Here is a 144,179-nt window from a genome sequence, read left to right as displayed (position 1 = left end):
TATATCGTTTATGACAAGCATTTATTAGTTCGGTTGAAAAAATTTTCGGTTTCTCTTAGTGACCCAAATCTACTCAAAGTACTTACACTAAACTTGAAAACACAAGGTTTTGACATGAACCCAGGGTCACAAACTATAGCATTAATATATAGAATTTGTTACAAGGTTATGAATACACTTAGTCCAAATGTATTAAATATTGATACAAAGACAAATAGTATTTTTCCAGACCAACATGGAAAAATCCAATACTATAATTCCCAAATCTATAGATTGGTCCCAAATAAATTTTCCAGAAAAATGGTCCATCCATAATGAAAATCAGCACTATAGGACCCCCATAAATACAACTCCAAAACAAATAGTTGAATACCCAGATGGAGATATTGAATTACAATTCAATAGTAATCGCGGAACCCGATTAAAGATTTCAGATGACAACAATATAAAGCCACAACAAAGGGTGCCTGCTCCTGCAAGGCTTTCTACCTCAACAATAGGAAATGACTTTATATTACAAGGGCTGTCTAGAACAAAGGACAATATTCACATACCTGAATACAAAGCTACAGATGCTAGTTCATCAAAACCTGAACTTACATACTCAGACATATACTTCCAAGTTTTGACTCTACAAACAAGACAAAGGGTAGATTTAGAATTTTTAAAAAATGACTACTTGTCAAAACAAAATGAAAATATAAGAAACTTAGAAAAAAGGATGTCCAAGAGCTCTGAAAAAAAAAAACTGTTATGTAAGCCCTAAACAAATAGGGAATCTATAATCTATAAAGAAAATACTATAATTTACTTATTGTAAAAAATGATATAATGTTTGTACTTAAAAGATAATTTGAAAATAGAATAAATATAATTTTTGTATAATATTTAAAATTTACAGTTAAAAATAAAAATTAGCCATAAACTGCATTAAAGCATAAAATTTTCTATTTAAATATTCAATTTTAAAAAATAAAAATAAATAATTCTATTTATTGTAATCAAGAAACCATAATTATTTCAAATGTTAGCCAAAACTTAAAATCAAACATATTTTTCAGAGCACTAAAAAACTTATAAATTTGAAATTGAGATTATGAAAGAAAAAATAAAATAAAACAATAGGCATGTACAAATTTTTTTTAAATTTTTAATAAATTTAAAAACTATCGTAAGAAGCATGACAATGCAAAAGTTTTTTGTTAAGGTAATCTAAAATTTGGAATTATCTCCATTTCATCTATATCACACTTTTTTTCTATACATTGAGTCTTATGTTTAGGGGTGGCAATGGATCAGGTGCGGGTCAGGTCCCACTGGATCTAGACTCAGATCCAAATAGTGAGTGGGTCAAAACTTTGGACCCATACTCGGACCCGCCAGGGCTGGTCGGATCCATTGCCACCTGATGAAGATGAGCTTATTCTTTTATTTTATTTTTACTATTTTATTTTACCATCATATTCCATATGACTATGAGCACTTAATTTTTAGTCAACAACATTGTAAATGTTACAAATATTGTGATAATATGAACACCTAGTACGCGCCTAAAAACTCATGATTGCCATCATATACCCTATGACTACTAGTATAGGTTGGGTCTGGCTTGACCCAGATCCAGACTCGAATAGTATTCGGGTTTAAAATTTGGACCCATACCAGAACCCTTCAGGTTGCAGCTGTTGGGTTTGGATCTGGTTGAGTCCATTGCTATCCCATCTATGTTGTATGTCATTGAAAAGGTAGAGTAACAATTTGGATGTACTCAAAATTGCAATATTTTTGGATTGCAATTTCTTTTTATGAACGTACAGCTCTCTCATGTATAGTTGAGGATAGTTTTTAATTAATTTTAATTTATCTTGTATTTGATGTAGATATCATAAGGATTAGATTAATTGGTTTGATATAGATATATCTCTTGATAAATACTAGATTAGTTAGTCATTATCGATAATTAATTAGCCATATATTTATACGGGACCTTGTATATTCTTTACCATTAATCCAAATACATAGATTTCTATGGAGGATTCAGAATTTTAACATAGTATCAGAGCGATCAATCATCTACAACTTTCTCTTGTCAAAGCTTCCTCGCATAAGCTTTCTTAATTTTATTTTTCGTTTTCTGGTGAGATCCGAGACGCCTCTCTTTCTTTCATTGTTCTTCGGTCTCTCCAAATCTCCGTTGAATTTTTTTTGCTTGCCCTCTGCATAGTGGCGTCTACAACAGGGTAGCAATGAGCGTCAAGGATTGGTATCCCTTTTATTTAGGTGATGTTGCATGTTTGCACCTTTAGCAGCAATAAGCAACTAAGTTGGTCCTACACACAAGTTGTGCCAAATATTTTTGAGGTTGTGTTTCGTCAAAATCAGCAATAGCTTCGTCAAAAGCTCGAGTTCTTTGCTTTAAATTGGGTTATCTTTGGGTTATCTTCTTCAAGTTGATGAAGAGTGTGATGTCTTCGCGTTTGGTGTGATTTCTCTCTCTACGCCCTCGATGAGCCGTGTTTGGTGGAGCTCTTCTTCATAAGTACCCATGAATCTTTCTCTTCCCAAGTTCCATAGGGACCATATTATATCAAAATAGATTCGTCTTGAAATTGCACATGACTTCTTAAAAAGGAGATGTAATGGTTATAAAACTTGATGGAAGGAAAGGTTTGTGGAGGATGGAAAAAACTATCCCAATTGGCAAATTTTTTTTTTAAGGGAAAGGTTTGTGGAGGTATGCTGATGGCACTGAACCTGAACCGGTTACACCTAATGCTAAAGATACCCAATAATGGAAGATCAATAATGTAAAAATTATCTCATGGATCCTCTTCTCTATAGATTTAGATATTGGAAGGTCAATGAGAGGCTTTTGTACCACGAAAGAAATATGAGAATATTTGAAAAAATTTTATCAGCAGTCAAATCTTGCAAGACGCTTCCAAGTCGGGTATGATTTGTTTTCTTATAGCTAAGGGGATAAAACTATTAAGGAATATTATGCTGGTTTTATGAACTTGTGGACAAAATATGAATCCTTCAACTTGAAGGCTGTCACTAGCGCTTGTTGCATTAAGAGCTTGATGGATATAAATGGTGACAGGAAGGTGATGCAGTTTTTGATAAAGTTGCACCTATAATATGAGAATATTTTGAATTGCGAAACATTAACAAATATGGATGCCAATTGAGGGACATAAGAATATAGAGTCTGTACTTGTAGCTCAACGGGCTAGAGGAACACCATCACAAAAGGACTCGTACTTGCTGCAATGTTATGAGCGTAAAGAATATGGTCATATAACATCCAAGTGTAAGAAGAAAAAAAATTTGCTCTTATTGTAAACGTGTTGGGAATATTGTCACAGAATGTCAAATCCTTCTAGGCGAGGCAACCGGGCATTCGATACATGAAAACCTTTTTACAGGGCATACCAAGCTGCTAATGATGCTTCCAGGGGACTAAAGGTAGAGACCCCTCTATCCAGTACTATTCATGACCCAAATATAACAATGTCCCAGACATCATATGATATTCGACAGTTAGTACAAAGCTTTGCATCTACGACTATCTCTTCTACTTTTTCTGCTATGGGCTTGTTTGGTATGAACTCTCACCTATCCCCTAGTATAAATCCCCTTTGGTTTATTGACTCGGGTGCCTCTAATCATATGACTAGAGTGCACACAAGTCCAGCATCTACTAAACCATACAAAAGTAATAGTCAGATTATCACTGCTAATGGGGAGAAACTGAATATTATTGGTACTGATAATCTCTCACTTTCTATCTCCCCGTGGTACACAGTTTCATTTATGTAATGTCATCTTCGTTCCTAAATTAACTGCTAATCTAATCTCTGTGGGCCAACTAGTTGATGATGGTTACAAAGTTCAATTTTCTCGTGATGGTTGTCTAATACAGGACAAATGCACTGGGAGAGTGATAGGGAAGGGGCGTAGAATTGGTCGTTTGTTTTCCTTGGAGTTTGAGAAACCAAACCATGATGCTTCTTTCTTTTCTCCATCGAATTTTGATTTTTCTTTTTCCATTAAACATATGTGCATCGGAGACTTAGTCATTCAAATGCAAATAAATTAAATACGTTGTTTCGTTTTGGTTCATTGCCCAATAAAGCACTTGATTTGAATTGCTTTATACGGTCATGAAACATTGAATTGGATGCAATACAAATGATGCTCATATTATCAGCATACAATGATATAGGAGTTCAATGAAGAATATTAAGGTCCTATATAAAGCCTCTCAACCAAGTAATTTCAATGCAAGCTAAGGACATTGCTGGGTATTCGGCTTCTACATAAGATTTAGACACAGTTTCTTGTTTCTTACATTTCCATGAAATGAGATAATCTCCAAGAAAAATGCACTACTCAGTGGTTGAGCGTCTAGTATCGGGGCATCCTGCCCAATCTGCATTAGCATAGATTCGTAACTAGAGCATCAGAGATTTCTATGGAGGATTCAGAATTTTAACATCTCACCCCCATGCAAACCTCAACCCAACAACTCCATGAAACCTTGGAAACACCAAATCTACTCTCTCTGAATAAACTAATCATTTTCATTTTCTCTCTCTAAAAAACCAGAAGCTCATGCTTCATCCATGGCAGCCCTAGGTGGAGTCTTTGTAAAGCCGATGTTCTTTCGCTCTCTACAAAAGGCTTTCTCTCAACAAAAGGCGAGCATTTTCTCTCATACCATACCCATGGGAAGCCCCTTTTCTTCATGAATAAGGAGAAGCTCTGGTTGCAAGAAAAACAGAGAAGCTTAAGCCCCATTTATGGGAAGCCCCTTCTCTTCATGAACAAGGAGAAGCACGGGTTGCAAAAAACAGAGAAGCTCAAGCCCCATCTATGGCAGCCTTAGGCGGCATCTTTGTACAGCCAAGTCGATTTCTCTCTACAAAAAGCTAGCCTTTTCTCTCATACCACATCCATGGGCTTGGGTCGTAAAAAACCATCTCATACCACACCCATGGGCTGGGGTTGCAAAAAAAACCAAAGAAGCTCAAGCCACCTAGTCGGTGTTTTTGTAAGGCCAAGGCCCTTTCTCTTTCTACAAAAGCGAGCCTTTTCTCTCATACCACATCCATGGGAAACCCCTTCTCTTTATAAAGAGCATTTTCCCTCGTACCACACCCATGGGAAATCCCTTCTCTTCATGAATAAGGAGAAGCTCGGGTTGTAGGTTTGCTTATTATATGGAAGCAAATTGATTACAGTTGAGAGAGATACAATAAAATCTTTCAGATTGCCCAGAGAGCTTTGGGAGGGTAGAATGCAACTTTGCTTTTAGTATGTAACCTTAGCTTTTAGTAAGTGAACTCTATCAAAACAGCCCAGCATAATAATAAAAAGAAGGATGGCAATCTTTTATTAACTAAAGATGAAATTTATTATTATTTTTTAATGTGAAGACTTTTTTATTTGACATCCAAACTTGCCCATAATTGTAGTATTATATACTAACATCAACAAATCATAAAAAATATTATTATAAAACTTTTAAATCAAATATAGTTATAGTCAAAATAATCATTACAATTATTTACAATCAATTATAATGAATAATATATTTAAGCATTACAAGCTATATTTATAGTTGTAAATATAGAATATTAATTATATTATAGCTAAACTTATGGTTTTTTAATTGTAATAATGAATTATATTCCTACTTCATTTTTCTATTCAAACAACATAACCAAATGTTATCTTTGTTATATGTTATAACAAATCAAAATTCATTTATAAGTATTTTTTGGAGAAAAAAATTCCTAAACTGTAATTTAAAAATATTACAAAAATCTAGTACACTATTTTGAATATTTTTATAACCAATAATATTATCACAAATAAACTTAATCAAAATGAATAAAAAATAAACTTCGTTTTTTGTTAAAATTGTAGGCAATAAATTTCAAAGAAAACAACGCTCTCTCGAATTTTACTTAAAAATATTTTTATCCCAAAAACTTTTGAAACTTATATGAAATAGTCATGGAGATGGAAGCCTAGTGAAAAAACTACTCCTATGATCCATCCATCGTTATAGAATATATTTACATCTTAAAAATCATGTCCTAAATTCTTCCATTAGTCCCATGGCCCTCTGCCTTCTCTCGGTGAGTCACACATTGCACGCCTATTCAAAATACTCAGGTTATCAAAAGCACAAACAAAGATCCTCCAAATAGGGAGATTTCTCAATCTAAAATTTGCACCAGTTTTATTGGGTAGCTTTTTTCTGATTTCCAATGAGTTATTAATCAAAATAAAAGATTAATTTCCATTTCTAAGCTAATTTTCTTGGCTGGTAGGGTCCACCTATATTGCCCAAGTGAGGTTGTCCGGTCCGTAAGTCGACCCAGTCGACCTGGCCCTAGTAGAAGTATAGCGTGGGGAATTTTTGTTCATTTATTTCCGATACGCCTTTTTGAACAAATTTTGTTTGAATAAGGTTTACAACTTTATTGCAAAAGATCAAACATTCCAAAGAAAGCTAAGTAGGACTACCCTCCCTTTAATTCGCACAAATTAATATCCTTGTCTGAAAACCACTTTTGGCACAGAAATCTCCATGATGGGTTTAAAATCAATTTCAATACCAAACAATATAATTTGAAACTAAAAAAATGATACAGAATTTGTGGATCTATTAACACCTATTTTTAGGGTGAAATGGATGGTCTAGATAATTTGTTACAATATACACTATTTTTAAAGCTTCAAATCCTAGCTTTTTTTAAAAAAACCATAATGTTCAAGCCGAGATGATCCAGGAAATGATTTTTTAATGCTTGAATTGCAATTATTGATGAGTTGGCGAGGATTTACTTAGATTGATAGTGCTGCATCCCTATCAAACCATTTTGCCAATGCAACATCTAAACTAAAACTATTAGTTACATATGTAGCATAGGATGGAATGTCAAAAACACGCACGAAAAATCACCAGAATCTACATGACTACATAAAATCACCAAAAATCCTACCCATTGCTCTTCCCAAGCTTTTTTTTTCCAAATACTTCACATTTTTTTTCAAATATTTGATATTTATTTCATATATTCTTCATCTCTTGATAAGAAGCACTCAAAAAAATCCAAATTACAATACTTCAGATAAGTTTCTGAAATATCAATATCAGCAAAATCTTTGAGGGAGACTCAACCTTTCACCAATATCAATCATAAAAAGCAAAATCAGCAAAATCCTTGAGGGAGTCAAGGAATGCCAAATTACAATACTTCAGAGAAGTTTCACAAATATCAATATCAGCAAAATCCTTGAGGGAGTCAACTGAGGGAGACTCAACATTTCACAAATATCAATCTTGAAAAGCAAAATCAGAGACTCAACATTTCAATGAGGAGACTCAACATTTGAATGAGTGAACAAAAATAGAAAAATCTTTGAGAAGACTCAACATTTAAATCATTTAAATGAGAAGTGTGTGTGAATGAGAAGACTCAACATTTAAATGAAAAGTGTGCCTAAGATTCAACGTTTATTAAATGAGAAATGTGTTTGAATGAGAAGATTTCACAAATATCAATGCAAAAACATCAAAATCTTTGAGGAAGACTCAACATTTAAATGAGTGAACAAAACAGTAATCTTTGCAGCAAAATTTTGAGAAGACTCATTTTAAATCATTTAAATGCACCAAAATCTTTGAGAAGACTCATTTTAAATCATTTAAATGAGAAGTGTGTCTGAATGATAACACTCAACATTTACATAAGGTAAGTCTGAATTAGAAGACTCAACATTTAAATGAGATGTGTCTGAGATTCAATGTTTCAGCGTTTAAATGAGTAAGTGTGCGTCTGAATGAAAAGACTTCTTCTCAACATTTGAAGTGTGTGTGAGATTCAACGTTAAAAAGATGAGGATTAGAGAGAAATGAAATCAAATGAAGACTCAACATTTAAATGAGCGAACTAAAGCAACAAATCAAATCAAATCTTTGAGGAGACTCAACATTTAAATGAGTGAACTAAATCATCAAAATCTTTGAGAAGACTCGATATTTAAACGAGTGAACTAAAGCAACAAAATCTATGAGAAGACTCAACATTTATCGGAGATTCAACGTTAAACCTTATAAAAGAAGGCTGAGGATCAGAGAGAAATCAAATCTCTCCATTCCATTTTCCACGCAATAACAACATTCATTAACTAAAAATAATAGTTTACCTTTCTTTTCTTATTTATTTTTATAAAATTAATTATAAAATATATGGTATATATTTTTACATTTTGTAAATATATACTCTTGCTTCAATACATAACTAAAACATCTCATACAATGAAAAGTATATTAGAAAATCACACTAAAACTAATGAATTGTGTGACATGGAAAAAACACTAATAACTACATTGTCACAAATATTGATACCAACTGATTGAGAGTAAGAAAGAAGTATGCAGCAAAGAGAGAGACAGATAGCAAAAGATATATAAAAGCTAATATAGTTTAGCTGGGCAAATGGTTTGGGCGTGCACTTTAGGGTTTTTTAACTTCTATAACATCAAACCCTAATTAACGTGATAGAGATATATAGAGAGAGGGGCATACATACATTGCGAGAGGTTATCATGTTCTTGGATGGGGAATCCTCTTGGATATGGAAACAATTGTAATGCATATCTTCCTCTCTCTTGAATTTGAGTTGGGGATAAGTATCCATTTTAGGAAGTTTAAAACAAAAAATATAGAGAAAAGAAATCTCCTATTTCTCAAATTAAGATAGAAAACAATATCTCTCTCTCTCTCAAATCTCTACCTAAAATCTCTAGCGCAAGCTTTCTATGCTTCCCCTATAGTATAGAAGTTCTATCCTCCCCTTATCCAACTTTCCATTTTGAATAGAGGGCTAAGATTGCCCCAATCACAATGTTCTCTACACTATTTTATTTTTAAGGTTTTTTCTATATAAACTATTTGACACCAAATTTTGGACATCTATTCTTCTATTAAACTTGTACTAGCGAAAAAATATAAAAAAAATATTTTCAATAAAACAAAATGATCAAAATACCCCTGAAAATTTCAATGGATATTTTGGTTATTATATTCCATTGAAAAATTATTTTTAATATTTTTTTATAGGTGCGCCTAGATGAGTTGATAGAACGTACCAAATTTCATATTCATATAATTTGCATAGAAAAAACTAAAAATAAATGCTATGAGACATCGGATCTAAGATCAAACGGTGAGTGGCTCTCTTGATCAAAATTGTAAGGCTGGATCGTAGGGGAGGATAAAACTTCTATCCTGTAGAGAAAGCATAGAAACTTTTCCAAAACACTACTTCAATATTCATGTCTATCTATTTTATTCCAAATCTCTACTTCAATATTCATGCTTATCTAATTTGTCAAAAACTGTACGTGCCAACCGTGTAGCTCTATTAGCATGTACACTGTCTTTTTAAAATTTATAATTTTTTTTTATTTCTTTCTATCTTTATCTATTTTGTTTAATTTCCTTTCTATCTTTATCTATTTTTGTTTTATTTCCTTTCTATTTCATCTCGTTTTTTGTCTGCTTTCTCTCTTCTCCACGTATTCTCCGTCTGTCCTTTATAGATAAATTTATGCACAAAAAAGATGATGAGTATCGCTAACGGCAACAAGCGCCATATACAGAGAAAAAAATAACAGATTATAAAGGAAAACTGATCTCATTTTTGTTATTAAGAATAATAAATAAATTAATTTTCACGACCGAATTTGATAAAGAGAAAAACAAAAAGCCCAACTTCCCAATTACCACGGGATTTTTTTGAGATAAAAAATCTCGATTACTCGGATGAGTCAACTTGGACTATTTAGTGAATAACTTCTTCTTCTTTTTTCTTGTAAAAAAGAATAACTTCTTTTTATATCATGTAAAAAAAAAGAATAACTTCTTTTTAAGAAGAGAAAAATAACCAAATTCTTATTCTTTGTATTTTAGGAAATTGAAAAAAAAAATGAAAAAAAAAGGTCATCTTGTAGTAGTTTTCCACGTTTCCTTCCAAGTGACCCGCAATACATACCGCAGCTCCCGCAATACAAACCGCACCTCATTTAAGCTTTGAAAACTCCACAAATGGCGACTGATGAAAAACGCTCAGGGAGGAGAGCCTGTAACAAGAGAGAGATGAAATTAGGGTTGGGAATATAGATACAAGAAACAAACCCCGGGAAGAGAAGCCGCAGTACAGAGAGAGGAGGGTTATAGAGACAACTGACTCGAAATGATTTCCTTGGCAGATTTATATGCAGTTTTCACGGCTATGGTGCCTCTTTACGTAGCAATGTTCTTAGCCTACGCCTCAGTAAAACGGTGGGAAATTTTCACACCTGAACAATGCTCAGGAATCAACAGATTTGTTGCGACTTTTGCAATACCTTTCCTAGCGTTCAATATCATCTCATCCACTGATCCTTATAAAATCAACTTGAAGTTCATATTAGCTGACACAATGCAGAAACTATTGATTCTCTTTGTATTAATCTTGTGGGCTAAATTCACCAGGTGGGGAAGCTTCAATTGGATGATAACCCTATTTTCTCTATCTATTATGCCTAACACATTGATTATAGGGATACCTTTGTTGAGGCCGATGTATGGAGAAGAGTGCATAGGGCTTTTGGTTCAAGTCGTGGTTCTTCAGTTGGTGGTGTGGTGCCCCATCTTCTTGTGTTTGTATGAGCTTCATGCTGCGAAGGTGACGATGAATGGTAAGGTACGTTTTACAAATGATACAAATGAGGGAAAGGAAGGCGACGAGATGATGAATGTTGAAGTGATTTTCAAGAAAAAGAATACCCCAGCAGATGAATGCCCAGGTATGATACCTTTGCTTTATGGGAAATGAGAAAGGAGAACCATGGCTCAAAGAAAGAGTGGACGGTGTCTTTGACCAGTCCAAAATAAAAACTAAGTTTAGTATAAAGCTGATTAGTTTAATAGCCTTCATTCTTTCAAATTCAAGTCACATCTATAATAGTCTTTATTGTATCAAATTCTAATCACAACTATTACATCACCATACCCTCACTGATTTGATTTGATTTGACGGCCAGTGCATTTGATAGCACTATCCTACCGGCTTTGTGTCAAGCCTGGCTGAAATTCGATTGAGGGAGAGTGGATGTACTTTGCATCAAAAGTTTTCAATGAGAAACATGAATTAGTATGCTAATTCCACAAATTCACAAATTTTGAGAAAGGTGATTGCTTTAGCATACTATATAAGCATTATACTAGTAATATAGTATGCATGTGTTATACAAAATAACAATTACTTCCTCACTATTCTTACGTTTGTCATACTAAGTTTTTGGAGAAAGTATAAGATGGGTCCATTTGCTTTTAACACAACGAGGTCACACTTATTCCTAGCCATCAAATGCAAAATCAAATGGCTTAGGGTGTGTCATTGATTATGCACAATGCCGAATAAAAAATTTCTCGAACTTTATGTATTGTTTTTAGAGTTCAAATTTCAAATCTAAAGGCTAGAGATAATTGTGACCTTCTTGTATAAAAATTGGATGATCTCATAGTATACATTCCCTTAAGTTTTAAATGTGCATTTCCATCTCATGCTTTGGACCAATCCTAACCACCACATCAAATAAAATGGCAAATAATTGTTTTTTTGTTTCCGTTTTTTACAATCTTATTCTCCATTAAGTAGCCTTTCCTTAAAATCTGATGATTTCCGAGAAAATTTCTACCAAACTTTAGAAACATATTAAAGTTTTGAGATTAAAATTCAGGTGTCTCGAACTCTCAATATCAAAATTCATATACCGGGCCCTCACATCAATATGGACTGTATACACTAAGTATTCAATTTATATTGGCTACATAACATTTTACTCTTGAAACTTACTTGGGGACACACGGACACAATTCAATCCAAATTAAATGACAAGCAATCATTCATTCTCAATTGTTTTTTTTTGGAAATGCCTTCCTTTCTTTTGACCTTGTTTATAGGTGACTCGCTTTAAGTGGTTCTGATATTGCTAAAATCAATTTCATGAAGTAGGTGATTTAGCACATTCTAATGAAAGAGAAGTCCAAGGGGAGGTGACCCACCCAAGAATGACCACCACCAATCTCTTCCTTTCGGTTTTATCCAAGGTTATGAAGAACCCCAATACCTATGGAAGTGTTTTGGGCCTCATTTGGGGACTGATTTCCTTTAGGTAATTTCACTTTCTTCTTATTTTTTGTTTTGTTTCCCTTATTTGCTAAAAAAAAGTGTTTTCCTTCTTGCAAATTGACAATTTAAAAAGGATTCCACAAATGTGTACATCACATAACAAAATTTTAGGTAAGAATGATAAATGAGACACTGACCAGCATAAACAATGTCACCTTATCACCTACTCTTTTTCTTTCTTTCCTTTCTCTTTATAACAGTTTTGCTCTTGATTTCTCAGTATAAATTCATGGTTTCATGAATTTTATGGCCACAAAAGTTGTAGAGAAGTTATTTATGATTTTATTTTGCATGCTTAAACAAATGAAGGTAAAACAATTTTGTAAGAGTATGAGGTTCTCTGGAGAGACTCTCTATGTCCATAAATGTATGAATATATAAACTTGTCTTATATAGACAAATAACAGATGAAAATAATAGAAGAAAAAGAAAAAGCATATATACTACACCTGCGCTTACCATAAAATATAGAATACTTGACCTACCCTTCCCATTCATACTTATTACGGTATACTGATTATAGTATACACCTTCCATACTGGCCCTATAGACAATATACACTTCCTTTGACACTCCCCTCCAAACTCAAAATGCTTCAAAAGAGAGTAGCTGAAGTTTGTATAATAAGCTGTGGAAACAAGCAATTGGATATTCAAGTAATAATGCAGACCAATAGAAGCAGTGGCAATACCGGGCAGGGTGAATATGATCCAAGGTTCTGATATTGAGTTAGAGTCCCAGGTTTCTCTGAAGAGACTTTGTATCCCTTAATATATAAATGTACAAACTTGTCTTATATAGACAAATAACAAATGATAAGAATAGAAAAAAATCCTAAATACGTTTACTATACCCACACTTACTATAAAATACAAGATACTATACCTACCCTTCTTGCACCTATGCCTCAAATATATATTGATTATAGTGTACACCTTATATACTAACCATGTAGGGAATAAACATTGTCTTATTATATTTTAGCTTTCGAATTAGTTGCAAGCTATGTTTTTTCAAAGAACGCTTATAAGAAACTTTTTGAATGATAGAGAACTGAATTTCCTTCTCTACACAAAACACTTTTCATATTCCACAAAGGATAATAGTTTATCTTGTTATTGCAGGTGGAACATTAGCATGCCAAAGATAATACACAAGTCTGTGTCAATATTGTCAGTCACCGGACTTGGCATGGCAATGTTCAGTCTAGGTGGGTGCCCCACTTAATATCCGTGTATGTATCTCTCTTTTGACAAATTACTACTACTTTACCTAATGTATGAATTCTCGTTGGAGGCCTAAAATTTTTTAATCCAATGTAGCTTAGGTTTTCCACTTTAATTCAAGTTTAGGTCTTTTAATTTGATTGATATGCATTAACTTTTAGAAATAGCCTAGTTGTTTTTTAAGGACACAGTTTCTATGAGTCCATGTAGAAATGAGCAACCGCATAAAAATCTATTTTTGAGATATATTTTTGGACCTAATTTTTAAGGCCATATAATCTCTAACATGGAAAACATCAATATGAAAAACTAAATAATTTTTGAAAATTAAAAATAATAATTTTATTAAGAAAACATTTTGACCGTTAGTTTCAATCGTTTTTAGATAGACCGCCTCTTTTCATCGATCTTTAAGATTGATGTTTTATACCTTGCGACCACATAATGTAGAATTGCGGTCCAGCCCACATGAAACAATGTTCTTGTTTTTAAAACCTATTAAAGAGTTATAGGCATCACAGCTTAGCCCTCATGTGATTGTCGGTTTGAAAGAGAGGTTTTCGATTTTGATTAGTAAATCAAAGAAAACATATATGATGTAGGTCAACTTAAGACCCAAAAGTCCAATTTGTTCCACTTGTTCCGATAAGCTCTAAATGGGAGAAAGATGGTCCCAATAAGAGTTAATTTCCAGGATTGGGAGTAGGAGTACACTAAGGAATTTGTGGTTTTGTAGGAAATTTGGTAGGCTTGAATATGAATGGAAAATAGGAGTCTTGCATTGAAGTTATTGTGATTTGTATTGGTACTTATATTGCATAGGTACTAGGATAATTTTGAATGTTTTATGAGTTCCAAAGGTGCGATTGGAACTTCCGATATATAAGGACTTGGTTAGGGGACCTTTAGAAGCACTTAGACTTAGGTTTTGAGTTTATATAAGGTTTCTACAATGGCTGTAAAGAGGGAGTACGAATTTTGAATGAAAATTACATCCGTTTGCTTTTGGTAGAGCTTGGCTCCCACCCTTTTCTCTCTCTAAATTCTCTCTTTATGTGTGCTGTCTCACTAAGTTGTTGTCCCTCGCACTTTAGCAGCATCGTTTGGTATCAGAGCCAGAGTTTAGACTTGGGCAGGGTGATGTCTCCATTTACACATCCTCTTTCCCTAGCGGCAAGAAGGAGGAGAGGTGGTCATGGCAACTACGGAGTGAACAATGCAAGAGATGAAGAGTTGGAGGCACTCCATAGGCAAGTTAAGCTGCTATCCTTGCAACTGGAGTGACTAGGCAAGTTAAGCTGCTATCCTTGCAACTGGAGTGACAAGAGGCTTGTAGTAAACATGAACTCCACCAGGAATATTCAAGTGATGACTCGGATATTAATCCTTTTGCCAATTGGCATCGACAAAGGGATGACCATGGAACCAGGCCCATGTTTGTGAATGACTCCACCAAAATTGAATTGCCCGAGTTCCATGGACAGCTGCACCCAGAAGAATTTTTTGATTGGTTGAGTGCCATTGAGAAGTACTTTGATTTCAATGAAACAGCAGAGGACCTCCATGTGAAGCTTGTTGCCACTAGGCTTTGCAGATATGCTTCAGCATGGTGGGACAAAGTCCAGCAGATGCGCTTAAGAAAAGGAAAGCCTAAGATTTCTTCTTGGGAAAAAATGAAATCGAGGTTGAACGAGAAATTCCTACCTGTTGATTACACGTAATTGTTCTTTTCACAATTCAATAATCTCCGACAAGAAACAAAGAGTGTGGCTGAGTACACCGAGGAGTTTTACAAACTTATGGCGCAAAATGACATCCAAGAAACCGAGGAACAACTCATTTCACGATATGTTGGTGGGTTGCGGTTAGCTATCCGTGATGAAGTAGAGATGCGCCGGTTATGGAAAATCAATGACGCCTATCAACTAGCTTTGAAGGTTGAGGGGAAACTTTCTCGTGGTGGTGCACGAAAGTATGCCGAGGTACGTAGTTTCTACCCACATTCAAAGGGTGAAACTTCCAAAGGTGGAAATACCGGTAAGAACCTTTCAAAGAACTCCACGACTAGCCACCGTGGGTCGGCTCAAATGGGAAGGCAGTCGAGGCAAGTTAACGGCCTCTTACTTTCTTCAAATGTGGCCAAACTGGACACATAGCAAGTGAGTGTCCTCGGCGACAAATTGGCACCCATGTCAACATTGTGGAAGAGAGATGAAGAAGAGTTTGTAGATGACACTGCAAAGCCCATCTATGATGAGGAGACAAATGTGGTATGAGAAGAGATCGAACCTGAGGGAGGAGAGAGCTAGTAATTTGCCGAGCGTCAACCACTCCAAAAGTAGATTCTGATGAGGATTGGCTGAGATCCAATATCTTCAAAACTCGTTGCAAATCAAGTGGCAAGGTGTGCACCATTGTTATTGATGGAGGAAATCGTGAGAACATTGTCTCGCAAGAAATGGTGGACAAACTCAAGTTGAAAAACAAACCGCATCCAAGACCCTATCGAATAGCATGGGCCTGCTTAGTTTCTTTTTCATTGGGTAAAAATTATAAAGATGACATTTGATGTGATGTCATTCCTATGGATATATGTCACATACTTCTTGGGAGGTCATGGCAGTTTTATAGGAGAGTCAAGCATGATGGCCACAAAAACACCTACACATTCCGGATGGGTAATGTAGAGGTCATGCTCTTGCTTAGCAAAGAAGAAAGTGCACCCAGACCTACCCAACAAGAGGTTTATCCGAGAAAGCATGAGTCCATGTGTGGTGCCAGCATTGTTAATCCCAGAGAAGGATTGCGCATGGCGAGTGTGCATTGATAGTCGTGCTATCATCGAATCACTATCAAATATTGGTTTTCAATTCCAAGATTAGATGATATGTTGGACATGTTGGGGGGTGCCCAAGTGTTTTTTGAAATCGATTTAAGAAGTGGGTACCACCAAATTTGAATTAAGCCATGAGATTAATGGAAAACTGCATTCAAGACTTGCGAGGCTCTATATGAGAGGCTTGTCATGCCATTTAGTCTTACCAATGCTCCCAGGACTTTTATGTGTATGATGAACCAGGTTCTTCGGCCGACTATTGGCAAATTCGTTGTTGTCTATTTTGATGATATCCTTCTCAATAGTCATGACCAAAACAGCATATTAATAACTTAAGGGTTGTGTTAACCTCTCTAAGGAGTGAAAAGCTTTATATTCGTCTTAAAAAGTACTCTTTCTTAACAAATTACCTAGTTTTCCTAGGCTTTGTTTTGTCCTCTACAGGTGTGCGGGTGGATGAAAGTAAAGTAAAGGCTATCAAAGAATGGCCTACACCTCAAAGCATCCATGATGTGCGAAGCTTTTATGGATTGGCTTCATTTTATTGAAGGTTTATAAAAAAATTCAGCACCATCTCAGCGCCCTTGACTGATTGCATCAAGAAGGGAGAATTCTAATGCAACCATCCACCAAGAAGAGCTTCCAACTTGTCAAGGAAAAGCTCTCAACTGTGCATGTGCTTGTGCTACCCAACTTTGATAAGGTGTTTGAGTTAGATTGTGATGTATCAAAAGTTGGTATTGATGGAGTACTCAACCAAGAAGGGCATCTAATAGCCTTTTTTAACGAAAAACTCAATGAGGCTAGACGGAATTACTCAACTTATGACTTGGAATTCTATGCCGTTGTGCAGGCCCTTCGGCATTGGCGACACTATCTCATTCTAAAGGATTTCATCTTGAACTCAGACCTTGAGGCACTCAAGTACATCAATAATCAAAGTAAACTTAGTCGAATGCATGCTAAGTGGGTGGCTTTCTTGCGAGAATTCAGTTTTGTATTAAAGCACAAAAGTGGGATACTTAATCAAGTGGCGGATGCCCTTAGTAGACGTGTTATGCTGCTAAACATTATGAGTGTGCGGGCATGCCTAAAGAAAGAAAGATTTCCTACAAGAATCTACCACAAGCTCAAAGAAAAGAAGGTTGGACCATGTGGCATACTTGAGCAGATAAACAATAACTCCTGCAAGATTGAACTTCGACCGTATATCTTTACTCACCCCACCTTCAATGTGCAAGATCTTACCAAGTATTATGATATTTCGAATACAAACTCGATGGCAAGTTCTCTCAATCCTAAGGCCTAGGGGAGGTTGATGTAGGTCAACTTGAGACCCTAAAGCAGAATTTGAACCACTAGTTCCCATAAGCTTTGAATGGGGAGAAAGAGGATCCCAATGAGAGTTAATTTCTAGGATTGGGAGTAAGAGTATAGTTAGGAATTTATGTTTTTTTGTAGGAAATTGGGTAGCTTTGAATATGTATGGAAAATAGGAGTCTTGCTATTGTAATTTGTATTGGAACTTATGTTGCATAGGTACTAGCATAATTTTGCATGTTTTATGAGTTCCAAAGGTGGGATTTGAACTTCCAATATATAGGGACTTGGTTAGGGGGATGAGCATGTAGACTTAGGTTTTGAGTTTATATAAGGCCTTTACAGTAGCTGTAAAGGGGGAGTACGAATTTTGAATGAAAATTACAGCAGTTTGCTTTTGGCAGAGCTTGGCTCCCACAATTTTTGTTGAAATAAACCAAATCTGTTAAGAAAAATGGTGAATGTTGAAGAACATTTTGGGACAAATTTGTTGAGTAGAAATTTGGGCGTGAAGGTCTAATTTCTATCCAAATTTGACAAAGTATTTAGACAAATTCATCAAAATGATTTCTTGAAGCAATGCGTTTTTGTTTGTAGGTCTTTTTATGGGATCTCAACGCAAGATAATAGCATGTGGGAAAAGGAAGGTTATCTTAAGCATGGTTGTGAGATTTATATTCTCATCTACTGTAATGGCTATGTGTTCTATTGCAATTGGCATACGGGGCATTGCACTGAAGACTGCTATAATACAGGTATGCAAACTATGAAACTTATAAAGCAAATTTGATGCACAAATGCTTACCACAGCTTTGGAATCTAAATTTTGCATCCCAATATTGGTTTAATATGAAAGTTTAAATCAAGAAAATGGGAGAATGATGATGAAAATCAAGAAACGTTTCACCCAAGTTACCACAATAAAGTTTCAATTTTTCTTATAGGCATTTGATTCTAGTTTTGAATAAACCAAAATAACATTTTCAAGCTTTCTTCTAATTGTTACCTAGTATAGTTATTGGAGTGATGATAGTTGTTTTCTGAGATCACTTGTATATCCAGAGAGTTGAAGTAACAAGTTGAAAATGCAGGCGGCGCTTCCGCAAGGAGTGATTACTTTTGTGTATGCTAAAGAGTACCAAGTGCATGAAGAAGTTTTGAGCACCGCGTGAGTGTCACTGAACCTCCTTTCATTACATCAAAGGTTTATTAAAAATTCTGAAATCCCTAAAATGTCTCGCTGATTTTGTATGTCGATTTTAGGGTTATTTTGGGCATGCTTGTTTCGTTGCCGGTGGCATTGATCTACAATCTCTTGTTGGGCCTTACATGAGAGAGGGGAAAACAGAGAAAGAACTTTCAAGAAGACATGGAAGAAGGTGAAAATGAAGATATATTGATCAATACTAATTGAGGTTGATCACATTGGAGACATGGCAGAGTATACAAGCTTCCTCAATGTTGTATCTTTTTGTAGAATGTGTACCCTTGAAAGATGAAACAACAAATGCATACAAGTGTACAGTGTGGTCTTGCAGCACCACCCAAACAAGGTTGGCACAAGAAAGTGAAGTGTGCATTTAATGAAGGTGTGGTTCTTATGAGGCAGGTCCTAAACAAACAAAGTAAGGCGCACCTTTGATAGTGTCGAAAGATATTTTTTATTGGAAATCTTTGTTGTGGTTTGAAATTTTATTTTTTACATCTAATTATAAAATTTAAAGCTTCAAAAATAATGTAGATCAAGTAGATCTCTGAACACTTGAAACTCTTGAAAATTCACGGTTCAGAAAATACATTACAAGATGCACTATTGAAAATTGATGGTTCAGAAAATACATTACAAGATGCACTATTTCCAAGACTTGAAATCCATTTTTTCTCATGCCATGTATCTTGATGTCGAGATATCAATTTGAGAAAATTTGGAGATCGAAACAACCTCTTCTAGTGAATTTTAAGGTGATTGTTTAGAGCGTCACCCTTTCATAAGGGGCCATTTGGGTACTTGGAAATCTATTACATGGTAAAAAAATATGATATTTCTACTGTTTGGGTACACTTTATAATAAGGAAATGAAAAGAGATTTCCAGATTTCCCTAGAAATCATAAAACACATTACTCGCTGCTGTGAAACTTTATAGCAAGAAAATGGAAAGAGATTACCATATTTCCCTAGAAATCATAAAACACATTACTCGCCGTAGTAAAGCTTTATAGCAAGGAAATGGATAGAGATTCATAAAACACATCACTCGCCACATCACTCGCCGCCGCGGTGAAAGGTGAAAGGTGAAAACACCGCGGCGGTGAAAGGTGAAAGATGAAAAATTTATTACACGCTTGATGGTAATCTTTAGAAATTTTTCATTATGCGTGGTGAAAGGTGAAAAATCTATAAATCTTCATTATACACGGTGAAAGGTGAAAAATCTATAAATCTTCATTATGCACAGTGAAAGGTGAAAAATCTATTACGAGCTTGATGGGTAATCTTTAGAAAACTTTCACGTATCTCTTTGCCCGATCTTAATAAAATAGCGACATGTCTATTCGGTTTCATTATTCGTGTCTCTCTGCCCGATCTTAATAAAATTGCAACCTGTCTATTCGGTTTCATTATTCGTGGTGAAAGGTGACAAATTTATAAATCTTTCATTATGCACAGTGAAAGGTAAAATATCATTATGCGGGGTGAAAGGTGAAAGATTTATTATATCATTATGAGTGGTGAAAGGTGAAAAATTTATAAATCTTTCATTATGCAAGCTGAAAGGTGAAATATCTATTGCGTGCATGACAGGTAATCTTTAGAAAAATTTCTCGTCTCTCTGCCCGATGCCAGCTTAATAAAATAGCAACCTGTCTATTCGGTTTGCATAGGTGCTCCCTCCCTCTCTAAACTCGTCCCCTCTCTCTTGAACCCTAATAACTCTGTCCCTCTCTAAGGCCGTATAACTCCATCCCTCTCTAAACCCTAATAACTCCGTCCCTCTCTAAGCCCGTCCCCTCTCTCTTTAAGCCTGTCCCCTCTCTCTCTAAGCCCGTCCTCCCTCCCTCTCTAAGCCCATCCTCCGTCCCTCTCTAAGCCCGTCCCCTCTCTCTTGAAACCTAATAACTCCTTCCCTCTCTAAGCTCGTCCTCTCTAAGCCCGTCCCCTCTCTCTTGAACCCTAATAACTCCTTCTCTCTCTAAGCCCGTCCCCTCTCTCTTGAACCCTAATAACTCCTTCCCTCTCTAAGCCCGTCCCCTCTCTCTTGAACCCTAATAATTGGCATAAAGTGCTCCCTCTCTCTTTAAACCCCTTCATCTGTATTTTGTTTTATACAAAAAATTAAATTTAAACTTAGCCTATCTATTCTCCCGTCCCCTCTCTCTTGAACCTTAATAATTGGCATAAAGTGAATCTAAAAAAAAAAAAAGTTGAAAACTTTCCAAATTGCTCAGTTCTAAAAATTCAAAACAATTAGCTGTATTTTAGCAATTTTAACCCAAAAAAAAGCTTAACCGAACGATGATTGGAGGTAAAATTGTCAAACTACCCCTCATTGTTATGATTTCACAACACCGAATACGAATTTTTCAATTTCTTTTTTGACGATGCACCTGATTGATATAAAATTTAAAAGCACACCTTGAAGCATAATTTTTACCAAATTGATATAAAAATTAAAAAACATATGCTCGAGTGTAAATCTTTGACCCATTAGTGATATTGTTAAAGGGGTTTCAAACCTTTTTAGTGATGTTTTTCTTTAAATGAAACGATGTCATTCATTAATGTTTTCCTTAAAATAAAACGATGTCATTCATTAAGTACATTTACGGAAACGCTTTTTTTTTAGCTTTTTTAATACATGCACTTGGTTCGGCTTCCTTGAACATGGCTATCTTTTTTTCATTTGAAATTTTTTTACAATATCCCAAATTTTATTAAAATAGTGTGATGACAAAATAGTACTTACATTGTCGCGAACAACCAGAGCATCAACACCTCTCTTTTCGCAAAAAAATCAGCCAACTCATTTCCTTCCCTCAAAATACCTCCTGTAACGGTGGCTAGGTGAATAATCTGAACCCATATTTACCACAACACCTTTTGTTCTTACTTACACCATAAAATAGTGTTCAAAAAGTCTCCCTCAACCATACAAGATTGATCTATATCTGTCTTGACCCCATAAAAAACAAAACGTGAGAGAAAGACATTATAGAACATCATAGGGTTAGTAACCTCTATCTCTTATCCCGTGAGATAGAAAATGTCTTTAAGTAAAAGATAACCCATTTATCTCCCTCTCTCTTGAAAAACGATATTTGTTATTTTTAAAAATCTAAAAATACTATGAACAATTTTCTTAAACTCCTTGTATTTTTATGGTATGTATCTTATATTGTCTCTAGGGTGGGTTCCCTTTATTCTTGATTCATGTATCTGCCTTTAACTTGGCTTAATAATGTACTGTTGGTAATAGATATGCCTCATTGTTGGGAGTCCTTTAATAAAAAAACTTAAACATTTTGGGAAAATTATCTTTTAAAAAGTTGAATGTTTTATTTTGAAAAGTTTAAATAAATTTTAAATACTGTGTTTGATAATATATATATATATATATATATATATATATATATATATATATATATATATATATGAGAAACGATTGTATACGCGATGTCGTGTAGGTGGCTTATTTACACTAGCGGTTCTGATCGTGCCCCTCAAATGAACGGTCCACTTCAAAAAGCTTCTCTCTCTTCGAGAGCATCTTCTGCAACTTGCCCCTAAGACAAGCTTCTTAGTCAGAGCCACCAACTACACTCAAAATGGTCCCTCTCTCTCTAGTTGAAGCACACGCCTCTCGTGACATCGCGTATACAATCATTTCTTTCTCTATATATATATATATATTAACCATATAAATATAAATATATAACATAATATAATATAATGTATTTTATATATTTTATTAAAGTATATAATATTTATATTATTATTTATTATATTATATATAATATTTATTTAATATAATAAATATATTATTTATAATAAGGGTCGTAACCCGGTGTTGGGCCCCCTTAAGCAGGGTCGCGGGAGGGTTGGATTGGAAGTGGTCCTAACTTTTGGCTTATTCACAAAGTGGCCGCTCTCAATACCTGAACCTCCGTTCTTGCGCTAGCTACTCGAGCTTTTTACCGTCACACCAAGTGACTGCCCCTTTAAATATATTATTTATAATATAATAATATTGTTATATTTATTTTATTATTATATATTTATATTATATTATATAATATAAATATAATATTATACAATATAATATTATATTATATAGTATTATATTATATCATATTAATAATAGTAATATTGTGTATTTATATTATGCATGGTAAATAGTGATCAGCAATGAAAGTTTTGAAAGATTAAGTTCCTATTCTCCTAGGAACTTATTCTTTCACTTTTAACAAAGGAATGTGAACTTTTGTTGAAAGATTAGTTTATCTAAAGTGTGAAACAAATACATAACTTTTTAAATATCTGAAAGAATACTTTTTTTCTTTTTTTGTTTGAGAGGAATTATGTAAATTTTATTAATAAACTAAACGAGATTACAGAGTCAGAAATAAGAGCCGACGACAGGGATGAACCACCTTTAGCGAGCTGATCGGCCAAAGCATTAGCCTCACGAAACACATACACAAAGAAAATAACAAGAGACCTGGACAAGTCCCAAATCTGAAGCAAAATGGACCTAAGTTCCCAGAGTGGCTTTTGAACACCATTGCACCAGTTAATGACATGCAGCGAGTCACCCTCCACGATACAAAATCGACCCACCTTTTTATCAATGAAAACGTTAAGACCATTTAGGAGAGCCAACATTTCAGCATAATTGGCTGTTGTGACCCCTCACTGACCCGCATAGGAAAAAACCATAACCCCATTCCAATCTCTCACAACACCACCATAGCCTGCAGGGCCTGCATTCCCAAAAGAGCTTCTGTCGAAGTTGAGTTTAAAGGTACCTTCCAAAAGGGCCACCACCCTTTGGTCTACACATGAAGGTCCCTAAATAGAAAAGAATTGGTAAATTCCTCTTGGTATCAACTTCCAAAATATCTAGCCCCTCCTTGGTAACAGAGCAATATAGCCAAAGGTCATGTAGAATTTTGTCCAACAGTCTCTCAAAAGGATGATCAATGCTATCAAACACTCTTTGATTCCTTTTTTTCCAAACTTTTGTAAATATCAGGCCTCGAGCAATCTGCCAAATGACCAGCCCAAACTTGGGGAGCATCACAGACAAGTTTGAGATAATCCCTATAACCTCGGTGAGCATGACGAGGGGAATCCCAAGTTTATCAAAAAATTATTGCCAAATTTTAAAGGTCAATGGGCATTGTAGAAACAAATGCAAATCTGTTTCAGCATCCATTTTGTACAGCAAACATACATTAGGTAGAATCTTACCTCTCTTGATAAGGTTGTCAGTGGTGAGCACCTTACTTTGCATAGCCAGCCATAAGAAAGCTTGGATTTTATAGGTAAAGGCCATTTCCAAATTGGGGCAATCTCAAGCATTGACTACCTCCATTGATCATGGAACAAAAGGTTATACATGGACTTGACTGAGTACTGACCATCAGGCTGAATCTCCCAAATAATCACATCAGAGGCATTATGTGGAATATAGACATCATGTAGTAAAGATTGCAGCCCACAAATTCCTGAAAAATAATATCAGGAACCCGGCTATAAGGAGGATTGATATTCCAACTAACCTGACTGCCCTTGCATTCAAACAATTCAGCTATAGTTGGGGTTATTCATGCGTTGCAAAACAGCTGGAAAGAGATAATTCAAAGGCATAGACACAACGTACTTATGGTGGCAAAAGAAAATGTCACGACCGCTACCCAGACACCACCGAATATCCCTATAGATCAAGGCCCGGCAAGAGTTAATGGATTTTCAGCAAACCGACATACCCTGTGACCCACTTCTCACTTCCACCCACATCTGAATTCAATCCATACTATACTTCGCAGCAATGACTTGGTACCGCAGCAGGTCTTTAAGAATCAAGCTTCTCCACCACCATTTAGAGAAGAGAGCTTGGTTAACCAGAGTAACACGCCTTAAGCCAAGTCTACCATCCTTCCTAGGTGTACACATCCTATCCCACCTCAGGAGATGGTACTTTTTAGAATTATCAAAAGATCCCCACAAGAAATTTCTCATCAGAGTTTCTATCTTCTTGGCCACCCTAGGCGGAATCTGCAACAGCGACATCTGATATATAGGTAAATTGGATAGACAAGCTTTAATCAAAGTGATCCTGCCTCCAAAATCTGAAAGAATACTTTGAGAAAAACAAACACGCCGTAAAAAATTAGCTAAAGGACACTGCCAATATGCAGGCCTACCAACAATGATGATTGAAAGTTCGGTTTTCAATCACAACCGTCCAACAAAGTTGGACGGTGGGTGGCGCTAGTTCACATACGGGCCTGCCCGCATATGAAAATTTTCCATAGTGTAAATTGCAGGGTTGTCATCCACGTTCACCATATGAAAGGCAAACTTAACACAATTTATTGAATATTAATTTGAAAGATAAGATGTAGCATCACTTGGTTTATTTTCATCATTCTTCATGCAAAACAAAAGGAGAAAAAAATAAAAAGAAAAAACAGTAACAGTTCTTGCTATGGATTCTGTAGAATCGATGTTTTAGTCATTCAACATTTGTTATTGGATGTGGTTAATAAGGTAAAGTAAGGCATACCTCCAAACAATGTCCAAATATGAAGCTTTGGTGCTAGAAACCCCTGCAACGAATTTAAATCTATTTCGTTCTCTAATTATAAAATTAAAAACTATAAAATGGTGTAGATCAAGTAGATGTATAAATGTTTGAGAGTATTTAAAATGGTATTTCACATCATACACTATTTTAAGGACTTGAATTCCCTTTTTTTTATATCCTTATTTTTTTCAACATTTTTCCAATGAGTGATTAATTGAAACAAAAAAGTAATATCCATTTCTAGTCTGATTTCCAATGAGTTATTAATCAAAATAAAAGATCAATTTCCATTTCTAATCTGATTTTCTCCGCTGGTAGGGTCCACCTATGTTGCCCTAGTGAGGTTGTCGGGTCCGTAAGTCGACCCAGTCGACCCTGCCCTAGTAGAAGTACAGCGTGCGGAAGTTTTGTTCATTTATTTCCGATACGCCCCTTTAACAAATTTTGTTTGGATAAGGTTTACAACTTTATTGCAAAATATTAAAAATTCCAAAGAAAGCTAAGTGGAACTACCCTCCTTTTAATTCGCACAAATTATTAGCCTAGTCGGAAAAGCACTTTTGGCACATAAATCTCCAAGATGGATCTAAAATCAATTTCAATACTGCCAATATAATTTGAAACTAAAAAACTGATAGAGAATTTGTGGATCGATAAATATTTATTTTTAGGGTGAAATGGATGGTCTAGATAAGTTGTTACAATATACACTATTTTTAGATCTCAAAATCCTAAATTTTTTTTGACAACCATAATTTTCAAGTCGAGATAATCCATATAATGATTTTCTAATGCTTGAATTGCAATTATTGATGAGCAGGTGAGGATTCACATAGTTTGATAGTATTGCAGCCCTATCAAACCATTTTCCTTATAAAATAGCAACAACAATGCAGCACCTAAACTACACCCATTAGTTACATATGTAATATAGGATAGAATACCAAAAACATGCACGACCAAAATCTACATGACTACATAAAAATCACCAAAAATCCTACTCATCGCTCATCCCAAGCATTTTTTTTCAAATACTTCGATATGTATTTTAGATATTCTTCATCTCTTGAATAGATAAGCAGCACTGAAGAAAAGCGAAATTAAAATGAGTGAACAAAAACAGCAAGAAGACTCAACATTTAAATCAATTAAATAAGAAGTGTGTCTGAATGAGAAGACTCAACATTTAAGTGAGAAGTATGTCTGAGATTCGACGTTTCAACATTTAAATCAGAAGTGTATCTGAATGAGAAGATTTCAGACATATCAATCATCAAAAGCACTATCAGCAAAATCTTTGAGGAAGAGTCAACATTGAGTGAACAAAAAGTAGTAATCTTAGCAAAATCTTTGAAAAGACTCAACATTTAAATCATTTAAATGAGAAGTGTGTAAGTCTTTGAGAAGACTCAACATTTAAATTATTTAAATGATAAGTGTGTCTCAATGAGAAGACTCAACATTTAAATGAGAAGTGTGTCTCAATGAGAAGACTCGACATTTAAATGAGAAGTGTGTCTCAATGAGAAGAATCATCCTTTAAATGAGAAATGTGTCTCAATCGGAAGACTCAACATTTAAATGAGGTGTCTCTGAGATTCAATATTTGAACATTTAAATAAGAAGTGTGTGTGTGAATAAGAAGACTCAACATTTAAATGAGAAGTGTCTGAGATTCAACGTTAGAAAGCTGAGGATTAGAAAAAATCAAATCAAATGACTCAAATCAAATCAAATCTTTGAAGGAGACTCAACATTTACATGAGTGAGAGAAATCAAATCTCTCAATTCCATTTTCCACGCAATAACAACATTCATTAACTAAAAATAATAGCTTATATTGCTTTTCTTATTTATTTTTATGAAATTATTTATAAAATGTTATTGTATAAATAGACTCTTACTTCAATACATAACTAAAACATCTATATATTAGAGAATCACACTAAAACTAATGAATTGAAACTAATGAATTGTGTAACATGGAGAAAATACTAATAATTAAAGGGCAGGCTTTCTATGCTTCCCCTACAGCTTAAAATTTATATACTTCCCGTTATCCAACCTTCCATTCTGAATGGAGAGCTAAGATTGTCCCAAGCACAATGTCACGTCTGTACACTATTTTTTTTCTATAAACTATTTTGATACCAAATTTTGGACGTCCAATCCTCTATTAAACTCATACTAGCGAAAAATATAAAAAAAAATATTTTCATTAGAATAAAATGACCAAAATACACCTGAAAATTTCAAGGGGTATTTTGGACATTATATTTTATCGAAAAGTTATTTTTAATATTTTTTATAGGTTCGCCACAATAAGAAGATGGCACGTAACAAATTTCATATTCATACAATTTGTATATAAAAAAAAAAAAGAAAAAATAAAATACTTTGAGACGTCGGATTTAAGATCAAACGGTGAGTGGCTCTCTTGATCAAAATTGGATGGCTGGATGGTAGAAGGAGGATAGTTCTTCTATGCTGAAGAGGAAGTATAGAAACTTTTCTCATAACTAAATTGTTACAAATGGGAAAGGTTTCTATAATTCCCCTACATCATAGAAGTTCTAATTTTTCTATAAAATATAATGACCAAAATACCCCTTAAAACATTTTATTTTATTGAAAATATTTTTTTTTATATTTTTTGCTAGTGTGAGTTTAATAGAGGAATGAACGTCCAAAATTTGATGTCAAAATAGTTTATAGAAAAAAAAATTAAAAATAAAATAGTATAGAGACGTGACATTGTGATTGGGGCAATCTTAGCCCTCCATTCAAAATAGAGGATTGGATAAGGGGGAGGATAGAACTTCTATGCTATAAGAGAAATATAGAAAGCTTCCCTGTCACAAATATTGATACCAATTGATTGAGAGTAAGGAAGAAGTATACAGCAAGGAGAGAAAAAAATAACCAAAGATATATAGAAGCCAATATAGTTTATATAGGTAAGGTTTTCTAACTTCCATAATATCAAAACCTTAATTTACGTGATAGAGATAGAGTGAGAGAGGCGAGCATGTATTGCGAGAGGTTACCATACTCTTGGATAGGGAATATAGAAACAATTTTAATGCGTATCTTTTTCTTTCTTAAATTTGAGTTGGAAATAAGTATTTAGAAAGTTTCAAAAAAAAAAAAATCTCCTATTTTTCAAATCTCTCTCCCTAAAATCTCTACTCCAATATTCATGTCAATCTCTCAAGTTCCTCTTTATTAGCATGTACCCTGTGTTTCTAAAATTTGTATATTTTTTTATTTCTTTTCTTCTCTCTCTCTCCCTTAAAGATAGGGAACCCTTTTAGCTTATTCTCATTAGCATGTACACTTTCTTTCTAAAATTTGTAGATATCTTTATCTTGATTTACTCTCTCTCGTATCTCTTGATATCTTTATCTCGACTTATTCTCTCTCGGCTCTCTCTTCTTTACGTATTCTCCCTCTGTCCTTCAGCATAAAAAAGATGAGTGTCGCTAACCGCAACAACCGCCATATACAGAGAAAAAAAAGAACAGATTAGAAAGGGAAACTGATCTCATTTTTTTTATTAGGAATAATATAAATTAATTTTCCCTACCGAATTTGATAAAGAAAAAAAAAAAACCCAACTTTCCAATTACCACGGGATTTTCTCATATAAAAAAATCTTGACTGCTCCTACGAGTCAACTTGGACTCTTTAGTGAATAACTACTTCTTCTTCTTTTTTTCTTGTAAAAAAAAGAATAACTTATTTTTAAGAATAGAAAACAACCAAATTCCTATTTTTTTGTATTTTAAGAAAATGAAAAAAAAGAAGGTGACCTTGTAGTAGTTTGCCACGTTTCCTTCCAAGTAACCCGCAATACGAACCTCACCTCATTCAATCTTTGAAAACTCCACAAATGGTGACTGTAATATAACAAGAGCCTGTATTGTAACAAGAGAGAGATGAAATTAGGGTTGGGAATATAGATACAAGAAACCAGTGGATTAAAAAAAGGATCGGTGATCCCGATCGGACATTTTAAAAACCGATTCGAATCTGCAAATCGGCGATACGGATCGAGAATTGGGCCGAATCACTCAGATTAAACTTTAAAAAAATTCAAAAAATATTTTAAATTTCATTATAAATGTTGTTTTTTAAGAATCCAATAAGAAATGGGGGTACTACATTGTTAACTTTCATCGTTTTCATCAATTTATGAATATTGAGATGTTCTTTCCCTGTACGAACTTATGTTGACCATTAAATTTACGTCATACAAAAGAAATCATAGAATTGTCATGGATTAAGTATATAATCATATATGGACTACAATAAAGAGTTGACTAAATCGATGATAAATTGGCCACTAAAATCTCGAATTGGCAAAAAACCCTAATCCACTAAAAAAACCCAAATTATTGCAACCTAATTAACTATAATATTAAATACCAACAATATTTTATAATTATTTTATTATATAAATAATAACAAATCCAAAATATTTTATAATATCATCTAATTTAAAATGTATTATTGACAACTGTAATAAAAATAGTACACTACATGATTTATAATACAAACATTAATAAATAAAATAAAAGATTTGATTATCAATGGAGAAATTATTAGAATGCGTACCAATTTTCTTTAATTTTTTTTGTTTCTCAGATAATTAGTGGAAGAGATTGTTAGTACTAATTAGTAGAAAGAGGGAGATTTCAAATGACCTCATTGTATGAATCCTATCTTTAAATTAATATTACTAAATTTATGTTAAAGACCATCATGTTATAAAAATAAAAAAATATAATCAGACCATTTATTCCTAGGTTGCATTAAGAAATACCTTTTATTTTTTTGACAAGAAATACTTATTATGTTATCTTTTATTTTTTTTTACAAAAAAAATATGATACTTGTTGATTATCTTTTTTTTTTTTTGACAAAAGAAGAAGATGTTGTACTACATTTTTTTTTGCTTGTTGTATTACTTTTTATTTTTTTTACAAGAAAAATAAAAAAATAATGCTGCCAAAGTACATTTTATTTTTTTATGCCTTTTGTTTTATTTTTTTGTAAGATATACTTGTTATATTACTTTGTATTTTTTTTTACAATAAAAATAAAAAAATGTTGCATTATGTTTTTTATCTTTATCTTGAAAGCCTTTTATTTTTTATTTTTTCTATTTTTTTTATAAAAAAAGTGTTTTTGACAACAAAAAACGAGAACTCGCGCGCTAAGGGGTTCAAACTCTAGACCTCCCCCTTAAAATTAGAGATGTCAACCAACACCGCCATGTCACCTAATGTGAATATATTGGCTTCTATAATATTATATATTCAATCGTTTTGCTTTAATGATTTTTTGTGGGAATTATCCCACATCGAAGGATGAGCGTTGCTTTGTTCTCTATATATTCATGGGTAATAGATATTACATTGTGGGTGTAGAAAGTGATGGGGCCGACATGTGAGGTGAGTTACCACGTGTGGAGGTTTTTTAGGTGCCACGTCTCGGTTTTTAGGTGCCACGTATTGCTCCCGTGAGGCGGCCACTTGTAAGACTTGCGGGCGATTCCCGGTCGAGTCGATTCCCAATTTTTTCATGGAACCGGCTCGGTTGCAAACAACTCTCGAGTCGAACTGAATGAGTCCGGCTCGACTCAGCAAGTTTTCAAACCCTGCAAGAAACCAACCCCACAGTAGAGAGAGAGAGAGGCACAAGAGAGAGAGAGGAGGTCATCGAACCGGGCGAGTCAAGCTCGACTCAACGAGTTTTCAAACCCTGCAAGAATCCCACCCCACAGTACAGAGAGAGAGGCACAAGAGAGAGAGAGAGGAGGGTTAGACTGGGGACAAGAGAGAGAGAGAGGGGGGAGGGTTGGAAGGAGGAGGCAAGAGCCAGATTATTATAGAGACAACTGACTGGAAATGATTTCCTGAGCTGATTTATATGCAGTTTTCACGGCTATGGAGCCTCTATATGTAGCCATGTTCTTAGCCTACGCCTCAGTAAAATGGTGGGAAATTTTCTGACCTGAACAATGCTCAGGAATCAACAGATTTGTTGCGACTTTTGCAATACCTTTCCTAGCGTTCAATATCATCTCATCCAGTGATCCTTATAAAATGAACCTGAAGTTCATATTAGCTGATACAATGCAAAAACTATTGATTCTCTTTGTATTAATTTTGTGAACTAAATTCACTAGGTGGGGAAGCTTCAATTGGATGATAACCCTATTTTCTCTATCTATTATGCCTAACACATTGATTATTGGGATACCCTTGTTTAGGCCGATGTATGGAGAAGAGAACATAGGGCTTTTGGTTCAAGTCGTGGTTCTTCAGTTGGTGGTGTGGTGCCCCGTCTTCTTGTGTTTGTATGAGCTTCATGCTGCGAAGGTGACGATGAATGGTAACGTGGGTACAACAAATGATACACATGAGGGAAAAGAAGACGACGAGATGATGGATGTTCAGGTAACCCCAGCAAATGAATGCCCAGGTGTGATACCTTTGCTTTATGGGAAATGAGAAAGGAGAACCATGGCGGACGGTATCTTTGACCAGTCTTGTCTAAAATAAAAATTAAGTTTAGTAAAAAACTGATTAGTTTAATAGTTTTTATTCTTTCAAAATCTAATCACATCTATAGTAGTTTTTATTCTTTCAAATTCTAGTCACATCTATTAGATCATCTGATCCTCACTGATTCGATGGCCAGTACATTTGATAACACTATCCTATCGGCTTTGTGTCAAGCCTGGCTGAAATCGGATTGAGGGAGAGTGGATGTACTTTGCATCAAAAGTTTCCAATGAGATACATGAATGATGAAAGACATGCTATTTTTTTGGTTGAATATATTTAGGCTATGCTAATTCCACAAATTCAAAAATTTGAGAAAGGTGATTGCTTTAATATACTATACAAGCATTATACTAGTAATATTGTCATATTAAGTTTTTGGAAAAAGGATAAGATGAGTCCATTTACAATAATATTGTCATATTAAGTTTTTGGAAAAAGCATAAGATGAGTCCATTTACTTTTAACATAGGAGGTGACACTTATTCCTAGCCATCAAATTTGAAATCAAATGGTTAAGGGTGTGTCATTGATTATGCACAATGCCCACTAAAAATTTTCTCAAACCTTGTGTATTGTTCTTAGTGTCCAAATTTCAAATCTAAAAGCTAGAGATGGTTGTGACCATCTTGTATAAAAATTGGATGATTCATAATATACATTCCCTTAAGTTTTGAATGTGCATTTCCATCTCGAGCTTTGGGACCATTCCTGACCACCACATCAAATAAATGGCAAACAATTGTTTTTTTGTTTTCCTTTTGACTATCTTTTTCTCCATTAAGTAGCATTTTTTCTTAAAATCTGATGATTTCAGAGAATTTTCTAGCAAACTTTAGAAACATATTAAAGTTTTAAGATTAAAATTCAGGTGTCTCGAACTCTCAATATCAAAATTCATATACTAGGCCTTCACATCAATATGGACTGTATATACCAAGTATTCAATTTATATTGGCTACATAACATTTTACTCTTGAAACATACTTGGGGACACACTGACACAATTCAAGCCAAATTAAATGCCAAGCAATTAGAATTCAAGCCAAATTAAATGCCAAGCAATTATTCATTCTCAAATTTGGTTTTTGGAAATGCCTTCCCTTGTTTGACCTTGTTTTGACCTGGTTTTTGGAAATGCTAAGTGGTTTTGATGTTGTTAAAATCAATTTCATGAAGTAGGTGATTTAGCACATTCTAATGAAAGAGAAGTCCAAGGAGAAGTCCAAGGGGAACTGACCGACCCGAGAATGACCACCATCAATCTCTTCTTTTTGGTGGATCCAAGGTTATGAAGAACCCCAATACCTATGGAAGTGTTTTGGGCCTCATATGCGGACTGATTTCCTTTAGGTAATTTCTCTTTGTTTGTTTTTTTGTTTCCCTTCTTTGTAAAAAAAAAGTGGTTTTCTTTTTGCAAATTGACAATTTAACAAGGATTCCATAAATGTGTACATCACGTAAATAATTTTAGGTAAGAAATGATAAATGAAACACTGACCAGCATATACAATGTCACCTTACCACCTACTATTTTTCTTTCTTTCCTTGCTTCTTATAAAGTGTACATTATAATCAAAATGTATTCGAATGATAGATGCAAGGGTAGGTGCAGTATCATGTATTTTCTAATTAGTGTGGGTATAGTAGGTGCTAACATTGTGTATTTGGCTTCATGAATTTTATGGCCGTAAAATTTGTAGAGAAGTAAAATTTTATGGCTTCTCTGAAGAGACTCTCTATATCCATTAATGTATGAATATACAAACTTACCTTATATAAAAAAATAACAAATGAAAAAATAATAGTAATAATCAAAGACATATATAGTACACCATAAAATATAGGATACTTGACCTTCCCTTCCCATTCATTCTAATTATAGTATACTGATTATAGTATACACCTTCCATATTGACCATGTAGACAATATACACTTCCTTTGACACTCCCTCCAAACTCAAAATGCTTTAAGAGATAACAATTGGAGTTTGTATAATAAGTTGTGGAAACAAGAAATTGGATCTTCAAGTAATAATGTAGACCAATAGAAGCAATGGTAATGCCGGGTAAGGCGAATATGATCTAAGGCTCTGATATTGAGTTAGAGTCTAAGGTTTCTCTGAAGAGACTTTGTGTCCCTTAATATATAAAGGGAAAAGTTTATATAGAGCCGAGGCTCTAAACAATCAAATGCAAACCAACCTCTATACTTTCACTAGAAGAGATTGTTTTGATGCCCAAATATCTTCAAATTCATCATCTCAACATCAAGATGCATGGACATGAAAAAAAAAATGGATTTCAAGTTTTGGAAATAGTGTATTCTATAACGAACTTTTGGACCATCAATTTTCAAGATTTTCAAGTTTTCATAGATCTCTCAATTTACACTATTTTTTAAGATTTAAACTTTATACATAAAGATGAAAATATACTTTAAGGCTATCAAAAATATTTCCAGTATTAAACCATATTTTTCGACACTATTTGAAGGTAGGTTCTAATTTGATTGTTTAGAACCTAGGCTCTATACAAACCGCACCCAGCTATAAATTTACAAACTTATCTTATATAGACAATTAATAGATGATAGGAATAGAAAGAAATCCTTGACACCCTTACTATATCCACACTTACTATAAAATATAGGATACTGCACCAACCCTCACCTATCCTTCAAATACATATTGATTATAATATACACCTTATATATTAACCCTATAGACAATATACACTTTTCTTATTAGATTTCAGCTTTTCCAATTAGTTTCAAGCTAAGTTTTTTCAAAGAACGTTTCTACGAAACTTTTTGAATGATTGAGAAGTGAATTTCCTTCTCTACAGAAAAGACTTTCCATATTCCACAAAGGATAACGGTTTATCTTGTTATTGCAGGTGGAACATTCGCATGCCAAAGATAATAGACAAATCTGTGTCGATATTGTCAGACACTGGACTTGGCATGGCAACGTTCAGTCTAGGTGCGTGCCCCACTTAAAGATCTGTGTACGTATCTCTCTTTCGACAAATTACTACTACTTTACCTAATGTATGAATTCTAGTTAGAGGCCTAAATTTTTTTAATCAAATGTAGCTTAGGTTTTCCACTTTAATTCAAGTTTAGGTCTTTTAATTTGATTGATATGCATTAACTTTTAGAAATAGCCTAGTTTTTTTTAAGGACATGGTTTCTATGAGTCCATGTAGAAGTGAGTAACTTCTTAAAAAGCTATTTTTGAGATAGCTTTTTTTACCTAATTTTTAAGAACATATAATCTCTAACATGGAAATCATCAATATGAAAAAAAAAAAAAATTTTGAAAATTAAAAATAATAATTCTATAAACATTTGGACCGTTAGTTTCAATTGTTTTTATATGGACCACCTATTTGCATCTATCTTTAAGATTTATGTTTTATACCTCGGGACCACATAATGTAGAAATGCGGTCCAGCCCACGTGAAACAGTTTCCCTTTTTTTAAAACCTATTAAAGAGTTATAGGCATCACACCTTGGCCCACCACTTTTCATAGGGGCCTATCTTTTTAGTACCCCACTTTTCCTCAAAACGCCTATGAAACACCCCTAACAGTGACAACAGATGTTTTTCCTCTATAACAAGGACATATTTGTTATGACTAACGCCAATTACGACTATTATGTTACAGACTATCCAATATATGTAAGTAGGACTATTCCTTGGGCATAACCATTGCCATGTCCAAACAGGGCCTGAAGTAGTAAGCCTACTACATGTAAAACATATGATTGTTGGTTTGAAAGAGAGGTTTCACTTTGATTAGTAAATAAAAGAAAACATATGTGATGTAAGTCAATTTGAGACCCAAAAGTCCAATTTGGACCACTAGTTCCCATAAGCTTTCAATGGGGAGAAAGAGGGTCCCAATGAGAGTTAATTTCCTGGATTTGGAGTAGGAGTATACTTAGGAATTTGTCGTTATCGTAGGAAATTGGGTAGCTTTGAATACATACGGAAAATAGGAGTCTTTCATTGAAGTTATTGTAATTTGTATTGGAACTTATGTTGCATAGGTACTAGGATAATTTTGCATGTTTTATGTGTTCCAAAGGTGGGATTTGAACTTCCAAATGTATAGGGACTTGATTAGGGGAACTTTAGAGTTTTGAGTTTATATAAGGGTTCTACAATGCCTATAAAGAAGAAGTACGAATTTGGAATGAAAATTACAACAGTTTACTTTTGGTAGAGCTTTGTTCCCACCTTTTTCTCTCTCTAAATTCTCTCTTTGTGTGTGTTGCTCTCACTAAGTTGTTGTACCCACGCACTTTAGCCGCATCATTTGGTATTAGAGCCTGAGTTTAGGCTTGGGTAGGGTGTTGCCTCCATTTACACATCCTCTTTCCATGGTGCCAAAAAGGAGGAGAGGTGGTCATGGCAACTACGGAGTGAACAACGCAAGAGAGAAGAGTTGAAGGCACTTCGTAGGCAAGTTGAGCAGTTAACCTTGCGACTAGAGCTACAAGAGGCTTGTAGTGAACATGAACTCAGCCAGGAATATTCAGGTGATGAGTTGGATATTAATCCTTTTGCCAATCAGCGTCGACAAAGGGATGACCCTGAAACCAGGCCCGTGTTTGTGAATGACTTCATCAAATTTGAATTGCCCGAGTTCCATGGACAGCTGCACCTAGAAGAGTTTCTTGATTGGTTGAGTGTCGTTGAGAAATACTTTGATTTCAAGGAAACACCGGAGGAACTCCGTGTGAAGCTTGTTGCAACTAGGTTTCACGGATATGCTTTAACATGGTGGGCCAAAGTCCAACAAATGCACCTAAGCAAAAGAAAGCCTAAGATTTCATCTTGGGAAAAAATGAAATAGAGGTTGAAAGAGAAATTCCTACCAGTTGATTACATTCAATTGTTCTTTTTACAATTCAATAATCTCTGACATAAACAAAGAGTGTGGCTGAGTACACTGAGGAGTTTTATGGTGTGAAACGATATCCAAGAAACCAAGGAACAACTCGGTTCAAGGCATGTTGGTGGATTGTGGTAAGCGATCCGTGCTGAAGTAGAGATGCATCTGTTATGAAAGATCAATTATGCCTATCAACTAGTTTTGAAGGTTGAGGGGAATCTTTCTCATGGTGGTGCATGAAAGTATGTCGAGATATGTAGTTTCTACCCACCTTCAAAGCGTGAAACTTCCAAAGGTGGAAATACCGGTAAGAATCTTTCAAAGAGCTCCACGACTGGCCAAGGTGGGTCGGCTCAAATGGAAAGACAGTCGAGGGAAGTTAACCGGCCTCTTACTTGCCTCAAATGTGGCCAAACTGAACACATAGCAAGTGAGTATCCTCGGTGACAAGTTGACACCCGTGTCAACATTGTGGCAGAGAGAGATTAAGAAGAGTTTGTAGATGATACCATAGAGCTCATATGTGATGAGGAGAAAAATGTGTTGAGAGAAGAGATCAAACCTGAGGCTGGAGAGAGCTTGGTGATTCGCCGAGCATTAACCACTCCAAAAGTGGATTCTGACGAGGATTGGCTGAGTTCTAATATCTTCAAAATTCGTTGCAAATCAAGTGGCAAGGTGTGCACCATTGTTATTGATGGAGGAAGTTGTGGTAACATTGTCTCGCAAGAAATACTGGACAAACTCCAACTGAAAACTGAATCGCATCCGAGACCCTATCGAATTGCATGGTTCAAGAAAGGAAATGAGGTAAAAGTGACTAAAAGTTACTTAGTTTCTTTTTCATTGGGTAAAAATTATAAAGACGAAGTTTGGTGTGATGTTGTTCCTAAGAATTTATGTCACATACTTCTTGGAAGGCCATAGCAGTTTGATTGGAGACTCAAATATGATGGCCGCAAAAATACCTACACAGTCCGGACGGATAATGTAGGGGTCGTTCTCTTGCTTAGTAAAGAAGAAAGGGCACCCAAATCTATCCAAGAGGAGGGTTGTCTAAGCTTGTGAAAGAAAGTGATAAAAGTGGAGTCATGTTTGCATTGGTTGCAAAAGAAGAGGTGACACCCACGAGTGTACTTAATGATTTGAAACCCCTTTTGGAGGAGTTCAAGGACATCACCCTTGATGATCTACCAAATGGACTACCCCTATTAAGGGATATTCAACACCAAATCAATTTGTTAGCTCGTGCTAACTTGCCGAACAAGGCTCACTACTGTATGAGCCCAAGGGAGCATTAAGAACTTCACAGGCAAGTTGTAGACCTACTTAACAAGATGTTTATCCAAGAAAGCATGAGTCCATGTGTTGTGCCAGCATTGTTAACCCCAAAGAAAGATGGGACATGGCGAATGTGCATTGATAGTTGTGTTATCAACAGAATCACTATCAAATATCGGTTTCCAATTCCAAGGTTAGATGATATGTTGGAGGGTGCCCAAGTGTTTTTTGAAATTGATCTAAGAAGTGGGTACCACCAAATTTGAATTAAATCAGGAGATGAATGGAAAACTGCATTCAAGACTCGCGAGGGTGTATATGAGTGGCTTGTCATGGAATTTGGTCTTACCAATGCTCCTAGCACTTCCATGCGTATGATGAATTAGGTTCTTCGGCCATTTATTGGCAAATTCGTTGTTATCTATTTTGATGATATCCTTGTCAATAGTCATGACTCAAAAGAGCATATTAAGCACTTAAGGGCTGTGTTAACCTCCCTAAGGAGTGAAAAGCTTTATATTCATCTTAAAAAGTGTGCTTTCTTAACAAATTGCCAAGTTTTCCTAGGCTTTGTTTTGTCCACTATAAGTGTGCGGGTGGATGAAAGTAATGTAAAGGCTATCCAAGAATGGCCTACACCTCAAAGCATCCATGATGTGCGAAGCTCTCATAGATTAGTTTCATTTTATCGAAGTTTTATAAAAAATTTCAGCTCCATCTCATCGCCCTTGACTGATTGCACAAAGAAGGGAGAATTCCAATGGTTACCATCCACCGAGAAGAGCTTTCAACTTGTCAAGGAAAAGCTCTCAACCGCAGCGGTGCTTGCGCTGCCCAACTTTGATAAGGTGTTTGAGTTAGATTGTGATGCATCAAAAGTTGGTATTGGTTGAGTACTCTGCCAAAAAGGGTATCCATTAGCCTTTTTTAGCGAAAAAATCAATGAGGCTTGGCAGAATTACTCAACATATAACTTGGAATTCTATGCCGTTGTGCAGACCCTTCGGCATTGGCGACGCTATCTCATTCAAAAGGAGTTCATCTTGAACTCAGACCATGAAGCACTCAAGTACATCAATAATCAAAGTAGCCTTAGTCGAAGGCATGCTAAGTGGGTGGCTTTCTTGCAAGAATTCAGTTTTGTGTTAAAGCACAAAAGTGGAACACTTAATCAAGTGGCAGATGCCCTTAGTAGACGTGTTTTGCTGCTAAATATTATGAGTGCATGTATCCTTGGCTTTGAGGAAATAAAAGGGCTATATGAAAGTGACCCGGATTTTGGAGAAGTTTGGAGATCATGTAAAGAGGGCAAACAAGGGAGCTTCCTACTCCATGATGGATTCCTCTTTCGAGGGGTTCAACTATTTATAACCAAATGCTCTCTACGAGAAGGCATCATCAATGAGCTACATGCCGGTGGCTTGGGTGGGCACTTTGGTCGTGACAAAACCATTTCCTTGATGGAGGAGAAGTATTATTGGCTGAGAATTCATCGAGATGTGAATCACTATATAAGGTGATGCCAAATTTGCTAAGTTTCAAAGGATCGTGCTCAAAATACAGGTCTCTACACTCTCTTACCAGTTCAAAAATATCCATGGGAGGATGTAAGCATGGATTTTGTGCTTGGTTTACCAAGGACCCAACGAGGCATGGATTCAATTAGTTAATTGGTTCTCTAAAATGGCCCATTTTATCCCATGCAAGAAAACAATGAATGCTGGTGTATAGTTAATCATCATGACATTTCCAAATCCATTACATCGGACCATGATACCAAATTTCTCAGCCACTTTTGGAGAGCCTTAAGGAAAAGGGTTGGAACTGATTTACTTTACAGTAGTGCATATCATCCTCAAATGGATAGTCAAACTGAAGTTGTGAATCGGACACTTGGTAATCATATTTGAAGCTTGTCAGGAAAAAGACCAAAAGAGACCAAAACAATGAGATTTGGTATTTCCTCAAGCTTAGTGTGCTTTCAACTCAATGGTGAATCGATCTACTGGAAAGAGTCCCTTTGAGGTGGTTTATGGACGTATTCCTTCCCACTCCCTCGATCTTGTCCCTTTGCTCGATTCGGCTCAACTAAACAAAGTGTTGGAGGACCTTGCTGAATCTATGATAAAAATTCATAAAGATATCCAGCAAAGGCTGGAATGCAAATTACAAAGAAATGGCTAATACGCCATCAGCACAAGGTCTTCAATGTGGGAGACTTTGTGAAATAAAGATTTCCTGCATGAACCTAAAGAAAGAAAGAAAGATTTCCTGCAAGAACTTACCACAAGCTCAAAGAAAAGAAGTTTGGACGATGTCGCATTTTAATGTGCAAGATGTTGCCGAGTATTATGGTATTTCGAATGCAAACACGAGGGCGAGTTCTCTCAATCCTAGGGAGGATGATATAGGTCAACTTGAGACCCAAAAGTCCAATTTGGACCACTAGTTCCCATAAGCTTTAAATGGGGAGAAAGTGGGTCCTAATGAGAGTTAATTTCTAGGATTGGGAGTAGGAGTACACTTGGGAATTTGTGGTTTTTGTAGGAAATTGGGTAGCTTTGAATATATAGGGAAAATAGGAGTCTTGCATTGAAGTTATTGTAATTTGTATTGGAACTTATGTTGCATAGGTACTAGGTTATTTTTGCATGTTTTATGAGTTCTAAAGGTGGGATTTGAACTTCCAATATATAGGGACTTTGTTAGGGGGTCTTTAGAAGAATGTAGACTTGGGTTTTCAGTTTATATAAGGGTTCTACAATGGCTGTAAAAAAGGGAGTATGAATTTTGAATAAAATTTACAGCAGTTTTCTTTTGGTAGAGCTTGGCTCCTACCCTTTTCTCTCTCTAAATTCTCTCTTTGTGTGTGTTGCTCTCACTAAGCTGTTGTACCCTCACACATTAGCCACATCAATATGAAAACTGATAATTGGAATTTGTTCAAGTAGTAGTCACACTTTTTGGCGAAATAAACCAAATCCATTAAGAAAAATGGTGAATGTTGAAGAGCATTTTGGGACAAATTTGTTGAGTAGAAATTTGGGCATGAAGGTCTAATTTCTATTATCAAAAGGATTTCTTGAAGCGATGCGCTTGATCTTATGTTTTTGTTTGTAGGTATTTTTATGGGATCTCAACGCAAGATAATAGCATGTGGGAAAAGAAAGGCTATCTTAAGCATGGTTGTGAGATTTATATTCTTATCTAGTGTAATGGCTATGTGCTCTATTGCAATTGGCATACGGAGCATTGCACTGAAGACTGCTGCAATACAGACATGCAAATTATGAAACTTATAAAGCAAATTTGATGCACAAATGAATCTAAATTTTGCATCCTAATATGGGTTTAACATGAAAGTTTAACCCGCTATTTAAATCAAGAAAAAAGGAGAATACAAGAAAAAATTTCACCCAATTACCACAATAAAATTTCAATTTTCCTTACAGGCATTTGATTCTAGTCTTGAATAACCAAAATAACATTTTCAAGCTTTTCTTCTAATTGTTAGCTAGTATAGTTATTGGAGTGATGATAGTTGTTTATTGAGATCACTTGTAAATCCAGAGAGAGAGTTGAAGTTACAAGTTGAAAATGCAAGTAGCGCTTCCACAAGGAGTGAGTACTTTTGTGTATGCTAAAGAGTACCAAGTGCATGAAGAAGTTTTGAGCACCGCGTGAGTCTCAAAAAACCTTTGTGGTTTATTAAAAATTATGAAATCCCTAAAATGGCTTACTGATTTTTCACATCGATTTTAGGGTTATTTTCAGCATGCTTGTTTCTTTGCCGGTGGCATTGATCTACAATCTCTTGTTGGGCCTTACATGAGAGAGGGAAAAATAGAGAAAGAACTTTCTAGAAGACATGGAAGAAAGGGAAAATGAAGATATATTGATCAGGATGATCACGTTTGAGACAATGAAGGTTATGCGAGAATACAAGCTTCCTCAATGTTGTATCTTTTTGTAGAATGTGTACCCTTGAAAGATGAAACAACAAATGCATACAAGTGTACCCAAATAAGGTTGGCCCAAGAAAGTGAAGTTTGCATTTAATGAAGGTTTGGTTCTTATAAGGCTGAGGTCCTAAACAAACAAACATAGGTCCTGTAAGGCGCACCTTTAATAGTGTCGAAAGATTTTATTTTTATTTTTTTTTGACCAATGTTCAAAATTTTATCAATAAACTAGAAAGAAATTACATCAGGAGATATAGAGAGATAAACAAGTCCAACTCCCCCTTTTGCCAAAATATCAGCAGCCTCATTAGTCTCTCTATAAACATGGGAGAAGCAACAATCAAGGTTGTTATAACATCCATAATCTGCAACCATAAAGATCAAAGTTCCCACGAAATAGAATGCTTCTTTGTACACCATCTAATAGCGTTTAAATAATCGCCTTCAATTAAACAGGTTGTCCCCAAGTTATAGTCTATAAAAATGAGCAAACCTCTAAGAACAGCACTCATCTCAGCAAAATTTGCCCATAACAATCACGGATTACACCCCAATACCCGTCAGACCTGGGTTACCCAGAGAGCTACCATTAAAATTAAGCTTAAGGCAGCCTAAGGGTGGAGCTAACCACAAAGCCTTTGATCGATGCCTCCTAACCCCAAGAGAAAATAGATTGGAAAGATTGACCATCACATCCACTTTTGTGATGCCCCATCCCTCCTTGGTCACAGAAATACAGTACCAAATCGACTGCTTAATTAAAAGAATCACTTTTTGTTGGCGCAAAGTCACACCTTCAAAGGTTCTTCTATTCCTCTCCTTCCACCTGAAAAGCCAATGCCAAATCCCTAAAGTAAAAGGACAATGCATCAAGAGATGTGTAATCGATTCACCATCTTGTTTATAGAGTAAATAGATATTAGGTAAAACTTTTCCCCTCTTCATAAGATTGTCTATGGTTAAGATCTTATGTTGTGCTGCCAACCAAATAAAGATTTGTACTTTATGGGGGATAGGCCACTTCCAAATTTGAACAATCTCAATGAAATACCATCTATAACGGTAGTGAAAACATAAATTATAACAAGATTTAACTGAAAAAAATCCATCACTCTCAATCTCCCAAATCAACACATCAACCGCATCATGTGAGATATATACTTTGTCCAGCAAAGTACACCATTGAGTAAAAACAACTTCACTTAGTCGCCTGTATCTAAAATTTATATTCCAGGAGAGACCATTCCCTTTTCTCTCCACAATCTCTCCAATGAGCACATTTGGTTCAGAAATCATACGAAAAAGGACAGGGAATGTGACTTTAAGTGAGAATTCACCAATCCACTTGTGATGCCAAAACATGACTTGCCTACCACTTCCAACATTCCATCTGACATAACCAGAGATCATAGGCCTGCAGTTATAGATGCTTTCCAAGTAAAAGAAGTCTCATTCCCTCTACCTCCACCAATCCACAAACTATGAATGTCCAAGCCATACTTAGCAATGAGAACATTATACCAGAGCTGGTCCTTATAAATAATACTTTGCCACCACCATTTGCATAAAAGAGCCTCATTAAAGCCCAGGCCTCCTTCGCGTTTGGGAGTACAAACTCCGTCCCATCTAACCAAGTGAAATTTCCTATGGTCATCGTTCGAGCCCCAAAGGAAATCTCTCATCATTTTCTCGAGCTTTCTTCCTACCGAAGCCGGCATTTGGATCAATGACATCTGGTACACATGGAGATTGGATAAACAGGACCGCAGTAGTGTGACCCTCCCCCCAAGAGATAGATACTTGTACTTCCATAAGTCAAGTTTAATTTGTACCCTTTCAATAACCTTATCCCACACGGCAATAGGAAACTTGGCATCAGAAGTAGGCAAGCCCAAATAGAAAATGGTGAAACTTGCTATTTTACAACCCACAACTCTTGCCAGATTCACAGCTACATCGGTCCCACAATTAATGGTTACCAAAGAAGATTGTGGAAATTCACTTTCATACCCATAATCACTTCACAAATTTCAAAAAATCTAGCAATATTTTCCAGCTGATCTATCTTTGCATCATAAAACACTAATGTATCATCCGCATATTGGAGATGAGAAACAATAATATCTGAGTTGGCAATTTTGAAACCTGAGAAATTACCACCCGTTTTAACCTTACTCAACATGATACTAAAACACTCGGCATAAATGGGATAGAGAAATGGTGATAGAGGATCCCCTTGACAAAGTCCTCTAAAGCCATTAAAAAAACAAATGGGGCTTCCCTTAAATAAGATAGAGAAGTGTGCAGACGATAGACACTCAAAAATCCAGCTTCTCCATCTATCTCCAAAACCATCATTTTCATGATTTCAAGCAGGACCCCCCATTCAACCTGTCATAGGCCTTTTCCATATCCAATTTTAACATGACCCCTTCCTTTTTACTGAAAACACAAGAATGGATGCACTCATGTGCAATCAACACACTATCTATAATCTGATGATCTTTTATAAAAGATGATTAGGACTTCAAAATAAGGAAAGGTAGAACCTCTTTCAGTCTGTCAGCAAGTATTTTAGCAATGATTTTGTAGACACTAGTCAACAGACTAATCGGTCTGACATCAAAGAGCTCACTTATAGTCGACTTTTTAAGAATCAAAGTCAGGAAGGTAGAGTTAATACCTTTAAAGATCTTACTGGTAGGAAAGAATTCTCTAACCATCATCAATAAATCTTCGTTTAAAATGTTCCAAAACTTATGGAAAAAAATCATAGGGAAGCCATTCGTGCCAAGCGCCTTATCACCAGTCAAAGCAAAGTCAGCTTTTTTTAATTCTTCCATAAAAATAGGTCTTTCCAAATTTCCAGCTTGAGCCCCTTGCAACACCTTAAAGGGGACATTGTTAAAACTAGAGTATAAGAACACCTCCCTGGAGAAAACATTCTTAAAGTGATTTACTACTCCTTCTTTTATAGCCGCAGTATTCTCATAATCGATTCTAGGGATCGTCAAACCTGAGATATCATTTTTCCTTCTTCTAGAGGAAGCGATAGCATGAAAGAATTTAGTATTTAGATCACCCTCTTTCAACCATTATTTCTAGACCTTTGCTTCCAATAAATTTCTTCCAATCTCCGTAGCTCCTCAAGCTCCTTCAATTTAAGAGTACGTTCCAAAACAAGAGCCTCAGTCAACTCTCCATTAAACTGAGAATCAGCCTCTAAACCTTCAATATCAGCTAAAATAGCGTCAATCTTGGCCTTTATGTCAACCTTATTCTCTCTCTTTCAAAGAAGTAACTTGTGTTTAACATTCAGTAACTTCTTATGTATTTGATAATCCATCTGGCCAATCACTACCGTGTTCATCCTGATCCTTCGAATAATCTCCACTGCCTCCTTTTCCTCTAGCCACCGCACCTCGAATTGAAAAGGTTTAGGTCCCCCCTCTGAGACATCCCGTACTTAGAAGAATAGGGGTGTGGTCGGAAGAAAGTCGCACCAGTGACTTCACAGAGGCAAGAAGGAAAGCTTCCAACCAGCCTGCTGCTACAAAAAACCTGTCCAATTTGGACATGGCAAGATTGCTCACACTATTATTGGACCAAGTAAACTTAGCACCAATAATAGAAAGGTCGAAAAAGGCATTTTCTTTAATGAAGAGGTTAAACTTTCTCATAAACACATTGATAGGGTGCTCTGCTAAACACACATTCGGCTACCTAATAAGGTTAAAATCCCCCCAATAACCATAGGATAGGGAACAGAATGTACGACAGCATGCATATCACAAATAAAGGCATCCTTCAAGGAGGAAGAATTAGGCCCATAAACACTCATAAAGCCCCATGAAAAATCCAAAATAGGCCCCCTAAAACCCAAAAACAAAAAGTTGTCTCTGACAATGGAATCAAAACAAAAAATAACAGTAGGATCCCATAAAATCGATAAACCCCCTAAACTACCTACTACATCAATACCAGCAAAAGAGACTGCTCCACTACCCCAAACTTCTCTCACTGCCGCAAGAGTAGGGCTAGGAAGTTTAGTTTCCTATAAAGCAAGAATTACAGGTTTAAACTTAGAAACCAAAACTAAAGCATCACGTCTTCTTCTGGGGTGACCTAAACCCCTAACACTCCAAGATAGAAAATTCATTAAAAGTAAAAGGGAGAGGAAGAAGAACCTAGTCCAGAAAAACCATCACCGAAATAAGCATCTTCAAGCACCATCGAGTCAATAGCATCTCCATCAGATGAAGAAGACGAAGTTGTTGGTTCTGAGTCTACGTCCACCACTTCTGGATCACGAAAGGCAATAGCAGCAGCAAGATATCCTCCTTTCGGAACTCCATGGGCTTCCAATCTCGCAGAGGAACGAACTCCGCGATGAAACACTTTTTTCTTCTTGCTTTTGTTCTTCAAAAAATCTGTCGGAGTTTTATCATTTGTCTTCTCGGTATCTTCATTAGCCAAGCCCTCACGATAGTCAACTACTTTCTTCACCTCTGTCTCTGTCGGCTTCTTTTCTCTAACAGCCTCCGCTTTAGCTTACGGTTCTTCCTAATACCCTCCATTACCGCAACAAGTGGAACTTCATCATGTCCCATATCCACCAACAATTTTCCCACAAAAGGTGAGTCATCCAAAGTAGAACAAGTGGTTTCAGTGGCAATGGCATTCTTCATAGCAGCCTCAGGTGAAATGACCAGCTGCAACAAAGAGGTTGACGTCTCCGCCGATAGTGGCTCTACCAGCGAAGAGGACAATGCCTTCTCCCAACCTCTGACTCCACATGAGCACCATCACCAATCATCAGTGGTTCCTCTGGTTCGATCACCAAGAAAGCAAGGGGATCAACTAGAAGAGGGTCGAAGCTTGAGCGGATTTTCTTAACAGCAACAAGGCAAAAAGGACGAGGGTGCACGTTCGTGCATAGGATACAAACATAGAGAAGGAGGCACCAGCCTTTGCCGACTGATTTGTGGCGAGAGAGGAGGAAGAATAGAACCAAAGCCGGGGGAAGATTAGAAAGCGCTGAAGAAGGAGATCCCTTATCGCAATTTTCGTCAAAACAAAATGCCACCTGTATTCTGGTTCCTACCCCACCCAAATCATGCTGACAAGAAGGCATAAAATCCCCTCCCAAGGTTATCAAAGATCTGTCCTCCGCTGCCTTCTTTGGAGTAAGACCAAAACCAGGCTCAAAAAAAGAGGTGGACCCTCTTGACCACATAAGCCTTTCGAAAACTCATCCAAAAGAGGACAAGATGGGTCAACACTAGGCCCATCCGGAGAGGAGTTTAAAAATTGACTTTGCCTACTCTTAATAGGAAACTTACCATTGACTTTACTCGCAACATTCTGTAACTGCTGATTACTAAACCCATATGAAACTCCCTCCGTGTAATCCGGAAATCTACCCACCTCGATCCATTTTTTTGAAATTTTTACCATTACATGAGATTCAAATTGGAAATTCCTAGCCTTACGCCAAGCATTTCTCTGAGGAACTGAAATTTTCCTGTAACTAGGCTCCAGCAGTCTCCCAACTTCCAGTGACTGGCTCCAAAGCTTACCCTTCTCCAATACCATAGGTAACTCAGAATTGCCTTCTCCTTGAGCTTTACTAATGCTACCTTCACAAACCACTCCAATCTCAAAGGTATCTTTTCCAACAGAGAGGCAAACTTTCTGAGGTATAGCCGCACCAACAAGCTTCAAAACTCTAACCCATACCATCTTGCAGGCCGGGCTCAAAAATGAATCCCAGTCTAAATCCACATATCCTCCCAGAGAGTCTGCAATCTTTTTTAAAATAGTCAAATTCCAAGCATGCAAAGGTACACCATTAAGACCCAACCAAAGAGATTCCTTCTGAATGACGGAATTGTGGTCACAAGGCTTCCAACGATCCAACGACAGAAGGCTTCCACGTAGTCTACAGAAACGATTACAGAGAGCTCTACTAACCTCATCCTTAGACCAAAGTTTAAAGACAATTTTGTTCTCACCTATGATTTTCATATCAGGAGAGTATGACAAACACCATCCTCTTCTAGCCCTGTCCGACAAACCAAAGAAATCTGTGATAGGTGGGGAGAAGGACCTAGTGATAAAAAAATTCAGATCTAATATCCAGCTTATCCCATTCATTACTCAGAATCCGAACTAAAGGATAGAGAGAACTATCCACAGATCCCATCATCCCTTGAAACAAATACACCTCCCTCTCTCAGTCGCAGATCAGGAAGAGGAAAATTGATGAAGATGGCCAACGACCATTGACCCATCACTTTGTTACATCCTGTCAAACTATGTGAGTTTCTTATTCACCATCGCCACATCCATGGTTAGGGTTTCACACGAAAGATATTTTTTCAATGCTGGAAATCTTTGTGATGGCTTGAAATTTTTTTTTTCACATCTATTTATAAAATTTAAAGCTTTGAAAATAATGTAAGTCGAACAGATTTATGAACACTTGAAAATTTTGAAAATTGACGATGCACAAAATACATTACAAGATGCACTGTTTTCAAGACTTGAAATCCATTTTTTCTCATCTAGTGAATTTTTGAGGTGCATCTTAATTTGATTGTTTAGGGCCTCACCCATACATAAATGTTTTCCTTTAAATGAAACGATCTCATTCATTAAGTACAATTAAGGGGAGGCGTTTTTTAGCTTTTTTAAGTCATTTGGTGGCAGAAATTCACATGGTGGAAGGTTAGCTTAAAGTTCCCAGTTGGTTTATTTATGAAAACTTTGGTACGGAACTTTAAGTTTAAAACTAATCTCTCGATCAAAAAAGGAAACCACAATTTGGAACTTGAAGCTTTGAACCAAGGATATTTTAGAAAAAAAAATGAAAAAATTACCTACTACAAGAAAACATTTTTATGGTATTACATAATGGTCTGATTTTTCTAAGAAGTTAGTAAGAGATCCTACTTTTTGTAATTTTTTATTTTTCAAGTTTAACCTCTAGTGACCAGTCCAATAGCATTGGACCAGTTTTTTTTTTTTTTTTTTTTATTTTTTATTTTGTTGAACCTAGGGCCATCCTAAAGGCCAGGTCAGTTCTGGGTTGGTTCGATGTTTAAAACATAGGACCGCCCAACTTGAGGGGAGTTCGACCATTCAAACATCTATCTATCTGATCCGCTTTTCCCATTTCATTTAATCACAGTCCAATTGTTGCGACACTATACCCGTCAAAGTTGTTTTTTCTTATTATTTAAAAAAGTGGTGTGATGTATGAGATATCAAGCCACACTTTAGTTTGTTTCTTTTTGGCAGAGGGAGAAGATAAAATTAGGGTTTAAAACTGCTAATTTGATCCTCATCTTTCATCCCTGAAATTTAGATTTTGGTGAGATAGATGATTTTGGAAATGAAAGATGAGATTGAAATTCTGAAATTTACGCCCTATTTCCATCTTCTCTCTCGGTATACAAAAAAAAGGAGGACCTAGGGATTGATTTCATATCTCATACATAGAATCCCTTTTTTCTTAAAGAAAAAAATAATTTGGACATGTCCATTGTTGCAACCATCGGATAGTGCTTAAATAAATAAAAAAAATAAAAATAAAAAGTGTCTTGTTAATATTTGAATCATCGGACCACCCAAAACAAGGGTTCTAGCGGTTTGATTTGAATAAATGTCTAGGATTGCTCCTATCACTATATTAAGTCAAAATGCTCTTTGATTTTTAATTTTTTTTCTCTACAAGCCACATTTGAGCAAAATTTGAGCTGTACCCCTCCGTATTGTGTCACACCTTGCAAAAATAAAAAAGAAAAATATATTTTATCAAAATAAATGATAAGAAAGCCCCTACAGTTTCATATATTTTGGTCATTTTTCCTTGTCAGTGATATTTTTTTATTATTTTATTGTGTGCTCCTCTGTTAGTTATATGCACGCCCAAAAATTCATGCAAAATCATTTATAAAATGAAAAATAAATATAAATTGCTATGAGCAATTGAATCAAGATCTGACACTCAAATGCTAACTTGCAACATTGTAACTAAAGTCATCTCAATCATCTATTCAGATTGAATGATTGATAACAAGGGCCATATATACTCTACATGTGGTGGAATCGCATGTAATGTTTTTCCTATAGAATAGAAATATGTCCACATATAAACCACGTAGGGCTGTTATTTCCTAGCCATCCAATCTAAATGGATGGCTAGGAACGCGTCAACCACAATGATGCACCTAATATAATTTTCAATTGAAAAATGACCCATCTAATATTATTTTGCTTTTTACTTTTTAAACAAATCATCTTTGCAAAAACTTTAGGGTGTGCACAATTGTGCATATGATAAGAACAAATAATCTCACCAAAAAAATAACTAAAATACTATGAGTTTTGAAGCAATTTAGTTATTTCTGTTATCAACAATATTGTTTTCTTATTTTTGTTAGGTGCACCCTTGTGAGAGGAGGGAATGTCCAAAATTTACCTTGAAATAATTTGTTAAGAAAGATTAAAGAAAAAAATACTTTGAGTCATCAGATCAAGACACTCAAAGGCTAACTTGTAACATTACGATTGAAGCTATCCAAGCCATTCGATTACATTGGTGTTTTTTAGAATGTGGGAGGCTCCATACATAAAGGTTCCGAAAAATATGTGATATAGAAACATTTGAACTTAAATCGCCCTAAAAAGTTGGTCTGAAACTTAAATTTATTTGTAGTTTTCCATAAGGAAAAAGAGTTCACGATTTTGTTATAATAATTATCTATTCCTATTTGAGAAGATGATTTCTAAAATGAGCAATATGAGGCCTATCTAATTTTTTTATATAGTTATCAGTAACATTATTTTGTTGTTTCTGGTGTTATATATTCCAATTATAAAAATATGAAATTAGAATATAATCTACAATCATAGAAAAATCAATATGAGATTAAAGATATCACCGTTATATCAAATCAGATTGAAGGGATAAGAATTAACATCTATAAAAGAGGATATGATCTTCCCAATGTTACTAAATTAGGGGTTGTTCACCATTACTTGGAGGTTTTGTGGCGTCATTTGCTATATCCTCATCAAAGATAGAATGAGATTTTTGGTTTTCCGTCGAGCTACTCATCTCCTAGACCAATGTTTGATCCTTTGGAAATTGATCCACATGGGCTGAATTTTTATTTTGCTGAGAACCTGGGTAGTGCTCTGAAGAATGAGACTCTTTGAATGTGATTCAATGGTGCAACAGGAAGCAAAGAGTTTCGTCCGTACTCAAATCGTTATGATTGCAGATCTTGGATTTGGTTGTTTTTATTCAGTTTCCTTTATTCATGTTTATAGAGAAGCTAATTTGGTGACGGATTCTTTGGCTAAATTTAGAGTGACGATGGCTAATATTGTGGTCTTTGATGATGTAATTATGCCAATGTAATCTCTTTTATTAATAAAGTTAGTTAACATTAGTCAAAAAAACAGAAGAGTGATATATTATCTTCATAACTCTTTTAAAAAAATTTATGAAATTTTTTATTTTTAAAATACTATTTTAGACCAAGTTTGGGATAATAAAAGTTGAAATAATTTACATTTACGTTGATTTACAATAAAAACTTTTCAATTTATGTGCAGCCTATGCATCGAATCCCTTTTAGATAAGAAAATTTATTTCATCAGTCGGGGGACGCATTTCTACATGTGTCCTCCTGAGGTATAAAGAATTTAAAAAGGTATAAAGCATTTATTTTAAAACTGACAGGCGGTCCATCAAAAAACAGTTGAAACTAACTATCTAAATGTTTTCTTTATAAAACTATTATATTTAATTTTAAAATTAATTATATATCCTTAAAAATGGATCCAAAAATCCATCTTAAAAATAAAGTTTTAAGAGGGACTCATTTCTACATGGACTCATAGAATTGTGTCCTTCAGATAAAGTTTGTCTGTGGGCCCGCATATGAACTTGAGCAACGTGCCTTTTTCTGGACGGCAGTGATTGTAAGTCTAACATTCAATCACCATTGGTGGATCAAGCCATTATGTGGACGTGCCTGCATAGTATCACAGGCTAATTTCTGACTCAACTATTTAACATTTAATCCATATCATATTTCAAACTCATAATTATGTATATTTTATGAGTTTTTTTTAATTTGAGATAAAAAGTAATAAACTATTAAATAATGGGAAAAGTTTATATAGAGCCGAGGCTCTAAACAATCAAATTAGAGCCTTCATCAAAATTTTCACTAGAAGAGGTTGTTTTGATGTTCAAATATCCTCAGATTGATCATCTCGATATCAAGATGCATGGACATGAGAAAAAAATGGATTACAAGTTTTGGAAATAGTGTATTTTGTAACGCATTATTGGACCGTTAATTTTCAAGATTCTCAATTTTTCATAGATATGGCGATATATATCATTTTTTGAAGCTTTATACTCATAAATAAGTATAAAAATATATTTTAAGACTGTCAGAAAGATTTTCAATATTGAAACTACTTTTCTCGATACTATTTGAAGATAGGCTCGAATTTGATTGTTTAGAGCCTAGGCTCTATGCAAACCGCACCCTTAAATAATTCATCTCCTAAATGTTAAATGTATTTTGATAAATTTCCTTTCTTTTTCTTGTTCAGTGTGCTAATTTATTTTCTTGGTGGGCGTAGGCCCAGTAGACTGCCAGGCCCGCGAAGCTGCACCGCCCGCGATGTGGCCCTCTCGTTTCCAGCCCCTTTATTGATCTCGATGAACTATTTAGCATTTTACTTTTTGTAACCTTTTCAAGTTCTGATCATGTATCTTTTGTTGATTATTTTGAAATTAAATCACTTTCTTATATGCTTCTTAGGTAATTACCTTTTATTGAAGGATTATGCTAAATTAAGATTAGGGATAAGAATTGAGCTGATATGGATCCAAAACCTAGAATTCGTAATCAGATCCAAGTATGGACGCCAAATTTGGATCCGAAATCCGGATCCAGACCCAAAGTCAGGTCAAAGTTGAAACCTGGATTGGATCTAGGTGCAGGTGGATCCTATCTGGATCCGCGTCCAACCCGATTTTTTTAAATAGGATATTTTTATTTTATATATATAATTTTTTAAATAGCATATATAGTAATCTGGATCTGGATCTGGATCTAAATCGTGATCCCATGTATATTATTCGAATCCAGATCCAGACCCGCTCTCTCCCCTAATTTAGATAGAGAGAGTGCAACTGACAGAGAGGGGAAAACTTATATATTTCCCCACACATGCATTTTTCCTAGAAAACTTATATATTTCCCCACACATGTAGTTTTTCTGCATCCCCCCTCTCCCAGTCATCCGATCTGAAGGGATGACTGTGATGGGATGGTTGAGATGACCCCAATCACAATGTCACTCCTATACACTTGTTATTTTTAATTATTTTTTACAAATATTCTGGCATCAAATTTGGGGCATCTAGTCCTCTCTTAAACTCACACTTGCAAAGAAATATTAACTAATATTTCTGGTAAAATAAAATGACCAAAATACCCATAAAGTTTCAGGGGTATTTGGTTATTTATTTTTTGAAAATATTTTTTAGGTGTGCCCTATTGACATGATAACATATACCAAATATCGTCTTCATATGAGTAGTAAAAAAAGAATTAAAACTAAAATACTTTGGAACATCAAATCTAGATTATACAATCACTGGTTCACTTATGACATTATGGCTGAAGCCATCCCAGCTATTTAGATTGAACAGTTGGGAAATAGGGGATGTAGAAAAAATATACACGGGTGGGGGAGTGTAATAAGCTTTCGCGACAAAGAGAAAGATAGCAAATATTGGAAACATGTTAGCTTCAAGTGTGTTTAATCTTCAATGCATTGTTGTCCAACATTTCATTTCAGACTTTGATGAGCCAAAGTAAACTATACATTCCACAATCCATTACATTAAATTATATCAATTCCACAAAAATGTACATATATATACACATCAATCTTTTGGCTAAGTTAGGATGTTCAACCGTCGAAAAAAGGAAAAACAAGAATGAAGTGTTTAATGAGATTCCCATGTGCTAATGACATCCAATACCTCGGTTCTCACACGCATGACATCATCAAATTACATCCTTATTCCCATTTGGTGCAATCCACGACCCTTCCATCTCCTCCACACAATTCCTTATGTTCTTACATGTGTCACTTATCCCACCCAAATCCTACAAGAGCCAAGCCATGCCTTCCTTAAGGGTGGCAATGGGCGGGGCCTGCCATAGCTCTGGCCCGGCCCTTGTCCCCATAAAGTCTGCCCTGGCCCTATAAAAATAACAAAAAATAAGAAAAAAATAGTTGTCCCCATAGAGTCTACCCTGGCCCTATAAAAATAGCAAAAAATAAGAAAAAAATAGGGTTGGGCCAGATCAAACCCATACTCATGTTTGAACCCTCTCTGCTGCTCCCTATCCAAAGTCCCAGCTCATATGAACTACAGCACATGTTTGTAATCCATTGCCACACATGTCCATGACTCAAGCCCCCGTGACAAACAAGGTCACAACCTTGAGTCTATATAAGGAAAAAGTTTATATGAGGGCATTCCCACATATAAACTAGAGCATCCCACCATCTTTCAATCATCTATGTTGAAAGGTGGGATGCTCTTGCAAGCATATGGGGGGTATATACAGAATCAACTATGATCGGTTGACTAGTGAAGGTCAAAGAAATAAACATATTGCAATTTATTGAGCTTCAAAAGTTGGTCTTTAAGATAAATAAATGAGGAGTAATACTAAGGATTCTATTACGATACCTTTGAATTTTGAATTCTTCATCTGAATTTTGAATTTCTAATTTGGTTGTAACAGATTTGATTCATTCTATTGTAACAGATTTTATCCTTATTTTACTGGGATCGATTAACTCAACCCTCTCTTTTGTAACTCTATTTATACTGCATGTATTTTTTCAATGAAATATATGAAAAAGTCAAGCTTATTTCACATGGTATCAGAGCACATAGGAGGAATCACTTGTAGTCACTACTGGTTGTGATTCAGCGTCAGTAGGCTGAGTTTTCTCTGGTGGTCGCCTTCTCTTGATTTTCATTGTGTTTCTGGTTATTTTGCTACTTCAACCTCCACAACCAGGAGAGTAGAAATCTAAGATGACAAGCTTATTTCCTGCAATTCTTTAGAGAATCAACAAGCTCTTGAGTTGAGTTGATCTCTACCATATTTGGTTTTTGACTCTTTTCCCATTATCTCAGAGCTTTGCTCACACAAGACGATGCCTGAGCCTGAATGGTGAAGTTTTTGCAGGGTTTTGGAAAACCCATTGCTCTAAAACCACCTTATAAGAGAGGTCCAAAGAACTCCCAAATAACTCATTTTTTTGAGCTACTGATAAACAGAGAGCTGAAATGGTTGTTGAGGCATCCGAACATTTGCGATTTCATAGCCAAGATTGTTGGCTTGGCAGTGACCATTTTTAAATGTTGAACCTCCTATGTCAGGGCCTTATTCAGTGCATCTTTTAGTTGGGCTTGTTGCTCCATAGCTTGGAGATGAAACTTTAGCCCATCTTTGATTGGTTGGTCTAGCTGAATCCCTTTGTAACAGAGTCAACTGTGCAGATAGGTGTGGTGACTTCAGTTTTGCAGAGTCTAAACCTTGTGCTCCAGTTCTGAAAAGTAATGCATTTTTTGTTCCTTAGAACGAGCAGCAAACTGCCAATTAGCTAATATTTTTTTGTCCTGCCTTCTCTTGCCTGAGTTCTCTGCTGAATTCTTCTCAGTAGGCTTCTTACCAGCCTTGGGCGTCATTGCAGTCTAGAGAGAAAATATAGGATGAAAGCCTTCACTTGCCTGGGTTTTCTTCGTGTGGTCGCCTCTCACCCAGGTTCTCCGACGGTGACCTGAGTTCTCTCTCTCTTCGCTATCACTAGTTTCGTCTTTCTTCTTGGTTACAGTTGTGGCACTCTTAGCTACAACGACAAGCATCGCTGGTTGACAAACCCTTGCCATTGTCCCATCATCATCATCTTCTGAGCTATTGCTGGGAGCTTTCTTTTATCTTACATTCATGTTGATGGAAGGTGGATACACGACCAATTCTGAAGGAAGCTATGAAGAGTCGATCTCCTCTTCCTCTCCTTTCTATCCTCATCATTCAGATAATCCAGGGATGACATTGGTTTCTCAACAACTCACTGGAGACAACTATTCTCTTTGGAAGGAGGCTATGCTTGCAGCCCTCATGGCCAAATACAAGCTCGGTTTCATCGATGGATTGTTCAACTAGAGGAGAATTTGCCTTCTTTTCACTCTTAGAGTTGCTGTAACACAATGGTTCTCTCATGGATTTGGAACGTTGTTTGCAAAAACCTCACAAACAACATCATGTACTTCCATGGGAGGATCTACATGAGCGTTTTTCACAAACTAATGCTACCCAAATCTATCTTATTACACATGATATTTCCAATCATGTTCAGGACCAGCTCTCTATCCTGCAATATTACACCATGCTCAAGGGGTATTAAGATGAGTTGGATTCTCTAACACCTTATCTCAAGTGCTCTTGTGGTGCGATCAAAGAAGGCTATCAGATGAGATAAAATGAGCGGGTATTTCAGTTCCTCATAGGGTTAAATACAACCTATTCCACTGTAAGAAGTCATATTCTCACTATAGACCCCTTACCATCCATAAGAAAAACCTACGCTTTGATCTTGCAAGATGAAAGATAGTGTAGCATTCAACAATGTTTACCACAACCTTCGAAGGTGTTGCTATGGTTGCTTCCAATGTCAATAGAGGTGGTCGTGAACGTGGTACTTATGGCAGTCACTTCAAGGGCTTTGGCAATGGTAGAGGAGGAGGAGGACGTGGACGTGATAGACCATGTTGTGATCATTGTGGTATTTTTTGTCGCATTCGTAACCAATGCCACAAGTTGCATAGCATGTAGGGAACCCAAAACAGTGCTGCTACTGCCAACAATTCCAGCAAAGAAAGCAGCAAACATGCCCACAATTCCATTGTTGTGCATCTTTCCCCGGAACAACACTTTTAGCTCATGTCTCTGCTCACTGCTAATCATAACTTATCTTCAGCCAACATTGCAGGTATGGTAGTATATTGCGCCTCTTTGCCCTCTATGTCATCCTCATGGATCATAGACATTGGAGCTTCCGACCACATGGCATCTCCTTCAAATTTTTTAAAACCTACAGCCAATTTGCATTACTCTCATCTATCTGTCTCCCTAATGGTGAAGTTGTTTGTGTTTCACACATAGGAAATTGCTCTATTTCTTCTTCACTGCATCTAAAAGATGTCTTATGCAATCCTAGCTTTAATTAAAATCTACTTTCTGTTAGCAAACTAAACAAAACCCATAATTGTACTGCTATTTTCTTTCCAAATTTCTATGTGTTTCAGGACCTAGCAACAAAGAAGGTGATTGGTCTGGGTGAGGAACGTGACAGACTGTATTTTTACAAGAACCCAGGAATAAAGCATATCTGTCATCAAGTGTCCCCAGTCCACCTTTGGCACAACCAACTCAGACATCCATACAACAAGCGCTTAAAAAATTTGTCTAACGAACGTTCTATTTCTTTTCTCTGAAAATAATTGTTGTCTTTGTGAAATTTGTCATGTTGCCAAGAAAACTAGAGAGCCTTTTCCTCTTAGCATTAATAGAAGTATTGTTCCTTTTGAACTTATTCAATTTGATATTTGGAGAGCATACATCACTCCAACACACACTGGTGCATGATATTTTTTACTATCGTTGATGACTGTAGTTGTTGCACGTGGGTTTTTTTGATGAAATTGAAGAGTGAAACATTCTCCTATATAAAACATTTTTGTGCTATGATAGAAAACCAATTTAACACCCTGAGATCCGACAATGGGACATAATTCCTCTGTCATCAAATGCGTAATTTTTTGAATGAGAAATGACTTCTACACGAAAGGACCTGCATCAATACGCCCCAACAAAATGGAGTGGTTGAATGCAAACACAGGGATCTCCTTGAAAGTTGGTCTACCTATTAAATTATGGGGAAAATGTATCCTTCCAACCACTTATCTTATTAACCGGTTCCCTTCTCCTGTTCTACAAGATAAAATACCTCATAAAATCTTGTTCAATGTCAAACCAACCTACCAACACCTACGTGTGTTCGGCTGTTTGTGTTATGCCCACACCAAATCAAATGATAAGTTTGCCCCTTGTGCACACAAATGTGTGTTTATTGGTTATCCATATGGACAGAATACAAAGTTTTTTATCTTGATGAACAAAAAATCTTTCCATGAGGACCAATTCCCTTTCCTATCCAGTCAAACCACTACAAATATTGATATTCTAAGTTCATCTATTCCTATCCCCATCATCGAGGATGTTGATTCTACAACAGTCCTAGACACACCTCTTGTGCCCACCACTCGTGCACACACTGAGCCCCTGTCATCACCTACCATGATAGAGCTGCCATTAACCACCATTGAAACAACTGCTTCGGATTCTGTTGCTACCATCAACACACAATCACCACTATCCTCACGCAAATTTGCACTTATACACAGACCTCCGAGATGGCTTGCTGATTACAAGTGCTCTCATGTTGCCTACAGACCATCACCCTTCATGAGCTATTCTAACACATGTACCAAATATCCACTGGTTCACTATGTTTCCTACAACAAATTTTCCCCTACTCATCGAGCCTTCCTTGCTTCCATATCCTCTAATCATGAACCTAGAAGTTTTTTTACTGCTATTAAAGATACTCGTTAGAAGGATGCCATGACTGCTGAGATCAAAGCAGTAGAGAAAAATCATACTTAGATTGTTACTCCCTTGCCACCCAGAAAACATGTTATAGGGTGTAAGTAGGTCACAAAATTAAGTAAAATGTTGATGGAAGTGTAGAGCACTACAAAGCACGGCATGTAACTACGGGGTACACCCAAGCTGAAGGCATCGATTACAACGAGACCTTTGCCCCCGTAGCCAAGTTAGTCACAGTTCGATGTTTACTTGCCATTGCTGCCATAAAAGGATGGCCCCTTTTTCAGTTAGACGTCAATAATGCTTTTCTCCATTGTGAGTTAGCTAAGGAAATATATATGCAGTTTTCCCCAGCTTTTCTTGAAATGGGGAGCATGGATACCATCTTGTATGTTGCTTAAAGAAGTCCTTATATGGACTCAAGCAAGCATCCTGCAACTGGTTCTCTAAGTTCTCTTCTTCACTTCTGCAAGCAGGGTTCCAACAATCTAAGGCCGATTACACCATGTTCACACTCAAGAACAAAAACCGAATTATTGTCATTCTAGTCTTCGTTGACGACATAATTCTCACCAGGAATGATTCTTCTACTATTTCTTCCATCAAGCAATTCTTACATCGCCAATTCAAACTCAAAGATCTTGGTTTATTTAAGTATTTCTTGGGAATCGAGGTTGCTTGCTCAGACAAAGGCATCTTCCTATCTCAACAAAAATACACACTGGACATTTTGGAAGAAACTGGGTTACTTGGTGCCAAACCCGTCTCATTTCCTATGGAGCAGAACCTCAAACTGAGAGCTAATAATGGCACTTTATTCTCTAATCCTGGACCTTATCGACGACTTGTGGGTCGCCTTATTTATTTAACCATCACCAAACTAGAGATTACTTTTTTGGTCAATATGCTTAGTCAATTCATGCAAATGCCTCGCCAACCTCAAGTCCAGTCCAGGTACAGGAATCTTGATGCCTTCCTCTAATACGTTACAGCTCACTGGCTACTCCTATTTTGACTGGGCTAGTTGTCCTGCTACCCGTCGCTCTGTCACAAGATATTGTACCTTTCTTGGAAACAGCCCCATATCTTGGCGAACAAAAAAACTGTCCACCGTTTCTCGTTCATCTGTCGAAGTAGAATATCAAGCCATGGCAACAACCACCTGCGAGCTAGTTTGGCTTAAATACCTTCTTCACGACTTGGGCAATACCCACTCACAACCAATGCTACTACACTGCGATAATCAGGCTGCGTTACACGTAGCATCCAATCCCGTTTTCCATGAGCGCACCAAGCATATCGAATTGGATTGTCATGTTGTTTGTGAAAAGTTGCAAGTTGGGGTTATTCACACTTAGTACCTCCAAACTGATAACCAGAGGGTCAATATATTCACCAAACCGCTTGGAAAAAAGCAATTCATGTATGTACAATACAAGTTGGGTGTTATCGATCTACACACACCAACTTGAGGGGGAGTATTATGATACCTTTTAATTTTGAATTCCTCATTTGCATTTCGAATTCCTCATTTAGTTGTAACATATTTGATTCATTCTGTTGTAAAAGATTTTATCCTTTTTTACTGGGATCGACTAACTCGACCCTCTCTTCTCTTTATTTATACTGTTTGTATTTGTTCACTAAAATATATGAAAAATTCAATCTTATTTCACAAATTGTGATCTAATCGACCTAGGTTGTCTATTTTTTTTGAAGGATCTAGCAAAGGAGTGGATGGTAGGAGTGGAGGAATCTTACTTAATAAACGCATATTGCAAGAATTGATGGGCAGTGATTATGAAGAAGAAGGTGTGAACTAGTTGGTAGAAGGAGGAACCAATGTTCAAAAAATCGACTCGGCCAAGGTACTCGGAATTTGGCCCAAGCGAGTTATTCAGACAAGTCTGAGTAACTAGTCCGAATCTAGCTCATTTTTTAAAAGAAAATAAAGAAAAAAATTGTTATATGTAATATAAGTGCCATTTTTATCAAACAAGTAGCGAGTGGCGCATTGGTTAGGCCATCCCGTGTCAACGTACATCTTTATAAGAGGTCTTGATTTCCATACTTAGAAGGAAGCGAGGCCGAGTTACTCGGTATAGTCCGAGTGGCCCCGATCGAGTCTTAGAACACTAGGAGGAACAAAGAGAGGGAAGACCACAATTTGAGAGAGATACTGGAGGAGATAGATAGCCTTGGGTACACTAGGAGGAACAAAGAGTGGGAAGACCACAACTTGAGAGAGATATTGGAGGAGATAGATAGCCTTGGGTAATTTGGGTGAGGATCAGGACATACGTTTACAATACTTGTTAACTTTGACATGGCATGTACATTACGCTTGGTTCTCAAGATTCTGAACACCCAAACTCATTTATCAATAAATTCACTTAGACGCATGTTCTGGATCACAATTTTGGGGATTATTTTAAGTCACCTCGTCATTTATATTAGCTCTATATTATATATTTTGATTTGTTTACTCATTTTTTATATTGGAGTATTCCAATAGATCTCATTAGTACTAGTTTTTTACTTTAGGTAAATAAATCAGTACTAACTCTATTTTAGCTTGTGAAATGATTATGTAGTATTCAAACGAGTACCGAACTCTGTGTATTTAACTATTTTTGATAATTGCATCAAAATATGTAACATTACCACCATTTTCACAAACCACACGAAATTGTTTTTTTATCAATTTTTGTTGATTTTCTAACCTTGTTTGGGCCCGTAGTGCCGGGCCAATCGAGTAGCCTAAGTTGGATCGAAACTGCTCATCCAATTTAGGTCCAATTGAGTAGCCTGACTTGAATCCAAACCGTCGATCAAATTTAGGTTTCCAAGTGATTGAGCTGGTAGTCGATTTTGGTTCTTAGATCACTGATTATTATTATTAATTGAGGAATTGTGTTTTGGTTTTCAGATCACTTATTATTATTAAGTTATTAATAATTAGTGACCTGAAAACAAAGAAGAAATTAATGCAGTGCTAAGGCTAAGGTGTCCTCACGTAGACTATCCAAAGCTTAACCAACATTTTCTTCAGAAATTTTCTTAGGAAGATGGTTTGATAGGGTTGTAGTCCCATTCAAATAACTAAAGCCTTACCTCATAAGTCATCAAATATTGCAATTCAAATGTTGGAGAATTTTTATATCGATCATCTCAGCAAGAATATTATGGTTGTCAAAAAAAATTAAGATTTCAAGCTCCAAAATAGTGTATATTGTAACAAATTATCTTGACCATCCATTTTTCCCTAAAAATAAGTGTTCAAAGATCCGTAATATCAGTACATTTTTTAGTTTCAAATTTCATTGCTTGTGTTGAAAATTGATTTTAGAGTCCTGAAGGAGATTTCTGTTGTCAAAAGTGCTTTTCAAATGAGGAAGTGAGGTGAGGCTTTATTTTGTTTTCATAAAGCCTAAGACATGTAAAAACTTCATCCATTTCTAAACATCAATTGTACATGGTGTTGCACAAGAGATGATTCCAAAAAAATCATTAACTGATTTTCCATTAATCAAATATATAAGAAGCAAGGTATTTGGCATTTATACAAAAAGAAATCAGAACATGCGATGCCTCCTAAATTTGGAGCTCAAAGAGTATTATAATCTGGAACCCACCAATGTTTGCCATTTGCAGCATGCAAATGGATGAAAAATATTTAAATCACATTCAGGAAACAGATGAACATATTTAGCAAAAAGCTCATTTATTCTCTCTCTCCAATCGATGAAAGATACGACTGATTTACATACAAACCCAAAAAAAAAAATTAAAATATGAAAGGTTCCAATAGGTGGAAATTACAAAAAAGGTCGGTCAACCCTATTTTCTTTTTCTTTTTTTCAAAATTGCCTTTTGATCCGAGGACATTCTCGGACCAAAGTTTTAATATATTTTTTTTAGTTTTTTCATTAGCAGGGAACTGCCCTGAAGCATGGGGCACTCCCCTACTAATGAAAAAAACTAAAAAACTAAAAGAAAAAAAAAATTGGATTAAGAATTCCATCCTCAAACTAATGGGTAATTTTGAAAAATAAAAATAAAAAATAAAGATTGGTTGGCTTTCTTTATAATTTCTACCTATAAAAGGAGCATTTTGTATTTTACAAAAAAAAATTAGAGCCAGTGCAGAATTTCGGCCTGGAGCATCAGACTCTGAAAATGTGAAAAAACCTTTAGCATCGGTAGCATATGCCTAATTGTTGGGGTCTCTTAAAAAGGTTTTGGGATATCTCCATTATAGAATTAGTTAAAAGGTATGTGAATTGCATTGGTGTCTTCCACGATCGCCATATCAAAGGCCAAATGAACGGAATTTATTGAAGGAACCGGTTTCTATGCGGCCAAGCCAGCATATGTAGAAATGTAAGCCTCTTAATAAATCTATTTTTAAGATGGAAGGACATATAATCTCTAACATGGAGATCGTGAATATGAAAAAATAAATAAATTTTAAAAATTAAAAATAATAAGTTTAGTAAAAAAACATTTGGACCGTTAGTTTCCATTGTTTTTAGATGAAACCCCTACTTGCATCCATCTTTAATGCTTTACACTTTCTTGACGGCATATGTAGAAATGAAGTCCAGCTCGCATGAAACAATTTTCTTTTATTGAATATTGATATGTAAGATAAGATTGTAACTTCGAAATGGAATCTCGCTGATTTCATTTTCATCATGCACAAACCAGAACGAGAAAAAACCATCAGTAAAAGAAAAATAGAAAAAGAACGTTTTGGTTACGGATTCCATAAAACCGTGGTTTTAATCGTTCATCGTACATTATTTTGGATGAGGCTTATGTAAGGCGTGAACCAGGAATAATCAAAGTAAGATGCACCCCCAAACCATGTCGAAAGATGCAGTTTTGGTGCTGAAAATCCTTGCGACGGCCTTAAATCTATTTCTTTCCCTAATTATGAAATTCAAAGGTCTAAAATGGTGTAGATAAATCAGATCTATAAGTCAAATAGATCTATAAATGCTTAAAAATTTAGAAAATGGATGATCCAAATCATATATTACAAAACGCACTATTTTAAGGACTCAAAATCCATTATTTTCATATTCATATTCCCCATGTCAAGATGACCAATTGAACAGTTTTCTAGCCCAAACACCTTTTTTAGTGAGTTATTAGTCAAATTAATAAGGGTAACTTCTATTTCTAATGTGTTTTTTATTTTTTTTAGATTGCATACTATAAGACTATTCATTTTTGGTATAATGACGACATAATCAGTCTTAGTCATTGGATGTGAATTTTGTTAGTTTGAAGCAGGACACAATTAGTGTTTGCAAAACTGGAACTAAGACCCAGCCGGGTTACCCGGGAGCGACCACTGGCCATGGCTGATTAGGGTGGTCGAGCCTAGAACTTAAGAAAAATTCAAAAGAATAATACAAAATAAAAAATAAGAAATTTGTTTGAAATATAATTTTTTTATGTGTTCTATGTTTTGGAACAGATTGGGGAGTCTTTTGGCCGTAAATACTTATTTGTACATTTTCCCATCTTGTTTGGATTGTTTTTAAAATATCCCTCGGCACAAATTGATTTTTCAAAATCTAATTTTCACTACTTTTTTATCTCATTCATTCAGATACATTTTGTTTAATTATACTTTAAACATACTCTACTCTCTTTTTTTGGAATTTTTTGAGATTCTTTTAAATTCTTTTAAGTCGTCCGGGGACTGCCTGATTACCCGGGCCGGTTATGGATTACCCGGACCTGGCCCACAGCTGGGTTCCGTTCCTAGGTCATATTTTCTAATATTGGTCGCAACATTAAAAAACTTTTATATTGGACTTTATGCTTAGTCATTGACATATGCCCAGCCCCTTGATTTCACATCTAATAGTCCATATTGGGAACTCCTCATACCAAAAATAAATAGTTACACTTTTACTTTTCCTCTATTTTACTTGTTTTTTTTTATTTTTTTTTTTTTTTTTTTTTTTTTGGAGCTGGGTGCAATCCACCCATGTTGTTACCGGCAGTCAAGCTGAATCATGGTCCTTCTAGCTTCTAAATTCTGCCGGGCAAAGTTCAAGTGAGACCGCCGGGTCCATAGGTCTACCCGACCCAATTATAGAGAAGTTTAGTGTGGGAATTTTTTTTTCATTTATTTACAATTCAACCTTCTAACAGTCAAATCATCCCTTTAACCGATTTTGTTTGAACAAGGTTTACAACTTTATTACATAAGATTCAAAATTTCCATGTAGTGGAAAAAAGCTAATTAACTTTATTGTGTCTTGGAAGAAAGTTAAGTAACTTTATTAATTCCGTGGAAGAAAGCTAAGTGGAACTACCCCCCCTCTAATTCGTACAAATTAACAAAATAGGAATAACAATTTCACCAGATCACCTAATATTAGGGTTTCATTTTGTTTTTTTTATAATGTTTGTTTAAAGAGAAATTCGTCAGCAGAGATGGCAGCAGGGGCGGAGGCGATCAACAAATCGACCGACGAAAGCAAGACGCAAGGGGGCGTTATCGCCGTTAGCGCATCCGTTTTCTTGCAAGAAGCAAGGGCGCTAACGAGCATCAATTTTCTTGCTTGCATTCGTTGATTTACTTTTTTTACCTTGCAAAAAAACGTCGCGCAACTGCTTTCGCACTCAGATTTCTTTTATAATGTTTGTTTTCTTTCTTTTTTGGGACAAATTCTCTTGATTCCATAATCTCATTTTAGGTATATTCGTCAACCTTTTGGAGAATGTAGAAACCAATATAGGGTCCAGACTCAGCGTAACTGTAGCTAACAATATGGGTGGACCGCACCAGCTTCCATATATAGAAAAAAAAAACAGATTAAAAATGGAAACTAATCTTTTTATTTTGGTTAATAATAGAAATTAATTTTCACTACCTAATTTATGAAGAAAAACACCCCCAAAACATGGAAACTAATCTTTTTGTTTTTGATTAATAATAAAAAATAATTTTCACTACCCAATGTAATGAAGAGAAAACACCCCACGTACCATCGAATTAGAAATGGAAACTAATCTTTTTATTTTTTTATTAATAATTGAAAATAATTTTCACTACCCAATTTAATGAAGTGAAAACACCCCACTTTCTATTTAGCATCGGACTACAAATGGAAACTAATCTTTTTATTTTGATTAAAAATTGAAATTAGTTTTCACTATCCAATTTAATAAAGAAAAACGCCCCCAAAACAGATAAGAAATGGAAAATAATATTTTTATTTTTTATTAAAATAGAATTTAATTTTCACTATCCAATTTAATGAAGAGAAAACACCCCACTTCCTATTTACCATCGATTTTTTCTCCGAAGAAAAATGAAGAAAAAGATAAACGGATACATCCAAGAATCTCGAGGACTCATACTGATCAACTTAGACCATTTAGTGAATTAACTTCCTTTTAAAAATAGAAAGAAAAAAAAAACCATAATCCTATTTTTTTCATTTTAGGAAAAAATAAAAAAAAAGAGATAAATAAGGGTGAGGCCTGTGTTATAAAACGAGGGCACCCCTTAGAGCTTCAGGCATTGCAGCCATGGAAGGTTTAAGGAAGTTTGTATTTTACTCACTTGTTTCAGTGGCCACTGTTATGTGCCATTTCGGCACGTGTGAGGCCGGACAGGGTGAGGCACTTACGAAGCTCATGAAGGCCAAAATGACGGGGGAGTCGAGGGTCGAGATGGTGCAGAAATGGGAGTCTTTTGGAGAGGTAGCGCGTGCGCTGCCTCAGCACGGGTTGAAAGAGAAAGATGAGATTGTTGGTGGGTTGCATGGTCAGCCTGAGGGTGTGGAATTCAAGCAGTATGCTGGTTATGTGACCCTCGACGAGACGGCAGGGAGGGCGCTCTTCTACTATTTTGCTGAGGCCGTTGACCCTCTCTCTAAGCCCCTTCTCCTCTGGCTCAATGGAGGTATATCTCTCACACATACATACACACTCATTTTGGGTATCCCTCTCAGTCTCTCACACACCGATGTTTTCGGGATATCTCTCTCTGAGCATGCCCCCTAACTTTACCTACGGATCACAATTAGTTTTTTGTGATCCGTAGGTAAAATTTGGAGTTTGATTTGTATGCTTGAAGGAACGATGCACCTGTTCCTACCTTCCTTTTTTTTGTACACAGTATAAATATCATACAATAAAATGATGCACTTTAGTTGGGAAATAGTTTCTTAAACTCTATTTTACTTGAAAAGAATCAGAGTTTTGGAAGAAATTTCACAATTTAAACAAGGAAGAAGTTTCAAAAAAATGCTTATCCTTCTTGGTTTTCGTCAATTTACAAAATAAAATGTATCCCCTTTTACCGGCAACAAGGTTTCAAATTCGTTTTTTTTTTATTCCTTACATTGCTAATTGAAATTCTTTGTTTTCTTGAAAGTTGCCTTTTTTTTTTTTCTTTTTTTTTTTTTTTTTTGGGGGAATACAAGCCCCTACTTATTTTAGAAATTCTTTGTTTTCTTGAAAGTTGTCTTTCTTTTTTTTTGATAGATCAGTGGGGAATACAAGCCCCTACCTATTTTAGAAATAGTGGTTGTCGAATGAGTCGGTTCAAATTGAAACCTGCATCTCAAGTGGTGCTACCACCTCAACTCTAATCCTGATTATGTTTTGTGCTCTGGTTTAGACCCCTTTTTCGGCTCTGATTCTATTGAAATAATCAATTAATGCTTACTTCTTGTATACACGTACTGTCTAACTATGGTTTAGACACATTTATTAAAGAACACACCGAATTTTTAGAGTTAGGAAAGCTTTCTATACTTTCCCTACTATATAGAAGTCATATAATCTTCGTGTCCAGCCATGCGATAGAAATAGATAGCTGAGATGGACTCATTTACAATGTAATGCCTTTACACTATTTTATTTTTAATTTTTTCTCAAAAAATATTTGACACCTGGACGTTCATTCATCTCTTAAACTCACACTGCAAAAAAATAATAATAAGATAACTAAAATACTTCTAAAATTTTTAGGGGTATTTTGACCATTTTATTTGATCGAGAATATTTTTTATATTTCTTTTAGGTGCTTCCCATTAAAATAATAGCATGTACCAAATTTTATTTTCATATGATTTGTAAAAAAAATTACAATAAAATACTATGACGTGTCAGATGTAGATCAAACGGTCAGTAGCTCACTTGATCCAATTTGGACGGCTTGATGGGAGAGAGTATATATAACTTTTATATAGTTGGGGAAGTATCCCTTGTTTAGAAACTTAGATAAACATTTATTAATCAATGCATGCCATTGATTTTCTTTGCCTTGTCAAAGAAAGCTATTATTACTTTTAGGGCTTTTCATCAAAGTACCATTAGAAGATGGTGATTTTTACACGGACCATTAGATCTAAATAGTGATAAGTAAAATGTGAAAGAGAGGATCACCACCAAAGTTTGGGTTTTGTAATCAAAAGAGGTTATGTGTTTTGTTTCCTTCCATTTCCATAGATGATGATGAGTGCCTGGAGAAAGAAAAAATTCTAAAAAATAGACAAGGGTGATGGGTATGTTGAACATTTCCAAAAGCATTTGGACCACTTTAAAAGTGTTTCATTCTCTCTCTCTCTCTCTCTCTGAAGTAGGGTTCAAATCATCCCATGGGCACAAATTTTATTGTTCTTTAATCTTTACAATCACATTTTTCCCATGGGTACTCGTAGTTTGATAGACCCCTAAATAATAATAAGAGACAAAATTTCCATGTTCTAACTCAAAAAGGCATATTAATGGAAGACTTCCACGTGCAACAATGACCTTCATAGATGAGCTATTCTTTTAATTTTCTGCTCTCCATTTTCCCTTTCCTAGTGGTCCTTTTTCACAAAATCTTCTTTGCCCTCATTGAAAAATTTTACACTTTGTCTGCCATGTGATTTGGGGCCCTCAGTGTTGCTCCTTCCCAACCCACTAAAGATGACTCTTCAGTTTTTGTACTGTTCTACTAAAAGATTCCTTTTAACAAGAAACATAAAAATTAAGAGTTAGAAATTTTATTTTGAAGGCTGAGTGCAATTATCTCAAATAAGTTCTTCAAGAAAGAGAACCATCACATTAGTTTCAAAACTGAAAAAAAAAATATCTAGATATTTCAAAAATTTGCTTTTAATAATAAAAAATATTTATTTCTTATTTTTAAATTTATCCCTTACAATTTTAAAACTGAATCAATAAATTTCAATTCCTCCTTTTTTTAAAAGAAATTACAATTGTTTTTAGGAACCATGATTCTCACTATGCCGAAAAATAACTAGTCGTAGCCCAAAGAGTGATTTCCTATTAGGTTTAACAATTAAAGTAAAAAGAAAATCGTTTCATACTGGAAATGCGGTCCCAAGGTATGAAGCATCCATCTTAAAGATGGATGCAAGCAGGTGGTCCTTCTAAAAACAATTCAAACTAACAGTCCAAATATTTTTTTAATAAAAATTTTATTTCTAATTTTTGAATTTTATTTATTTTTTCATATTAATGATCTCCATGTTAGAGATTACATGTCCTTAAAAATTAAGTTTAAAAATCCATCTCCAAAATATATTTTTAAGATGTGACTCATTTCTACATTGACTCATAGAAACCGTGTCCAAAGTAAAAATATGAATCTTAAGTGGTGCTTCGACTATATATATATATATATATATTTGTAATTTGCAGTTCAGATGTGTTAAATTGTATAATTTTGTGTACAGGTCCAGGGTGCTCTTCACTTGGGTATGGAGCAATGGAGGAGTTGGGACCCTTTAGAGTTCAAAGTGATGGGAAGACACTCTACAAGAACAGATATGCATGGAACAAAGGTTACAAATTCAACTCCTCCTCCCTTCTCTTAGATAGAGCATTATTTTCTGATATATTAAGTCAGAGAGAGGTATTTATATTTACTTCAGAGAGAGAGAAAGAGGCCCTTATCTTCTAATCGTGTGATGTATGCAGTGGCAAATGTTTTGTTCTTGGAGTCCCCAGCAGGCGTTGGCTACTCTTACTCCAACACCACCACTGATTATGCTCTTAGCGGCGATCAGAGAACTGCATCAGATGCTTACATTTTCCTGATCAACTGGTTTGAGAGATTCCCAGAATACAAGAACCGGGAGTTCTACATATCTGGTGAGAGTTATGCAGGGCACTATGTTCCACAACTCGCTTACCAAGTGCTCAGGCATAACCAGATGGCCGAAAAAGCCTTAATCAATCTCAGAGGCATAGCGGTGAGCAACGACCATTCCCTTTAACTTATTGAAAACAATATAGGAAATTCTTGAACCATTATACTGTTGCTAAGATGAGTTGAAGTGAATTAAGTATTCGACAAGTCAATTACTTCAATAAAAAGGGAAAATTATCAAAATATATCCAACTTATCAACTATTTAACAACATGGTCATGTGATTTTGATGAGTATTTTAAAATTAAGTCAAAGAAAATGAGTACAATGTTGATTAGTGCATCTTTTACTTATATATATTGATAAATTTATGAAAAACAAAAAGGATAAAGTGAGGAAAGTGGTCATCTAGAAGATAAAAGGGAGTCAAACACAAAGGCACGTACTTGTAGACTCTAAAGTGGGGAAAAGGGCGGTAAAGAAAAAAGGATAAAGTTTCTATAAGGCGTAGGCTTTATGGAACAAAATAAAGCCTCACCTCAAATCCTCCACTTTTCATAACAAAAATATCTATAATGACTATAAAATCAATTTCTGACACTGACAATGATATTCGAAATCCAAAAAAATAGTATAGATCTTATAGATCTTTTAACACTTATTTTTAGAGAAAAATGGATGGTCTAGATAATTTGTTATAATATATACTATTTTTAAAGCTTGAAATCCTAACTTCTTCTACAGACATAACATAATGTTCGAGATGGTTGATATAAAGGTTTTCCAAATTTCAATACGTTATGAGTTGAGGCTTTACTTATTTGAATATGGCTGCAGCCCTATCAAATCATGGTATGGTCAAAGATAAACCATCCGTCCAAGAAGCCATAAGTGGAGGACGGATAGAACCCAATTGTGCGTGCGCATGCGCGTGATGGACGAAGAGAAAGTGATGGGAGACAAAAATCATAAAAAATAAATAAATAAGAGAAAAATATGGATACGTAGGGGTGTGATTTGTATAGAGCCGAGGCTCTAAACAATCCAAGTAAAGCACACCTTCAAATAGTGATGAGAAATGAGGTTTTAATACATGAAATTTTTGAGATAGCCTTAAAATACATTTTTATTTTTAATTATAAAATTTAAAGCTTCAAAAATAATGTAGACCAAGCATATCTATAAAAAGTTGATAATATTTGAAATTGATAGTCCAAAAATGCGTTACAAGATGCACTATTTCTAAAACTTGAAATTCATTTTTTTCTTATGTCTATGCATTTTAATGTTGAGAGATCAATTTGAGGATATTTGGGCTTCAAAACAATCTTTTCTAGTTAAATTTTTGAGGTGAGCTCTAATTTAATTATTTAGAGCCTGGGCTCTATATAAACTTTTTCCCATAGAAAATCATAAAATAATCAAAAGAAACAAGTGAAAGTGAACTCAAAGAATGATATACAGGTTTCTTGTGCCTGGTTAATTTTTGTGCGCATGAGAGAGAGAGAGAATGAATTTAGCCTCTCTTTCTCTCTCTAATGCAGAGAGAGAGAAAGATGGAGTGCCCACTCTAAGCTGGGATGCATTTTGCAGATGGGCAACGCTGTGATGAACGATGAAACAGATGGTCCAGGAATGTATGAGTACTTTTGGAACCACGCTCTCATCTCTGATGAAACAATCGATGGCATCCGCAAGCATTGCGATTTCGCTCCAAACTCTTCATCGAACTCACAGTGCAACGCCTCGCTCTCGGAGGCCAATAAAGTTTTCGATCAACTCGACATTTACGACATTTATGCCCCTTTTTGCATTTCCGCTGTCCTCACAAAGCCCCACCGCTGTTCTAGGCGATGGGTACCCTACACCTATACTCTCTCTCTCTACACTATACTTTCTCTCTCTAAAATATCTTCTTTTATCATTTTTTGTTCAATTTGTCCCCCCTCTCTCTCTCATGAAAGAGTGGTTATGCTCAGGAATTTGATCCTTGCACTAGTAACTACGTGGAAAATTACCTCAATCTTCCTGCGGTTCAGAAGGCCTTCCATGCTAATGTTACTGGCTTACCGTATCCTTGGAGCGGATGCAGGTAAACATTTTATTCGCATCATCTATTTTATTTGAACAGTATAGATTTGATGCTATATTTTGTTTTTTTTTTTTTATAGTTTTGACTAACTAAAATAGAATATCGCAACTTTACTTCTACAACTACAATTGTCACCTTATAAAACTACACCTAATAGATGTATATCTCATACCCTGTCGAACTTTGAAAATCTTGGGGCATATAAGTGGCATTGTGGTTGAAGTCATGGTTTACCACCCTTGTGCATAGTTTATCAACAACAATTATTTCGGAATCGAATGTTCCTCAAAAACAAAAACAAAAAAAAATTATTTCACAATCTAAAGATGTTAGTAGTACACTCATTTTGAATTTTCAATTGCATTTGAGACCCTACTTAAAAGGCTACTTTTCCTAGATTATGTATCTCTTCATTTTTTTCGTCCCGTAAATTGTTATTTCATTTGTTCATGGGTTACATAATAATTTTTTATCAAAAATTACTGAAATAAGATAAAGGGGAAATTTGGAAACTTCATTAGTTGTATCATAAAATATAGAACTCCTAAAAATACCAATAATGATGTAAATTCATTCACTGGCACAATTCTGCTATTCCCTGCCCTTAAACTAAGGAAGCCCATATAGAGATTTCTAACCATACACCACTAAAGAATATATAGTGCTCAGTGCTCTCATCCTCGGTCCATCCCTATCATTGGATGGTGAGGATTAAAGGAAGTCCTCATCAATGGTGGATGACATTGCTTAGTGCAATAGCTCATATGACAATTGTCTGAGATGTTCAGTCTTTTGTTCAATATACCAACACAGGCTGTTGTATATACCGTACTTTCCCATGAATATGTAGTTCTAGATAATTGTAATTATATTCTTATTTATGTTTTTCTTTGTAGCTCTGTCATCTCCACATGGGCCGATACCGTAGATACGATCCTGCCCCTAGTACAGGAATTTATTGCCCGTGGAATCCGGGTATTGGTTTACAGGTAATCCTCACCTTAATTTACAACCTTTATTTTAATTCAATTTCAAAACTTCCTCCTAAGTTGTCAATGACTCAGTGTGGGAAGATTAGCTATAATTTAATTCTGATTTGTGTGACTTTAAATTAGTACTACTGAGCAAGTCACTGGATGTGTTACTGAACAATTCTGACTGAAAATTTCTAAACTTCTTTGAAAATAAATGCATTATTCTCTACTTCTACTGACAATTAATGTTCCTAACTTTCAACCGAATTTCATGATCTTTATTCATGCAGTGGTGATACGGACGGTAGGGTTCCAGTGACCGGCACAAGGTCCTCAGTGAACAAGCTTAACCTCGGAATTCAAACTCCTTGGTACCCTTGGTACACCAAAGGCGAGGTAATTCTCTTAAGCCATTAAGAAAAAATATACAAAGAGACCATTTACTTTTAGTACTAGGAGGTCACAATCACTCCTCCATTGGCTTGTCATTGACTAGGCTCAAATTAAAAAAAAAAACAGAAATCTCAAACTTTGTGTCACAACCCAAGCTAGCGAGTCTTACATCTAATAGCTAGAAGTAATTGTGACGATGGAATTTAAAAAAATTCTTTTTCTTCTTTATGTCTGCAGGTTGGAGGGTATAGTGTGATATACAAGGGCGGATTGACATTCGCTACTGTCAGAGGGGCAGGCCATGAGGTCCCTAGCTACCAACCCGCGAGATCTCTTACCCTCATTAATGCCTTCCTCAAGGGGAAGCCCCTGCCTTCTTAGTAAACCTGCAATGCATGTAAAGAGAGCTTGAAGGGAAATCAGAACACTTTCATATGATTTGGCTTACAGGATGAATTGTACAGTCCACTTACAGGCATAGACATGCTCAGCATCACACAATGCCCAGCTTATTTTCTCCTTTGCATTAAAGATGGGCAGTTGATTTACTCTCTTGCATCTAAGATGTGCAATTTATTTACTCTTTGAAGTTTGAACTCTCTTTCTACTATCTCTCTCCACAGTGGATTAGGCTCTCTCTCTCTCATAGTTTGGTACTTACAGGAGGGCTGAAAATTTAAAAGCTGGGTGCTACAAATTTTCTTTAAAGGAAGAATAATACATAAACCTTGAATGGGTATTATATGATCAAAGTTTTAGCCAATAGACTCATGGTTATTACATCCTGCTTTAAATTTCTGTCTCCCTATTTGAAAACTTACACCTCAAATATCATCCAAGAAAACCCATCTCAATTAAAGTTAATAGAACATGAAATAACACATGAGATAGGATTCAAAAGTAGTGTTCAGAAACCCACATCGGCGAATTGGCCATCTGGAAAATCGATTTGGATTGGCGAATAGCCAATCCAGATCAGCAAATTGGACTAATTCTCTAGTTTGAGAATTGGTCCATAAAAAAAAATAAAAATTTTGAAAAAATAAGAATGCTAAAGAAATGAAAAAGTATAATGTATAGGAATTGTGCCATTCGAATGGTCTGAATCACCTTGTTCCCTGATGGAACTGGGTGAGTCCACAGGAATGGACTGAATCCCTATTGTGATAAAGAATGGGGTAGGTCTGGGCCAATTCTCGGTCCAGCTCGGCTATTCTCATTCCAAACCACTGGTTTCTAAACCACTATCGGAAACATTCAACAGAAATGACTATCTCCATTCGAAATTAACATACCATTAAATGCCATTTATGAAATAAGGACTTTAAACATTCATTGAAGAAATGACGAGAGAAAGAGAGACCCACAGCCCACACACAAACAAATGCTTAGAGTTTCATTATTTTACCTCAAACATAACATCTGATGGGCATCAAGATCTATTTATACATAAGATCCAAAGAACACTACGACATAACAATCTAAAAACTCACAATACAAAAATCGCAGGTCCTGTAACTCCAACCACTTCACCTTTCCCATCCACTAGCATCACAAAGGAAAACATTAGAAGGAAAAATATATATACAAAAGAGCACTAGAGTCCTCAAACCCATTAATATCACAAAGAAATGATCATGAGACACCATCTATTAACTTCGAAGGCTTATATGGATTGCAAGCGTCTATGCCTATAGGGCTAGGACGGACCAGAGCCTGTCACAGCCTTGTAAGCAAGAATATCATCAAAATATACAACCACAAGTTTTTCAATAAAAGGATGAAGCACCTAATTCATGTCGCTTAAAAAGCTGCTCGAGGCACTAGACAAGCTAAACTAAATCACCAACCACTCATAAGAAACCTACTAGGTCTTAAAGGTGGTCTTCCACTCATCTCCTGAATGGATACTGATCGTATCAAGATATTATACGTTGATGTAATAGAAGTAGTAGTTAATTGTATTTTGATTAATGAAATTGAAAATATTCCCTCCTACTCTGGTGTAGTAGAGACGACCCCTACTTTTTGTAGAGGTGCAGCCCCACTTGGAGCAGTGGCATGGTTAGGGCTGGAAAGGCGAATGTTCCTTTCCCTTTCAAGTAATTTTTCTTCTTATTGATTGACCAACATGATCAACGAGTTGTTGTAGAATCGATCTTGGATCTCTCCTTTGCAGGCGCCTGTTATGCACCAGATTATGAATCTAATGATCATCTTGAAATCAATTTCAGATAAGACCTTGGAATCCGACAATATATACTACAATATCATCAAGACGAGGAATAGGAAAGCAGTACTTCATAATAATTATGTTGATGTACCTACCCAATCTTCCCACACATATACCGAGAACCATTTTTCTTTGATGTTAAATGGGTATGAATAGCACAAGGACTCAAACTCTAGTAAATCTCTTATTTAACAACTTAGTTACCTACCTATGTTTAAAAGTGTAGCATTGGAGATCAAATCAATACAATTTTGAATCTCTCAAAAGTGGGATAGTATCAAGCAAATTCTCAGGCACAACATCCCCAAACTCCACATTAAAGGCATAACAATGGTAATAATAGAAATAAGACATGAATTATCCTTGGCTACAAATGCATACATAATCCCTTGCTCTTGCTCTCCTCAAAAAACTGACTAAAAACACAATAACCTCTCCTCAAGTATCTGAAACAGTAATTCAATTCTGGACAAAAACACTAACTTAACCCCTATTTATGGACTTTATTAGAGCTCTTAACCCTAATTCTAATGTAAATAGAACTTTCAATTAAAATTAAACTCGAACTTCACTTTCTCCCTAGATAAAATGAATTAAGAAAAAATTCGTTCTGAAAATAACCCTAAAAATACCTCAACTTCATGTGATTATAATGTTTTGCTCCGATGTTGAATCACTATAATTACCCAACTTCTGAAAGGGCACCATAAGCACTATGAGATAAAAACCCAATATGTCAGTCTTCTTGAGAAGTTGAAGCGCAAAAATTCCTCTAAAGCCCTGAAGATTCGACATAAAATTTGCTACAAAGTCAAAAAACATTAGGTGTTGCTAACCTGTATCTCAATGGGGGCCAATTGTTTTTTTTTTTTTGACAAAGAAAAGATAAGTAGTATTATTTTTTTCTTGTTACCATGCAATTATTATCACCCTCGAAGGTGATAGAGGAGTCATGGCTTCCCTCTGATATTCTGTGATAGAGGAGCCATGGCTTCCCTCTGATATTTTCCACACAAGATGTATAACTCAGGGCAAGGTTGGCACGATCGTCGTTAAATGTGGGATTTGCAAAGAAACCATGCCACTAGAGGTGATAGACATTGAAGTTAAAGTGCAAGACGCATCTTTAGCCATACAAAATTTTGTATTTCAAAGTGGTAGTGAAACTCTTCTTAATTCTTGTTGTTCAGTTAATTTTTCAATTAGGAAAGTCTCTGAGGAGTTTGTGCGGTGTGATGTGTTGTCGATTGATCCATGTCATATATTACTTGAAATCAGGACACTAACAACGGATCCCAAAATCTGAAAAAAAATTATTTATCATTGTGCACAACTTCTCATTTGATGGCGGGGAATGAGTGTGACCTCGTTGCCACAAAAGTAAATTGTCTCATCTTCTACTTTATTATATTTAAATCCATAAAAATAGGATTAATAAAAACTAAATACGAAATAAATAAATATCTTGAATGAACTAAATGGTTAGATGAAAGAGTAAGAAGGGCAATGGAGAAAATTAGGAGGATTTCTTCATAAGAATAAAGCAACAAGGCAGTGATTAGCCAGAAAAAATAATTACGTATATAAATTACGTCAAGAGAATCTACAAAATCAAATTGTTTATTTTCTTTATAGGAAAATCACAATCACCCTTGACTATTAGATGCATCATCAAATCAATAAGATTGTAACATGACTACCCTCAAAGTTCAAATGTTTTTTGCTCACTTTGCAAAATACGTCTAGCCTAATAATGATTAAGAGTGAATCTGATGTTCTTGCGCAAAAACGAAATGGTTTTGTAGTATAAGTATACTTGCATTGCTAGAACCTTAAAACTTTTTTCTTATCTTAAATATAGTAAATTTTGGGTACTTCTTTTATGTTGATATAATTAATTTACGTATGTTGCACGTAGTAGATCAATTTAAGTACGTTTTAAATATAGACTACATGTTTATTTAGAAAGAGCTAGAGAATGACATTATCATAAAAGAATATTAAAGAATGGGCTTGGGTCATGGTTAGGCTTCCATTCTCACCTAACCAATGATTTCAAAAATGGGGGCTCATTACCTCCATTGAATTACCCAAAAAAAATGTACAAATAATAAATTAGTATGTAATTCATTCTCACCGAACCAACGATGTCAAAAATGATTGAATTACCCAAAAAAAATGTACAAGTAATAAATTAGTATGTAATTCATTCTCACCTAGCCAACGATTTAAAAAATGGGGGCTCGTTATCCCCATTGAATTACCTAAAAAAAAATACAAATATTAAATTAGTATGTAATTTGTAATATGTTATACATAGTTATACAAAATTATCAGTTATTTGCATGAGTATATTATTATATAATTTATAATAAATTAATAAAATTATAATTATATAATTTATTATTATAGTTTATAATAATGTTATATTTATATAATAATTATAAAATTTGTATAAAAATATCATTATAATGTAATGTTTATTATAATGATGTAAATCATATTATAACTATAATTATACAATTGGTATGTTAAAAAAGAATATAATTGTTTTATTAATACATTTAATAATTTGATTGATATGTAACTGTATGAGTACAAGTGTCTCATTATATAATATCTACTTCTTAATTTTCACTCTCCCCTAAGATCTAATCATTTACTAAAAACCGATGTACGTTTTATCTAGCCATATTGTTCTTTATCACTTTTTAGAACTGTCGTATGAAATACTCCACTTTCTTTAAAATCGCCTCAAACAGTATATGAAATACTTTATTAGAATATTATATCAATAATAATCGGGCAAGCTTTCTATGCTTCCCATACAACATAAAATTTATATACTTCCCCTTATCTAACCATCCATTCTGAATGGAGGGTTAAGATTGTCGCAATCACAATGTCGCGTCTTTACACTATTTTATTTTTACTTATTTTCTACGAACTATTTTAATACCAAATTTTGTACTTCCAATCCTCTATTAAACTCGCACTAGAGAAAAATATAAAAAATATATTTTCAATAAAATAAAATGACCAAATTACCTCTGAAAATTTTAAGGGGTATTTTGGTCATTATAGTTTATCAAAAAATTATTTTTAATATTTTTTATAGGTGCACCCCAATGAAAAGATGGCACATACCAAATTTCATATTCATTCAATTTGTATAAAAAAACTAAAAATAAAATACTTTGAGACATCGGATCTAAGATCAAACGATGAGTGGCTCTCTTGATCAAAATTGGACGGCTGGATGGTAGGGGAAGTATAGATCTTCTATGCTATAGGGAAAGTATAGAAACCTTTCCTATAATAATATTATCATGTTATTATACAGTTCTAACATTCATATTCATACTATTATTATTGTTGTTGTTGTTGTTGTTGTTGTTGTTGTTGTTATTTGAAATATGTACTATTGAAATAGTGATCGTTTAGATATTTATTCAAATAAATATTTGTTATGAACTATAAGTATCATTGTTAATTTTTAGTACTATGATATTATAATATAATAACAACATATAATACCATTTTATTATTTTCTTAATTGTTAATATTATGATAATATATTTCTATATTATACTATTATTATTATTATAATATTATATTGTTATCGAATTATTGATATAATTACATAATAGATAATTGTAATATTTATATGTAATTGTATTATTAACCTAGATCATTGTTCTTATCATTATATGTATTTTTATTATTGAAATAATAATACTTTAGTATTTAGTTAAATAACTATTTATTATAAACACGGTTTCTATGAGTCCATGTAGAAAATGAGTGACCTCTTAAAAATCTATTTTTGAGATGGAATTTTTTACCGAATTTTTAAGGACAGATAATCTTGAACATAGAGATCATGAATATGAAAAAAATAAATAAATTTTAAAAATTAAAAATAATAATTCTATTAAGAAAATATTTGGACCGTTAGTTTCAATTCTTTTTAGATGGACCACCTACTAGCATCCATATTTAAGATGGGTGCTTTATACCTCAGGGACCGTAAATGTAGAAATGTGGTCCCCACCATGAAACAATTCTCCTAACAATATTATGAGTAGAATATATTTTGTTGGTCATATGTTACTATAACTTATTATTTTGTTCAAGACTTACATATTTAACAAATATGACCTAATACACATTAGAATCCATTTATTTTCACTTTCATATATTTTTAATTAGTCCATACATGATATACTTCTTCTAAAATCTCACATACATATATTTTCACTATCCTATCCTAAAATACCTCTCCTTCCAAAAAAGATAATATTTGCTTCTTCTTCCCCTGTTTTTTCTTTTTTGAAGAATAAAAAGCTTCCCTATATGATGTTCTAAACTTAACTTGAAAGTCTCATGCCCTACATTGATGCAAAAAAGATAAAAATAAAAAAAAATTATATTTTTTTTGAATCACGTTTTTCTTAGGATAAGTTGTCTTTTTTTTTTGTGAGGGTGTGGATAAATGAAGTACGTCATTAGCAAGTCCTTTCAAGGAAACGGCCTAATTTTTTTGGATTAGGGAATATCACAAACATAAGGTAAAGATTGTTTAGTTTAGGAAATAATATATAGATAAGGTTTACGGTACACATAGATTAATTTTAAGGTTAAATTCAATTATCTTCCGAATACAAAATGTTATCTTTATTATCACTTAAATCTTCCAAATGCAAATTGTTATCTAGTGTGAAAGTTCAGGAAGAAGGAGAAAACAATCCAATGTACCTCCCTAATCCAATTCATAACTTTTCATGGGTTTGATGAGCGACACAATCATTAGGTATTTATCCTTTAAAAACAAATGATTAGTATTAATCACAAAGAGGACAAAGAAGGTCCAGCCTAAGTGCTACAATATCATGGAGAGACTTGCCCTATAAAACCAAGGTAGCCATTAGAGCTTAAGGTATTGCAGTCATGGAAGGGTTTAAGAGGTTTGTGTTTCTCTTTCTTGTGTCAATGGCTTTTGTCACGGGCCGATTCGGCCCGTGCGAAGCCGGGCAAGAAGAGGCCTGAGGAAATTCATGAAGGTTAAGTTGTTTGGGGGGATAAGCGGTGAGAAAGTGGGATCTCTTGAGGAGGTCGCACGTTTGTTGCCTCAACAGGGATCCAAAGAGCAGGATGAGATTGTTGGTGGTCTGCCGGGCCAACCTGAGGGTGTGAATTTCAAGCAGTATGCTGGTTATGTGACCGTGGACGATCAGGCGAGGAGGGCCCTCTTCTACTATCTCACCGAGGCAGATGGCGCCGATCCTTCGACTAAACCTCTTCTCCTCTGGCTCAATGGAGGTATTTCTCTCTCTCAATTTAAAATTCACTGAATAATGGTGAGACATCATCATGAAATTGTTTATACTCCAATATGCGCCGATGGTATGAGATCTACCTAAATCTTAACAAAAGTGTAAATAATAATGAGTGATAAAAACCTTGAGATTTGTCCCAAGACAAAGCTAGTGACCTGCCGGTTGTTAGTCTTTAAGCTACTCATGTGAGAATAGTTTCTTATGTTTTAGCATTATTGTGTTTGAATGGATGAAATCATATGGTTAGTGTTGAACCATAAACTTGTCAATGTTTTGAGAGAGGGAGAAAGCAACACAAAATAGATGTTCAAACTAATTGCCTTGATTGAAGTTGGGTAGGCCATTACTTTCATGACCTATATGAAAAGTCTGGGAAGCTATTATGTTGATCTTAGGTCTCCACATCCACAATCCTTGTCACCTCATTTTAGCCAAGCAAAAAAATCATATTGCCCCGAGGGACCATATGGTCCATTCACTCACTCATGTTAATTACTATAGGGACGGCAATGGACCTAGACTTGACTTGGGATCCAACAACCGGACCCAATCCAGGTCTGGGTATGGGCCTAAAACTCGGACCTGGCAGGTCCAAAATTTGGACCTTATTTGGGTCTGGGTCCGGGTTCAAGTTCGTGTGGACCCAACCTGGACCTGACCCGAATAATGCTATTATTTAAAGTTATATATACTTTTTGTTTTTGGGTAAGGTTCAACGGGTCTGGGAGGGTTCGGGTCCAATCAGGCCCCATCAGGTTTGGGTCCAGGTCTGATAACTTTGGGTCCGGGTCTTGATCCACCCCCGAACCCGACCCGACCCATTTCCACCCCTAAATTACCATATTTAGGATCGGACAATATAACCTCAAGGAAATATGCACGCGGCAGGAAAACCTGGCATCTTAAGATTAAACAAAGCTTGACCAATGGGAACAAGTCTACAGTACACACCCAGGGGAGTACGCTATGCAGCTAAATTCTCTCGTAGCTTTCATTGCTTATCTGCCATTGTCTTGCATCGTTAATTATATGTCCCTTGGCGTACAAAGATTGGGGCTTGTTATTGTTGGCAAGTTTTTGTAGAAGAAGATTCCTTTGCAAAAAAACAAAGCAAAAACCAGTGGGCTACAATCAATCATTGTTACTTGAAATTTAGGATTGCCATTAGCACTCTTGATTATGCTACTTGCACCCAATCAAATAGGCTACAATCAATCATTGTTACTTGAAATTTAGGTAACTCTAATTCCAACAATTTCTTTATTTTTTTATTTATTTTGTGTATATCTGACTCGGGAATTGCCCATTTGACTTCGGAATTCCCGAGTCAGTCCGGGGGATTCCTCTGGAGATCTAAAGTCTGATTCCAACTTTGTATTTAATGATGGGGCAAATGAGTCGTTTCTCTATGTCCAAATACATAAATTCGAAACAAATGGGGATCAAATTCAATTATATGGTCAATATCTTCATTTTATAACCATACATATGAAAATTCTCCAAATATTTTTGTATTTTTTACCATGTCCACATTGGAAAAGGTCCATATTTGTGATTAAGGATTTAAATTCTAAATCCAATGTGCACGATCGAATATACATGGTAATTAAAAGTTTTAACTTTTAAGAGCGTCAGAGAAAAAAAAAAATTTTCTTGAAATTATTCACAAAGTAAATTAATGATATTAGAATTTTCACCTAGTAATGGCCTCCTTAACCATGTTCTTCATGGACTAGAGTACCTAATTTATTGGTCGGGCTGAACTATATAATCTATTTCATTTATTTATCACTTCTTGAATGATATGAGTGCTTTCATGAAACAGGTCCTGGTTGCTCTTCGCTTGGGTATGGAGCGATGGAGGAGTTGGGGCCATTTAGAGTGTATAGCGATGGCAAGACCCTCTACAAAAACAGATACGCATGGAACAGAGGTACATTGGGCTTTCTTCTCCGACTCTCTTCTGGAAACATTTGGATTTCGGCAAGCTTACGAAACTTTATAAATCTCTCGGTTACTAGCTCCAAATAGCCCAACAACATGTTATCTCTTTATCACTTTTATAGCACATTCCAAAAGCTCATACAAATTTCTATCCACAGGAATTTACTGTAATGTATATTTGATCTGATTGATTAAAATTTTAATTAATTTATTAATTAATTCTATTGCTGAACTACCAAAAAAAAAAAAATCAATTCGAGCTTCGAAAAACCTGCTCCATAACTTTGAAGTCATTCTTGGAGGGGCAATTGATTTAGAGCATTTTTAGAGCTCCAACTCATTGTTCATTGTATACTGATCTTTTTGGAGATAATTACGATTTTCTTTTTTATTTCCCATTTATCAAGTGATCTTAGAGGTAATAAGATGATTTGGGAGCTCAAGGCTCAAACAAATCTCTTTGCCACATGACCAAATGCACAGTGTGGTTCAACGGGGGCACCGAATAACAAATTCATCATAATCTATTCGATATGGCCCTGTTATGTAGGAGATCAGTCCTACAGTAGGACTAATTACTACTTGGCAATTATCTTATGACTGCAAATGTTCCTATGAGACAGTCGTCCCAAATTTGTAGAACCAGAACCTCAACTACTCTTACTATCTCAGGAATCTAAAATTTTGAATATATGTGGTTTGCAGCGGCAAATGTGTTGTTCCTTGAGTCCCCAGCAGGTGTTGGATTCTCCTACTCCAACACCACCTCTGATTACGAACTAAGTGGTGACAGCAGAACCGCATCTGATGCCTACACTTTTCTAATCAATTGGTTCGAGCGATTCCCAGAATACAAGAACAGGGATTTCTACATCTCGGGTGAGAGTTATGCAGGGCATTATGTTCCACAACTCGCCTACCAAGTGCTTAGTCACAATCAGAAGGCCGGAAAAACCATCATCAATCTCAAAGGCATTGCGGTGAGCTCATATAATCTTTAGGACCTTGGGTTGAATATTGATGGTGGGGGTTACCATCATGTACTATAATATAGTTAAAAACTTATGGTGTAAGATAACAACCTCTATTGGGCATTTAGGAGATTAATAAAGTCCACACATGGACTTTTTTCCCATTATTTGACATAATTGAATTAATTTCCTCTATGTTTGCATGTTTGCTGACAAATTAGTTTTCGGTCCATATTAAAAACTCTATTACCTTTTTCATTCTCCTAACATGACTGTCGATATCTCTGGTTCCAGATTGGTAATGCTGTGATCAACGATGAAACTGATGGACCGGGAATGTATGATTACTTTTGGAACCATGCTTTCATCTCAGATGAGACCATTGGTGCCATCCACAAATATTGTGATTTCTCACCAAACGCGACAAGCCAAAATCAGCAATGCCATGATGCTGCAAGAGAGGCCGACAAAAATGTCAATCCTATCGATATCTACAACATCTACGCCCCTCTTTGCAACTTCTCTGGCTTCACACACAAGCCCCACAAGCGTGTGGTACTCGTTGTTATTCCACTCACATATTTATAAGTATTTATTATAATTGCATCTCTAATGAATTCCTAATTTTTGTTACTGCTCTGGTATTTGTGTTGCCGTAGGACTGTATGATCCATGTGATATTTGAAGCAGTAAGGGTCATCACAATGATGGATGACGAGTGGGTCTAACCAAAAATGTCATCATGCCATTTGTATTTTGGGTTATTACTCCCTTAGCATCCAATCATCCGATTGAACTGTGACGACCCTCGTGACCATATTGTAACGAGGTGTAAAAGGGTTGGCCCTTGTTTAGGGCCTCTTCATAGGGATGGGTCTTTTGTATTAAGGCAGAATAGGCCCTATTTTATGAGACTTGGGTCAGGCTGGTCTGCTGGTCCTTAAAGGCCCGAATCAATCTGGTCCAAGTTCAAGCCCCTTTATATGGCCCATCATGTTGGGTAGGACCTTGGTCTAAGACCCGTTAGCTTGACAAGCCAGGGGCCCAGGTCTGCCTAAACCAACCCAACTACACCACTAATTATCATTGGATCCAGTATGCACTTCCCATTTATTTATGCTATAGATTTCTAATCTTACAACCTACAGTAAAGTGGTTCCCACTGCCTTACTACTAGTGCAACTAGCTTATGTTACTGCTTGTTTCTTATCGTATTCATGTAAATGGCCTAATAATAGTGTTTTTGAAAACTGGTATGACCAGTGGGCTAAGATGGTAGTGGTATCATCTGGGTTTGAGGACTCGCCACCTGGTATTTCAATACAAAATGGCCCTAGAGAACCGGTAGAGCTGGCTCGGAACTGCCACGTCAGCTCGGCCCCCCCGACAACTGATTCAGTTGATCGGCCTGGTTTTTAAAACACTATATCATAGACATGAATCAAAACCTGAGGTGGGTGACAAAAGTGCCCCTTAATGAAAGCGTGTTTGTGCGTAGGAATTTGATCCTTGCACTGATTATTATGTGGATAACTACCTCAATCTTCCTGAAGTCCAAAAGGCCTTCCATGCAAATGTTACCAGATTAAACTATCCTTGGAGCGCTTGCAGGTGCATATTCCTTTTTTCTTTATTTTTCTTTATATGGTCTTTAATAGAGAATGGAGAACCAAGATTCATGTAGCCAACGCCAATTAATTGGAAAAAAGCTAAAATGATGATTTTCAAAGTGGAAAATATATGAAAAATAGATATCATATATACTATTTTCTTGAAGGAATTATTTTCTTGAGAGCCCTACAAATACTCCAAGCACGATTTCTAGCCACGGGTTATAAAGAACAGTTTGGACCTGAGCGTCCATTGCGTATTTTCCAAACAATGGGAAACATTGGGAAATGTACATCTTGAGACCATTTACTCAAGAAGGTCACAATCATTGTCCATTGGATGTGAAATGGGATGGGTGGTGATGTGTTTTACAAAGTCCAAAACAAATTTATTTGAAAGTTGTGAGACATTTTCATTTGTTAAATTTCACGTCCAATGGCTTGAAAAATTTTTGACCTTCTTGTAGCCAAAAGTGAATGGTCTCATAGTTCTCATATAAGATATTGTTGTCAAAGTATTATGTGAATTGGAAAAACTTTCTGCTCTAAATACAATCTATATATTTTTGCAGTGACATAATCACCCATTGGAATGATAGCCCAAGCACGATATTGCCCCTCTTAAAGGACTTCATGGCGAATGGCATCAGGGTTTTGGTATACAGGTAATTAGTACTCAAAGCAACTTTATATTATGTATAAAGACCAAAATAGTACATTACATCCTAGGTTCCATTCTTACCGCTAATTTATCGCAAAAAAAAAAACAAAAAAAAAAAAAAAAAAAAAAAAAAAAACAACTACCATTAAAATCATCAGACTTTTGAGGAATGATAAGTCCCAACCATTCCCTGCAACTAGATCCTATCTAATCAAGCAAGACCGAACACAAATTATTTTGTCTTTATTATTTAAAATCATCAAACTTTGGAGGAATGATAAGTCCCAACCATCCCCGGCAGTTAGATGCCATCTAATCAAGGAAGAGACTGACAAATTATTATTTTTTTATTATTTGGAAAAATATCATCCAAAGGATGAAACCTTTAACAAAATTATTAAGAGGTCAAAATATCTCAATTAACGTTTTATGGTTCACTTTCTAATTTTTCATTTATCCATATACCTCCTTAAAAACTATTTTTGAAAATATCAAATTTGTCTCTGTCTAGATTTTGGTCGGTCTAACCTGAAACAATCAAGGCATTTCATAAGAATTTGACATGCCCAAGGGCCCACCAAATGATATGAGTGCCCTTGCTTGTTTGAGGTGGGTTAATTAAAAAAAATGTTTATATTTATTTTGGATTTCCAACTCTAAATAGGGGCAATTTGGGTACTCTAAATAATGCTACATTAGGACATAGCAAAATAAAAAGAAAATTTAAAAATAAATCCTAGTGGTATTTATGAACCAATTATGTATATTATGAGGTGACAAGTATTTATTTTACTTGTAATTCAGTGTTTTAGTAATCCTTCTCATACAAATTCACCTAAAAATATACCCATGTAGACCCTAATCCTTCTCACACAAATGGCCCAAAAACATACACATTTAGACCTGTTTTATTTAGTCCAATTTTTGCAAAAATCTAAAATAACTGCATCTATTTTTCTCGAACTTCTATTTGAACTTCATAATTTATTACCAATTGTTTTGGCCCCATTTTTCTCTTTACCAAAAAACCAAAACAATGTTGAATTCATTGTGCACTAATTTATTGCAATGTTGCATGCCAACAAATCTAACTGAAAGTACCACAGCACCAGGATCTATTCACACATAAACTAGTACTATTCGAACCTGTCACATGAACTAGTACCATTCGAACCTGTCTAGCAGTAGCTAGCTCATCAACTTCAAAATTCTTCTACCAAATCACATAATTACGGGACAAATTCTTCCCTTAACTTCACCTGCTCCTTACTGGTACTATTCGAACCTGTCTAACAATAGCTAGCTCATCAGCTTCAAAATTCTTCTCCCAAATCACATAATTTAGTTTCAAAATTCTTATCCCAAATCAAATAATTTCGAACCTGTCTAGTAGTAGTTAGCTCATCAGCTTCAAATTTCTTTTCATTTCTTCTCCCAAAGCACATAATTATGGGACAAATTCTTCCCGTAACTTCTCCTTCACCTGCTTCTTAATGAGCCTTCCATATCCCATTCATTAGCTATGGCTATTAAATAGTTGCCTTAATTAGTAGGCTGATCTTTTATGTCCTTTGTATTTTAACGTACTAATATATTATTTTGGTTTATCGTACTTAATTATATATATATATATATATATATATATATATATATATATATAAAGAGAGAGAGAGAGGTGAAATTCTATAGTACGTCACTTACACATTTATCACCATTCAAAGTTTATCACACGGTCACAGATGTCTATTACTGTTTGAATTTTAATATATTTTTTTACCAATCATAATGATCTGAAATTTTGTAGGTGTACACACCTTTGTGAAATGTACATAAATAAAATATAAAACAAATAATTTGAAATATTTTATTTTATGACTATTATTTTTTAAATATTTTATTTTGGTGAGACTTGGTCATAAGTACACACGCCCCAAATTTTAGATAAATCTGATTAGTAAAAAAATTATAAAAGCTCAAATGCTACCGAAAATTGTGACTGTATGATGAACTTTGGATGGTGTGAAGGGTGGATTTATTAATTTTGTAGTCTATTTTTTAAAAAAAGTTACTTTTGTGGGGCAATTTCATAAATATTACCTATTTAAATAATTTTTTAATAAAAAAGTCTAACTATAACCTTTGTATTTTAAAGGGTTGTTAACTCTAGATAAACCCATATATATATATATATATATATATATATATATATATATATATATATATATATATATATATATATATATATATATATATATATATATATATATATATGAGAGAGAGGGAGAGAGAGATTAATAGAAGTTATGAATGAGCATGAAGTATCTAGAGCTTTTTTAACCAGTATTTTTCTATGCAAAGGCTCTACTATATATATATACCTTTGTGATGAGAAGAAATGACAATTGTATGTATGAAATTGAACTAGGAAATAAAGAGGTTGTGGTCTAATGTTTTCATTTTATACAGTGGTGACACAGACGGTAGGGTCCCAGTGACCGGCACAAGATACTCGCTGAACATGCTCAACCTTAGTGTGAAAACTCCTTGGTACCCTTGGTACACTAGAAAAGAGGTCAGGAATCTAAACTCTTTTGTTATTCTCTAAAGTGTCAAAGGGTGTGCCCCTTTGAATGTGAGTCAGAGGGATTCAAGTGTGGGTGTGATAGAGAGAGGGGGGGTTCAAGAGTGTCAATGTGTGAATGATTGAGAGAGAGATAGAGAGGGCATGGGGTGTTCAAAAGTGCTTATGTGTGTGATTGAATTTATTTTTTCTCGTTCTATCTCAGAGTATCCATTGGGCAGGGGTGTTCAAAAGTGCCTATGTGCATGATTGAATTCCTTTTTTCTCATTCTATCTCAGAGTATCCATTCATTCGAAACTCATCTGCTTTTTCTGGCGAGCCCAAGCTTTTTCAAGCTGCTCAATGGCTCCCTCAAAAGTGCTTGTGTGTGATTGAGAGAGAGAAAGACTTAGAAAAAAAGATACAACTATAAGATGAATTTTAACAAGTTCTATTTTTTGTTTATGCACACAGGTTGGAGGTTATAGTGTGATATACAATGGTGGATTAACATTTGCAACTGTTAGGGGGGCGGGACATGAGGTTCCTAGCTACCAACCTGCAAGATCCCTCACCCTTGTAAATGCTTTCCTCAAAGGGAAGCCCTTGCCTCGTCCTTAGATGGAAACATATAGAAAAGAAGCTTTGAACATAAATTATTGTGGAACTCAAAGTTTTTTTATTCTTTCTCATAACATTTATTAACTTATTAGATGCTTCAGTTTTTAGGTCATTATAGCTCAATGAAGGGTGATTTATTCATTATATGTGATCTCTTTTGCTCCAACTATGTGGGGTTTGTTTATGGAGTAGGCCTTTGTGGATTCACGTCAAACTTTGTCTATTTTGTGGATTGAAAAACTAAAAAACCAGTTCAGAATCTTGTTTTTAGGACCAAGATTTATTTCTTGTTTAACAAAAGCAAGATAATTGTATAGATATTTTTGGATCCTTACCAATTACAAGTGGATAAAAGTGACATTGTACCCTCTCATTGTGAAACCTTAACCCTTGCAAAAGGGATCAAAATATGGAAAAAAAATGAAAGAAAAACTATAGAAATTTTAGAGAGAGATAGGAGCTCTTTGATAAAATAATGTCACACATCTTTTGTAGTGGTTCGTTAATTATATATAATGGTAAAACAATAGTGGAATATACAATATGCACTTTCCCATCTTGCAATTACACTTTCCCATCTTGTTACATTCTCCTCTCAAAAGAAAAGAGCAATATCTCTTATAATATATACTTTCTTATTTTAGATTTTGTTTCTAATAATCCCTCTTAGCTACTTGATTGTGGCATAGGCTTGCAGAAAATATCAACTACTTGATTGTGAGCGTAAAGTTCTGGAAAAAAAAAAATCTTGTGGCAAAGACTTGGTGCAAAGACTTGGTGAAAATATCAGCCACTTGATTGCGAGAAGAAACAAAATGAGTAATAAGTAATCCAAGAGCAAAAAAAAGAAGAAACAAAATGAGTGATAAATAATCCAAGAGCAAAAAAAAAAATATATCGTGGCAAAGGCTTGGTGAAAGTATCAGCTACTTGATTGCGAGAAGAAATAAAGTAATCCAAGCAACTTTTTTATGTACAAAATGATAGTCTATCTCAATGTGCTTTGTCCGGGCATGAAAAACAGGATTAACTCTCATATAGAGAGGAACTCTTTAAGAAAATAATTGTGCCCCACATATCTCTTGTGGTGGTTCTATTATTGTATATATAATGGTAAAACAATAGTGCAATATACATTTCCTATCTTGCAATATACACATACTGTCTTGTTGCATTCTCTTCTCAAAAGGAAAGAGCAATATCTCTTTCCTATCTTGTAATATACACTTTCCTATTTTAGATTTTGTTTTAAATAAAAACAACTATGCCACAAGTAGTCAACCACACAAAGTGTTACGTTCACCCTTTCGGGCCCTCTCACACGAATGTGAATACCCGGAGCGGGACCCAAATTTATGAGACACTATATCTTTTTTTTTTTTCTCTTCTTCTCCTATCTAAGAGAATGATCACTTATCCTTTTTCTCCTTCTTCTTTTCTTTAGGAAAAATATCGTGTGTATCTCTTATGTACCCAAAAGAGGTGTTCTCTTTATCTCTTATAAACTCAAAGGTATGCCCAAAGAAGAGGCACTTACAATACTTTGGGAAGAGCACTAGTATGCTTTCCCTTTTATGTGGGATGAGATTTTGTTTTTCTAAAATCTCTACATCATCTTACTTAGTTGTTATTTTATTTTATATGGGAGGGTATATTTATCATCATTTTATTTTTAAAGAGATAAGATATAATATTTCATAACAACCAATTCACATGAGTGGTTATCCATTCATAACAACCCAATAATTTAAATTCCCAAAGTGCCCTTTAATGAGAAAAATGTGGAAGTCCTCCCACATAGAACGGACATTCCTAACCCAAAGCAATCTCAACAAAAAAATAGAATAGAAAAACACCAAGATTTATGTAGTTCAAGATATATGTAAGTACCTCCATGAGGGAAGACAATGTATATTTTTGTTATAGCCACTCCAAAAAGGTATAAAATGGCTCTCTCAACAAATCTCTCTCTCTAATTGAAAAACACAAAAGAGCATTATATAATAGCTTAAACCATAGCCCAATCCAAACACAACCATATCTAAGCACAATGCCCCTATGTCAGCATTCCATAGATATTAGGTTACACCATAGACTTATAGGGGCATATGCAAAATAAATCTCCACCTTCTCTTTGATTCTACTAAAACACCATAAAATGAGATGCTCAACAACCATCTTCTTCAGCATCCACCCAATAGGGTGCACCAAGAACATATCACCACAGTCTAAGGAAAGCTTGAAGTTTGGAAATCTTTCAAAATACACATAAGAGATGAATCATCTAACATTTTACTCATTTACAATTATTCCAACCCAAGATCATGTGTTTTTTTAATAGGAGTTTTGATATTAAAAAAAAAAAAAAGGCATAGATAAAATGTTAAGTAGTTTATCTCTTATAGATATTTTGATAAATTTCCCTTGAAATTTTTAAAGGAACCAAATTTATTAACGTATTTGCAAAAACAACTTGGTATAAATCTTTAATAAAGAGATATCATCATCTCGTATTATCTCACACACGTTACGATGCTTCATCATTACATGTTAAACCTAATTTTCACCAAATCTATGGTACTTTATCAATCACAACAAATGACTCTCATATTTGTTGCAAGCCAAAGTCACTTGCAAGTCCCATAAGCGATGTGGATTCTTTTGTTGCCTTATGTAAAGGCCATGTATTCTGCTTCAAAAGTATGCAAGACAGTCAATGGATTGTATATCAACCTCCAACTAATCAAAGCACCTGCAGGTGTAAGCACATGACTAGTAGTGAACTTTCTATTATCCAAATCACTTGTGAAATAAATATATAGATATCCAATAACCTTGTCACCGATGTCTTAAAACCCAAATCGGAATCTAGAAAACCGGTTCGGATCGACAAATGTATTCTCCCTGTTGAGAATCGGTTAATAAAAAATAAAGAAATTAAAAAAACAAAAATAATAAAAGTGAAATATGTGGGAACCACGACTGGGTTCCTTGACAGAACTGGTAGGTTCGCTAACAAAATAGGCCAGTTTCGTGGGAACCGAACTGATTCCTAGTTTTGATTAGGAACTAAGTCGGTCACCACTGATTCCCTATTCAGATTGGACAATTCCAATATGGATCACCGATTTTAAAAACCTTGCTTTTGTCACTAATCTTGTTAATGCTATTAAACACCATACCACCATTTAACGCACCCCTCAAGTAACAAAAAAAAGCATTGTGTGACATCAAATGCTCATTTTCTAGATTAACCATATGCATACTAATAACGCTAACAACATGAAATATCTAGCCAACGATTGCATACTAATACTTTCAATTGTACTAAAGTCCATGAGAACTTTCTCAATGTACTCTTTCTAAGATTACCACAATCTATCTACCCTTCCAATCCCTATATATCTCCATGACTGAAATTTTCTTTACTATAGTTGAATCTTTCATTTCAAATTTTCTGCTAACTTGGCCTTCCAACTTATGGTTTTCGAAACGTGTTAAACGTAAAAATCTTCTTGATTTGCACCCAGAACAAGATCAAATTAAAATTTAGTAGAAGTAGAGGGGGTGATTTTGAATTATATATTGGCATCTTGACCTTCCTTATATTATCCGCTAGCCATTCTAGCAAGAGATACACATAAAAACTAAAGAAATATTTGGAAAACAAAAGACAAGGTTTTGAAATGTTTGAAAAATGACAAACTATTCTATATAAGCAAATGAAATGAAATAAGAAAAAGTGAGGGGAAATATACATTTGGTTAAGTTAGGGCATGCAGGGCACTTAGATTTGGGGCCTGAGTTAAACGGGACACATTGCAGAGGAACTGTTCCTTTTGTCTTACAGAGTCTTTCACCCAGAGATGTTCAGTCTTGTTGGGCCAAATACAACAGATATTTTGGTTTTCAAAAGTAAATAGAGCTAAAGTAACGTGTAAATCGGGTTTTGAACTCAACAAGAAATATCATCAAACACATGAGATGCAATCTTTTTTTTCTCTATAAAAAACAATAAAAAATAGCTTCTTCTAAATCTCTTTGGGCCTATAAAAATGATGCCCTAAGATCACTAACTTTGTCATGCACAGATGAATCAAAGCCCCAAATTGATTGCAATTGTTGTAAATCTTATCCAAGCACCCCAAACTAATTTCCAGCAAGTACCTAGTCATCAGAACCCAATGTAGATCATTCCAACAAAAAAAAATGATACCTATATTTTTCTCCTTGCTCATGAAAACCTTCCCCTACTTCAATTAATATTTTAGATATAAAATTTGAACAAAAACATAGAACAAACTCACCAAAGTCATAGAGATTTGTAAGCCCAGTTTGTAGCCTTTCTAGAGAGAGAAAACTATTGGAAGTGGGCTTTCTATCAATATATGTAGGAGAGGGAAGGGAAGCTTGCGGCAAAACTAGTGTTAGCAAATAATCTAGAGAGAAAAAGTGTTGTGAGAGGCAACATGGTGCTTAATCTTATCATGTAACATTGAAGTACTCCCACAGATATGAGAGACACGTCCATGTACCCAGCTCAAAAGGAAGCTTAATAAAGAAAAAGAGGTTTTAGAGAGAGAGAGAGAGAGATAGGGAGCTTGTGTAAAGTCCCTAAATCTCTCCAAACCCTTTTCATAAATAGTCACTTAAGAAAATTGAGAGACACTTGTAGAGAGAATGGCCAAGTGTTGCATCTCAATGACTATTTGTCCCTCTCTAAATTCATTTGTTCTTTTTAAAATACATTTTCAGTGCGGTAAAAAAAAAAAAAATTAAAAATTGGGCCCTTAATTTGCAGATATTTTACAAATAAACTTTTTTCAACAATGGTTAAGAGTTGAGTAGGACTGATGAAAATTAATGCATTGGAGGTAGGGAATATCTATGGTGGTCAATGTTACACCATATGCCAGGTTATGATGCTTTTGAGGTTCCTTTTAGGCTTGCAGAAGCATGGTCGATGCAAAAGGATTGCAGGGTACTTGACCCTAGGGCTAGGGTTGGGGATCCAAGTGGCGGCTTAATTTGACCATCAATCATACCGTGCTACAAGCACAATCATACGACTCAAGTCATGGGGGCTCTAGGCAATAAATGGAATATTTCATGTTGTTTTTAAGTGTGCAATGGGACTCATTTTATAGGCAACACAACATTGTCTCAAAATCAAAGATTTATAGAAAATAACTAGGTTGAAATGGCCTCTACGATGCATGATGCATCACGCACGACACATGGGTGCCACACTCATAAGGATGTAATGGAACTTTCAAATTGTGTATCTTAGTTGATTCTTGGACTATTTGAAAGCTTCCTATACAACTTAAACCTAAATTAGGCTCAATTTGCTAACTTTTGATGGGGTTGTGGTGTTATAATTCTAAGGTATCGGTTTTTAGATGTTTAGATGTCAAGTGGGTGCAACAGGTAGTTTTATGCGTTTGTTTGGCTTGAGTTGTCTAGGATGACTAAAACAAGATACTTAGGTGGGCTGAACACTGGGTTTTAGGTCTCGGAAGGTGATTAGGTCTTAGTCCTAGAGACTAGTGTTGTGAGCATCAAGAATTCTCCTTGGCGAGAACAGGGTGTCTATAAAACGTTTCTTGGTAGCAATAGGGGTATCATCCGTAACAGATGAAAGAACGTTTAGGAAATATCTTAAAAAATGAAAATAATTGATCATACTTAGTTGTAATAAACCTTTCTATGATCATGAAGATGTCAAATTGTTGATACCATCTGTACTTCATCAACTTGCACTTCTTCATGCCCTTAAGTAATATGTGTTTGCACAACTTGCCAATCCTCTCACTCATGCAACCTAGACATGTGATCATAGTTGATTCAGTTCTAAAACACCATTACCATATAATGAAATGTTTGCTCGATAAATTTTGCCCCCAAGCAGCACATACAAGTTCATCCATTCTTCTTATTTCTCACTCCTTAACCTCATCTAAATGAATTCTTTTTCGTTTGAGAAAGAATATTAGAGTCCAAAGCACTAAAGAAATGAGTTTCCTTCTCATATCTACAACATGCATCATGTAGATACCATATTGTGGCTAAGGGGACGCCAAGATACATGCAACCCTAAATATAGGCCCAAACCTAGTCACCGTCCCAGACCTAAAACCTAGCTTTTGTCCCAACTAAATAGCTAGTTACCGTCTAAACCACACTAGGAACCATATTTGTCCAGTAGTCTGTAGTGCACCATGTTCCATACTCCATGCACACTAGGAAACAACCTAGAAATCCCATAGAAGGCCCCCATCCTTAAGGAGCCTTGATTAACCTGAAATAAACCTTTCTATTTAGCCTAACCCGTTAATAAAACCTTAGGCTAGAAAACTGCTCAATAGGTTAAACCTATCCATAATACCTTATATTAGCTTAAACCCTAGAGTAGTAGCCCTCTAGCCTAGATTAGGATCTTCAACACCCTTGAACTGGCTCAATTATGCCAAGCCCTATTTTTTAACCCAAAATAATACAATTGATCAATGGTTTAAAAACTGGATCGGTGACCCGGATCGGGCACCCAAAAAACCCATCCGAATCGGCGAATCGGCGATTCGGATCGAGAATCGGGTGAATCGGTTAGAATAAAGCTTAAAAAAATCCGAAAAAATTATTAAAATTCATTATAAATATTGTTTTTTAGGAATTCAATAAGAAATGAGGGTACTCCATTAAGAATTTTCATGTTTTTGAATGAATATGCGAATATTGATATATTCTTTCCCTGCATGAACCGTCATTCAGCATTTAATTTACATCACACAAAAGGATAAACATAGAATTATCATGGAATAAGTATATCAACATACATGGACTACAATAAAGCATAAAATTAGTAACATATGATCTAAAAATAAAATGATAGACGACATTATTGTTCTTCTTGGTCACGCTGGTGCCATTGATTGAATTCGTTTAACAATTCATTGATTTGATCTAAAAACGAATCATCGATATTAGTAGGCCTCTGACTATTCCCAAATCCCTGAGTGTTAGTGTTTTGTTGTGTTCCCAATCCAAAATCCCTGAAGCTTGTCCATCCTTCATGCTCACCTGCACTGTCGTGCTCATCCCTACACTGTAGCTGTTGGGACTCGATATGTGAATAATATGGCTGGGATAGGGTGGCCTCAGAATCATCATCTCTCTCATTTTCTCTTTGAATAATATGGATTAAAAAAAAAATTTAACAAATTTTCAAAAAAATCGATCATGGATTAAAAAAAAAAAATCACAAATTTTCAAAAAATTCTATCATGGATTACAAAAAAAAATTCGAACATGGATTAAAAAAAAAAAATCAAAAATTTTCAAAAAATTCTATCATGGATTACAAAAAAAAATTCGATCATGGATTAAAAAAAAAAAATCACAAATTTTCAAAAAATTCAATCATGGATTACAAAAAATTCGATCATGGATTACAAAAAATTCGATCATGGATTACAAAAAATTCGATCATGGATTACAAAAAATTCGATCATGGATTACATAAAATTCGATCATGGATTACAAAAAAAAAAAAAAACATAAAAAAACAAAAAATTCCATCGTGGATTACAAAAAAAGAAAAAAACAATTCGATCATGGATTAAAAAAAATTCAATCATGGATTACAAAAAAATCTATCATGGGTTACAAAAAAAAAAAAAAGCAAAAAATTCGATCATGAATTACAAGAAAAAAAAACAAACATTTTGATCATGGATTACAAAAAATTCGATCATGGATTACAAAAAATTCTATCATTGATTACAAAAAATTTGATCATGGATTACATAAAATTCGATCATGGATTACATAAAATTCGATCATGGATTACAAAAAAAAACAAAAAAAAAAAGCAAAAAATTCGATCGTGGATTACAAAAAAAGAAAAAAACAATTCGATCATGGATTACAAAAAATTCAATCATGGATTACAAAAAACTCTATCATGGGTTACAAAAAAAACAAAAAACAAAAAATTCGATCATGGATTACAAAAAAAAAAACAAACATTTCGATCATGGATTACAAAAAAAAAACAAACATTTCGATCATGGATTACAAAACATTCGATCATGGATTACAAAAAATTCTATCATGGGTTACAAAAAAAAAAAAATAAAAAAATTCGATCATGGATTACAAGAAAAAAAAACAAACATTTCGATCATGGATTACAAAAAAAGTGGGTTACAAAAAAAAAAAAAAAAAAAAAAATTCGATCATGGATTACAAAAAAAAAAAAAAAAAAATTCGATTATGGATTACAAAAAAATCGATCAAGTATTACAAAAAAATCTATCATGGATTACAAAAAAAAAAAAAAAAAAAAAAAAAAAAAAAAAAAAAAAAAAAAAAAAAAAAAGAAATTCTGTTCTTCCGTACGGGACTCACCGATTCCGTACAGTGAATAGGCGAGTCACTGTGCAGAATTGTCCGGTTCTCTCTAGAACCGACGATTCCCGTTTTTTTCATCGATTCGATCCGTCCATGGCGATTTCCCGCGTTTTTTTAAACAATGCAATTAATATATAAAATGGCCCAAACTCCCAAAACCCCACTTTTAAATCTTGAAATGGTCAACCAGGGGCCAATAGAGGGCGTGGAAGACCTTGTCCTTGACCTCCAACATGAAAATGAGAGATTTTAGAAATCTTGGCCGCTCAAATTGAGTCCTTACTTGCCCAATAGCATTTACCCATCTTGAGGTGGTTTTAGGATACATACCCTTCAAGTTTTACCCTAATTCCCCAAATTTACCTTTTTGCCCTTAAAGCCTTAGAAAACCTAAGAGCTCGTTTAGTCCACATGAAAACTTCATAAGAAAAAATTTATATAGAGCCGATGCTCTAAACGATCAAATTAGAACTCATATCAAAAAATTTTCTAGAAGAGGTTGTTTTGATGCTCAAGGATCTTCAAATTGATCCATCTCAACATCAAGATGTATGAATATGAGAAAAAAATGAATTTCAAGTTTTAAAAATAAATATGCTCGATCTACACTATTTTTTAAGCTTTAAATTTATAATTAGAGATGAAAATATATTTTAAGGTATTGAAACCACATTTTTCGACACTATTTAAAGATGCGCTTTACTTGAGTGTTTAGAGCCTTGCCTTTATATAAACTGCGGCCCAGCTTATAGCACGAAGGAATTTTCATATAAAGCATATGATTACATTCTTGTGTAAAAGGGCCCATGAAAACTCGTGTCATGGGAAAAAGGCTTTACTAATGTGGGCCATAAATCATACGAAAACCAGTTAGGAAATAGTTTATATAAACTTCAAGCTCTAAATTAGAGCCTACATCAAAAAATTTATTAGAATAGCTTATTTTAATGTTAAAATATCATCAAATTGATCATCTCGACATTAAGATGCATGAACATGAGGAATAAATGAATTTTATGTTTTAAAAATAATATATCTCGTACCGTATTTTTGGACCTTCAATTTTTAAGATTTTTTTATTTTTATAGATTTTTTCAATCTATGCTGTTTTTGAAGCCTTAAATTTTATAATTCAATATAAAAATATATTTTAAGTCTAACAGATAGATTTTCATAAACCACATTTCCCGACGTTAATTGAAAGTGGGCTCTAATTTGATTGTTTAGGGCCTCGGCTCTATACAAACCGCACCCTGCAAGTTAACGGGCTCCCGGGGTTCCAACCCAAAATAAAGAAGGAAAGAGGGTTTAGCGTGTGGCCTGAACCACGGAAAAGAAAAGCAGTGCGCCTCTCAAAAGCTCACTACTCTCTCTCACCCCCTGTGTCGTCTTCCTCGACTCTGCTCTTCGCTCTCCACTATTATCGCGGTCTTTCTCAAACGAGAATCACTTCTGAACTCTAATCATCTTCAACAAGGTAAGGTTTTTTCCTTTTACTTTTTGCTGGTTTCCCTTTAATTTTTTTTTTTGCTGGTTTTTGTTTTATTTTTTGGTTGAAGATAAATCATTGCATATGAGGCTGTTGATGACTCAATGAGATTGATGGTGTGCTCTATTTGCTCAGTATCTAATGGAAAAAACAAATTTCTCCTAACGGGGTGCTGTATTTGTCAGCATCTAATGGCAAAAACAAATTTCTTTTAACTGGAATATGTGGGTTTGCTTACTTGGGGTAAATAGAACCGGAATTATAACAATAGCATAGGGATTCTTCATGGTAAATGCACAACAACATTCCATTCTCTGTTTAAAAAAAAAAAAAGTGCTATAGGTTTTCTTTGTTGTATTTCTTCTGGTTTTTTTTTTTTTACTATTGGTTTTTTTATTTTTTACTAGTTTTTCTTTTACTATTGGGTTTTTTATTTTTTGTTGCTATGTAGAAAGGGTATGGCTTTTTTTTTTTGTTGTATTTTCTAGTTTGTTCTTGTATTTTTTGAAGTTTTTTTCTTTTAAAATTTTTCTGTTTCATTGAAGCTCTATTTTAATCGGTTAAAGAATTGGGTATCGGTTTTTTTCTGTTTTATTTTTCCTGGTTTTTCCTTTCAGATTTTTTTTTGGGGCCCCAATGGAGGCAGTTTATTTTTTATAGAATACTTTTAACCTCCTAGTTCCACTGCAATAACGATTCCAGAAGGGAAAAAATCAACAGTCATTTGTTTTTTTCAGTAATCCATTGAAAACCCACTTTGTATTTTGTTTATCTATTGAATTGGTCGATGGATAATGATCAAGTGGAGCTGGCCCCGCAATCTTTGGAAAATGATCAAGTGACTTCAAAGAGAGGCCTGATTCTGGGTGTGAATATTTTCATTATTTATTCACTTTTTTTTTTATATTATATTGGTCTCTTTTAGCTGCATTTTATCAATTTATCAATTAGGTCAATTTTATCAATTAGGTCAATTTTATGAAATTTATGGTTGCTAAATTAGTGAGGATTTGTGTTTGTGAAATTGCGTTTTCTTTTGAATGCTTATTGGTCTTCTATAGTTATATTATATGATTTTCTTAAGTCTTGTCCTTAGATTAAAAAGTAAAAGAGGAAAAGGAAAGATGGGTTATGCCTACTTTTTCGATTTGATATGATTTCTCCTTTTTATTAATGTATTTTCTATAAAATTTTCTGAATTACACCATTCGTACTATTATAACTCGTAATTTGTATGTATGGATTGCAGTTTGATTATTCATCAAGTTTGTTTTGCCTCGAAAATGTGATTTGTAATGGTAATGGTATAGCAAAATTGGAATTGAGGAAAAGGAGAAAACTTCTTAAGAGAAATGCAGCTAGGGTAGGACACCTAACGTCCCCGAAAGTAGGAGAATTGAAGTGAATAGTTAACTTGATATATGCAATTGAAGGGTTAAAAATAGGTATTTATCCAGATTTTGGGAGAGTTTACCAATGTGTTACCAGACATAGGAAACTGGGTACACATGAATTCCAGACATGTGAAGCAAATACGGGAAAAAACAGGATTGGAATACTCTTGCACAGGGAACTGTTTACATATGAAAATTGTTTTACATATGCAAACTTTATGCATGAACCAAATGAGCCCTAAGTGTTAAAATCCTAACCATAAACCTTTTAGGATCCTCCGTAACTCCAAGAACCTTACTCTGGCCTTTTCAAGGCCAAAAGCACCGAAAGCCTTCACAAATTTGCCTATGGTGTACCATCACATAAACCTTAGACCACCATAGCATCCCATCTCCAAGGCCTCTTCAATCCAAAAAACTCACTCAAGTGTCTCTAGCTCAGAAATTTGGAAGATCAAGGGAATAATCCCCTCGCACATCTATCGTAATTCAAACCCTGATTTTGGTTCCCAAGTTTGTTCACTTATTTATTTTTATTTTGGTTGAAATCACAGATAATTTGTTACTAAAGTATTGAAGAGGAATAATACCTCATACTAAAGAAGATTATTGACAAGTCTCCTTAGAAGGAAGACTCCAAAGAAGCGACTAGCTAACAAGGTATGTTGCAAATCTTTATTTTTATTTTTTTAGATTTGATTACTGCTGTGGTGAATCAGTTCTAGGGAGGTCCTTTGTTTGATGTACTGACATTTATGTTGTGCAGTTTTCTATACTTTTTGAATGTTTATTATTGAGCTTCTATAAAGAGCTTAATGTTTTGAATAATCCTTTCCTTACATGCTTGATCCATTGATGTTTTGTCTTGTTTTGTTTTATTTTTATTTTATTTCTTTATATATATGCCTTTGCTGGTGTTCTCCTGGTTTATGGAAGTATGTGAGAACTTGGTATTGAATATGACAATTATTATTTTTATTTTTGGGATCAATGAGTTATGTTAATTTTTTTTTAGTTTTTTGGGTCAAGGATTATTCTTGGTTAAAATGAAATTCTATTTTCAGAAGGATTGTTTTACTGTTCCTTAGTGTTCTTGTTCTAATGGATTGAATTTTTTCTCATGTTCGTCAATTCGAGAGAAAATAAAGAAATAATATCATTGTTATATCCTGTAATTTCTTGTATATACAGAGTTTCTAATACTTTATTTTAATGTCTTATTTAAATAAGGGGCAAATAAATAGAGACGGTAGTCATTAGAGTATTGTAATGCTGCCAAGGACGCATATTATCTATTTGCTCCCTACAGAAAAATACTAGTTAAGAGTATTTTATGATTCCCAATTTCAGGGGATGCAATTACTTGAAGAAATGAACCTCAAAAAGAAAAAAAAAAAAAAAAATCAAATTGCACATTCAATATGATTGAAAAACTAATATTCTATGATTAAAAACAGATCATCCAAGTTTTGGAGGGCAAGATCTAAATGATGAAGAACTCAAACTTGAACTTTTTATCTAGTGATTCTTTAGTGGATCCAATATTTGGGATAAAATAAATTTCTCAAGTAGCATCTCAACCCATATAGTTAATGTACAGTGTGCTCCCGCAAGAGCATGCTATAAAACCTTATTGGGTTTCTTTGGTTTTTCTTTGTGAGGCTAAAACGAGAGAGTCATGAATTCTTCTTATGTCCCCACTACCTGAAGATTTTCTCAAATTCCCAGTGCATATCAACAGTCCATTTCTTGTCGTAACGTGATTCGTAGAGCGAATTTACATGCTTTGTTGCTTAACTAACAAACACAGCGATCCTCTTCTACCTCATCAGCACAGAGAGGTTGGAACCCTAATTTGGGCCATAGCACGAAGGAAACTGTTGCTTACTTTTCCTTTTGTTCACTTTATTGGGTAAATATAATATATATATATATTCCGAATTTTTTCCGGCCTTTATTTTGATACAGATGCCACTCAAGTTGATTTACCCTGCTGATGTTTATATCTGCAATAAATTTGCTTGCTTCTTATTTTCATAGGTTTTCTAACATTTTGGGTTCTTTATCCGGGCATCATGGCTCAGGTACTCCTCTTCTTGGATCTACTTTTATAAATCATTCGTTTAGTTTATAATTCAATTTATTCATGTTGGTTATGCTCGCTTATTTGTACTTTGGGGCCCTTTTCTTCAAACCATCTCATTTTTTGGTGTTATAGAAGTTAATGCTTGCGATATAAGCCTTCGTAGCATAAACAGGGAAGGTTGAATTGTCTGTGTATCTTGTTTCCATCTTTTCTGACATATTTAAGCCATACACTTCAACTTTTGCTGCTTTGCTACGTTGACAACTATTTATTAAATGTTAGTTTTTTTTTGGATTTAATTGCAGAGAGAGGAAAAAGAGCACCCCAATGGAGCTAAAGAAGAAGATTTGGAAAGGAAAAAGAAGAAAGAGGAAAAGGTATGTTCACCTGGGTTCTCATTTGTTGTTCTATGATTCAGTATGTCCAATTTTTGTTTTTAGTTGGTCTTCAAGTGTTGTTGCGCAACTTTCACCAATCTTAAGGATGCTTTTTTATTTTCATTTCTTTATACAAGTTACTGCCATGACACTGTTGGGAAATGTCTGTATTTATTGCCTTCACATATTATTGAGAAATGTCTCTTTCTTTTTCGGTGCATGTACCATATAGTTGTGCGTGGCGTCTTACAGTCTCACTTACATGTATTTAGATATGTATATGCGTGCTTGAACACACACACACCCACATTTTCTCTGTTCATGTCAATACATTTAAACGCCCACACTTGCATCCTTACAAAGCCACATGCATGTGTGTGTGTTCATTTGACGGTGCTTGTTTGAATGCTCTGTGTATCACAACGTAGTTTATTCGGAGCTACTTGAGCAGTAGCATGCACCACCTTGCTAGAGCAGTTCAACTACACAATGAAACTCAAAGATAATTCGATTCAACCAGTAGCCCAAAATTGATTAAAAATGGTGGCCTAAAATCTCGCCCTTTACAGCGACATCTAAACTCAATTAAAGTTCACCATTCAACTCACTGCTACAGACATCACTTAGCAAACACTGTAAGAAGTTGGTTTAGTGTCGGGAGAATATCACACTTGCTAATGTATCTGCATTAAAATTAAGTTTCAATGTCCTTAGTCAGCAATAATCTTCTTGTTTTCTCCTAGTATCTTGATGATCTTCATGATCCCTGACATCTTATAGGTTGGTGGTTTAATCGTCTGACTAATTAACTTTGCTTTGATGAATCATAATAATGCTCTCTTGAAACTGCCGGTTGTCCCTTCTCTTCATTTTTTCTAATTTTATGGAGGGTACCAAGCATGGTATGAGATGTCTATTATTTCACTAGGTCCTCTTCAGCTTTTTGACATGCTTTTTCAATGAGATGGTACCAAATCAGGACAACGACTAAGGAGGCTAATGCATGCCCATATCTCTTCCATGAGAGGGTACCAAATCAGGACAAGCATGCTTTGGCCCATGGCCACCACTTTCCTCCAACACCCATCTGTTGGCATGCCAGCCAAGAAGTGGACCCCAGTTACCTCCTAGGGTGGGCCCCACATCCCACCTTTTGAGTTTTTAGGAATTTGTAGTTTAACCTAGGCAATCTTCTAGAAAGATTAACTTTTCTAGAAATATTGTGCTAGTTATGAGTTTGGCAAATTTGATTTCTTGGAAGTGTTTTCATTTTCTTTCTCGTTTTACAAATTCGTTATCTTCCTAAATTTTGTGATAGGGATTAGTTCCCTAAAACTATGAAGGAAACCTAGTTAGTTATTTGGTGGAGAGGAAGATTGAGGAAATATTAGATTACTTGCTTTCTAGGAAGGACAAATAAAGAGATAGGCTCTATAAATATTCATGTAAGTGGTAATGCCAAATCTTTGGAAATTTTGAGAAACAAAGATGTGGTTTTCAAAATTGTGGCGAGAGTCTATGCAGGAGGAGAGATTCATCACAAATCATGAGGTTAATACCTCAATGCTACACTAGGAACAGAAGTCACTTCCAAGAGGAAAGGCTTTTTCTAGACTTTAGGCCCGTCCATCCCTTCTTCTATCGATTTATCACATGTCGCCTTCTTTACCCTCTCTCTCTCTTTCTCTCTCTCTCTCTTGGGAGTAAAACCTTTGCTAACATCTTTCCCTCCCTGTCATCTCTTCTTCTTTCTTTCCCTTAACTCATCCCTCAATCCAAACCCCAGTAATCCTTAAACCAGGTCCCCTCGCCTTTCATCTCATGCTGCTTCCTTCCCAGCAAGCATCTTATTTTCCAACACTCTAGCTTGGGTGTTTCTAGCAAATATGCACCCGCCATGTACCCCCTGATCCTTGAAGAAAATCTAATTCAGTCCATAACTTCAACTCCCTATAGTGAAAGAAAATTTGGCCTTCTGACTGCTTAGGCAGGCTGTCTTGGTGGTCCAGGCAGGCTGCTGAAATGAACAGGCCATATATATATATATATATATATATATATATATATACATATATATATATATATATATGTATATATATATGTGTGTGTGTGTGTGTGTGTGTGTGTGTGTGGAGTGATTTCATGCAATAGTTCTCTAGCAATATAATGGAACAATCTTCAAAAACCATGTCGGGGCCCTTTTTTTAATCCCAAAAGTATACACTTTTTTCATTCTAATAAACAATAACAAAAACGCAAAAATTTGAAACACGCCTAGACAGTGTTTTGTAGCCCACTTCATATAGGCTGTCCATCATAGTGGGATGCTTAGATCTCGGCCTTAGAATGATGTTTTACCTTTTCAAATTTTTTCGATAGCCTTTTTATCACTAGATAACAATGTCCAAAACGAAAAAATTGATTTTGAGTTCATAAAGGCTTAGATCTTGTACCAAATGGATGGTGTAAATTCAATATTAGAGGGGATCATTTTGACCCTATTTAGGGTGCAAATTGAATTTTATCTTTTTTGAGATTGATTATTGGGATGAAGATAGTGCGTGTGCAAAATTTTGGATCACATAAATATCATAAACATGGTTTTCTAGAAGTGTAGTTTCATTATATTATAATGACATGGTGACATGAGATCATTCCCATATACATTTTTACAAAGAACTCTCACTCTCTCTATGCCCCTCCAACCCACACACACAAAAAAGAGAGAAAAAGGGCTATGCGAAATGTTCTAATATTCTTCCAACTCCAGAAACCTAATTACCTACTTCTTTCTATCTTTTTATCTTTATGTAGTTACCTTCACCCTATCTTCATGGAACCCAGTCTCCTACATCCCATCTCCATGTTTGCTTGGCCTCTGAATATCTGATGCATAGTGGAGAAGCCCATTGTCAGCACTCAGGTTCATTTTGCTGTATGGGCCTCTCTCTCTCTCTCTCTCTCTCTCTCTTTCCGCCCCCCTACCCCTTGTGGACTCGCTTTACTGGATTGGGTTCTTCTATTTTATAAAGAAAGTTAGTCGTCAAAAATTAAGGATTCTTACATTTCAATATATGTATATATATGTATGTATGTATGTATGTATGTATATGGGGTTTTTCCTAACGGAACCCCCTATAGAATCCTAGAGGTTACGTTTAGAATGAGATGTGAACTATTAACATTACCATAGTTGTCCTTTTAGTTATTCTCTGTCTTTAAAATTAATAAGGGCAGTTTTGTCATTAGAGAGGGTATTGTTGATATTTTCACTAAAAGACAAGGGTATTTATGGAGTGAAGTTTGAAGTACACTATATGCAAATGCCATTATCTTTTAGTAAATATTTCAAATATGTCTTTCTCGAAATGACAAACATACCATTTGTCATTTAGTGCAAATATCATCATTACTCTTTCTAATGAGAAAAATGCTGATATTTATTTTATAGAAATAGGATTAAGAAAGGGGCTACCTAATAATTTTAGCACTTTAACCCCTTTTCTATATGTAGCTTATAGGATTTCGTGGAGTGAAACTGTTATAAAAATCCATATATATATATATATATATATATATATATATATTAAGGGAGTGATTGCATGTCATTGTGCCATTGTAATATAATAAAATGACACTTCAAGAAAACCGTCTTTGTGCCATTTGTCTGACCCCAAAAATTGTACACCCGTTCTCATCATCCCAATAATCAATTCCCAAAAAATAAAATTCAATTTGCACCTTAGATACGGTCAAAATGAGTCTCCCTCCAACGATGAATCTAAACTATCGAATTGGTGAATTTCAAGATCTAGGCCGTTACGAACTCACAGCCAGTTTTTGCTTCTTGAGCATTGCTCATCTCCATCTAAAAAATTGGGTAAGGGAAAAAATCTTTCTAAGGCCCCTATCTAACCTTCTCATCAAATGGACAACCTATATTTATTGGGCTAAAAATACAATTTATAAGATGTGTTTTCAAATTTTGCATTTTTGTGATTGTTCATTAGTTACTAAAGAATATATTTAAAAATTGGGGTCCAACAAATGACCCTGTCATGGGTTTTAAAGATTGTTTCATTATATTACTATAGTACCATTGCATGAAATCATTGCCTATATATATATAGGGAAAAGATCTTGTGCGCCCAGATGCGTACTGCTACAGTACATGCCCACGGCCCAGATTCAATCTGGGCCGATTTGACAATCACAGATGTCCGATAGTGTTTGAATTTTAATTTGTTTTCTACAAATCCAAATCACTTGAAATTTTAGGCGTGTGTCCTTCACAAATAGGCAAATCTGCAAAAAATATCAATTATTTTTACATGAAATAAATTGACAAAAATACCCTTGAAAAGTTTTGGGGGGTATTTTGGCCAATTTTGTTTTCGCGAATTATTTTTTTAATATTTTTATTAGGTGCGCCTTGATGAGAAGAACACACGCCTAAAATTTCAAATGATTTGGATTTGTAGAAAAAATCTAAAATTCAAACACTATCAGACATCCCCATCAAACACTATCGGACATCCGTGGGCGTACAACAGTGACTCCCATATATATATATATATATATATATATATATATATATATATAGGGTTTGTCTAGAGTTAACAACCCCTCAAAATACAAAGGTTAAAGTTAGAAGGGGTTGTGATGGGTGTATATATCAAAAAGATTATTACTTTTTGTTTAAAAAATTATTTTAATAACTAACTTAACTATTAAGCAAGGGCAAATTAGAAATTTTTACAAAAGTACAATGATATTTTGGAAGTTAGTGTCCTGAAATTTTATTTATAGAGTGCCCTTGTCTTTTAGTAAAAATTTCAAATTTATCCTTTATGGAGATGACAAAAGTACCCCCTTGTCTTGTAGTAATATTTACAAAATTACCCTTACTTAATGTTGAAGATATAACAAAAAGTAACTCTTTTAAAAAAATAAACAACAAAATTGGAAAATCCACCCTTCACAACTCTCCCTATCTTTAACCTTTGTAATTTGATGGGTTGTGAAGTTTAGATTATCCCATATATATATATATATATATATATGAAAACTCTTCCCAACGCCTATAGTTGAAAATGAACAGTGATGAGGGTAATATATAGGAAAACTCTTCCCAATGCCTATAGGCAAAAATGAATAGTGAGGGTATATTTAGGAAAACTCTTCCCAACTCCTATACGCGAAAATGAACAGTGATGAGGGTAATATATAGGAAAACACTTCCCAACGCCTATAGGCAAAAATGAACAGTGATTTCGCCTACCCTCATCACCATCCAAACTTCATCGCACGGTCACAGTTGTCCGGTAGTGTTTCAATTTTCATTTTTTTCCTACGAATCCAAATTACTTGAAATTTAGAGCGTGTGTACATATTAGTGAGGCGCACCTAATAAAAATATGAAAAACATAATTCGTAAAATATAAATTGACCAAAGGTGAAAAATCATCATGAGTCTCTCAATTTCTATCCCTTAATCAAGCCAAGTGTATATATTGTGCTTGGCTTGTTTATGGTTCTTCTCGGCTTGTTTATGAGTTTGTTAGCTCAGTTTAAGCTCAAGGCAAGCTCAAGCTGACTCTCCAACTATGCCAGCTGAGGTTTAACATGTCCAAGGCTCGAAGCTTTGCCTCGCTTGCCTAGTTCACACTCCTACTAATAGATTCATTTTCCAAAGAACTTTCTCTTTCCATCTCTGAATATCATCTTTCCTAATTCTTTCGACACTGGGATTGACGAAGTCATCTTTTTTTTTTCCTCTCATAGAAACTTTTTATAGTTGCATCGGTTGTTTCATGGGCTGTGCATGGAACATTTTGGTGGGGTATCAATTAGTATGGATTCTCAGGTGTTGTTTCTTGAGCTTCAGGTTAATGGGGGATGAATATGGCCTGAAGATTGAATCCCTCCATTGAGCACTTGCACTTTCTGGTGCATTTTTTGTCATATTTTAGTTTCAGTCACGTGTTTGTTTGTCTATGGGTATTTAGTTCTAATTTCATGCTTGGTTAGTTGAGTCTAAAAGGATCGTCTTGTATGTCTTTGTGGTAGGCGAGGGAAAAGGAGATGAAGAAGTTGAAGGCTGCCCAGAAAGCAGAAGCAGCAAAGGCCCAGGTAATTACTGTTGCGGAATCAGCAGTTAATCAAATTAGAGGCTTACACAGTAGAATTTGATCTTTTAATTTGGAAAATTTGATTAACTTGAACAAATCATCTTGTCGTTTTCTGGAATAAATATCTAGCTAACTTTGATCGAGTTATAAAGCCTATTTGTTTGATATCCCATAGTGTTTACAAACCCATGCCAGACTCATCATTCTTTGTAAGTTGCATGCAGGCCCAAAAAGGACCAAATACTTCCAAGAAAAATGAACGCAAAGCCCTTAGAAAAGATGCTGAAGATGAGAACCCTGAAGATTTTGTAGACCCTGTGACTCCACATGGCGAGAAAAAGAGACTTTCTCGTGAGATGGCCAAGCAATATAGTCCTATTGCTGTGGAGGCTGTGTGAGTATTGTAATATCCTTTATGTTAGATGCATGTAAAGTACAAGAACTGTCACAAAGTTCATATGGTTTATCCCCTGCACTTATTTTTTTCATGATCACTCAGATGGTATGCATGGTGGGAAAAGTCAGGTTTCTTTGTGGCAGATGCTAAAAGCAGTAGGCCTCCATTTGTAATTGTAAGTGTTTCTGTTTTGCTGGTATATGAAGCATGCATCACCTGATATCATGAACTATTTTTTTTCCTCTCCCTGTTAGCTACTATTCTGTGAATGTTGGTGCTGATGAATAAATTGGAATTTTTTGATATTTTCTGATAGTCGTTTCTCGTCAGTTTTGAACCATCGTTGGCTCAAGGCTTGAAGCCATAGAATATTCGATGCTTTGATTATTCCTTGTAGGACTTTATTTATTTATATGATTATTTTCTTTTATAATTTGTGCATTTTTGTCAGCTAATTTAATAACATATAAGTTTATCAGGAACATATTTTTTTGTAAATCCAATTGGCATCCTTATTAGTTTCAATATTGTTCTCTGGTTGAGTCACTGTTTTCTATCAAAGTACTTAATTACTTGTCAAAGAAAGGGAAAAAATCTATGCTTTATTGTTGTGAATTTTTGCAGCTTCTTGAATATGTTTATTCTTATGCTGAGTTTTTAACATCCCTGTGGCTCTACCTGCCGATGTGAATTACTGGTACTGATTGTCTGCTTCACAACTTTTGGAATTTATTTATATAATCACTGGCCATCAACGCTCTTTTCTTTTTCTTGTCTATTGAAAAGCACTGATACTGTAAGCAATCTGGAACTAGGTCTTGCACTTTCAAAAGAAGAAAATGTTTTGAGTTCTCCATCTTATTGAGTGATGGATCTTGTCATGGTTAAGAACTTAAGATTGACTGGTTGGTGGAGATATGTAGTTTGAATGAAGTCCTTTTATATTTTCTTGCTGCAGCGTATAGATTCTAGACATGTACTGAATCAGAGCGTACTACAGAGTCTTGTCCTATCCTCATTTTATTGAAGTATGAAATTGGTTCATTTGGCTTGTGATGAAGCATTCAACCTTGATTACTGTAGATCACAAATTTTCCATTTGATGTCAGTATTGGATTGATCCTGTAGAAACACAGCTGTGCTGGTTGTGCCTGTTTTTGACCATCTGAATGGTTAGATGAGATTAACTCTATATTCTACGAAAGTAAGACTGACCTAGCAGTTTAAATGTTTTCTAAATATGACTCATTGGAGTCTGAGTTGATTGTTGCATTTAGTTGTCCCTCATTATTATTTTAATAAGATTTGGTTCAATAGTTTATATTGTTCATGCACCAAGTCGACTCATTGAGTCTTTTCCAGCTAAATTTCATGTATGCCCTAAGATATTCTGTTTTGCAAAGATTCCATAAAAATCTATCAAGACTTGGGACTCTCAGAATATTATGAAAAACTTGGCTTGATGAGTGAATGGAAGAAAAGGAATAAAGGAAAGAAGAATTTTCGAACCCAATTCATCGTTATTGTGAAGAGAAGGAAAGGAATTGGGTGGAGATGGGGAGTGATGCAACTGGTGAAGGCAATTAGTTGGACTTTTAAAAGGGTTGAATGACCTAAAGAGTTTCAATGCTAGTGAAAATTAACTGCGTTCATACTCGCCATGTGCTATTTAGTCAAGAAATAACATGAAGTGGCTGGGCCTAAGTCCTAAAGCATATTCTTGATATGTAGAGAAATGCTTGTGCTTTCCGTACGTAGATACACAGTAGTGCTTGTTGGGAATATCTTATTTCATTTGAAATGTCCAATATTAGGGAGGCTTCTAGCGGGAACTTAATGCCATTGCCTCATTTTCACCAAGGCCATGAGTAATTGGAGGAGATATTAATACCATCAGATGGTTCAGTGAAACCAACTGCTCGGCTAGTATTAAGGCTATTCTCAAACTTCCTCTCTCTTAATGATCTTATTGAAATCTTGCTTTTGCTTCTACATATATTTGGTCTAACCACTCCTCTGACCCCACCCTAGCTAAGCTTGACAGTCCTTGATCTCCCATTAGTGGGAAGAGAAGGTTCCTATCTCTCATTCCATTGCCGCCTTTAAATCCACCCCTGAACATAAACCTATCCTTCTAGATACTCCACCACCTTTGTCTTGCCGAAAACCTTTTAAATCTGAATTCTCTTGGTTAAAAAACTAGACTTTGACAACCTCTTATGGTCCTGGTGGGCCTCTTTCTCTGTCCACGGGTGGGCAAGTTTTAGGCTTCAGAAAAAGCTTCTCCTACGTAAATTGGCCATCAAACAATTATGCTGCAACATCCTTAGGAATTTTAGGGCACGTTTGGTTGGTAAGTAAATATTTCCCCATGAAAAATACCTACATGTGTAAACACTTAGCAGGAAAAACTTTTGCAGACTTTCTTTTCTCCATGTTTGTTAACACATTTAAAAAGCATTGTGTAATGAATTTCATATGTTTAGTAACTTGTTTGGTAACTTGATTTAAATATATTTTATAAATATATACTTCAATATTTATATATTTAAATAAATTTAAATGTATTTCATAAATATGTTAAATAAATATATGCGTTATTTAGTATGACTAAAAATATATAGTTATTTAAATACGATTCAAATATTATTAAAATATTATCTACTAAATATTATATATTAAATATTATTTAAATATTAAATATGAAATATTATATAATTTATTATATTGTAATAAAATTTATTACATATTAAATATACTATATTTATTAATGCAAATATATATTAATAAACTTTCATGGACACTTTGGTCAAGTTGGATGGATCTCATACTAAACATGCAAGTTACACTCTAATGAGGAAGGAAAATTTGTGGATAATCATCAGATCTTTTATTGCTTTCTTTTGACGTGAGAGGATTACTTTCATTCCCATTCTGTACTGCTCCTCCTTGTTACTCTCCTCAAAGAGGGCTTTTGGTTTGTTCAATTGTTCTCTCCATAATTGCGAGGAACTGATACTTAGGCTGGAAAATTTTTCAGTACATTCTATTGAAGTGTATATTGGTATTGTTTTTGGAGAAGTTATCTTTTAGGAAAATGATGTGCCCCCCTCCTTATATTTGTAATCCCGAATAAATCCTTGGGTCCATGAAAGCCTATGGCCCCCTTCCAAGTTAAAAGAAAAGGAGGTTGAACAACTTGAACTCCTATCCTTGTTTCATTGTCCAAATTACTTCATTTATCCTTTTTGTATTTTCTAATAACTACATCGTATAAATGAAATTTGGAATGCCTCTTTTAACCTTCTTGTGAGTTTCAGGAGATGAGAGAGAGAGATGGGGGTTCAAGGGAAGTTGAGAGGGAGAGATAGAGGAAGGAAGGGGTTCCCTGGTGAGGAAGAGAGAAAGAGTGGGAGTTTTTCTAGTGTTCGGATGAACGGTTAATTAGAAAGAGTAATAGGATGAATATTGTAATTTGGACAATGGAAAATGTGTAGAGGGGGTTCAATCTCCTTTTCTTTTAAAGTGGAGGGTTTACATGGACTTTCCATGGATGCGAGGGTTTAACGGGGATTACTATTACAGAGATGGGGGTTGTATGTCTTTTCTCTATTATATTAATTATATGTATGTTTACTAAAAATCCACGAGATGTAGGTGTTGGCAGCTCATAGACTGGGTGCTCTTTAAATAAGAAAATCAGTATGTTGAGAACCATTTGCTCAAAAATGTTAAGCAGTCTTTACAAAAAGGTAAGCAGAGGTGGGAAGAAAAGAGAAGTGCCATATGTGGGTGTAAGAGAGAAAGTAGATAGGAGGAGCGCATAAAATTTAGAGAATGTCAAGTAGGGAGTAAAGGGAAGTGGCCTAGTTGGGTTGAAGAGCGAGAGTAGAGTAGGAGGGCAGAAAATAGAGTGAAGGTCAAAGATGGTTGGGAAGGGCGAAGCGTAGAGAGAAAGAGGAGATGGTTTAAAAATAAGAACAAGGGCATGTTTGGGAGGAGAATTTATGTAGAAGGAGAGAGGTAGAAAGAGAGAGATGACAGAGAAAAGAGACAGAAACAAATAGCAGTAAAAAAAGGTGGCATCCCACAAACCGGGGTTCAACGCTAAGAAAGACCTGAAACATATAAAAAAGGTAATTGAAGTCCTCAAAAAAATCATTGTTATGTTGCGGCAGATGTGGGTGCAGCTCCTTGTTTTGCCAATGTGTTAATTATCGAGTTTGCCTCAGGCCAGGTATAATGGAAGTTGACTCAAAGTGGCCTATATAGATGAGCAATTTAGTAAAAAATATGGGTTAGTTTCCATGGCTTACATGAATGTCCATATGCCCATGAAATAACACTTTTGGAGTTGGCTTTGACGATAAGATGGTTGTCCCACATGGAATCTTTTGAGGGCTTCAAGGAGAGCGGTTGCTTGAGCCCAGTTTGAGTCAGCGAACCGATTGGAGGAATGGAGAAATGATCAAAAGTCGAAACCCTCTTTCCTTTCTGGAAATGCCACCATCGTCCTGGGTCCCCTATAGAAAATCTGTTGATTTTGACTTTATGAGCCCACAAGGCAGGGGATTCCCCTCCTCTTGGGTGGGGGGATCCAGGAACCCCCTCCGAGTTGGAAGGGGTTTGTTTTTCTTTTTATGTTTGGGGTGGGGGGTCTAGATAGACATGGTGGTTTTGATCAAAGTATGTTGTCCAACTTGGACGTGTAACCTGATTCTGAGTAGCCCTTGAGGTATTTGTGGTTGTCCCAATCAATAGTGATATCTCTAGCTCTTTCTGGGGGTGCAGTCGAACTACTCGATTTCTTGGACGATTCTGGAGTTCCTCATATTCCATATAGACCAAAGGATAGCTGTTATGGAGGCTTTCCAAAGAAAGAGGCCTGCCGAGCTATATGGGGGAGAAAAGTAGGAAGAGAAAGGTCTTTGATGGTCTTAGCAGTTATCCATTGTTGGTAGAAGTCTCTTAGATGTTTGGCCAAACTTCGGAAGCGAATTTGTGGGTTTCTAGAAAAGTTGTTACAGGTTTTTATGGAATTTTTATTTGTATTAGTATGTTCTTAGGTACAACATTTATGATTTGATGCAAAATTTCATGGTAAATATGCACAATAATACTTAGAATTAACTTACAGTGGTTTATATGGCTTACAATTTTACCATCAAAACATGCACGACATTAATTACAAGTTAAGTTTCAGAACATTGAGATTAGGTGTCATGCACCAGAACTCTTCAGACTCCAAGACTAGTTGACCTGCTATCCATAACTGATTGGTTATTTTGAGATGGAAGGCGTGGAGGCAGCAAATATGATTTTAGGCCTGCTGGAGTTGGATGCTTCCATGGTTGAACATGTGAATGTAATGATCTGCTATGTAGGTTAGAGAGTAGGAATTGATTTCTTTGGTTGGAGTGAGCATTATCTATATGACTGAGGATATATGATCGATGTTTTTTATATCCACTGTTCATAGAAACAAGGTAGTAAGGTTATTGCACAGCAGAGAGAATTAGCTTGGGTATTATGGCTTATTTCTTTATGATGTTCATTATCATGACTGATATGGAGTTATAAGAGACTTTTCATAGGCATAGGAAGAGGGATTTTCTGGTTTCTAAATTCTCTTTACCTACATGAGAGAATCAGTACAGGCTTGGGGGAATTTCCACTTTCTAAGTTATAATTTTATTCAAAATATCTCTGTAACTTCTTTTTTTAGCAATAAGTGGCGAGCTACTTTATTTGCTGCCACTGATCCTTCACATATACAAAATGATGGTTGATGCATGAGATATTATTTATGTTTCCAGAAGCAAACCAGGTCACTGTTCCCTGCCAATTTTTCTGTACTTATATATTGGTTTGATTATAATTATGAGATTCCCACGCTAATTCTTTGGATCTTTTTTTATGCACAAACGTACATGCATGTAAACATCCATCCATATCCGTGCTCTGTTCTTTGGATCCACTGTACTCACAGACACATGCACATATACATCCATTCATATATTTATACCGATCCTCGTATGCATCAATGTTCAAGTACTTGAGTTGGTTCATATCTCCTGTGCATTTGTGCCTTTATATGCATGCTGCATGCTGCATGCATGTCGCATTTATTCATGTTAGACACATATCTGCATATTCATTGTGTTTAGAAACATTATTTGGTTTAGTAATTACGTTTATGGAAATCACATATTTGGTTTAGGCAAATGATCACTTTTCTTCTAAAGATGCTTGGACTTTATACACCTCATTCTTCTTAACAAATCGGACTTGTACAAGTGATCTTGAGACTTTGATGATGGCAAAGGTTCATACCCATAAAAGAAGTTGTGTCCCCAGAAAAGTAACAGGTCCTAGCTCATAATCTGGCCGCGCAGGGGCGATTTGGTCGTGAGTCTTCTAATACCCCTACCTTATAAATATGCACATATATGTATATATTATATGTATGAATGCATATGTATGTAGTGTATATGTGTCAGTGTTCAAACAAGCGGTCTACTCAGCGCTTAGGCATAGGCAGCCAAACTGGGTTGCAGTCTCTGGGCGACTGCCTAGGCGGTACGGAACCCGCCTAGGCGGGCGCCCAAGGCCTACGCCCCGCATAGGGGCGGATTTATTTATTTATTTTTGTTGTATTGATTTTTTTTGAAATATAAAGGGTTTGAAGGATGGGTCTTAGGTTCATTTCAAACCTAAACCCACAAGAACCCATTTTAGAGAGAATGAAACTTCAAGAAAACTAAATTTTGTGACTTTCATTGGATCGAAGTGTTTCTCAAAGTTACGGAATATGGATCCAAACATTATCCATGTAGATTTGATTTAGTTTTGGAGTTTTATAATCCTATTAGAGGGTGTTTTTTATTATTTCAGCACCAGAAAACATCTCAGAGGTGGGAGTTTGGAGTTCGAGCAATCAAAGTAAATGCAAAAATTTATTTTTTAGATTGCTTGTTTATTTTGAGATGTCTTCTTCAGGATCTAGTCGAAGTGGAGATCTGGGTTGGAAATATGGATATAACCCTAATCTAAATGACAAAAATTGCATTATAAGCAATTTTTGTGAAAAAGACATGAAAGGAGGCATAAACCGATTGAAGAAATATCTTGGCGGTATTAAGGGTGATGTTGTCCTTTGTAAAAATGTTCCTGAAACTATCAGAGAGGAGATTAAGCATTATATGAATTCTGTAAAACAAAAACAGGAACAAAATCCTTGTCATTTGAATAGGTCTATATCTTCTACTTTTAGAAGAAGTGATCCGGGTTGTATAAGGTATAATTTTTGTGAAAAAGATACCAATGGGGGTATTAACCAGTTCAAGAAACATCTTGCCGGTATTAAAGGGAGTGTTGCTTCTTGTAAAAAGGTTTTTGAAGCTATTTGGGATGAGATTAGACAACTTTTGAATTTAAAAGAACCAAAAAATGATGAAAATGAGCCTTGTTATGCGGAAATATCTTCTCCAAGTTCTTCTAGAAGTGGTGATCCAGGTTGGAAGTATGGTTATAATCCGAATCTGAATGACAAAAATCGTATTAAATGTAGTTATTGTGGAAAGGATACTAATAGGGGAGTTTATCGGTTTAAAATACCTTGCCAGTATTAAGGGGGATGTTGCCCCGTGTAAAAATGTTCCTGAGACTATCAGGGAGGAAATGATATAATATTTGAGTTCAGGTAAGCACAAAAGGATAGAAAAGTGTAGAGCAGCCAAGACTCCTAGGGCCTTATCTGTACATACTAGTAAGAGGGAGGTAAAAGAAGAGGAGGAAGAGGTAGATTTAGAAGAAATAGAGGAGGACAAGCGTTATATTGAAGAGGGAGATGACTCTGATGATGATGGCTTCGATTCTGATGCATATGATGAAGCTTACCCTATTCCTTCTGATGATGATGACAATGATGATGACTGAAGAGTGAAGACTCTTGGTGTTGAGTGTTGACTATTGTATTAAGTGTTGACTATTGTGTCCTAGATTGTATATTTTCTGAATTTCTGTGTAATTATCTTTTCTAATTTTTAGTTTCTAGTTCTACTTTCTAGTTTCTAGTTCTACTATCTAATTTTTGTGTGTACCGTCTACAGTATATCAGAATATCAGTGTATGCTTGTATGGTTTTACTGTTTTAGCATTGTATGAAAATATGGATTATGGCTTATGGATTATCAAAATTATCTTCTCAAATTCTATCTTTTTTTTTTAACTGGGATTATGGTCTTATGGATTATCAAAATTCTTATGTATTAATCATTATCAGTCATCACTCATCAGTTTTTTCATCAGTTTTTTTTTAATCAACTAGGCCGCCTAGGTTCTGAGAGCTCGCCTAGGCAGCCTGGACCCCTTTGGTCGCCTGGGTGGCGCCTAGCACTTTTTGAACCACTGATATGTGTACTTGAAATAAATTGTACGTCTTATATATAATTTTACATGTAATTATGTATGTGTATTCAATTGAACATTAAACAATTGAACTATAAGAAATATCGAAATTGTGAAAATAATTAGGTAAATGTTGAATCACATAACACAACTTAAATAACTTTTGTCTTAATTTTATTAGAAAACCCAAACCTTGGGAGTGGTGGAGGGGCTGGATTACCCCCATCCCCCTGCCCAAATATGGGGAGGAAAGATGAAAATGACCATGGCCTGAGGACCTTTTTCACCAATTGAGCTGTGGGCAGCCTGAGGTGGGCTGAGGTGCTAGATGTTGCCTCATGTTCCTCAGTGCTCACCTAGGGGGGTCACCTTGCTGTCACAAGCTGCCTTGGCCCCTACCCTGCCTCAAGGTACCCAAGGTGGGCACTTATTGGCACTTCAGATTTAACATGACAATTGTGATCAATTAATATTGGCGTGCAACCTCAATAGTAGATTGCTTAGCAGATCATGGGTCTCAGTGAAGATTTTTGGCTTTGAGATTCTAAACCACTGTGGTTTGGTTGTATGATTTCGTTCATTTTTGTGATTTGTTATATGGCCTTAAACTGAAAATTATTGCTAACAACAGTAGAGAAGTGTTTGATTCCACTTCCAGACCATATTTTTTGTGCTTGTAGATAATGTTTCTGACGACTGAGCTCTTGCATTTATTTGCTACATGCTCACAGCTTAAAGTAAAAATGTAAAGTTCATCCAGTGTTTGCGTTATGAGTTCATAGTCCATCAATTTTGTGATACAAGTGTAAATAAATGAGCTCATCAATCTGTATATCTTGTACTGAGATCTGAGATCTTAAACTTTGAGAAGTTGACCTTCTATATTAATCCTGCCTGCTTTACAAGGTTCTGCCACCACCAAATGTGACAGGGGCATTGCATATTGGGCATGGTCTTACCACTGCAATTCAGGTTTCTTTCTATTCTTCCCTTATGTCATTATTCTTTTCTGATTTCTTATATATTCAAAGACTTCTTGTTATGTTAGATTTATAACTGGTAATGTTTAATCCCCCTTATTCAGGATACCATCATTAGGTGGCGGAGGATGAGTGGTTATAATGCTCTTTGGATTCCTGGCATGGACCATGCTGGAATAGCAACACAGGTACTAAATTCCTTATCAATCTATGAACTGAAACTGTATTTTGCTTGGCTTACTGGGGTAAAAAACCAGAAGTTTATATAATAGGGACAATAATATGAAATACTTAAAAAGATGATGCTAGTGATGCTTCCTTCTAGAGAAAACAAGAATAGTTTATAAATGATGAGTTCGTATTCAATTTTATCACTTAATTATTAACCCTTCATGTGTATTAACGACAAAAAAAATCCATCACACATATAAATCATTTATACTCATCACAAATTCTCTTTCTTTTGATAGGCATACTAAATTTGAATTCATCATCACAGCCATTCACACCCATAATCCAATATCAAATGACAGTGACGCTCCAATGACAAGACAGAAGTTACCTGTCTATGAAAAAACAATGGTATATTCTGACTTTCTTACCTCTCTAAGTGGTGCAGACCTAGTAGCTTGGAGCTAGGATTTAGCGAAGAAGATAGAGAAGATCCACAACTAGAGATGTAAAAACCAGATACAAAAGAAAGAGCACTTGCTGCTCTAGGGTTTTGAATAGAAATCCATAACATGATCGTCCATTATGCTTGAGTATATTCCTTATGTAAGAGAAACCCAAACAAGACTTAATCTTGGCCATCCTTCTAATCTCATAATCTCATCATGACCCTTTATTATAAAAAACTTTAAGTGAATAAAAAGACATAAAAGACACTAGAAATTACTACTTATGCCCCTAACTAAATAAAAAGACTCAAGAAATAAAGAAAAAACATACTAGGACAGCTTCAATGACTAATTTTCCTTTTTGCGGCTCCTCTTGTAAACTTTAAACTTAATCTCTCTTGTCTAGATATGTGAGAGCAGTATTTTGGATAGCATTAGTCCCCCCTTCCTCAAAAGAATTTGCCCTCGAATTCGCCGGCTCGTCGTTCAAGGTATCACCACAATTCGTAGGGATTGTCATTGATCTTCTTCAAAATTTTGAACGATCCTACCTTGTTGAGACTTGGGATCAAGCTGTGCCATGTTATTGCATTCCCCATAGATATTTGATTGACCATGTCTTAGACCCATTGAGAATTGCCATACTTGTAGTACATAAGCACGAAACATTTGGCCCTTAACACATTGGAGAAAATATCACCAAACTCTTGGAGCGCACCTCACGTGATATTCTATATTCAACTAAAACTCCAAGAAGAAGATCATTGTGATCATTACCTCCGTCAACGCCATTCTCCCCACTACTTTCTATGGGGACTAAGAAACCAATTACCCCCAATATTTTTGGTAGCGACTCCTTGACATCCACTTTGTTCTTCATCAAAAATAGGAGTATCCACAAAATCCTCTCCAATGGTTGGATCTTCTTCATCATCCTCTTTACGGATTGGATCACCATTAAAGCTATGATCACCCACTTCTTTATCAATATCTAAATCCTCATCCAGGTACTTGTCAAACATTGGGGGTCAGTCCTGGTTCATAACATGTTGACCTTGAGAACCCTGATGAGAACAAAGTTTCTCTATGGTTTCCTTAGATAGACTTCCATAACATCTATGCTCAAATCATCATCGATTTCGTGCCTAGGTTGATGGAACTATGCACCAAACTCTTGACTATGATCACATCATGAGCCTGACCTGTCTGACACCAACTTGGTCACCAACTCATCTACCTCGATTTCATCCTCTTGAAATGGGGCTTCCATCTGAGCCAAACGCAAAGTTAGGGTTTTGACCAATCTCCTCAGATCTGCAATCCCTTCCCACAAACTAGCATCAAAGGCTTCTATGATTGTCGCTTTTCCTCCTTTGCGTGGAGGCATAGTTGTTGATCTATGGCACAAAAAGTAATGCTACAGTACTATGCTAGAATACCATTCTTATTGATCGTCGGGCTCTGATACTGACCTGACACAGACTTAGTAGTTTGGAGCTAGGGTTTAGCAAAGAAGAAGATAAGAAAGATCCAAAACTAGAGATAGATGCAAAAACCATAGGTAAAAGGAGCACTTTCTACTCTAGCTTTTGAGTAAAAGTCCATAATATCATCCATTATGCTTGGGTACATCCCTTATATATGAAAACCCTAAACAAAACTTAATTCTGGCGATCCATCTATTCTAATCCTTTCCCTTTATTATAAAAGACTTTAAGTGAATAACAAGACATAAAAGACTCTAGAAATTAGTACTTATGCCCCTAAATGAATAACAAGACTCAAGAAATACAGATTCAATGACTAATTTGCCCTAATGCAATTCCTCTTGTAAATTTTAAACTTATCTCTCTTGTCTAGGTACTTGAGAGCAGTATTCTAGACTGCATCACTAAGTTACCCTGCCTATAGACCCCTGAGGACGTGCTCTTTGGTATCCTTGCATATATCTCTCCACCTTCCTTAAGACCGTGGCCCTTCTAGTTCTTTTATTTTACCACATCTGCCAGGAGGGAAGGTTCCCAACTTCTCATGTGGTCCTCACATGTTGGAACCAGATCAAATGGTATGTCATGTGTTGGATTACCTGCAAGATTATATGATTTCTGGCTGGACTTGCAGGCCTTCTTTTACTTTAATGAAAAAAATGAGCAGTGGATATTATAAAATTTCACCCAAAAAAACAAGAAGACATAATACATATCATAAAATGCATGTATTCTGTCCCTGAATCTTATGATTGTTTGAAAGTTGTTTTTCTTTACTTTTACTCCTTTTTTGTTTTTCAGTGCTTTCTGCTCCTAATTGTATTGGTTGCTCTGTTAAGAACATATTTCTAGTGAGGCTTAACTTACTAAAGTAGCCTTCTTGACTGCACACCCATTGGAGAAGCCATGGGAGCAAGCTGTACCTTTTCATTTATTTTATGTTCGCAAAATTATAATATTGTTATTTTTAGGAGGTTTTTTTTTATGAGCATATATAATGACTGATGGAAAATCGTATAAGGTATTTCCTTTTTTTGCTGAAATTCAAAATACTAGTTCATTTTGTGCCTTTGTTAAGTCTTTGTGAAGTTGTTTTATTTAAAGTTCTGGGATGTGATTCTGCAGGTGGTTGTAGAGAAGAAGATTATGCGAGAAAGGCATGTCACTAGACATGATGTTGGAAGGGAGCTTTTTGTGGCTGAGGCGAGTATATCAACATGATCTTTTCTTTGTTTCAAAGATTTTTTTGGAGTGGTGTTTCACTTATTTCACATTGCTCTCTCTCTCTCCCCCCGTCCCTCCCTCCCCCACTTTCCTGAATTCTTGCTGTTTCTTACAATGAAAAGGTGTGGAAGTGGAAGGATGAATATGGTGGCACCATATTGAATCAGGAGCGCAGGCTTGGGGCATCCCTTGACTGGTCTCGAGAGGTATGACTGCTGTATAGAAAAATCTTCAACGGCATTATTATATGACTGGATTAATAAAAGTAAAATATGAAATGTGGAAGTTTAGGTGTTCTGTGATATTATATTATTGGAAACAGTCTGATCTTGGGATGTTTCTTCTATCAGTACTTTACGATGGACCAAAACCGATCAAGGGCTGTGACTGAGGCCTTCGTAAGGCTGTACAAGAAAGGCCTAATTTATAGGTAACTTTCATCAACAACTTTCTAATGAATGCTTGCTGCTGAGGGTATTAGAAATGCTACATCCCCTCTTTTTGTTAACACGGAAGATGTTAATGCAATATGGTGTTTCCTTGTACTCTTAGATGAACTTTTCTGCTTGTGTTTTGATCGACTCTTCCTACTGATGTCCATGTTCAAAACTGGACATTCAACATTAGAAGTTACTATAGGAAGAAGGCCGTGGCATAGCATTAATTGATGTTTAAATATGTTAGCTTAGCACGCATCCATGTTCTTGCAACAAGGCTAGCCTAGCACGAAAGTTGTTGCGCTAACGTGCATCCTTTTTTTTTTATTGAATTCGTTGGTTTGTTTCTTTCCCTGTAGTTTATGGGATACATCAAACTAGCATGTCTAGTGATTTGTGTGGTATTTGAAACATCTTCACAGTTATATCGCAAATCTTTTAGATAGACCTCTTAAAGAGTTAGAAGGCCTAGTACACTGCGATGTGTGATTTGATTGAAATTACAATTCTATAGGTTCAGAATGAAAAACTATGTCAGCATTGACTTGGAAGTTGGACCTGGCTTAAAGTAATATGACTAATGGCTTGATAACATTTTACTCATTTTGTATATTTCCTATACATTCAAAATAATCCCAAGAGATATAGAAATTAGAGAGAAGTTTCTATGTGCATATCTATATATTTGCTGTCTTTACTCCCACATAAATTATAGTGCATTCTACATAATTATGATCTTATTGTTTTAAGGTAAAAAAGACGTGGTTAGAAGTAGTCTGGAAAGATATGGGGACTTATGGCCTCACTGACGATATGGCCTTTAATAGAGTAGAATGGAGAACCAGGATTCATGTAGCCGATCCCAATTAATTGGGACATGGCTTAAAAGGATGATGATGATGATGATGATGATGATGATTGTTTTAGTTTAGTAGGTTATGCAAAGACAGATAGGCACACACAATAGTGGTTTTCTTACATTCTTGGGATTTTAAAATCTAAATACATATGATTTAATTTATATATAGAATTATAAATGCACATGATATTGTTTTTTTGTTTGAGAATAATGCACATGATAATAATGTTATTACTATTTTATATTAGCAGTTGAGGATTAGACTAGTAGTGTTATATAGTTTATCTTATGAAGTTTTTTGCAAAAGCCAATAATGTGATTACACAATGCAAAGTGCAATGAATGTACATGCCATGTTTCACATGTAAAATTTAGATGATCTAATCATGGTTCCCAAAATCATATACGATACATTATTTCATACAACTTACTTTCCATATTAAGATTTCTTTGTTTGTGTACCAATTTCAAAGGTTGCAAATCAAAATATGTAGACTGGTACAATTATGTGTGCAACATTTATACACTAATTGTTGTTATGTGCTTTGAAATGAAGTCATCAAACTCATTGTATTGCTTGTGATCGTGGTTTGGTTTCACAAATCTTGATTGTTTTACATGGATGCCCCTCTGCTCCTTCAAAAGCATATTTGGTAATATTAACATAAGGTCTAGTTACAATAGATGTAAATGAGGAGAAGCCAAGTTGATGATTTTAGCAGAATTTGATCTAGGTCGATGGTTCCAAGCAATCCTAAGGAGCTGCCCTGGTCTTGCCACTTTCGGTTGTTTTGAGCGGCGATCAGCTTACTGGTGTTACATAATAAGCCAATGACCCAGAGTTTCCCCACCCATCATCTTTACTGCATCAGTATCATCTTTCTGACACTTGGATTTGAAAGGTTCTTTCCTTGTTACCTTGAGATCTGTACTCTGTAGCATATCTGAGGTTCTCCCATGGCCTTTTGTGAAATCGCTAGGGGGACTCTTTCATGCGGCCGGAAGGATACTGATGATTAAGGACTGTAAACAGGTTTCCAAAAATCCAAAGAGGGCCTACATTTGTCCCATCTGCTACATGTGGACAACACACTGATATTTTTGTGAAACTAATGCTCTGGAGATGGATAACCTTGGCTTTTTTTGAGGTGCTTCAAGTTGTTTTCAGGCCATAAGATAAACGTGGTCAAAACAAAGCTAATGGGCATCTTGGTACTACAGAATAAGATGGCAGAACTCGTCAAATGAATAGGTAAGCTGACTAAATATTTGGGACTGGCCTTATGTTTAGGTAAGCTGCCCAAATACTTATGGAAGGGAGTGATTGAAAGAGGAAATATAAAACTGGACCCACAAAATGAGATTCTTATCTTTTGGGGCAGAATCACGCTTCTAAAGCTACTGTTACATATTTACCATATCATATTCATATTCGTGATGCTGACATCCATAGCTTGCAAGATTGGGCAATTGATGAGAATATTCCTATGTGCAAGGGCATCAGACAGGCAGAAGTTTCACCTAGGTGAATGACAAAAGTTGCGTAAACCATTTCACTTGTTGAAGAGTATCATTCCTGAAAAGTATGGTATCCAAGAAGGTGGCTGGTATGTAAAGGATTGTAAAATTTCAGGGGGAATTTTGAGAGCCTTGAGATGTTTAGTGTTCGATTGATGTTTGTTAGCTAAACCAAAGTGTTACTTTGCAATGGCTCACGAACTCAATTTTTGAAGGATAAATAGTTGGGCCCTGAAACTTGAGGCAGGAGTGTGACTTTTCACCCTTGGTGCAGATTTTATATTATTACCCCATTTCGGAAATGATAACATGAGCTCTATGATGGAAACATCCACTTCACTGATTTTGCCCAGCGATTTGGGCTGGAAAATGCCTCTAAAAGTTAGAATATCGAGTCCGAAGTGTATAGCTTGTAATTAGGTGTGGTTTGGATGTTTCACATCAAGGACTATTCGGACTTTTGGATTTCTTTCTTCCATGTCTTTGGTCTAGATTTAATGTCTGAATGTTTGTAATGGACAATCTAGATCACATATAGGCAGTGTTTCAAAAAGCGGACTGCCCAGTGCCTGGGTGGCCACCTAGGCAGATCTGGAGGCCTGGGCGCATCGCCCAGGCCTGGGTGCACAAACAAAGCGTTGGTTCCTGGGCGCCTAGTAAATTGCCCAGCGCCCAGACCTGGGCGGCTACCTAGGTACAACACCCCACCTAGAGGAGGAAAAAACTTTTGGTAGGGGCTATTTTTGTCCATTTTTTTTATATTAAGGGGCCAACAATGGGGGGTTTAGGTTCATTTGAAACCTAAACCTCATTAGAGCCCATTTTAGAGAGAGAAAACCCCAAAAAACTAGTTTTTGGTGATTTCTTTAGGATTGAAGGGTTTCTCAAAGTTATGAGAACTTGATCAAAACATCACCTATTGATATTAGATTTAGTGTTTGATGTTTTATAAATCCATTGGTTTTTTTTTTAGAAGATTTTGATTCCTTAGAAGCATCTCTAAGGTGGAAGTTTGGAGATTGAGCAATCAAAGTAAGTGATTTTTTTTATTGCTTGTGTAAGTTTGTAGTTCTACTGGTTTGGTATTTGGTAACTTTGGTTTGGTAATTTGGTTGGTAAATTTTAAGTTTTAATTGGATATGGACCGACTTATGGTTATGCTTATGGAGTGTGTGCTAATGTGTAGTATACTTTGAATTTTGGTATGCCCTAAATACCTAATTCTTATATTTTATACAATAAATAACTGTAGAATCCTTTTTGGATTCAACTGGGCCGCCTAGGTTCTAGGCACCCGCCTAGGCGTTGGGCGGCTGGACCCCCTAGGCAGCCTAGGACCCGCCTAGCGCATTTTGAAACTATGCATATAGGTTAGAATTTGTTTATAAATGGTTTGTGATATAAGGGTGAGATCAGTTTATGTGCGTTTTTCTACTAAAGCTTACCTGGTTTAACTGGAGGGAACCATGGAGCATGGCTGATGAGTTACCATTTCTATTTCAATTTAATACAGCTGGTTGCCTGTTTTCTTTCCTTATTTGTTTCATTTCTCATCATCTGGTATCAGAGTGGGTCGATCCCCAATGTGCCTCAGATGCTGCAAATATGTGTGGTGGCTGCGAGAGGAGTTCAAGGATGTGGCGTGGTGGTGGTTTAGGTCCTATACGAAAGAATTTTAATGACCTTTTGGGGTGATTCGACAAACTGGCACATGAGCTGCGCCAAGCTTTTACCAAGTGGGGTTCGGTGACTTTAGTCATTTATGAGAGTGATGTTTCTGAATTCACAAAGGAAGACCCCTACGATAACTGGGGAAGGGTTGGAGATCCGCTTTCTAACCAACGGAGGGTTTCTGATCTCCTTCTTGAGGAATGCCTGGTGCAAGCTCTGGAAGGGGGCGGATAGATGCATCCGAGTCAACGTACTAATGTTTTTTGGTCGGCTATAGCCACACAACTTCTTAGACTGGATTGCCAGCATTGAAATATTTTTTGAGTGGAAGGAGCTGTCTGAATTGATGAAGGTAACAACTTGTGGCTGCCGGCTTGAAGGTCACACCCTAATTTGGTGGCAGCAGTTGCATGCAAGTCTATCGAAAGCAGAAAATCATGACCTGGATGAAGATGAAATCATGTTTGACAGAAAACTTCATCCCAGTTGATTATGCACAAGATCTGTACCAAAGTTTGCATCACTTGCACTTAAAGGAGAAGAGCATGCAGGAATACATTGAGGAGTTTTACCTGTTGATCAGCCGAAAGGATACCCATGAAAACGACAATCAGCTCATTTCCCACTGTATGGGTGGGTTGAAACTGTCGATTCAAAATGAGTTGATCTTGCATTGAGCAGTCATCATGATAAGGCCTATGTATTGCCTTAGAAGTTGAAGGGAAATTGAAGAGCAGTGCTGCTATTCACTTTTGATCAAGGGTCCTCCTCGGGCACCAGTGGACGTAATACCAATCTAAGGCAGCTCTAGTTGTCTGACCCAAATTTTTGGCCTAGAGATGGGCTGAAATAGCAAAGGGCTTGATCAAGAACATACCTTTTCAAGCTCACGATCAGGGTGTTAGGTGCTATAACTGTGGTAAGCTGGGCACCGCCCTTTTGAATGTCTTAAGAGGCAAGCTGGTATAATCTTTGCGAAGCAGATGAGGATTATGAGGGGATGTTGAGCTGTGACCAATTTATGATGAGGAAGTCGATGATGAACCAGAAGGGGCCGCAACAGAGTAGTATCATGATGAAGGAGAGCTGCTCTTAATCAGGCAGCTATCATCTGCCCCGAATATGGTGGAAGAAGCGTGACTGCCAAAAAAATATCTTTCGCACCAGATGCACAACCCAAGGGAAAGGTCTGCACCGTTATCATTGACAAAGGTAGTTGTGGTACCATGGTGTCGCAGGAGATGGGGGACAAGCGCAAGCTGATGTGAGAATAACACCCTAAGCCATAGAAGATCTCCTGGTTCAAATGGCATAATGAAACCCATGTTAACCATTGCTACTTAGTTAATTTTACTATTGGAAACACCCATTAGGAGTCCATTTGGTGTGATGTACTTTCTATGGATGATCTTCATATACTATTGGGTCCTCCATGGCAGCATGACTGTTCTGCTATACACCATAGGAGTCATAATACATATACTTTGTGGAAAAATGGTGTTAAGATCACTTTTTCCTTTTAAGAGGATATCCAACCTGAACCCAAGAAAAGGGAAGGTGAGGAAATGCACTCTGAAATTTTAGTTAAAGTAATGAAGTAACATTCATCATCTAAAAAACAAAGAAAAGAAATATCAAAGCATGCTTGTTCCTTAAGATGATTTCTGAACTAATGATATTTTGTCCGAGTTAATACAAGTTCTTACAAGCTCTTTTGTAAAAGAATCTGTTAAAAAGAATGATTCAGCTAGTTTAATCTGTTTGAATAGAATAAATTATTTTTTTCTATTATGAAGTACCTTAGTCTCTGCCTTTTACTTTATTAATTTGGTTAGGTTATAGGCAATCCCACCTAGAGATGTATCTGGCAGCAACCTGTGCACCCATAAGGCTATCAAAGATAGTATGATAAACTTTCGAAGTAAATCTTAATGCTTGCCTTAACATTCACTGTTGTAAAAAAGCTCTAATAGATTTTTATTGGATGTCTAATATTTTACTATTGTGAGGCAGAAGTCTCTATTTTACTTCTCTTACTATTTGAGCATGATACTTGGGGGAAATTCTTCATTTAGCAGGTCTAACCTATTTCATTCACATCCTATATGCCATCATTTGGCTCATATGACTGCTTATTTATCAGGGATCATCGTCTAGTAAATTGGGACTGTATCTTGCGGACAGCCATCTCTGACATTGAGGTATAGTATATAAATGAAATGCTATATTTCCAGGTCAGGAATCTTTTGTTTTACAAGAATCACCAAGTCAAATCTGTTTATATATTGGTTACTAATGTATTTGTATGCTTGTGCCTGTGTGGACATGCGCATGCACCTCATATGTTTTCTTTTTTATTTTTATTTAGGTGGACTATAAGGACATTAAAGAGCGAACACTTCTGAAGGTTCCTGGATATGACAATCCTATCGAATTTGGTGTTTTGACTTCTTTTGCATATCCTCTAGATGAGGGAATGGGTGATATAGTTGTTGCAACAACAAGAGTGGAAACAATGCTTGGCGATACTGCTATTGCTGTACATCCTGAAGATAGAAGGTATACTCACTTGCATGGGAAATTTGCAGTTCATCCTTTCAATGGGAGGAAACTTCCCATCATTTGTGATGCAGAGCTTGTTGATCCGGAATTTGGAACAGGTGCTGTTAAGGTAATTGTCATTTGAATCCCTTGGAATTTGTGGTTGTGTATTTGGATGTAATAAGCTTCTGGTGACGAAATTTTCTTTGACTGGTGTCCATAATTTCTTTGTTCTGTTTTAGATTTTTATATCATAATTACCTATCATAACTACTACTATCTTATTGCAGATAACCCCAGCTCACGACCCAAATGATTTTGCTGTTGGAAAACGTCATAAGCTTGAGTTCATTAACATCTTCACTGATGATGGGAAAATCAATAGCAACGGGGGTTCTCAGTTTGAAGGGATGCCACGATTCAAAGCTCGTGTGGCTGTGATTGAAGCTTTACAAAAGCAGGTGATTTTAATCTCTCTTACACTTGATTGATTGGACGTTCATGGAGGGCACAAATATTCCTTTCCCTGACATGAGGTTTTCTGGGTTCTCCTAGTCTATAGTCTTAGTGAAACCACTAGGATCATTATGCCTGCTTCCACTTCCTTCCGATTTCTTGAAAACTCAATCCCTCAACATACGTGCTCTTGGAAGAGTTGAAACCTTGTTTACAGCCTTTTCAGGAAGGCCCATAGTGGCACTCATTCGATTCATCTAATAAATAGACCCATGGTAGTGGGTTTTGAACATTCAACGTTGTGCGTCAGCCAACCACTGAGCAAGGTGTCCAAATCCCTAAACAATTCCCTATTCTTCTTGACTTAATTGTCTTCTCCTAAGACTACTTGGATTATTCTTTCTTGAATGCCCTCTTCTTGTATAGCCTTCCTTTGGCTGGAATGTAGGTCCTCCTATAGAATCATTTGGAGAGGCCAAGGGCCTTCTCCAGCAGAAAGTTAATGGGGAGTTCCTTTGAGGCATTGCGAGGAGTTCTTCTTCAAGTCCTCAAAATCATTTTCTAGTTGTCTTTTTTATCTAGTTGCAATTTCATGGCCTTCAGATTCTATAATGTGAGCTATGTCTTTTAGCATGATTTCCTTAGGGTCTGGGGCTGTTTTGATAATTTTTCTTCACTAATGAAATGGCAGTGGTATGTGAAAATGTAAATAGTTTCTATTTTACTGTTTCATGCTGTGTTAGTTTTCTGATTTCTTATATTTGTACAGCTTCCTCATGCTGCACAGTATTTATTTGTTTAACATTTTTTCCTTTCTTGGGTTGGGGGGGGGGGGGGGGGGGGGGGGAGGGGGATAGAGAAAGAGAGTGGGTTGGGTTGGAGGTTTGGTGGGTGGTGGCAACCTGCTCTTGGTTTTCTACTGACTGAGGAGAAAAGTCACGTTAGTTCAAACATTAATAGCTAATTTTCAATTACTTTGGGTTGATCATGTTTGACTTCAGATAGTATACTTGTAAATGCACGCTTTAGTCATTTTCCCATCCATAAAGGGTTGGAGCAGAACAATTAAGGGAGGTTCCACTTTTCTGTTCTGTTTTTCTTGTTTTTTGTTTTTTTAAGGAAAAATGTTTGATTGTACTATACAATGTTTCTAACTTAGTTCAGGCCTCGGACTAGGCCCTAGCCTGACCCAAGCAACTCGGCTGAGTCCCAGTGCACATGCTAAAAAAAACTAAAAATACAGAATTTAAAGTAAATAAGTAATATACTCATTAAAAGTCTTAAATTTCAGATGTGTATAAAAGATGGATTTTTGAGAAACTTGATCTATACGTTGAAATATTTCAGAAATCAAAATAAGGAAAAAATTAAAAAATGGAGTATGTAACTAGAAGGTTCCCAAATCATCACAGATACCATATAAATCGTATAAAAATGTATTTATAAATCATGTATTGAAGATATTTTACTTGAAGTTTTGAGTTTTAAATGATTTTTAGCAGGGAAGAGTTGGCCCTTGGAACTCGCCTTGGCCAGAGGCTGAGGCCGAGTTATCGCCCCAGTTCTTGAACACTGGTATTATATAATTGATTTAATTACAAGGCAATCAAATCTTAAGGTGTAGTGTCAACCTAGAACAACATTACTTAGGAGGTCTGATTTGGTTCAAGTGCAATGCTCTAAAAAGGCAAGGTAAAGGCCCCTAAGGACATATATGGAAGCAATGGCAAAGATAGAGTGACTTATGGTTTGACTGAGGGTATGACCCTTAATAGAGTAGAATGGTAGAATAGGATTCGTGTAGTTGACTCCAAAAAATTAGGATAAGGCTCGGATGATGATATTGATGAATTATAAGACAATACAAAGTAAGGCTGCACACATGTCGGGAGCTCCTATATAGAAAAGGCTGTCTACAAATAGGGAGCTCCTTTACAAAAAACGTTGGGGACCCACAAGGCCAAAGATAAACATGTCATCAAGGGAAGGGAAAGGACAAAGGGGTTGGAGGAAAGATGAAAAGCTTGAGAGAGTAATAGGAGACATAGAGCATACAGAAAGGAAGGACAGAGGCTAGGTCTGCCGCCCCTGCCCCTGCTTTGGCCAATACATAATCTGTTAGGTTCGACTCACTATAGACATAGCAAAAGGTCACCATTATCTCCCTGCCCATGTAGAAGATATGGTCGAGGCGCCAGGGGCAATCAGCTCTCTTGGATGCCATGCAATAACTTTACTAGTTTCATGGAGTGAAATGAGGTCCAGGAAACCCTTTTCAGGCCTTTAAGGAGAGCTATGGATTCTACTATGTGGAATCTGCGTAACCTATGGACTGTGTGAGAGTAGAATTCCTTCATGGTAGTCCCTCATGACATCCCCTATCGCTACTGGTCCCTGATTAACTATAGAACATTCATCTCTGTTGAGCTTGAGTGCTCTGGGGGTTGGGGTAGTCCATGAGGGGACTGTGACCAGTCTATGTGGCATGAAGAGAAGAATATCCTTCGAGCTCTTTAGGAAGCTGCAAACCAAAATATTTTGAATGTGTTATCATTGGCCCAAAATATAATTTTGTATTTGATGTCATCTTGGAGGCTTTGGGTGGATGAGGTCTGATGCAGTATAAAATTTATTGGCAAATACCACCCGGCAAAAGTAACCACATTTAAGAGAGAAGTAAAAAGAAGGAAATCACAAGATAAAAGAAGAAAATGCGCGGATATGAGTATTCCGGCACAGGTCCATAAGCAAAGGAGAAGAAATAAACACCCACAAAGGGCTCTTTCTCTCTCTCTCTCTCTCTCTCACTCTACACGATCACAAAGATCACTTTTTTTTTCATTAAGAAAATTCCATCTCTCCTTTACATAGCACGTGCTCCTTCTAAAGGAGTTCGGCTTCACCAAAATGATAACTCTCTATTTCCATTCTTCTATCCAAAGATAAGAGCGAATACAAAAAGATATAAACAAAACCGCATTACATTCCTAAGACTTCTATTCACGTAACTTTCCTTCTACCAAGATTTCCCTTATGATCATGGTTCCTAAAAACATATTTCCTAAAAACAAAACTTCTTTTCTAATAGATAACCAATACACTTTAATTGCTATCAACTAAAAGACGTATCCTCCTAGTAATCTCCAACTCTATCTTATACTCACTAATAAAAGACCATATCACGTGCAAGCCTCTCTAATACTCATGTAAACCTCAACTCTATCTCTCCTAAATAAATCCCACTTAGAAAATACGGACATATTCCTAAATAAATCGCACCAAAAATATGGTTCAACTTTCCTAAAGAAATTGTACCTAATGATATAAAAAAACTTGCAAAAAAAAAAAGATTTAATCAAACTAACCTAAAAATCCTATTTTTAACAATTAACGGTAATAACTAAAAATAAAAAGTCTACCCAATCTCTAAAAATAAAATAAATAAAAATAAAAATAAAATTTGTAGCCACCAGATTTTGATCTGCATCAAGGTCCCTTTGAAACTTCATTTTATTTCTCTCTCCATATTGACCATAAAGTGGTCATGATTGAGACTCTCAATAAGAAGAGACCCATCTTGGCATACGGAGGGCAGAAGAAGCCTTGACAGATCCAAATAATGGATTTGGGGGTGGTCTATTTCCATTCGAAGTCCTACAACAGTTGGGACCAGAGAAATAAGGCCACCTCACAGTTTAGAAATAGATGATCCAAGCTCTCATCGTTTTGAAGACACACGACACACCAATTAGCTAGATGTTGTTCCCTACGTTTTAGTTGGTCTCTGTCAAAGTTTCAGAAAATGCTAGGTTGCCGGCCTAGCCTAGGCTACCCAGCGCATAGGCTGGAACCTAGGCGCGTATAGAACTTCAGAAGCCCTGAGGTGACATTTTTTCAGAACTATGCATATATGTGCTGTCCAAACGCACATATATCCAGATATTTCTGTCAAGTTTGTACTTTTTTTTGCATTTATATGTATTCGAACTAACTTATTTATGCAAATATATACACATGGATGTTGAAAGTTAGCACAAAAAAAGTTAATTGATTTAAAAGAAAAGATTAAAAAAAAATGTTCAAAACTTCAAATCATTAAAAATTTAATGAAAACCATAAACAAATCCATACTTCATAGTATGTTAGTCTCAAACTCTTTGTACTCCATAGTGGCATACAATCATCATACAGTTACACATAAACCAAGTCTCCTATATGACCAATACAAATTGATTCAATATAAAAGATAAGATGAAATACAAAATAAAAAGAAAAAGAGTAGATATTCGATTCTTTAAATCAACAATTCATCCCAAAAATCTTAAAATACACTCACTAGCATCCAAAAAATAATTCCAATAAGACTGGGTAAGCTTTTGGATGATTCTTTAAACGTTACAATTTTTTCTTGATTAAATTTTTTTAAAAAAAACAACATTTTTTTTGTGTTTGTAGGGTTTAGGATTGAACGTTTTTTGAACTCCGGGGGTTTAGAATACCCCTAAATATCCTTTTTACCCTATTTGATGTGTCAAAAGACCCAAAATGCACTTCACGGGCAATGTTTTTTATCAAAATAAGGCCCGGTTCCTTGGCGCTTGCCTGGCTCGCTTGGGTGGGTGTCCAGGAACCGGTGCCTGTAAATGTCTGCCCACGCTAGGCAAGGCAGCCTAGGCCCCTTGGGCGCATAGCTACCTGCCTATGGGCTGGGCAGGCCATTCTGTTGGAGTCGAAGAAAAGATGAGCTTTTATAAAACTAACCCAAACTTTGACTTTTGGAAATTTTTGCTCAGACCACTAAATAATGTTCAAAGGTCATTTGGTGTTAAACTATTGTATTTGTCAAGGAGTAGGTTTTGCTAGACAGTTAGGGGTTTTCTCTGTATTTTATATTATTATCATCATTATTTTAGCCTTTTCCCAATTAATTGGGTTCTGCTAAGGGGCCGTAACCCGGTGCTGGTCCCACCTAAGCAAGGTCCAGGGAGGGTGGGCCGGAAATGGCCCTAACCTTTGACTTATGCACAAAGTACCTGCTTACTGGACTCGAACCCGTGCTCTTGCATCGGCTACCCGAGCCTTTTACCAGAGTTTGGCTATTCACATCACCTGTTTTTGTGCGTCTCACCCATAGCATGGTTACATGGGAATATAAAAAATACTGGCTGACTAGGGTGGAAACCCATCGCTTTTTCCTTTTTAAAGGATCTCTTAACAAAGAAATATGAGAAATCGATGGCTGTATTTCATGGGTGTCTTTTAAAAAGAATGAATTATGGTCTTTAGCTATTACTTGTATTTCATCCCTTTCCTTTTAAGTCTTAAAGATCAAATACGGGGAATCACAATACTTCATTTCTCAACTGCTTTTTAAGTAGCCAAAATATGGGTATTTCGACTACATATGGTTTGCCCTTTTTTATTCTGAAAGGAATGTGGGTAATTGAACTGTTTTTTACTCTGTCAAAAAATACCTGTGTTTCACTACTTTAGCCTGTTAGCACAAGTGTATTGCATTACCCTTTTTTCATATTTAGGATTCATTTTTATTTTACAAGTCAGGCAATAATGTAAATTGCCCCTCTAAAAGGTCCAAAAATTAGCACATAGGTGAGCTATGACTTTTATTTTCTTATACTTGTACTATGGATATCTATTGTCTTAAAAAAACAGATCATATAGGATTTTCTTAAAGATCCCTTTTGTAATTTAGGGAAGTCATTTTCCTCCTATAAACAAGTTCTGGATGAAGTTTGATTTGAAATGATCAGAAATTACTTTATCAACCTGAGAAAATAAATCCATACTTAAAGTGCAGTCTCTGGAATATTGGTAACTTTTTCTTTTTGTCATGCTTCTACATCTTCTTGTCTGGAAGCTTATGAATTTGTGATCTTCTAAATTAAATATATAAAAAAGAATATCAGTCAATAAGATGAAAAAAAAACTCTACAAAATTTTAAGTTGGCCATAGAATGGAACTGAGTACTACCTAATTAGTTTTACATCTACAAATTTGGTGCATTGTTTTGTATTATATCATTCTTGATGTTGACTTATAGTGGCAGGACCACTCTTGAGCTTGTTGGCTTCCCACTCATCCATAATTTCCTCTATTGGAATTGCTGCAACATTGCTAAATTCCTCTTTTTCATTCATTCAGGGACTTTGCAGAGGTGCTCAAAATAATGAGATGCGCCTTGGAATCTGTTCAAGAACTAACGATGTTGTGGAACCAATGATAAAGCCACAGTGGTTTGTTGACTGTGCTGACATGGCAAAAGAAGCTTGTGATGCTGTTACTGATGGAAGAATTGAGATCATCCCGAAACAATATGAAGCTGACTGGTTCAGGTCCGTGCTCATATTCTTTTATTTCAGATTATCCTTTTACTTGTTGATAAGATTCTGTGATAGCAGTGCGTTGATACTCATGGATACTTTGAAGCAGTGTTCACAAAATTGAACCGAACGGTTGACCGGACATTGGCCCAGAAGCGGTTTAACCGGCCTAACCGGTAAACCGACGGATTCAACCATTCTAACCAGGCAAGTCCCTGGCGGTCAAAAAAATGTTGAAAAAATAAAAAAGAGAAAAAAAAAACCTACTAAAATGTGAAAAGCATATAAAGAATGATCAAAACAAAACACATTCAAAAGAATTTGAAAATTAATGAAAAAAAATGGATTTTAACGAAGCGATTTTTGAATTAAAGTGAGTATTAATGACCAAAACAATTTTTAATCTTTACCATAATGTAAAGAATATGAAAGAGCGCACTGCAAACCAAATTTCTTACTTTCAAGAATTTATATACATTTTTTTGAATTTTTTTTAAATACCGGTTGATCACCAAAACCGCTCAAAACCGGAACCGACCAGTGGCCGGTTCCGATCTAACCGTGCAGTTTGCGGTTAGATCACCCGGTTTTTCCAACAGTGCTTTGAAGACATATTACTCAAGTTTCTGTTTGTTCTTACTTGTTACTGTATTGGTCTTTTACATATGTGATTCTCCTTTTCAGAAATTTCATTTGACCACCCATTTACTATAAAATAAGGATTTTGTCCTATTCTTACCATTTCTAATGTTATTGACACGTGATAATTTGCGGACTTTAAATATGCTAGCAAATTGCTTTGTTTAGAGATTATACCCATTAAGAAAATTGAAATTACAGATGGTTGAAGAACATCCGAGATTGGTGCATTTCTAGGCAACTTTGGTGGGGCCACCGTATTCCAGCTTGGTATCTAACCCTGGAAGATGACATGATAAAGGAATTTGGGTTCTACAATGACCACTGGGTCGTTGGGATAAATGAAAAAGAAGCTCAGGCAGAGGCTAATAACTTGTTCCCTGGGAAGAGGTTTTATCTTGCACAGGATCCAGATGTGCTGGACACTTGGTTTTCATCTGGACTTGCTCCTATTTCTTCATTGGGTTGGCCAGATGATACGGAGGACATGAGGGCATTTTATCCAACTTCTGTTCTTGAAACTGGGCATGACATTCTCTTTTTCTGGGTTGCTAGGATGGTTATTCAAGGAATGAAACTAGCTGGGGATGTACCTTTTAAACAAGTGAGTGGTAGTTTTAGCTTTTACTTTCATACAAGTTATGTTGAGAATTTTCTCCTTTTTTTTGGCCATCTTGTAGCAATGCGGCCTTCCCTGCTACATACACGTTATCCAGCCACATTTGCTTGCACTTGATGGTATGGGGAATTGGGGATGACTGGTATGCTGTGTTATTTGATGCTAGATGACTGGGCAGGATTTCACAACTTTGAAGTTTCAACTGTTAACAGGTGTACTTGCATCCTATGATACGTGATGCGCATGGCCGAAAGATGTCCAAGTCCTTAGGAAATGTGGTTGACCCACTTGACGTGATAAATGGAATTACCTTGGAGGGTCTGCAAAAAAAGCTGGAGCAGGGTAACTTGGACAAAAATGAGTTGCTCGTTGCAAGAGAAGGACAGGTGAAGGACTTCCCCGGTGGAATTGCTGAATGTGGAGCAGATGCTCTTCGTTTTGCCCTTGTCTCATACACTGCTCAGGTCGTTCTCCTCAATATCATAAATGTCCCATATAAAATTTTGATATTTTGGTCTTCAGAATCAGAGTGGTTATATGGTGCTTGCCTTAGATGTTGACATAACTAATGTCATTCTTTGTTCAAAAGGGCATGCCTTTGTAAGTTGTAAGAAATACTCTGGCTAAACTTCCCAATTTCTGCCATTTTGCTTCTCAAAATTAGAAGTATTGTTATTTTTTAAGGAAAGAATGAAACTGGACTTCTGGTTTGGTTAAAGTTCCGTTTAAGCCAAAAGTGTCTTGAGAAATTTACTTAAACCTTAGTTTTTTGCATTTTTCATTCATGTACCAATAAGTTTCTTGGCTTCTGTTGTTTTGGCAGTCAGATAAGATAAACTTGGATATTCAGAGAGTAGTTGGGTATCGTCAATGGTGCAATAAGTTATGGAATGCCATCCGCTTTGCTATGAGCAAACTGGGAAGTGATTATATCCCTCCTGAGAAGCTGGTGATAGAATCTTTGCCCTTCAGTTGCAAGTGGATATTATCAGTTCTGAATGGAGCTATATCCAGAACCATTTTAGCCCTTGAGTCTTATGATTTCTCTGGTGCGACTAGTGCTGTTTACTCCTGGTGGCAATACCAACTATGCGATGTGTTCATTGAAGTTATTAAACCTTTGTTTACCTCTGATTTGAAGTCAGAGTCCTTAAAGAAGGCAACAAGAGACACATTGTGGGTTTGTCTTGACAATGGTTTGCGTCTGCTTCACCCTTTCATGCCATTTGTCACAGAAGAGCTATGGCAGCGCTTGCCCCAACATGCTGGGAGTATATCAAGAAAAGAGTCAATTATGATGTCTGATTACCCATCTGTTGTAGAGGTTTGAACCATTTGATCAATTCATTTACTCATTGGAAGTTAGATTAGTGTCGTGTATAAAGCTTCCTATTTTTTGTTTATATGTGTGCGTAAAGTCTCCTGAAAATAGTTACGCCAACTTCAATAAATTATTGGTCGTGGTACACAAGCATGATAACATGGTTATTGTACTTCTTACGTCTCGGCAGGAATGGACTAATGAAGAAATTGAAAATGAGATGAATCTTATCGAATCAACTGTAAGATCAATCAGATCACTCCGGACGCTGTTGCCTCCAAATGAAAGGCATGAAAGGTATAGATGGAGTCCTTTTCCTTTTTTTATTTTGTATTTTTTACAATTTACTTATTTTTTATTGTAGTTGTTTCACATCTTCTATTTGTTTCTGAGGCAAGTTCTCCTTTGAATATTTTGTTCAGGCGACCAGCTTTTGTTCTGTGCAAGACAAATGCAGTGGCTGGTATCATTAAACAACATGAGTTGGAGATTTCAACCCTGGCAACCCTATCATCTATAAAGGTGTTGTATGGAAACCCTTCTGATATGTTCTTGTTGAGATCTAGAAGCCAATTGAGGTGACTGTTGGCTCAATTTAGGACTTTGGGTGTGTGTGGGGGTTGTGTTAGAATGCATATCTCTAGTGACGAACTGCAACAACCTACTCAAGGTTCAAAAAGGTGGAGGCGGCCGCCTGGGCAGCCAAGGGTAGGACCACCGATACAGGCACCCAGACACAAAGGCGAGCAGTTTGTATCACTAAGGGAAGGTTGGAGAGGGGCCATATATTTTGTGTGTATGTGTTTTGTGAATGCATGTGTGTTTAGTGTGTGTGTGTGTGCATGCGCACGTATGTGTGCTTGCATGGAATTCTTAAAGATCATCCTCTTTTTTTCTTGTTCTTTTTTTTTTTTTTTTCTTTTGGATCTGTATTTGTGAGAGAGAGGTCTCGAACACTTGAAGGATATGTTTGAGAGAGTTTGACAGAGAGACCTCACATCGATCACTTGGAGGCCATCTTAATTTTTTCCTTTTTCTTACATTGAAAGAGGGAGCATATGGGGCCATGTGTATCTTTGTGAGTGTGTGTGTGAGAGATAGGCCACACATCAAATACCTGGAGTCCATCTTCTTCTTTTTCTCATATGTAGAGAGAGCACATGGACCCGAGAGAGATATAGAGAGAGTTCATCTTTTTTCTTTTTTTTCTGAAAGGGATACCCGCCTTGAGCTTGCCTAGGCGCCTAGGCCCCCACCTTAGGATGCCAGCCCAGATCCCACCACCTAGGCTATGCCTAGGTGGTTTCTCGTCCAGGCCACCTAGGCGGCAAGGCGGCCGAATTTTCATTCACTGAACCTACTCAATTTGTTGGATGAGAAATGCCCGTGCCCATTGCATGTGGCTTTAGTGAAGGTAGTTTTGAAATGGATTAGTGTTGTCCTGACACCCCATTCTTCTTTGATGTTATGTTGCCACATGTTGGCACTTCCGCATTTCGGGCCGACATTCCATTGGTACATGTCAGAGGTGTTGGGACACTAACAAAGTGGTTGACCTCCATGTCCGAAGTGTCTGATAATAAGAAACAGCGTCTTATTTGTTTCTGTAATAGAGGAGTTGTGTTGGTTGTGGGATTTGAACTTGTGGAGAGGAAAATCCCACATTTATTGAATTTGCATAAGACCTAGTGCAGAAATTTGAACATGTGATTTTGATTGGGTATGAAATGATCTTGAGCCATTACTGGTCATGGGCCCATTTTACTGAAGTCACTTGCATCATAAACATTCCTCTAATTTTTTCATTCTAATCATCATTGTCAAAGCCCCTAAGTCTGCACTCTCTCATCTTATCGCCTATTATCGCCACACTTAAATTTTATTGAATGCATTCATTTTTAATTCTATTCGTTCTTGTCTTACCACTCATCCATCTCAACATCCTCATCTCCGCTACACTCATTCTATATTTTATATTTTCGTATGTTATGTATTATTACATATGGAATTCTTGTCTCAATCTGGGGGTTCTCAGTTAAATAACCATATTTCTGTAAAGATTAACTTGTTGCAAAGGATAGAATTGGCAACATAATACCGATATATATATTTGTATCTGGCTTTGACCCTACTGTAATGGGTACCCTTATTATCTTTGTTAATATTCTTGATGATATCTTTTGATATTACCTTTTATCATAAAGTTCAGCATTGTCACCATAATAGCCCTACTATTATTCATTTTCTAAAATAGCTGATTTGGTCCTGTGCAGTCAAATTTCAGAGTTTTTTTATATCTGCATGGTTAGTCATTTTTATTACTTCTTGCTCATAAGGTTGTATTTAAATTCTGTTTGTAAGCCAGTGAACACACTTGTTTTTCCTTGTTTATTAATAACGAAAAAGGTGGGTTCTAACTTCTAATAATTTCTGTGCTCATGACATGGACTATTTACAGGTTTTAACGGAAAATGATGCCACCCCAGTGGGGTGTGCAGTTAACATTGTGAATGAACACCTCTCTGTTTATCTGCAAGTACAAGGATTTTTAAATGCAGAAGCTGAACGCGAAAAGCTCAGGAAAAGAAAGGAGGAACTACAAAGGCAAGTCTTTTATATTAAACGTTGAATATAAATTTTAGTTTCTGATCATCTGATTGTCATGGGATCAGTAGTATTTGGAAGGATAAACTATGAAGACGAAAGATAGTGCAATTCTAGAAATTGAAGTATCTTTTTTTTTGCAATTAAAAAGAAAAACCTGAAAGTCTCATTCTTTGGTGCACCCCCAGTGAAAAGTAACCTTCTCTACAGCAACTAAGCTGGGTCCACTGTTTTCATAAACTTCTAAGCTCATGTGAGTTAAGCTTTTCTAACATGAGTTTTATCAGGGCGCACGAAGATGAGATTCAGAACTCGTTTATTTGAGCTCCTTCTAACTCCAATTGAGTCGGTCAACACCACTCAACTTTGCTTGAGTGGTCGGACCTATCGGTTGAACTAGTTGGATTGGGAAGCAGGCGTCGAACAAGTCTGGGTTGGTTTTACAAAAGAAAATGCCATTTAAGAGGCCATTTGTTAAAATCATACTGAATTGGATTGAACCAAACTTCTGAACAGTATGAACCAGACACTCATTCCAGTAATCTTTCTTGATTGGTTATGATGTTGACCATTGCAAAACTGTGCACCAGCTTCGAATCCTGCTGCTACCTACCAAAAACATAAATAAACAAAAAACACCGCTAGCGACCAAAAAGCATAAATAATTGAACTGGTATTATTGTTTGTCGAATAGATAAAATGGATTGGACTGCTGTTGAAAGGGGGTTGAACGTTTGTATTTCTTCTTTGTTTGCTGAGAATATTTAACTTTGATGAACTGAACCAGCCTCTTCTCGAGTTTGACCTCCATATTTGATGGCTGATGGGACATGTCCAAGTACCTGAGGGTGAAAATGCCAACAATGATTCCTAAGCTATGAACTGAAGTTTGAGGATATATAGTTGATGACTATCTGGGGTTTGATCCTTATGTTGCTTTACTGTCACAACTGAGTTCACCCTTGACAGCCTCTAGAAAATGAAAGTTATTTGGACTATGTAAAATATCCCTGTTCATTGAAGCAATTTATCTTTCTTTTGTTTCCAAAATTTGACAAAAGTAAGTTAAGTAATTCATGTTCATTTAAGCAATTTATCTTTCTTTTGTTTCAAAAATTTGACGAAAGTAAGTAATGTAATATATCTTTCTTTGTTTGAAAATTTCACAAATCTTTTAAATATTACTCCCCATTGAGTATTTGAATTAACAAATGTGAAGTGCTCTTTCATTTACTTACTAGTTAATATTTGAGGTATCAGCAGATGTGGCTCACTTTTTTTTTATTTTCTATTTTTTGGCAGTTTTAGATTACTGTATGTTTGAGTCTGTAAATAGAATCATGTCATCTGGGTCTCTTTTCTTTCCGAGTGTTGAATCTTTAGAATTTTCTGGCTAGAAAGCATGGTATTGAAGTTTAGTTACAAGTGCTTTGAGTTATACATTTTCTCTTTTTATGTATAAGCTTCTTAAATTGAACTTCGTGCAAGGTATAATTTGCCGTTGGAAATCCCACTTGAAATAGCTTTCTATATCAATCTTTCAACAAGACTCCATTATGCTAAATTTCTGTTGGAGATCTGGGTTGTTTGATATGCACGAGAAGATTCACATTGCTATAATTTTTTTTTGTTTTTGAACAAAAAGTTTGTTATAGAAATTTAAAGCTTCGTCTGCATGTCAGAAAATTCTCTTGCTATGAATTTGCTATCCAATATGATGCTGTGTTTGTTTTCCAGGTGATGGTTGTTTGCATAACTAGAAGCTGATGTTTATCATCAACTACATGCCTTCTTTAAATTACTTTTGTAAATAGGACTTCCTCTCAAGTTACTATGTTTACAATGGTCTTAGATGTATGTTACTATTTAAATAGGCTATCTTATTCGAGTTCTTGCAGAGAACTCATTGTCCTTCAAATGCATGACATGCATATCTTCAATGTGTTTACTTGAAGAATACCATATTTTACCTGGCAATTTCTTCTCATCCAATATATATATAAACAAAAGAGCCTGGGCCTAACTGACGGTTGTGATGGTTGCTAGCAGACATCAGGAAAACTTGGCACAAAGGATGTCAGCTCCTGGTTACGAGGAAAAGGTTCCCCAGCACATTCAGGAGGACAATGTTGCAAAACTAAATAAGCTTATGGGAGAACTCGAGATTGTGGAGGAAGCTCAGGCTAACTTGGATCATACGCTTGCAGATGGAAACTGAGGATGCTGGGGATTGAAACCACTAACAATTGTTTCCACAGTAGTCGGTTGCATCCCCATTCTTGACTATTTTGTTCAGATTTTGTCCTTAATTTGAGAATAATTATTTTTCCATTCTTTGATGATTATGAACAATTATTATTGTACCAGAGTAGTAAATTATTTACCAAGTATATCTATTGGGAAAAGATTTTTGATTGTCTGAGTCAGAAATGGTTGTGCATCTATCTCTCTCTCTCATAATATAAATGGACCCGAGTTGTGAATTCAAATTAATATTCTCATCCTAGATGTGATTTTGCATGAAAACCATCACGTAGGAAAGTGGAAAAGAAAAATGGGACAAACCAGAAAATCATTAAATTTGAACTATAGAGCAAGTGTACACCCTTTCCCTTCTCAGAGTCAATAGTTCAAAAATTGTTTTCTTTGGGC

The 144,179-nt window shown here is 35.6% G+C and overlaps 5 protein-coding genes and 2 long non-coding RNA genes across 16 annotated transcripts; 5 read left to right on the top strand and 2 right to left on the bottom strand.

Moving 5' to 3' along the window:
* Positions 1–10,099: 10,099 nt before the first annotated feature.
* Positions 10,100–19,376, top strand: LOC18442796 (putative auxin efflux carrier component 8). Of its 7 annotated transcripts, none has more exons than XM_006853009.4 (6): positions 10,100–10,873; positions 12,085–12,244; positions 13,386–13,471; positions 18,241–18,398; positions 18,735–18,811; positions 18,907–19,376. In XM_006853009.4, the coding sequence occupies exons 1-6, from the start codon at positions 10,279–10,281 to the stop codon at positions 18,974–18,976; spliced, it is 1,146 nt and encodes a 381-aa protein (XP_006853071.2). In that variant the 5' UTR covers positions 10,100–10,278; the 3' UTR covers positions 18,977–19,376. The 7 variants fall into 7 exon arrangements, 5 of the variants coding, with proteins under 5 accessions (XP_006853071.2, XP_088708587.1, XP_020528335.1 ...); XM_020672676.2 differs by having other exon boundaries at positions 10,106–10,873; positions 12,082–12,244; XR_016044921.1 differs by having other exon boundaries at positions 10,132–10,873; positions 12,082–12,244; positions 13,386–13,495.
* An 11,988-nt stretch (positions 19,377–31,364) lies between these two features.
* LOC110007982 (putative auxin efflux carrier component 8) lies at positions 31,365–42,043 on the top strand. The gene is given in 6 exon segments (XM_088847619.1): positions 31,365–31,802; positions 33,313–33,377; positions 34,923–35,008; positions 41,332–41,493; positions 41,819–41,891; positions 41,974–42,043. Coding segments are annotated over 6 exon segments (894 nt in total).
* Positions 42,044–66,502: 24,459 nt separating this feature from the next.
* Positions 66,503–74,170, top strand: LOC18442799 (serine carboxypeptidase II-3). Its single transcript, XM_006853012.4, has 8 exons — positions 66,503–66,908; positions 69,700–69,807; positions 69,944–70,218; positions 71,709–71,972; positions 72,095–72,207; positions 73,104–73,196; positions 73,472–73,577; positions 73,812–74,170. Exons 1-8 carry the CDS (start codon positions 66,533–66,535, stop codon positions 73,953–73,955), a joined length of 1,479 nt encoding a protein of 492 aa, XP_006853074.3. The 5' UTR covers positions 66,503–66,532; the 3' UTR covers positions 73,956–74,170.
* Positions 74,171–74,853: 683 nt separating this feature from the next.
* Positions 74,854–76,529, bottom strand: LOC148783542 (uncharacterized). Its single transcript, XR_016044505.1, has 2 exons — positions 76,440–76,529; positions 74,854–75,119 (listed from the first exon to the last, which is right to left on the bottom strand). It is a non-coding gene; the product is annotated as an uncharacterized LOC148783542 (long non-coding RNA).
* A 3,939-nt stretch (positions 76,530–80,468) lies between these two features.
* LOC18442798 (serine carboxypeptidase-like 40) lies at positions 80,469–89,658 on the top strand. Of its 2 annotated transcripts, none has more exons than XM_011628247.3 (8): positions 80,469–81,129; positions 82,972–83,079; positions 83,796–84,070; positions 84,356–84,616; positions 85,560–85,672; positions 86,244–86,336; positions 88,799–88,904; positions 89,368–89,658. In XM_011628247.3, the coding sequence occupies exons 1-8, from the start codon at positions 80,865–80,867 to the stop codon at positions 89,512–89,514; spliced, it is 1,368 nt and encodes a 455-aa protein (XP_011626549.2). In that variant the 5' UTR covers positions 80,469–80,864; the 3' UTR covers positions 89,515–89,658. The 2 variants fall into 2 exon arrangements, with proteins under 2 accessions (XP_011626549.2, XP_088708567.1); XM_088852441.1 differs by lacking the exon at positions 80,469–81,129 and adding an exon at positions 82,197–82,382.
* LOC148783541 (uncharacterized) lies at positions 86,437–97,894 on the bottom strand. Its single transcript, XR_016044899.1, has 2 exons — positions 97,842–97,894; positions 86,437–86,471 (listed from the first exon to the last, which is right to left on the bottom strand). It is a non-coding gene; the product is annotated as an uncharacterized LOC148783541 (long non-coding RNA).
* A 1,354-nt stretch (positions 97,895–99,248) lies between these two features.
* Positions 99,249–143,957, top strand: TWN2 (valyl-tRNA synthetase / valine-tRNA ligase (VALRS)). 3 transcript variants are annotated; one of them, XM_011628193.3, is made up of 23 exons: positions 99,249–99,403; positions 101,364–101,469; positions 102,850–102,893; positions 103,201–103,272; positions 109,342–109,404; positions 109,628–109,797; positions 109,903–109,975; positions 119,116–119,181; positions 119,294–119,377; positions 122,422–122,499; positions 122,643–122,726; positions 122,871–122,950; positions 129,149–129,206; positions 129,374–129,676; positions 129,837–130,007; positions 136,166–136,356; positions 137,185–137,587; positions 137,815–138,066; positions 138,426–138,926; positions 139,114–139,220; positions 139,346–139,445; positions 141,382–141,527; positions 143,577–143,957. In XM_011628193.3, exons 3-23 carry the CDS (start codon positions 102,885–102,887, stop codon positions 143,743–143,745), a joined length of 3,180 nt encoding a protein of 1,059 aa, XP_011626495.1. In that variant the 5' UTR covers positions 99,249–99,403; positions 101,364–101,469; positions 102,850–102,884; the 3' UTR covers positions 143,746–143,957. The 3 variants fall into 3 exon arrangements, with proteins under 3 accessions (XP_011626495.1, XP_011626496.1, XP_088708562.1); XM_011628194.3 differs by lacking the exon at positions 101,364–101,469; XM_088852436.1 differs by lacking the exon at positions 102,850–102,893.
* Positions 143,958–144,179: the final 222 nt, after the last annotated feature.

Source organism: Amborella trichopoda, chromosome 1 (genome assembly GCF_054954075.1).
Source record: "Amborella trichopoda isolate Santa Cruz 75 chromosome 1, AtrichopodaSantaCruz75HAP2 v2.0, whole genome shotgun sequence".
NCBI lineage: Eukaryota > Viridiplantae > Streptophyta > Magnoliopsida > Amborellales > Amborellaceae > Amborella > Amborella trichopoda.
Note: the sequence above shows the minus strand (reverse complement) of the source record. Positions and strands in the feature narration are given on the sequence as shown.

What these genes read in the sequence shown, in the direction of transcription:
- LOC18442796 (XM_020672676.2), top strand. Translation starts at nt 10,279, where the DNA reads ATGATTTCCTTGGCAGATTTATATGCAGTTTTCACGGCTATGGTGCCT. An exon ending in CATGGCAATGTTCAGTCTAG is followed by an intron (nt 13,472 to 18,240) that starts GTGGGTGCCCCA and finishes TTTTGTTTGTAG; the next exon opens with GTCTTTTTATGGGATCTCAA. An exon ending in GAAGAAGTTTTGAGCACCGC is followed by an intron (nt 18,812 to 18,906) that starts GTGAGTGTCACT and finishes TGTCGATTTTAG; the next exon opens with GGTTATTTTGGGCATGCTTG.
- LOC18442799 (XM_006853012.4), top strand. Translation starts at nt 66,533, where the DNA reads ATGGAAGGTTTAAGGAAGTTTGTATTTTACTCACTTGTTTCAGTGGCC. An exon ending in CAGATATGCATGGAACAAAG is followed by an intron (nt 69,808 to 69,943) that starts GTTACAAATTCA and finishes TGATGTATGCAG; the next exon opens with TGGCAAATGTTTTGTTCTTG. An exon ending in CTTGGTACACCAAAGGCGAG is followed by an intron (nt 73,578 to 73,811) that starts GTAATTCTCTTA and finishes TTATGTCTGCAG; the next exon opens with GTTGGAGGGTATAGTGTGAT.
- LOC18442798 (XM_011628247.3), top strand. Translation starts at nt 80,865, where the DNA reads ATGAAGGTTAAGTTGTTTGGGGGGATAAGCGGTGAGAAAGTGGGATCT. An exon ending in TCAATCTCAAAGGCATTGCG is followed by an intron (nt 84,071 to 84,355) that starts GTGAGCTCATAT and finishes CTCTGGTTCCAG; the next exon opens with ATTGGTAATGCTGTGATCAA. An exon ending in ACAAGCCCCACAAGCGTGTG is followed by an intron (nt 84,617 to 85,559) that starts GTACTCGTTGTT and finishes GTTTGTGCGTAG; the next exon opens with GAATTTGATCCTTGCACTGA.
- TWN2 (XM_011628194.3), top strand. An exon ending in CAGAAGCAGCAAAGGCCCAG is followed by an intron (nt 109,405 to 109,627) that starts GTAATTACTGTT and finishes AGTTGCATGCAG; the next exon opens with GCCCAAAAAGGACCAAATAC. An exon ending in TTGGAACAGGTGCTGTTAAG is followed by an intron (nt 129,677 to 129,836) that starts GTAATTGTCATT and finishes ATCTTATTGCAG; the next exon opens with ATAACCCCAGCTCACGACCC.